Source organism: Mus musculus, chromosome 15 (genome assembly GCF_000001635.26).
Source record: "Mus musculus strain C57BL/6J chromosome 15, GRCm38.p6 C57BL/6J".
NCBI lineage: Eukaryota > Metazoa > Chordata > Mammalia > Rodentia > Muridae > Mus > Mus musculus.
In genome coordinates this window covers 8,168,535-8,281,941 of record NC_000081.6, presented here as the reverse complement: position 1 = coordinate 8,281,941, position 113,407 = coordinate 8,168,535, and the positions used below count along the sequence as shown (strand labels likewise).

At 42.5% G+C, this 113,407-nt stretch overlaps 1 protein-coding gene, 2 long non-coding RNA genes, 1 other non-coding gene and 1 pseudogene across 19 annotated transcripts; 2 read left to right on the top strand and 3 right to left on the bottom strand.

The window, feature by feature from the left end:
• Nucleotides 1-2,097: 2,097 nt before the first annotated feature.
• Gm52208 lies at nucleotides 2,098-10,808 on the top strand. Its single transcript, XR_003951626.1, has 3 exons — nucleotides 2,098-2,642; nucleotides 7,027-7,247; nucleotides 10,342-10,808. It is a non-coding gene; the product is annotated as a predicted gene, 52208 (long non-coding RNA).
• On the bottom strand, nucleotides 10,784-112,917 carry Cplane1 (ciliogenesis and planar polarity effector 1). 16 transcript variants are annotated; one of them, XM_006520000.3, is made up of 55 exons: nucleotides 112,453-112,917; nucleotides 111,548-111,636; nucleotides 110,121-110,249; nucleotides 107,081-107,216; nucleotides 106,866-106,985; nucleotides 105,591-105,823; nucleotides 103,499-103,605; nucleotides 102,028-102,184; nucleotides 100,960-101,063; nucleotides 99,644-99,826; nucleotides 95,610-95,859; nucleotides 95,291-95,443; nucleotides 94,364-95,118; nucleotides 93,347-93,555; nucleotides 93,065-93,145; nucleotides 87,454-87,618; nucleotides 82,603-82,761; nucleotides 80,580-80,808; nucleotides 79,609-79,748; nucleotides 78,464-78,681; nucleotides 78,105-78,269; nucleotides 71,842-71,980; nucleotides 69,464-69,573; nucleotides 69,155-69,313; nucleotides 68,127-68,235; nucleotides 65,343-65,634; nucleotides 62,547-63,519; nucleotides 60,975-61,084; nucleotides 59,993-60,159; nucleotides 59,535-59,605; nucleotides 58,792-58,871; nucleotides 56,526-56,603; nucleotides 54,849-55,029; nucleotides 54,375-54,656; nucleotides 52,884-53,352; nucleotides 52,612-52,715; nucleotides 51,573-51,727; nucleotides 50,701-50,830; nucleotides 49,842-49,896; nucleotides 48,074-48,178; nucleotides 39,601-39,672; nucleotides 38,030-38,139; nucleotides 37,529-37,721; nucleotides 37,181-37,333; nucleotides 34,687-35,036; nucleotides 30,878-30,965; nucleotides 29,629-29,793; nucleotides 23,598-23,628; nucleotides 22,077-22,208; nucleotides 21,257-21,422; nucleotides 19,557-19,615; nucleotides 18,862-19,014; nucleotides 17,501-17,613; nucleotides 12,145-12,323; nucleotides 11,002-11,263 (listed from the first exon to the last, which is right to left on the bottom strand). In XM_006520000.3, exons 3-55 carry the CDS (start codon nucleotides 110,199-110,201, stop codon nucleotides 11,087-11,089), a joined length of 9,555 nt encoding a protein of 3,184 aa, XP_006520063.1. In that variant the 5' UTR covers nucleotides 110,202-110,249; nucleotides 111,548-111,636; nucleotides 112,453-112,917; the 3' UTR covers nucleotides 11,002-11,086. The 16 variants fall into 16 exon arrangements, with proteins under 16 accessions (XP_011243637.1, NP_001156378.1, XP_006520063.1 ...); XM_011245335.2 differs by having other exon boundaries at nucleotides 10,784-11,263; nucleotides 52,612-53,352; XM_006520001.3 differs by having other exon boundaries at nucleotides 52,612-53,352; nucleotides 103,494-103,605.
• Gm41265 lies at nucleotides 58,831-60,977 on the top strand. The gene is made up of 3 exons (XR_875023.3): nucleotides 58,831-58,909; nucleotides 59,699-59,772; nucleotides 60,419-60,977. It is a non-coding gene; the product is annotated as a predicted gene, 41265 (long non-coding RNA).
• On the bottom strand, nucleotides 61,828-61,938 carry Gm24144. Its single transcript, XR_003951727.1, has one exon. It is a non-coding gene; the product is annotated as a U6 spliceosomal RNA (small nuclear RNA).
• Nucleotides 108,943-109,964, bottom strand: Gm46494 (annotated as a pseudogene).
• Nucleotides 112,918-113,407: the final 490 nt, after the last annotated feature.

The following is a 113,407-nucleotide window of genomic DNA, read 5'->3' as shown; positions in this document are numbered from 1 at the left end:
AGTCCCAAATCTGTGCTCAGAATGCACCTGCTGAGTACAGCACTCCACACATCCACGGGAAAAGGCTCACCTAGTGGGCTTAGCAGGAGAAGCAGCTGCTCCCCTGTGTCAGTGCCCAGCGAGGGTCCGAGAGAAGCTCAGAACTGCTTCCTCTGTGATCCGTGGGTCGAACTCGCTCAGGAAATGGGAAACAGTTTATGTTCAACTCTTAGCTGGCCCCCAGTCAGAGCTGAAACTGTTCATCACGAGGCAAACGACCTGATAGAGATGTGAGGAGGGCTTCTTCTGTTTATTTTCTAGGCATAGCGATGTGTTTTCTTTTTTAACATTTTGGTTTTGGGGTTGTCGTACATAAGAATGGGTTTTGTTGTGACATTTTCTTTCCCTTGTTTTTGTTTGTTTGTTTGTGTTAAGCTCAGAACCCAACAAAACCGTGACAAGGTCATTATTGCTCAAGCACTTGCAGCCATTGAACAAGGGGCTTCCCCTGAAATTTGGCTGTTCATGCTTAAGACTAAAATGGCATTTGAGTTCTCTGTTATTGCATCCCATGGATTTGTGGATCCATTGCACTGGGATGTAAGAGACTCAACGCTCATTGATCAGCACTTACACCTCGCTGAGGTTTATTAATTCGTTTTTTGGCTGGCCTCTTTTATAGAGTTCGCCCTAGGTCATTTAGCAGTTACTGTCACACAGTACTGCGGTATCCAGAGACGGGCAACTTTCCTCATGTACAGGGCTATCTGAACTGAGTCAGCAATTCACAGAACTCTGACACCCTGACCTGCACATATTCTTTTGCTGATGTTTGAATAAGCCAATAGTGTGTCGCTATGCTGAATTCCCCATGCCTAAGCCCTTTACCCCATAAAAACCCCTAGCTTTTGAGCCTCGGGTCGAATCCACTGTCTCCTGTGTGAGATAAGTTTCGACCCGGAGCTCCGCCATTAAACTGCCTCATGTGTTTGCAACAAGAAGGATTCTCATGTTTCTTTGGGTGTGGTCTCTCTCCCGAGACTAGAGTGGGGGGTCTCTGAAAGGGGGCCTTACATCTTGGGTGCTTGTCCGGGATTTGGGGGCACCCAGAAACCTGAGAGTACCCCTTGGAGGTATATTGTGTGAGTCTTGTATATTGTCTGTTGTCTAAGTGTCTAAGTGTGGTGCCACTGAGTTTGTGTCTTGGTTTTTCAGTTCTGAGATTGTGGGTTCGAGTCCTACCTTGTGTCTTGGTTTTTCAGTTCTGGGATTGTGGGTTCGAGTCCCGCCTGGTGGGTTCAAGTCCTGCCTGGGTTTCCAGTTCTGGTATTCTGTATTCTGGCAGCTGCTACTGTGGACCATGAGGACCTAGTGGCTGCGGGAGAGAGACATCCTAAGGCCCCACAGGCTGGGACCCTGGAAGACGTTCCAAGGGTGAGCCTGGAGGAAGTACCTAGGGTGAGGGACAGTCAAAAAGGTCTGACTGTCATCTGGCAGAGTGAGGAAGATAAGGTGCTTTTTCTGCCAGAAAGGGAGTGAATGAGTGTGCTTAGATATACTGGTGTCTTTTTTCTCTGTTGCTGTCTTATTTCTGTTTGTGGTTTTCGTCATGGGACAGACTGTGTCAACCCTTTGTCTCTGACTGTGGACTTGGACTGACGTTAGGACAGAATTTGTCAGTGATGGTTAAGGAAAACAACTTGGCGATGCTTCCCCCCCCCCCCGCCCCCCGTGGACGGGCCTGCTCCCCTGTGCGCACCCCTGGCCACTCAGACCTGGCAGTGCTGGCAGAGCTCCAAGACCAGCCGCGGGGCCAGACTGGGGACTTCTGACTTCAGTGGCCAGAGGCCAACTGGCGGTCCTGGCAGCCAGCTGTGCTGGCGCACAACCCGTCGGTCCCAGCGCCATGGGAAAAACCACGGCCAGTGGGGCATGAGGTTTCCCCCGGGACGCCCACCCCACCACTGCCATGCACTTCGCCACCCACTGAACAGGCAAAAAAAGAAAGAAAGAAAGAAAGAAAGAAAGAAAGAAAGAAAGAAAGAAAGAAAGGAAGGAAGGAAGGAAGGAAGGAAGGAAGGAAGAAGAGAGAGAGAGAGAGAGAGAGAGAGAAAGAAAGAAAGAAAGAAAGAAAGAAAGAAAGAAAGAAAGAAAGAAAGAAAGAAAGAGGGATGAGACCCGCAGGGCCCCCACGCCACCCCACCTGGCTCCCTAGAGCAGCTGCGATGCCTGCCGCAGCTAGGGAGGAGCCGACAAGAGTCGCCGCCTCCCACGCCTTTCTCCCCCTCCCCAAGTGTCTGCCTACCCCCCCAGGGCCCCGCTAGTTCCTCCCGCTCCCAGGAGCTCGTGCCCTGAGCTGACCTCCCCCACCCTGACCCCAAGCCCTGCCTCCGCAGGATGGACGAACAAAAAGAAGAGGAGGACACTGTGAGAGTGGCCGGCCCTTTCCCCCTTCCTCTGCATCCTGTCTCTTGTTAACAGAAAAAGTGCTTTCACTTTGAGATATCAGTGGCCCGGTACAGCCAGCTGTGAGAGCTGCATTCCCTTCCCTGCCCCACGTGTTTTCTCTTCTAGGGTGGCTCTGCCCTGAGCTGCCGACAGTGAGTCTGTTCCAAGCTCCAGTGAGCGAGGCATCCACCCACTTGGGGCTTCTCCTGTCCAAGGTAAGGAGCACCTGCAAGTCTAACCGCCAGGCTCTGATGGGGGTCTTGTCTTTGTGGGGCTAAAAAGAGCCCCAACAATCTGACCAAGGTAATAGGAAGTTACAGAAGTTAGAAGAAGGACAGGGTAAGTTGGTAAGAAAGTTAGCATAAGTCGATAAAGTGCAGAGGAGGAGAAACGAAGGAAGGTCTGCAAAGAAGTGAGCTAAGAGCAAAGCTTCAGCAGACTCAGGAGAGATGGATGACAGTGGCAAATAGAGAGGTTAACAGTGAGAAGAGGTGGAAATAGAGATGAAGGAGATTAGAGAGGTTTGAGATGAGAGAGATACCCTGAATGAGAAATATTTAGAAGAGGAACCAGTAAGTAAGAGACAGGCAAAAAGAAGAGTTGAAGAAACATGAGGCTGACAAAGACAGAGACCAGAGTCAGAATCAGAGATGTGCTATGAGACAGAAAGATAAACCAGGGTAGAGGTGAACTATGAGAAAAGATGAGTGACAGGATATGGACGTGATAATTAGATAACATCCAAAGGAATAAGAAAAAATGCTGGCCACAATAGTCAGAGAAACTAGAGAACTTAGATAGTACCTGACAACTACAGAAAGCTTTTGGCTAAAGATCAATGTGTTTACTGTAAAGAAAAAAGGCACTGGGTGAGAGACTGCCCCAACAAAAAGAAGAGGAGCCCCCCTCATGACCAAACCCTTCCACCTGTTTGTGGCTAAAAGTGAAGAGATAGCAAAAGGGATGCTAACACAGAAGCTGAGTCCTTGGAAGAGGCCAGTGGTCTACCTGTTGAAGCAGCTAGAAAAGTGATTGTGTTTCATATTCCCCCACCGACCAGTTCAAAACAAGCTAGAAAGGTTTCTGGGCACTTCGGTCTTTTGCAGATTGTGGATTCCAGGTTTTGCTGAATTAAAGAGATAAACAGCCTTTAGAAATAAAGAACAACAGGCCTTGGATGCCATTAAGACTGCCCTAATGTCGTCCCCAGCTTTGGGCCTCCTAGATGTGACTGAGAACAAAGGTATTGCCAAAGAGGTTCTTACTCAGAGATTGGGACGCTAGAAGAGACCTATGGCATACTTCTAAAAAATTAGACCTTGTGGCTGTAAGATGGCCTGCTTGTCTGCACATAGTGGCTTCTGGTCAAGGACGCAGATAAATTGACTCTGGGACAAAACTTGGCACATGCCCTAGAAAGTGTGGTCTGTCAGCCCCCCTGACCGATGGCTGACTAAGGCTCAGGTGACTCATTACAAGACTCTGTTGTTCAATTCTGATAGAGTCACTTTTGCCTCCCAAGTCTGAACTCAGCTACCCTGCTCCCAGACCCAGACTTTCAGCAGGTTCTTGCTGAGACACATAGGTGACATGGAGATCTGATGGACCAGTTACTGGAGGGTGCAGATGTTACCTGGTTCACAGACTGGCAGCAGAGCCCAAGTTTGCCTACACAACAAAGGACTTATCTCTTATTTCCAAAGATTCCAGTCACCAGTTCAACAAAAAATAAGAGACTGTGATACACTTCCAGGGAAAGAAAATCCTGCCACAAAGACTCTTGTGTGCGCCTGACTCGCCAGCAAGAACGATACCACAACAGGATCCTTCTGCATATGTTTATTGGGAGAGCTTGATTGCAGAGGCGAAGAGGAGACCCCAAGCCCAGAACTGGTGCTGCTTATATAGGCCTAGGAGAGGCGTGTCTCACACCCGGATTGGTTATGCATGGGTTATGCTTACCACTTCATTTGCATGTTTCACATCTGATTGGTTAACTTGTCTCTCATCTGATTGGTTAACTTGTCTCTCATCTGATTGGTTAATTCTCAAAACCTCATCTTGGCAAAAAAACTTTACTGCCTATGTATGCATGGTGGCCAGCGGTAGCCAGTGCCACCCTGCAATGGCACATGTGGCTTCCCATAAAAGACAAGCAGAAGCTGTGCTCAAACAGATGCATCAGTGGACTCATTTAGGGGTAAGCAAGCTCATCCAGACATTCCCCAAGCCTAAGTAAAATGTACCAGGCTTAAAACACCTTGTGGAACAGGTGCTGCACAAGTGTGTGCCCTACCAAAGAGTCAATGTCTGCCACACTATAACTAGGGAAAAGACACTAAAAAGACAGACCTGGTGTCGACTGGAAAATAGACTTTACTGAAAAAAATATGTGTATGAATACCTTCTGGTTTTTGTGAACATTCTCAAGATGGATAAAAGCTTTTCCCTGTAAAAATAAGACTGCTCAGATAGTCATCAAGAAGATTACTGAAAAAAATTTTTCCAAGATTCGGAGTGCCAAAAGCAATAGTGTCAGATAACGGACATGCCTTTGTTGCCCAGGTAAGTCAGGGCATGGCCAAGTATTTAGAGGTCAGATGAAAATTACATTGTGTGTACAGACCTCAGAACTCAGGACAAATAGAAAGAATGAATAGAACCCTAAAAGAGACCTTGACAAAATTAACCATGGAGACTGGCACAGACTTGGTGCTCTTCCCCTTGCCCTATTTAGAACTGGAAATACTCCCTCTTGATTGAGTCTTACTCTTTTTGAGATCATTTATGGGGCTCCCATGCCCATAACTGTCTTAAATGATGTGTTTAAACCTACATGTTGTTATAATAATGATCTGTATGCTAAGTTAAAAGACTTACAGGTGGTACGGAAAAAAGTCTGGTCACAACTGGCTACAGCGAACGAGCCAGGTACCCCAAAGACATCTCACCAGTTCCAGCCAGAGATCTGATCTACGTGCACCTACATCATGCCCAGACCCTCAAGCCTCACTAGAAGGGTCCCTGCTTAGTCCTGTTTACTGTCCCTTCTTATTCTGTTTTTGTTCCCATGTTAAAGATAGAGTAAATGCAGTACAGCTTATGGTCCTCCAGCGTCAATACCAACCTATAGTTAAGATAGAAGAAGAATATGATTTCTATTCTCTACATAGAGATATAGACTTCTAAAATTCTAAGATTAGAATTATTCAGTAAAAGAAGAGGGGAATGAAAGAAAGATGAAATTTTAAGACCTGTAAGTCATATAAAGTACTCAGAAATTCCTGGCTGTTTGTGAGCCTAGAGGCTGCCTGGGGCTGAGAACAAAGAAAAACAAACCCGGGCATGCCCCATAGTTAAAACATTCCTGAGAACAGCTTGACCATAAAGATAAAGAGGAATGTGAGGACATAACAGGGCTATTTGAACTGAGTCAACAGAACTCTGACACCCTGACCTGCATGTATTCTTTTGCTGATGTTTGAATAAGCCAATAGTGTGTCGCTATGCTGAATTCCCCACGCCTAAGCCCTTTACCCCATAAAAACCCCTAGCTTTCGAGCCTCGGGTCGAATCCACTGTCTCCTGTGTGAGATAAGTTTTGACCCGGAGCTCCGCCATTAAACTGCCTCATGTGTTTGCAGCAAGAAGGATTCTCATGTTTCTTTGGGTGTGGTCTCTCTCCCGAGAGAGACTAGAGTGGGGGTCCCCGAAAGGGGGTCTTACACTTCTACATATGGTGAGTCAGGTTTCTGGTACCATTTATTGAAAAGGCTGGTTTGTTTGATTTGGTTTTTTTTTTTTTTTCCTAACAATGTATATTTTTTAAACCTTTGTCAAAACTCAGGAGGCTGTGGCTAAGTGGGACATTCTGCTCCTTTCCTCTACCCCAGCGGCCCATGTGTTCATTTTTGTGACTGTAGCACTCTGGTCTTGTTATGTCTCTGTAGTGAAGAGATCAGGGTGACACCTCTTTCTCTTTCTCCTCAGGATTGCTTGGCTTATTTTGGGTTCTTTAAGATCTTAAATGCAAATGAATGTTTACATTTTTTTTCTATTCTTAAGAAAAATGTCAAAATTTTGATGAGGATTGCATTGAATTTCTGGGTCACTTTCAGTAATATATAGTTGATTTCAGTCCTCAGCTCTGGAAAAGAAAAAAGAAAGAAAGTCAACGAGCATTTTGCCAGGCGTGCCACCACGTGGTGGCACGTGGTGGCCTTTAATCCCAGCACTTGGGAGGCAGAGGCAGGTGGACTTCTGAGTTCAAAGCCAGCCTGGTCTATAAAGTGAGTTCCAGGATAACCAGGGCTATACATAGAAACCCTGTCTTGAAAACCCAAAACAAAAAAACAAACAAAAAAAGATTGCCTTGCCACAAATTAGAATCACCTGAATAGGTAGCCTTACCTGTCTTGATTGATGGGGAAGACCCACCTGGACGGCAGACCGCACCTTCCATTAGCAGCCCAGGTAAAGGCAGTGTGGCAGAAGGGGGATGGTCTCCATTTGCAATGGTGTGGCCTTCCTCTCCCCTGGAGTTGATTCGCCCTGCTGCTGCCACTGCTCATTCACTAACAGCAGAACCACTGTTCCTAGGCTTCCATCCTGGAAAAATGGACCAGTGGCTCTCAGGGAGACTTCCTGGCCTCAGGCGCCAAAACCGATTTCTGAGGCATCTTGCCTTGTGCACTGAGTAGCTACTGGTGATCACCCTCACCCTGTACGAACAGCTATGATGTGACTACTGACTGCTGAGGAATTCAGCCTCAAGGACCAACCATCTACCAGGCTCTCAGCATCTCTGCTATGATTTAGCTGTAAGTTACCATTTTAAATCTGAACTAACAAATTCACACAGGTGTGTGTGTGTGCGCATGTGCCTCTGTGTGTGTGTGTGTGTGTGTGTGTGTGTGTGCTTGTATTCATCCCATTAACTCTCTTCTTCTAGATCCTAATACAAATAATTTGGCCATTTCCAGAATAGTCTGCCAATTTTGTCAATGCGGTGTCTTCCCATCTAGTAGTTTCTTCACATTCTTTCTTCAGTGTTTTAAAGTTTTCAGTGTTAGGTCTCTCACCTAGGTATATTTTAAGCTGTTATGAATGTGTGGTTGTTTTTTTTTTTTTTTTTTTTTTTTTCTGTTTCTTAAGGAGCAAGTTCATTACCGATACTTTGAAAAACACACTGGTTTTCTTTTCTTTTTGCCATGTATGGTACTGGGGCCTGGAGTCTTAGCACTTGGGATGTAAAAGCAGATGAGAGTTCAAGGCCTGCCTTGGCTGTATGCTAGCCTGTCTGAGGCTGGTTGTGGTGTGGCATGTCTTTAGTCCCAGTACTCAGAGGCTGAGGCAGGAGGATCTCTGTGAGTTTAGAGCCAGCCTGCTCTACATGGCAAGCTCTCGGACATTTAGCAGTGGGGTGGGGATGTTGGGGGGTGCATAGCCTGACTCAAAAAATAATTAAAAAGGGAAAAACAGGAAAGAAAGTGGGTTGGTTGGTTTTGTCAACTCAAGACAAACCTAGACACATGTGGGGAAAGGAATTGTCTCCATCAGGCTGGCCTGTAGGGAAATCTGTGGAGAGTTTTCTTGATTGATGGTTACTGTGGGAGGGCCCAGCTCACTGTGGGTGAGCAGAGCAGATGGTCCGGGATTGTATATGAAGGTTGGGAGTTATGAGGAGCAAGCTAGTAGGCAGCGTTCCCCCATACTCTCTGCTTTACTTCTGGCCTCCGGCGGCCCCGAGTTCCACCCTGACTTCCCTTTATGACCAGCTGGAAGTGGTGACGTAAACTCTAGCCTTTCCTCCCTGGGCTGCTCTTGGTCAGTGCCTTTGCCCCGATAGAAACCTAACTAGCACTCAAGAGATACAGGTAAGTTCATGTCCTGCTACTCGGCTCAAAGTGTTCACCAGAGCTTGTCTTCTGCTGGAGTCTTGAGGGTGTTTTTGATTTGGGGTCATGTCCAACGCAAACAGGGAATATTTGACTGTATTAGTCAGGGTTCTCTAGAGTCACAGAACTTCTGGGTAGTCTCTGTATAGTAAGGGAATTTGTTGATGACTTACAGTCAGCAGCAGCTGTAAATGCAAGTCCAAGGATCTAGCAGTTGCTCAGTCCCACAAGGCCCTTTCCTACTTGAAGCCTTTTTCCTTTTACCTTACTGCTACAGTGAAGACTGAGAACAGCAACTGCTTTGTTTTCCCCATTTAATGTCATTGTTGGCTCTAATTTTGTCATGCACGGCTTTTTTTTTTTAAGATTTATTTATTTTATGTATGTGAGTACACTGTTGCTGTCTAAAGACACACCAGAAGAGGGCGCCAGATCCCATTGCAAATGGTTGGTGAGGCTCCATGTGGTTGCTGGGAATTGAACTCAGGACCTCAGGACTCAGAGCTCTTAACCACTGAGCCATTTCTCCAGCCCCACCCTTTATTATTTTGAGTTGTGTTTCTTCTAGTTTCTTCAGGGCTTTAAAAATGTTTTATATTTTAAAACTCGTGTGTGTGTGTGTGTGTAAGCCAGAGGACAGCTTGTGGAAGTCAACTCTCCTTTCACTATTTAAGTCCTGGGAACCAAACTCAGGTTGTCAGGTTTGGTGGCAAGTGTCCTGCCCACTGAGCCAAGCAGACAGCCCTTCTTCCAGAGCTTTAAGGTATGTCATTGTATTTGAGATCTCTAATTTCCTAATGCAATCACCTACAACTATAAATTTCTTTTCTGGAAACTTTCAGTGGATGCCACAGGTTAGGGTATGTGTATTTTCATTTTCATTTGACTCAAAGAATTGTTTTGTTTCTTGATTTCTTGAAAGACTTGGTCACTATTCAAATTGTGTTGCTTCCTCTCCATGAGTTTGTGCTTTTTAGGGTTTCTCTGGGTATTTATTTGTAGTCTTTTCCCATTTCAACTGGGTAAGATAGAATCATTTCCATTTTCCTGTATTTGTTGAGACGTGCCTTGTGTCCTAATGTCGTCTATTCTGGATAAAGTCACACGAGCTCTGTTTTGTTGCTGGGAAGACCTGTCAGTGGTGACAGGATTACCAAAGTCACCAGCTACTACTGTAGTAACGTTAATCTCTGGATGGATGTCCAGTTGCATATGTCTTTACCGTGTTCTCAGCCTTTAGTTAACAGTTAAGGTGGGAGGAGGGCAGTAAGGAGGTGTGGATTAAGTATTGACACGGGTGAACCAGCTGAAGGAGAAAGACAGCCATGTTGGGGCCCAGAGATGACAGGGAGTGGTAAGCTATGGAAGGTTGAGCGAGTGAAAGGAAACAGGGATGAGGAAGCTGGGAAGGTGCAGGAAGAAGGGGTTTTCCATGAACTGTGGCTGACAGTGGAACGAGGTGTAGAAAGAAACACAGCCCAAGACCCAACCTGCAATCAAAAGCAGAGTCATCACGAGTCACACGTGCCAGAGTGAGAGGTACAAGGTCAGACCCTGGCGAGGTGAGGTGACTGCTCAGCCAGCCAGCTGAGCTGGGAGCTACCGTCCTCCGATCCCTCTGGCCTGACCTGGGATTAATCTTATCACTACCACCCCCCAAAAATGGAGGGGGTGGGGAAACAGAAACATTTTAGTGTTTCTTTACAGTTTTATTCTGTGGTGCTGGGGATCACAGCCAGTGCCTTGCACACAGTAGGCAGACACGACATCCTCATCTTATGAAAACTGGAAGCATGCACCTCTAAGAGACTGTAAGAGTAAAACTGGTTGGTTCTGTCTCTAGGTTAAATGATACTCTGTAGTTGAATAACATGGAAAGCCTCTAATACCACAGAGGTAGGGGCAGGGATAGTTCAGAGCCTTCTCGGATAACACCACTCCAAATGACAAGGGTTTTAGTCATTTCTCTGAAAATGACCACCAAAACTAACATGCCTCAACCCTGTGATTTTCCCAGGGTTAAGATGATCACTGTAGGAGTGAGGTGGCTCTGCAGGGAGAAGGTGCTTGCTGCTTAGCCTGATGGCTCAAAGTGAAGCCCTGGGACCTACATGCCAGAAGACCAATCCGTGCAAGCTGTTTTGTAACCTCACACAGGAGCTACAGTATGCCCAAGCACACACAATAAACACAAGATTAGTGAGGAATAACCAGGATTCCCACACTCTCACCTGACTTCCCCCAAACCTACCAGGCCAGACAGAGCACAGGACAATCTGGCCTGGATGCAAATCCAGGGTCGTTATGAAAGGACTGGTTCCTGTCACTCCTCGGCCAGAGCCTGCTCCGATCAACTGCAGGATTTTAAACTGAGCTAGAAAGTAGAGACTGACTTCCTCCTTCCAACAGGAGGGTCCCTGGTAAGGAGTTTCTGGAAACACAGACTGTGGGCAAGGAAGTAGCAGATACAATTTTTATTTGAAGTAATTTAAATGTTGTGAAAACCTGGCTTGACAAGTATTTAAAATGAATCAGATATGCAAAACGTAATACTTTTTCTCTAGTTAAACAACCTTTCTCATAAAGGCAACATTACTGATTCATGTTTACTTTCCATCTTGGAATGAATGGTTAACCCAGAGAAGCCTATGGCTGCAGGATATAAATTCTTTCATTATTTCGCAGTCTTAGACCCACAGAACTCTGAGGGCCACAACAGTGAGACTCTGGCCAGTGCTGGGAAAGAGAATGTCATGCAGGTCCTACTGGTCCAAGGCCCAGTGCACAGACAGGTTCTTATCCTCCACGCTGGCCACCATGTCTTCAACAGCTTTCCAATCAAGTTTGCTCAGGATGCTGCCTGTGCTCTCAGACACGCTGTCCATGCCACCCGCCAAAAGAGGGGGCTCGGGCTCTTCCTCGTCAGCTGGCGACATGTCCTGTGGGATTGGAGAAGCAGCTGTGGTCCATCAAAGAGGTACAGGGCATGTGGGAACGTGGGTGCACTGGCAGGAGCTGTCACATGACACACATGTGGGCATCAGATCTGATGGGCAGATCAACATGGGGTTTGATCTGTATTCTGTACTTTCTTTTTAGTTATAACAATGTAAGTTGGGGAGAATTGTGAGAGTGAAATGCTAGCCTATCTGCTGAATACTGATAGACTGAAGCCCTAGGAGCTGGCCATAGCAGGTTAGGCATGCCTATAATTCTAGCACTCCAAAATGGAGGCCGGAGGATCACAGGTTCAAGCATAACCCAACTTTCTATCGTGTTTGACGCTTGTCTGCACTTCTCAAAGTGGGTTGTGGGGTAGCAACCCAGGGTGAGAGAGCACTCAGCGGTAGGAGTGCTCACTGCTCGGTATGAAGAGCTGTGCTTAGACCTTAGTACCCACGGAGAACACACATGTGGCTGCTGGCACCCGGATGAACATGGGGACTTGCTAGCCTGCCAATGTAGCACAGAGACACTGAGCTCCAGGTTCAGTAACCAATGTCTCAAGGAGCTAGATTAAGGGTCTGTGCCATGTGTGCACGTACACACCACACACTCAGATCCAAACTGAGCAGAAAAAAGGAGGGAAACGGAAAGACTCCATGGAATGGTGAAGTCAGACACAGAGGGTTTAGAAACCCAGATAAGACAATAAGATACTTATTTTGGGAAAGGCACTAGAAAATGTTGGAAATTTATCACTGGGCTGAAAGAAAATGGAAAAGCAAGCAACCCCCAACAGAGGCCGTGAGCTCCTGCCTCAAGCAGAATAAGCATGTATACACACAAAGACGACTGCGGGGCGCAGAGCCGCCGTTACCTGTAGGAGGGACTCGGGCCTGCCGTGAAGAATCCTGTGGATTTCCGAGGGCAGCGTCCAGGGACTCACCACCATCTCTTCCCTCTCATCCTCTCTGCACGCCTGCTGCACTGGAGGACCCACGCCAGCAGCCCCACGGCTTCTCAGAGGCTTCTGGCTCTGACAGGGAGGCTGGGAGCCTGTCGAGGGAAACGGTACACCCAGAGCTAGCTGACTGACTGACCTGCCAGCCAAGGCCCAGGTCTGGAGGGGACTCCGACACCCAATTCTCACCACCTCTTTTGATTTGAAAGTAATGGTGATTTCAACTCTAGAGCAACAACAGCTAGTGAGTAGACCTTTTCTCAAAACAATGAGAGGCAGGGGGATGGGGGGTGAAGGCACCAGGTGGAGAGTCAACTTCTAACCATTAGGGTGGGCTGCTCTCAAGACAGAAACAAAGGGAATGTGGGCAGCCAGGCCATTCCTTTGTGCTCAGGATAGGAATCCGAGATCAGCATAGGCTGTAAACACCATGCAATCCCACCCCATGTCTGCCATAGTTAACTTGTTATCTAGGCGTCGTAAGATGCCATGTTCGGTGCGATAAACATAATTACTGACATCCGGGAAGATGATATAAACCAGTGATGCTCAACTTTCTTAGTGCTGTAACCCCAACCATAAAATTATCTTGTTATTTCATAACTGTAATTTTGCTACTGTTATGAATTTTTTGATGTAAGGTCTTAGGCAACACCTGTGAGGGGTCATGCTCCCTAGCCTGAGAACTGCGGATATCCACAGTGACTCCATAGACCATGAGACAATAGCTGTCTTTCATCCTGATTTTACCCAGGATGACCCTATAGTTTCCTTCTCTTTGGATCATGACTTTCTCTTTGATTTATTTGGCCAATGAAATCTTGAAAGAGTACAACATATATTTCTGTGAAACAGTGTATAGAATTTTCCTACCTTTAGTGTGATCAAAGCTTTAATTTTTATGATAAATTTGACATTGATTATGAAAATACACACACATGGTAGAGTGGTTACTATGGTGACAACATACTCATAATAAAATGGGTTAGTACTATGGTACAATAAATCCAATAAACAATTCACCAGGTGACAGTTATCCATTCTTTGCTACTTGCAACCCATTCTGCAAAACTGAACCCAACACACTATTGAGGGCCCCACTGCTGTCGATCAACTCTTTGGGGGGTGTCTGTCCAGCTACACATCTGATGCGTTGTATCCTTTGTGCTCTAGTCCGCATTTCCTGTTCTTTCCTTCCCATGACTGTTCCCAGAACTCTGAGGACTCTGAGGCTAATTATTAATAAATGCTTAGGCCAATAGCTTTGGCTCTGTTTTAGTGGTTAGTTACCACTCTCAGGTTTATGTACCTGTCTCCTCAGCGCTCCGGGAACAACCTCTGTTTACTCTCTGAGTGCCATGTGGCTAGCTACCTTCTCAGTTTCATGCTTCCGTCTCCTTCAGCACTACTGGCCAATTTCTCATGCCTGTTTCCCAGAATTCCCACCTCACTCTCTGACGGAACTCCTGCCTCAGCTCGTTGACAAAGACTTTTGAGAGGTGAATGCTTTTACACCTGCGTAGGAGCTTCTCCCTACAGATGACTGTGTCGTCATTGTCTAGTTTGTATTCAGGGACATCTGTGATGATTCCTCCGTGATGAACACTTCTGCCACCCGCACGTTTCTCACTGACGCAGCTTGGTAGGTTGTGTTTTTTCTACAGAGTTCTCTGTTTCCAATCATCAAATCTGATTGCATGTAACTGCCCACAACACTCCCTCGAGACTCCTCTTATTTCTGATCTTAAAACATTTGAGGAGGTTTGGTTGGTTGGTTGGTTGGTTGGTTTTTCTAGGTAACAACCCTGGCTGTCGTGGAACTAACTGCTCTGTAGAACAGTCTGGCCTCCATCTCAGACATCACCTGCTTCTGTCGCCCGAGTGCTGGGATTAAACGTGTGTGCCATCACTGCCTGGCTAGTCTTTTTGTATTAACCCAGCTAAGAGTTGTCAATTCTGTTTTGAACTTTTATATTTATTAATGTCTTTCTATTCTCTGCTATGCTATCCCTTCCTCCGCTGTGAAGGATCTGTTCTTCAGGGTATATATTACACATAGGCATCATTGCTTCAGCAGAGCCAATTCTCTGTGTCCTATCAGTCTTGGTGTACTGTTTTTCCAGTTTCCTTTTGATTTCTTTGATCTACAAGAATATAGTGTACTTTATTTTCAGTTTTTGTTGTGGTAATAAATAATACTTGCTAGGGCCTGGAACAGCTCGGCAGCAGGGAGCTGTAGCAGCCCTGTGTTAAATCCCAGCACCATGGAGTCAAAACCAAGCAGCAGTAAGCAGCCCACACAGCTCCCTGGAGTGTTGCCCACTTGTCTGGTTCTCCCTCTGGGCCCCTGAGTATTTGCTGTGTGTATCTGTATTTGCTGTACAATTCACGTACATACACTTACTTGTTTTTGCCTTCCTGACAAACCGAGCCCTTTATCATTAAGTGATGAACTTCTCTGTTTCATATAAAATTTCTGACTTGAAGTCTATTTTATGTTAGAAAAACATTACTTTCTGTCCTTTGCTTATCACCTGCTTGTGATATCTATTTATCTTGATAATTTTTGTTTTGTTTGAGACAGGGTCTCAATCTGTAGACCAGGCTGGCCTCAAACTCACAGAGATCTGCTTACCTCTGCCTCCCAAGTGCTGGGATTAAAGGTGTGCACCACCAGGAAGGGCTTCATCGTGATACTTTGTCCATGCATGTGTCAATGAATGCTTTCCAATGTGAAAGGTGCTAAGTCAACAGGAACGCCCACCATGGGACTACAGAGAGGGCTCAGCAGGTAAGAGCACTTGCTGCTCTTCTAAAGCACATGACCTCAGTGAGCCCTGCATCACATGGTACATAGACATACATGCATGCAAAACACTCATACACATAATAAAATAATTAAAAAAAAACCCTACCTAGACATCAAGTCATGAGTCTTCTGTATTTAAGGTCAGTAGACAATGATCTTTAGTATTTAGACAACATAGAGCGCCAAAGTCCACAATCTAGCCTGAGGAGCCTGAACTGACAGCCCATTGCCTACGCATCCTGCAAACCGTGTCGCTGGCCCTGCCGGTGCCACTTAGGGTTTACAGTCAATTTCTGACTCTCAGAGACAGGATGCCTGCCTACATCCTCACAGGTACCATCAGGTTCTGTAGGACGTGTGACGGTTAATCTCAACTGTCACCTTGATGACATCTACAATCACCCAATAAACTCAGCTCATCTGAAACAAAAATGCAGGCCTTTAAAGGAAGAGGAAAACTATGTTTATTGAACTTGGTGTCCTTAGAGGATGACTCTGGCAGCTACAAAGCCACAGACAGAAGCCTGTTAGCAGTAAAGTCCTAGATAAAACAGCAACTTAATAATCTTTAAAATGCCATGATAAAATTTAAGGCTTCATAATCTCAAAGGCTAGTAACAACTATTGACTTTATGTTGTACTTAAAATACTTAGTAACTTTTAAAACCATTATGTTGGACAGCCTGTAGGAATCTGCTCTCTTCTCCACCTTCACTCGGGTCACGGGGCTTGGCAGGAGGCACCTTCACCTGCTGAGCCATCCATCCAGCTAGCAGACAGTTCTAAAAGTAATTTATTAACCTATCGTCTACTTACTAAGACAGGATCTCAGTATGTTGCCTAGGCTAATCTTGAACTCCTGAGCTTAAGTGGTCCTCTGGCCTTAACCTCTCAAGCAGGTGGGATTTCCAGGTGTATCCCACCACCAGGAGAGCTTTTTTTTTGAGACAGGGTTTCTCTGTGTAGCCCTGGCTGTTCTGGAACTCACTCTGTAGATCAGGCTGGGATTAAAGGCGTGTGCCACCACTGCCCGGCTCACTAGGAGAGCTTTGTTGTTCTTTGAGACAAGGTTTCTCTGTAACCGAACCCTTGGCTGTCCTGGAACTTGTTCTGTAGAGCCAGGCTGACCTCGAAGTCACACAGAACCACTTGCCTCCATCCAGACTGCTGAGATTAAAGGTGTGAGTCACCATCTTTACTATTTATATTTAACTGATGATGCTTTCATATTTGTATTCCAAGTGCTGGGATTTTGAGTGTACACTTTCACACCAGATTTGAGAATTAGGTTTTAATAATATATCTAAAGGCCCAAAGAAGGTAGTGGAGCTGGAAGATTCTAAAACCTAGACTTTTTTTTTAAAAACAGAGTAACAGGTTAACAAAGATAATAACCAGACATTTGGTCATTTGACAGGGTATATATGCTGTAATACTTTCCTGTTAACATTGTTAAACAATTATCTGTTTAATTATAACTATGTTTAAGAAGAAAAAATAAAAGCTAACCAGCCATTTTCAGGTAGTTATTCAAGTATCTCATTTGTCCCATGTAAGGGCCAATACAAAGATGATGACCAAGATGTTGGTAGAGTCAAAGAATTAGTCTAATATGAACCATGAGAGGTCTTGGACTAACTACAGCAAGCTAAACATTGATTTCCATTTGTAAATGAAGATAAATTTAAAACTGAACATATTACAGCCACGTGCAATGGCATCTATCTACATTCCTAGCCATTTAGAAGGCTGATGTCTTCAAAGACACCAAGGGTAAGGGAGGAGAACAAATAAGGAACAGAGCACACAGAGCTGCTATAGAGATGTGGCCTCCGGTGGCCTGAGCTGGGAAAGTGTTTGTACTGGTGTGTGAGCTACTGCAGGAGCAAGTGAGGTTAGTAAAAGCACAGCAGGGCGATGGCCACAGTCCTAATACAAGGTAACAAGGTAATAAATAACAGGGCGGGAGAGATGCCTCGGTGCTTAAGAGCACTGGCTGCTCTTCCAGAGGACATGAGTTCAATTCCCAGCAACCACATGGTGGCTCACAACCATCTGTTATGGGATCTGAAGCCCTCTTCTGGGGTGTCTGAAGACAGCAACAATGTATTCAAATAAAATAAATCTTTTACTTAAAAAAAAAAGGTATTGGTAAAGGCTTGAAATGGGACATAGCTAAACAGACACTTCCATGGAATCCAAGGCCTTTTTCTCAGACACGGAGCAGCCATGAGTCAGGCATGGTAGCTCACACTGGGAATCGAGCACGCAAGACAGCAGAGGAGAACTCCCATCTCAAAAGTCACAGACCAATCCTGGGGTAGCTAAGCGATTCTTAATACTGTGCTCTTTGTTGGAGTCAGAGCTTTTACTTCTTCTTGAGACTTTTAAGGCTTTTACTAATAAAATAACTCGGAGACTACCAAGACCACAGGCAAATCACAAGGAAGCTTCAGGTCCTACCTCGTAACTGAGACGATCCTCGGGGCTGCCCCTTACAGAGATGGCTTGATCTGGAGATATGTCTGTCTCCTCCAGGTCTATTTACAGGTAAACTCTGTCCATGTGCATTCTCTCTGAAATAGATATCACACGATTATGAAAACTTTAGTATTTTTTAAAACTCCAAATAATGACTCTGTACTGCAGTATTACCTCAGCCGTAAAACATTGATTTTTGCCGGGCGTGGTGGTGCAGGCCTTTAATCCCAGCACTCGGGAGGCAGAGGCAGGCGGATTTCTGAGTTCAAGGCCAGCCTGGTCTACAGAGTGAGTTCCAGGACAGCCAGGGCTATACAGAGAAACCCTGTCTCAAAAAACAAAAAAAAACAAGCAAACAAACAAAAAACCAAAAAAATCATTGGTTTTTTTTTTTTTAAAAAGTCAAATATTATTTTTTAGAAATATCTACCCATTTCAAATCTCCATATACTTGGCAGCTTATTTATGTACTTACCATATTTTATTGAAGACAACTTTGATATTCTGAATAAAAACTCCCTGGCTCTCTAACACTAACAGATCTGTGTGCTTTACAACTGGGGCATGAGCAGCACTGTACTCAGTCCACCTCTGCCCCACTAGACCCACATCTAACCCACTAGAGAGCACTGCAGCCCTCTGCCCGCTGGACCCACATCTAACCCACTAGAGAGCACTGCAGCCCTCTGCCCGCTGGACCCACATCTAACTCACTAGAGAGCACTGCAGCCCTCTGCCCGCTGGACCCATGTAACCCACTAGAGAGCACTGCAGCAGCGGGTGCAGCTGGATGGGCCTAACTGGACAGGGTCGGAGGGGAACAGAGATGTGGGGATGGGGAGGGAGGGCGGGATCCTCCTACCTGAATGAAAAGGTAGATGGGGGATGGGAGTAATTAAGAGGCAAATTACAGAAGCTAATCTTAATAGAAAATGAAGAAACAACTGACCAGATAGCAAACATCCTTACTTCATGTATTGCAAAATGCTTTGTTGTAGCTTATTTAGAAATTTAACACATTAATGACTTCTTAACTTTTCCTTGGTGAGTCTATAAATTTGTAAGAGTTCATAATTATGGAGCTACTTTCTTTCTTCCCTTTATCATTATAACTCCAGGTAGCATAGATGAATACACTGAACTTGTGACACACAAGTGCTGCATTTGGGGCTGGGGATGCGACTTAGTGCAAGTCTCCCATGTCGAAGGCTCTGGGTTGATCCCCAGCACTTTCCAAACAGGGTGTGTAGTCCTGGTCAGGCAGGAGGTTCGGATGTTCAAGGTCATCACTGAGCACACAGCAAGTCCAAGGCCAACCGGGGACACAGGAGCCCCTGTCTCACCTCTTTGGAGAGGAGCCCCGCTGCCGTCTGTAAGGTCCGGGAGGTAAGGGATTCTCTGCAGGTGCAGTTATGTGTGCCGAGTCCGACAGCAGTTCATTCATCAGGCTGTATGCCTGAGAGAGTCGCTGACTATAGTGCTTAGACAGCTGCAACCTGTACACAGGAGATTACATGTCACTTTCTCAGCCCCTTTCCCGTCCCCTTCCAGAAGGAACATATGCTTTACAAATCCTCCCGGCTTATCAGAGTTCTTAAAATCAGTGGACAGCACAGTGGACCACTGTGTCCCTGCAGAGACCTGTGTGGTGGCACACACTTTATGATCTCTGTATTTCGGAGACTGAAGCAGGAAGACAGCTACTTTGAGGTCAGCCTGAATACATAATGACATCCAGGCTCAAAGACCCAACATGATGATGATAACAAAATAAAGGTACTTGTATGCTTGGCTTCTGAGGTATTTCAGACACATTCAGATGGATCCAAGTTGGGTATGGGGAAGCAGCAGAAATAAAGGTCATAAGAACTGAGTGGCAATTCACTCAAGTACTATTTGAAAGCAAATACCTAGGCAGCTTTTCTTTTCTTCAATGTTGTCTCCCATAACACTCTGTTTACTGACCGAAGCCTACTATGTACTCCCAAGGCACGAGCAAGCTAGAGAGCGTTATTGGGGGCACAGCTTCCGGACTTACCTATCTTTCTCACGCTTCATCTTTTGCCTTTGCCTGATCTGCCTTGAAGTCATATAAAACTGCACAGGAAATATCCAATTAGTTCATTATTGTTCAGTCCCAAGAATTAAGGCACTAGACATTCTTCTGGTATTTACAAAAGTGCAAAAACTTATATCTGAGAAAGTTTTCTCTCAGCATAAAGTATAATATTACATTCAAACACCATGAAATTAGCACTTAGGTGACTGAGGCAGCAGGATCACGAATGTTATGTTAGCCTGGACTAAACAGAGAGCCCTTGTTTCCAAAACCCTAGTGCATGATTTATTTTCAAAATGTATGTGTTAGGGCCAGCAAGATGGCTTAGCAAGTAAAGGCATTTCCTACCAAATCTAAAGACCCAAGTTTGATTCCTGGGGCCCAAATGGCACAAAGAGAAAACTGACTCTCAGAACTTGTCTTTTACACAAATGCCCACAAATCTATGTGTGTTTTTACATCTGAGTGACAGTGGGCCAGAGCCCATTGTTAGTGGGAAGGAGAACACAGACATCTACCGTATACACATCAAGATTCTGATTACATACTTCAGTAGACTTGAAAGTTTCAACGGTGCCTACAAGGTTCCTTAGTGTTCCACAGGCTGAGCTGCCTCTGGGGTTACAAGTACTGGCTGCTCATGCAGAGAATCCAGGTCTGATTTCTAGCACCCACATGGCAGCTTACGCACAGGAACTCCAGTGCCAGATGACCCCATGCCCTCTCTTCTGGCCTGCAGTGAGCACCACGTAGGCACATGATGCACACGCATATGTGCAGGCAGACACATGATATACACATGCAGGCAGGCGATGGTGCACACGCACACAGTAATTTTAAAAAGAACTGTTCTATTAAGAGCACAGGCTGCCGGACAGTGGTGGCGCACGCCTTTAATCCCAGCACTCAGGAGGCAGAGGCAGGCGGATTTCTGAGTTCGAGGCCAGCCTGGTCTACAGAGTGAGTTCCAGGACAGCCAGGACTACACAGAGAGACCCTGTCTCATAAAAACAAAACAAAACAAAAAACAAAACAAAAACCCCAAAAGCCACAGGCTCTGCCCCAGAGTGAGGTGAGTTAACCACGTGCTTCCTTCCCATGTATTTACTTGTATGGATCTATGTCGCGTCTCACTAACAGCACCCTCACTGTTTTTGTTTTTGTTTTTGTTTTTTTAAGATTTATTTATTATTAATGTAAGCACACTGTAGCTGTCTTCAGACACACCAGAAAAGGGAGTCAGATCTTGTTACGGATGGTTGTGAGCCACCATGTGGTTGCTGGGATTTGAACTCTGGACCTTCAGAAGAGCAGTCGGGTGCTCTTGCCCACTGAGCCATCTCACCAGCCCCCTCACTGTTTTATTTAGCTGAGTACATCAGCCACCAATGGGTCCCAATGAAAATGAAGTTACGCCAACTCACCACCCAGGCAACCTCTTTGTTTAAAACAACAGAGCCTTAATTTACTTAGCCTGACAGAGAAAACGGTATTTAAATTCATGAAGTAGAACACAGTTTGCACATTACACTAACACACTTTGTTCAGGAAGTGATTAATTAACTTTCCTCTCTGCTCAATAAAAAAGGCATCTAAATTACACTCATCTTTTTCTTGACTATCTGCCAGGAAGACAAACCTGTCCGCACCACGAGAGCGCTATTCCTGGACAGACTTACCGGGCTGCTTGTGGGGCAGAAGGGGTTGCGCTCCCGCCCCCGCCTTTCTGCCAGCTGACCTAGGTACTCTGACATTCGCTCCTTCTGCTTCCTTCGCATCCAGGCTTTAATCTCTCTCCTCTCCTCGGCAGTTCTACGGGGGCCTCGGTCAGGAGGACGCTGAATCCTGAAAAGGAAGGAAGGATCGTGGGCTCTGCTCTTTCTTTTTCTTTTTATGATGAGATTTTAATAGAGAAAAATTTCTAAATGTTAATTCCCTAAGATTTTTTTAAAAGATTTATTTTATGTATATGAGTACACTGTAGCTGTCTTCAGACACCCCAGAAGAGGGCGTCAGATCCCATGACAGATGGTTGTGAGCCACCATGTGGTTGCTGGGAATTGAACTCAGAACCTCTGGAAGAGCAGTCAGTGCTCTTAACCACTGAGCCATCTCTCCAGCCCCAATTTTAAATATTCTTGAACTACAATTATTTTAAGGGAATTAGATTCTTTAGAGGTTGGGGTGTAATTCAATTGTGCATGTGCAAGGCCTGAGATCATCTCAAGCACACACACACACGACCCAGCATATTTACCGTATATGTATGTATGTACGTACGTATGTATACACACACACACACCCCCAGTGTATTTACCATATATGTATGGATGTATGTACACACACACTTGACCCAGAGTACTTACCATATATGTATGTATGTATGTACGTACACACACACACACACAACCCAGTGTATAGATGTGGCTTATATGTACATAAACATATACACAAGACCCAGGGCCCCATGCCTAGCATATATGCACTTCCATTGATTACCTGGATATACTTCTAGCTTGACATTCTGTTAAGCCAAGCTCGTGGCTGGACACTCCACTCTTAGTTATAAGGTCACCAATGATGTCAGCAATATCCGTCAAGCCAGTCACCTGGAGCTGATCTTCTGAACCACTTGAAAATGTAATTTCAATAATTTAAGTTTGTATTTATGATGTCATCACACTATTCTTACCTTTATTTCTATAATTCTGGGATCACTCAGTAGAAAAGCCTAGTTATAATGATTTCATAGATGCTCTCAGAAAATGAGCTCTAAGCCCAGAGGAAAATTTTTAACAGTTCATCTGAAATGGTTCCAGACTTTAAGAAAGTAGCAAAATGGGCTGGAGAGATGGCTCAGTGATAAAAGGCATTCACTGTTCCAAAGAGCCTAGCACCTCTGTCAGGTGGCTCACAATGACCACAGGGTCCAGAGATCCAAAGCCTCTGGCCTCAGTGGGCACTCATGTGCACATACCCACAAACACATATTAAACAACAGCAACAAAGAAAGAAAACTTGGGCTGGCAAGAGGTCTCAGCAGTTAAGAGCACTGGCTCCTCTTTCAGAAGACTCAATTCAAGTCCCAGCATCCACATGGTGACTCAAAACTATCTACAACTCCAATTCCAGGGAGTCTGATACCCTCTTTGGCATCTATGGGCAGATGGCACTCAACTGGTACACAACTATACATATAGGTAAAGTTTGTATTTATGATGTCATCACACTATTCTTACCTTTATTTAAAAAAATAAAAAAATTAAAGTAACAAAACTCCAATATACCCATACTTGTTTTCTGCAAATGTGATTACCTGATATAATTTTCATCTTAGATCAAAATCATGGACTGGCCTATTATTAACTAATCTATAGAACAGATTCATATTGTTCTAACTGTCCCATTAATGTCCCTGAGTCAACTTTGGTATTGGTATAGTTGTCTTGACAACTGTCTTCTCAAATCTAAAGCAATTTCCACCTTTGCATTTTTTCATGACCTTGATGCTTTTGCGAGATCCTTGCTGGTCTCCTTATGAAACGGTTCTTGGTGCGCCTCCATTCTGCTCATGGTTAAGCCGTGCTGTGTTTTGGCAAGAACAGCACTATAGTGATGCTATGCTCACACAGGGCACATGGCGTTGCTATGGCTCATTACAAGGACTATGGATCTGAACTGCTGTATCTTAACACATAATGTAAGAGAATGCAGCCAATATAGTCTATTACAGTCTATACATCTGTATTAAGAGCAAATATAAACCTTCCCCAGTTTCCTAAAATACCAATTCCCAATGGAAATTTATATTTCTTTAATTACAAAAAGTGTAATACAAAAATTTACATTTGGCCAGGCATGGTGGTGCATGCCTTCAAGGCCAGCCTGGTCTACAAAGTGAGTCAGGATAGTCAGGCTACAGAAGGGAAACAAACAAGTTCACACATTCATAGGACAACAAAATTTCCATAACACATACTAACACACACATTTAAAATCATGAACTCTTAAAAGATTTACCTTTCAAGTAATTCATTGCTGTCATTCAAACCTTAAAAAAAGAAACATTATTATTAATACAATGGTTTAAGTCAATAATAAGAATACACTATATGAAAATTTTTCAATAAAAATTATTTTTAAAACTTAGCTCAGCATTTGTGTATTTATGTGTGTGCAAGCTAATGCACGTGTGCGTGCATATGTAGCGTCCAGTGCCACCTTCTATCATTCCCCTACTTACTTTATGAGACGAGGTTTCTCGCTGAAGCTGGCTGGTCTTACTATAGACAAGCCCCATGGATGCTCAGATCTCTGCCTTCCAGACCAGCTGAGCCCAATTCTTTATGTGGAGGCTACAGATCCACACTAGCATCCCTGCACAGTAAGCAAGGCCCTACCTACTGAGCTGTTTCCACGGGACTCTGGCCAATTCTTTAACTTCAATTTCTAATCAGATTTAGAAATTATTTAACCAGAATGAAATCATTTTAAATGTCTAAACTAGTGTGTGTGTGTTTCTTTATATATGTGATTTTGTAGTAGTAATTATCTACATTTTTAAAAGATTATTTTTGTTTGGTTTTTCGAGATAAAAGATTATTTTTAAGTTTATGTGTATGAATACTTTGTGTGCACATATATAAGTACACTATGTATGCCTGGTACACATGGAGGCCAGAAGTTGATATCAGATAGCCAGGAACTGGACTTACAGGCAGTTCTAAGCCATCATGTGAGTTCAGGGAATGGGACCAGGGTCCTTTGCAAGAGGAGTAAATTCTCTTCATCACTGAGCCATTTCTCCAACCTGTATTATCTATATTTTAAGATAACATTTTTTTCTGTATCATGTATATGTGGAACACATCAGAAAATACACCCTCCTTCCCTTAGTACCTTTGTAGAATGATGGAGTATAAATTAGTCAAACAAGACAGGACATCTCTGTCAACCTGAAAAGAATACATCCTGGAAACAAATAATTTCAATCTAGAAGCAATCTTCTTGGAAGAAGAGGACCCAGAGAATTATTTTTGAGGATTTTCCAAAATTAAGTATGTATCTTTCAGCAAAGCATCTACATGTATAATCTTGAAAGACAATCAAATTCTAGAGGGAAGAGTGTTCTGACATCTCTTAACATTTTTCCTGGTTAAAAAAAAAAAAAAAAAAAGTACAGAATACCCAAGATACAGTCCACAGAACTCAAAAGGCCAACAAGCTGAAATGCCCAAGTGAGGATGTCTCAGTCCCACTTGGGAGGAAGAAGAAAGCTATCACATGAGAGGGGGGGTCTGGCAGGGAAAGTAGACAGAGGCAGGGTGGGGGGGGAAGAGTGGAACTTGATCTGGTATTGGGTGGGGGAAAAGGACTGAAGCCCTGAGGGCCAGCAGAAAGAATAGAAATAGGCAACCTAGGGAGGTAGGAGGTTGGGCAGACTCTCCAGAATGCACCAGAGACCTGGGAGGTGAGAGACTCTCAGGACTCATATGGAGGGACCTTAGATGAAATGCCCTACAGTGGGGAGTGGGAACTTATAGAGCCCACCTCCAGCAGGAAGACAGGACATCAAGTGAGGGATGGGGTTGCCATCCCACAGTCACATCTCTGACCCATAATTGTTCCTATCTGAAAGAATTACAGGTCCAGCAACAGGCCCAAAGTGGGATCCAGCTGAGGGGGAGGTCCCAAGGCCTGACACTATTACTGAGGCTATGGAGCACTCACAAAAAGGGATCTATCATGACTGTCCTCTGGAAGACCCAACAAGCAGCTGAAAAAGTCAGATGCAGATATTCGCACCTAACTAATAGACAGAAGCAGCTGACCCCTGTGGCTGAATTAGGGAAGAAGCTGAGGAGAAGGGCGATCCTGTAGGAGGACCAGCAGTCTCAATTAATCTGGACCCCCAAGATCTCTCAAACATTGGACCACCAAACAGGCAGCATACACCAGCTGATACAAGGACTCCCAGGTCTGTGTTCATTCAGAGATGATGTACTTAACCCTCAAGAGACTGTAGGCCCCAGGGAGTTTAGAGGTCAGGTGGGGTGGGGGTTGAGGACATCCACACGGAGACAGGAGGGTGGGGAGGAGGTGTGGAATGTGGAACAGTCGGAGGGTAGAAGAGGGAAGGAAGTTAGTGGGGTGAGGAGATGGGGATGGGAAGGGGGAGAGTAAAATATGTAGTGTAAAAAAATACATTTAAAAGAAAAAAAAGATCTCATTAGATTGGCCTAAATTGTCTCTAAACCTTATATAAGCATGTGCTTCAACATAAAAGAATTTTGGCTTTTTAAAAAAAGAACATATTTTATTTCTTAATCCCTAAGTCAAGGATTTTTCTTTTTGAGAGATGGGGTCTTATGTATCCCAAGCTGGTCCCAGACTTTTTGTGTACAGAGGAAGAAGTGAACTTCTGATGGCTCTGCATCTGTCTGCTGAGTGCTGGGCTCACAGGCGTGTCCCACCACAGCTGCATTATGTCTGCTGGAGGCTTTGGGCATGCGAGGCTCAGCACGCTACCAACTCAGCTAGATTCCATTCCCATCCCTCAGTGTAAGCGCTTATTTTCCTGCTTTGTACCTGGCAAGTGTAAAACAAATTTTGATTTGAGACAGTGTTTCTCTGTGTAGCCTTGGGTGTCTGGGGCCAGCATAAACCAGGCTGGCCTTGAACTCATAGAAATCCACCTGCCTTGCAAAGCACTGAGATTAAAGGTATCTACCAGCATGCCTGGCAAGTGCGATTTCTTTTCTTTCTTTTTTTTTCAAGACAGGGTTTCTCTGTGTAGCCCTGGCTGTCTTGGAACTCACTTTGTAGACCAGGCTGGCCTCCAACTCAGAAATCCGCCTGCCTCTGCCTCTCGAGCGCTGGGATAAAAGGCGTGAGCCACCATGCCTGGCGCAAGTGTGATTTCTTAACAGCAACTAATTAGAGGAAAAGTGAGATGCCTTCCATGGCTCTAAGATGATATCCGTAGTGATAGCACCTTGCTTATTTTATACTGACTTTCTCCTAGGAGACAACAACATAACTCAAAGACAGGGTGCGCTAAACACACATCTTGTAAACTGTACATGGTGGTGCAGCCTTTAACCCCAGCACTTGTGAGGCAGAGAATTCATTTCTACGAGTTCAAGGCCAGCCTGATCTACAGCATGAGTTCTGGTTGCAGATTTAATCCTCAAACAGTACCTATAAATCTGTACACAGTTTGCAAAGTGACGAGTAAGAAATGAAATGGATGGCTTTTCTCAGACAGGAGAAGAGTGCTATATTTAAAGAAAGCCTTTTTTTTTTTTCTTTTTTTTTTTTGAGACAGGGTTTCTCTGTGTCCCTGGCTGTCCTAGAACTTGCTCTGTAGATCAGGCTAGTCTCAAACTCAAAGATCCACCTGCCTTTGCCTCCAATTGCTGGGTTCCCAGCTAAGGTTGATTTATTTTTATTTTATGTGCATTGGTGTTTTGCCTGCATGTATGTCTGTGTGAGGATGCAAAATCTCCTGGAACTGGAGTTAGAGTTATGAACTGTCATGTGGTTCCTGGGAATTGAAAACAGTTCTCTGATAGAGCAGTCAGTGCTCTTAACCATTGAGCCATCTCTCCAGCCCCATAAGGAACACTTTCAAGGAGTTATTCTAACCCTTATTTTTGAATCTTCTTTTAGGACTGCCTTCAAAAATGATTAAGCAGAATTAATCAGTGTAACTCTCCATTAACCACAATTCTTCATTTTAAATTCTAAATAGTTACACTCAGTCTGCCATCTTCTTCCTCCATAAGCAGTGTCTTTGGGAATGTTAAAGCTGGTTCTAAAATTAAAATCCAGCCCAGTCAACCAATTATTTTCTTTCTTTTTTTTTTATTTATTACGTATTTTCCTCAATGACATTTCAAATGCTATCCCAAAAGTCCCTCCTACCCTCCCCCCCACTTCCCTACCCACCCATTCTCATTTTTTTGGCCCTGGCATTCCCCTGTACTGGGGCATATAAAGTTTGTGTGTCCGATGGGCCTCTCTTTCCAGTGATGGCCGACTAGGCCATCTTTTGATACATATGCAGCTAGAGTCAAGAGCTCTGGGGTACTGGTTAGTTCATAATGTTGTTGCACCTACAGGGTTGCAGATCTCTTTACCTCCTTGGATACTTTCTCTAGCTCCTCCATTGGGGGCCCTGTGATCCATCCAATAGCTGACTGTGAGCATCCACTTATGTGTTTGCTAGGCCCCGGCCTAGTCTCACAAGAGACAGCTATATCAGGGTCCTTTCAGCAAAATCTTGCTAGTGTATGCAGTGGTGTCAGCGTTTAGAAGCTGATTATGGGGTGGATCCCTAGATAAGGCAGTCTCTAGATGGTCCAACCTTTTGTCGCAGCTCCAAATTTTGTCTCAGTAACTCCTTCCATGGGTGTTTTGTTCCCAATTCTAAGAAGGGGCACAGTGTCCACACTTTGGTCTTCATTCTTCTAGAGTTTCATGCATTTGGCAAATTGTATCTTATATCTTGGGTATACTAAGTTTTGGGCTAATATCCACTTATCAGTGAGTACATATTGTGTGAGTTCCTTTGTGATTGGGTTACCTCGCTCAGGATGATGCCCTCCAGGTCCATCCATTTGCCTAGGAATTTCATAAATTCATTCTTTTTAATAGCTGAGTAGTACTCCATTGTGTAAATGTACCACATTTTTTTGTATACATTCCTCAGTTGAGGGGCATCTGGGTTCTTTCCAGCTTCTGGCTATTATAAATAAGGCTGCTATGAACATAGTGGAGCATGTGTCCTTTTTACCGGTTGGGACATCTTCTGGATATATGCCCAGGAGAGGTATTGCTGGATCCTCTGGTAGTACTATGTCCAATTTTCTAAGGAACCGCCAGACTGATTTCCAGAGTGGTTGTACAAGCCTGCAATCCCACCAACAATGGAGGAGTGTTCCTCTTTCTCCACATCCACGCCAGCATCTGCTGTCACCTGAATTTTTGATCTTAGCCATTCTGACTGGTGTGAGGTGGAATCTCAGGGTTGTTTTGATTTGCATTTCCCTGATAATTAAGGATGTTGAACATTTTTTCAGGTGCTTCTCTGCCATTCGGTATTCCTCGGGTGAGAATTCTTTGTTCAATTCTGAGCCCCATTTTTTAATGGGGTTATTTGATTTTCTGGAGTCCATCCTCTTCAGTTCTTTATATATATTGGATATTAGTCCCCTATCTGATTTAGGATAGGTAAAGATCCTTTCCCAATCTGTTGGTGGCCTTTTTGTCTTATTGACAGTATCTTTTGCCTTGCAGAAGCTTTGCAGTTTCATGAGGTCCCATTTGTCGATTCTCGATCTTATAGCACAAGTCATTATTTTCTATTAACTTTTTTTTTTTTAATGTAAGTTGCAGAAGAGAATACTCCAAGCTATTTTGTGGTCAGAAATGACCATGGCAGTGAGGAAATGACACTACGCTTTCACAAGAGGCCAGACTGGATGGAGACTCCTACTTAAGGCCCTGAATTCCTCTATTATTAAAAAAAATAGTAATGTGATTTCTTCTTTCAAGTTTAAAATCATACATTAAATACTAGAGGAAAATATTTTCAATTTATCCAGGTTCCATGGGTTCTGTAAGAAATACTACACCTATTATCTACATGATGGAATGCCCTTGTCTACACCTCAGTCTCAGCTGTGCAGTGAGAATAATGGCTGGCGTTCCTCCCTCCCCGCCAACCTTACAAAGGAACTGTGCAAGAAACAGTACATGGTTGGGGCACAGCAAATAACCAATAGGACTGTTATAAATTAAATGTCAACATTCTAATAATTAACATCTCAATGTTTATAAAATTAAATAATACTAATTACTATAGATGGTTTGAAGTGTTTGTGACTTTTTTTTATGTTGAATGGCATGTTTAAAATGTTTTTCTTCCCTGAAGTGAATATTATAAAATTAACTCACAACCCTTTATACCTGTGCCCCTCCCAGGTGCAGTTCAGTAACACTTTAATGCAACACAAGAACATATAAATCTAAGAAGTGAGAACAGTACCAGGAGAAGGGATGTTCCAGCCCACAGAAGAGCAAGCAGCAGACCCCACAGAAGGGCATGCATAGGTTTTCTGGCTAGAATGATTTTCTGCTTCTGAAAATTCAGTCTCTGAAGTTTCCTCTGCATCCTTTTGCTCTTCCACGTCCTCTTGAGTCTGCAAAGACACTAATCCAATGCAGGCATACAATTATGAAAAACATAAAGGGAAAAGATAGGAAACCACAGCAGAAACAGTAAGATCTAGAAACAACGTTTTAACTACGGAAGATAGTTAGCAAACTTAAACAGTGACCCACTGGGACAGCGAACAGACAGCAGTTAGTGAGCTAGAGCAGGTCTGGGGAAGTGCTGGGGAAGGCACCACTGAGCCCTAAACCCTAAGAAATTGTGAAGTGTTAAACACACACACACTGAAAACAAACACAGCAGCACCAGGGACCGGTGAGATGGCTTAGCAGAAGAATGTATTTGCTGCCAAGCACGAGAATTTCAGTCAGTCGGTCGGACAGGACTCACACAGGAGAGGACAACTCCCTTAGTTCAGCCTCTGACCTTCAGGTGTGCACTGCCCCACCCCCCCGAGCAAATAAACAAACATGTAAGTTTAAAAAAATTAAAGAAACAGAGCAAGGTCCAAAATAAACCTAACAAGCATTTTCAGAACAGAGGGGAAGGAGATGGCAACAGCACAAACTGCCCAATGTTAAATCTTCAAAGTGGAGATTCTACCTAGATGTAAGACAGAAATTCACACCTAGACATTGTATCAAAAGAAAAACAAAAAAAAAAAAAAAAAAAAAATCAAGTAGAAGGTAAATTTTAAAGCAACCAGAAATTTTAAAGCAGCAAATAGACTAACAGCACATAGGCATTATTCAACCATTAGAGAAGTCAAAAAATACTGGGATAATGCCTTCAAATAATGAGGGAAACGCTAGAGTCAGAGACAGAGACAAGGTGGAAACTCTACAGTCAGCTGACAGTAAAGCTATTTTCAAAGATGGAGATAACTCACCAGTCACAGACTTGGAAAGAATGAAGAATGGAAGTGAGGATGGATGTTTGCAGATACAGACACAGGATGCACACATGTGGTACACACATACATGTGAGCAAAACACTCATATAACGTAACATAAAAATAAAGAAAAAGAATAGGTGCAGGATGGGGAGCCATGGCTTCAGCTCACACGTAGGAAGGATTTTTTTGAAGCCAGACTTCAATTCCAGCCCTGGTACCAACACAAACCTTCTTCAGAAATGCTGATGGCCTTTGAAGCTAGTAGCTTTTCAATGTCAGGGCCGGAAGACAATCCAACATGATTCCCCAGTCCAGCCTGCAAAAGAAAAGAAACACAGCAAAGCACCTGCTGAGATGCTAAACTCTGATAATGTCAAAATATCACACAATTCTATGTACATTTCAAGCACTTTAGGTAATACAACAAAAATGAAAGAAACAGAGTAAAATCTAGTCTGAGCTAATTGCTGGGGATCATGAAGAAGAAATTTTTACTATTGACAGCCAAACTGGTGTGACATCTCACAAGGGTTAGGAGATGACTTGAGCTGGTTCTATAATGGAAGAGAAAGTTAGCCACCACTGTGACAAAGTCTTCTACATCCAGATGAGAAAACAAGGCCCAGAGAGTGAGCAATTTCCACAGCACCAGATCATGGATTCAACTTAAGTTCTTGTGTTTCCCAGTGAGTACTTGCTCATGGTGTCCTAGCCCCCTGACTCATCCAGGCCTGCAAACTATCTTGTTAAACTTGGCAAATCAAAATGTTAGCACTGTAATTGGAGATGAAGGAAGGAAGGAGGGTAATACAAGCGGGAGGGGAGGAAGGAGAGATAAATAACATTACAGATATTTTAAAAAGTCATAGGGAAATATTTTATAAGCTTACTTAAGACTGCATATATTATATATGTGTGTGCATATAGACTTGTATGTATCTGACTTTAAGCGAACTTCTACTATGAGCTCAGAAGGCAATTTCAAAGAGAGTCTTTGAAGAAAAGGCCATCAAGGACTAGTCTGATGCTCAAGATTCATTCGGACATGTGCACGCTTATGTGTGTTAACCCAGCACTCAGGAGGCAGAGGCAGGCAGAGCTCTGAGTTTGAGGAGAGACTGGAGACAGAAGAAGGTCCAGAACAGCTAAGACCACAGAGAAACCCTGCCTCAAAAAAACCCAAAACCAAAAACCAAACCAAACCAAACAAAAACACACCATGTAAATACCACAATACCGTTATTAGTAATGATCTAGTCACATTTTATGTGATTCCACATGTTTAATCTTAACTTTTTTGTTTTTTGTTTTTTGTTTGTTTTTCTGAGACAGGGTTTCTCTGTGTAGCCCTGGCTGTACTAGAACTCACTCTGCAGACCAGGCTGGCCTCGAACTCAGAAATCCACCCACTTCTGCCTCCCAAGTGCTGGGATTAAAGGCGTGCACCACCACTGCTTGGCTTAATCTTAACTTTTTAATATGTAAGGATTAAAAGAACAGTATACATTACCTATTCCAGTAAGAATGGCTATTGTCAAAAAGACTACATGTTACATGTGCTGATGAAGATGTGGAAAAAAGGCAGTTCTTGGGATATACTGTTCATTGGAATGTATATTAATTAGAACAGCCATTATGGAAAACACTATGAGATTCCTCACAAAGTTAAAAATAGAACTACAATGAAATCTAGCTGCCCCATATGCAAATATTCAATATATAGAAAAGAAACATCTGGATTCTGGTGGTCATTGTACCACTCACAGAAGTCCAGAAATGGACAGCTTTAGCATAGGTGGCCTGTAAGATCTGCCCTGCCTAAGACATCAGATGCAGTGGACATCTTCAGCACCCGCTCACCATCAAGCCTCTGGATGACACAGTTTGACCCTAATACCATGAAATGGAAACAACCTTAGTATTAAAAAATGGGTGAACAAATAGAGAAAATATAGGACACATAAGAGACACCTCTACTCAGACACAAAACAACAAAGCCCTGTTACCCATACCAATATGGACAAAACTGAAGATGATTATGTTACAGAAAGAGAAGCACACGACTTCAGTCTCCTGGGGCAGTGCAGACAGTTGTTCTCACAGAAACCGTGAGGCTGGAGAAACTGCCGTGACGAAGGGATGGGGCTGAGAAATAACTGACGGAGTTACACAAAAGGCAGACACTGTGTGCTGCTGTTGCTGCGGCACATTAGGGCAACTACAGAGCATAGTAATGTACTGTACATGTCAGAAACCTGGAAGAAAGTGTTCCTAAAGTTTCATCACAAAGAAATGATGAGTGTTTGAGGAGACAGGTTTAGTGGGATTTCAGTATTACATAATACATACCTGCAAAATGGCAAATGGTACCTGATTAATAAGTATGGTGTATATTTTTATGGGCAAGTTAAAAATAAATTTAAACATACATTTTGGCTGGGCGTGGTGGCGCACGCCTTTAATCCCAGCACTTGGGAGGCAGAGGCAGGCGGATTTCTGAGTTCAAGGCCAGCCTGGTCTACAAAGTGAGTTCCAGGACAGCCAGGGCTATACAGAGAAACCCTGTCTTGAAAAAAAAAAAAAAAAAATTCTGTAAGCTCAGTAAATTTGTTAAAGTGCTGCACACTAGCAATTTGGAATGCTTGTTAGGTGAGTCAAAGGTGAACCGTCATCCTACAGGCTGCTCTGCATTCTCAAGATTAAACTGTAAGATATTTAATGTGTTTTTACTGTTTGTTCTTTAGTTATGATTATATAAAAATTTATCCTGTGAAAATTCAAGAGAGCAACCTAGCCTGGCAGTGTTGGCACATGCCTTTAATCCCAGCACTCGGGAGGCAGGTGGATTTCTGAGTTGGAGGCCAGCCTGGTCTACAGAGTGAGTTCCAGGACAGCCAGAGATACACAGAGAAACCCTGTCTCGAAAAATCAAAGGGGTGGGGGGGTGGGAGAGAGCGAGCGCGATCATTCAACCTGGACTATATCCTAGACTCCGTGTCTCAAGGAAAGGAGCATGCTTGTGTGAGATAATGTCCTTTGAGAGCTCATTCGTACTCTCACCTTAACTTAGTACCTTTTCCTTATCAGACCGCATGGGAAGCACTGAGTGGCTCACTCACTGGCATGGCACTCATGCAGAGGACAAAGGACAACCCCCAGGAGGCCCTTCTCTCCTCTCCATGTGTACTCTGGGGACACAGAATGGCAACAATGGGGTTGGCAGGCTTAGGGACAAGTGCCTTTACGTACTACATGAGCAATATTTGTGAAGTTATAAGTCTGTGAGAGGAGGAGGACACTCCACTGAAGGCAGTGTTTCCAAATCACACTGTGTGTGTGTAGCTCCCATGTCTTTCCCTGCTGGGGAGCATAGGCTCCCTACTTAGAAGCTCATGGTGGGTGTTCTCAGCCGCGGGACGTTTGACAATGCCAGGGATATCATCAGATTGTTATTACTTGGGCTGTGCTATTGGAACCTAGTGAGTGAAGCCCACGGTGCTGCCAACCAAATACGCTGTAATACATAGGAAGACACGAGTATCCAGAGCTGGAGTGTAGCTCACCGGCAGAGCACTTGCCCAACATATGAATGACCTCAGAGCCACAGAAGAAGGGAAAGACATAATTACCTGATGCAGTGGCTCTCAACCTTCCAAGGCTGCAACTCTTTAATAGGGCTCCTCATGTTGTGGTGACTCCCAACCATAAAATGATTTTCATTGCTACTTCATACCTCTAAGTTTGCTACTGTTACTAGTTATAATGTAAATATATGTGTTTTCTGATGGTCTTAGGTGATCCCGTGAAAGGGTTGTTTAATCACCAAAGGGGTCAGCAACCTACAGGTTGAGAACTGCTGATCCAGCCTGTCAACAATACTGAGGGTAAAAAAATTCTAGCTTAATCTTTTCCTGTTATTTAACAGTCAGATATCTAACATTTTTTCATACTAATCGTTCTATATATCTAATAACTCAATTGCAGCCATCACCACAGGCTCTCACACACACAAAACCACCAGAAAACAAGAATGCTACCTTTTCCCAGTGTAGATTCAGCACTTGAGATGCAGGGAAGTCTTGCTCTATATTTTCTGCCATGGTCTGCACTGCTACCAGCTGCTCATCCATCTCCTGGAGCTTGGCAGTAAGATGTTCAAACTTCTGAGCAGCAGGGCTGGGAGTGGGACACGCGGCGGGGCTTGGAGGGGGACACACAGCGGGGCTTGGAGGGGGACACGCAGGAGAGCTTGGACGGGGACACACAGCAGGGCTTGGTGTGGGACACGCAGGAGAGGCATTCTGTAGCAGGGTCCAAAGCAGGGACTGTCCCACAGAGTCCAATTTTGTACTCTGTTCCTTGAACTGGAAGTTTTGTTCTAGTATATCTAAACAGAGAAAGATCAACATTAATTTTATTAAAGGAAAAAAGCCAACATGGACATTCTCATTTTAAGCCAATATACCATTAACTTTTCACATCTATCTTATTAAGAAATTTATAAATTCAATTCAGTGTCTACACTTCTGAAGTGTCTCTCTGTATTGAATTAAAGTCCTATACCAATGTAATCCCACAAAGCTCTACTCACACAGCAATTTGAACTGCACCTTTATACCTTTTTACACAGTGCGTCTAAAGCAACAGGTTCTCTCTGACGTTTTGGGAACAAAGCATTAGGCAGTAAAAGCTGGATTCAGCGCTGGCTACTGCTGACTCCCTGCAGAATGTGGGCAGCAGAGAACCTTGAAGACCGACTCACTGTCTCTCTGGCCGGCTGCCTCTTCCCTGGTTCCAAGCTGAGGGACCTGCACTTCCACATACCCACCACATTTCCCAGCCTGACAGTAAGCTAGGGCTGCTCTCCCTCCAATCCCGAGAAACATCCAGCACTGGTGACTGTCCCGCCTCCAGTCTCCAGGCTTATCCTGCTCCACTGTGTTTTCAGAATACTGACCTCAAAACAATATCCTAGTTTTCTCCTGGGTAGTCTCTCTCACAGGACGTATTAGAAACACAAATATGTTACTTTTCTCCCCAAAACCTTTCCATGTGTCTCTACTGCCTTCACTCTAAAGGTCTACAACTTTCCCTGTGTCTAACAATGGCAGACTTCTTCTACCTCTAAACCTTCAGTTCTTGCTACTCCTTTCAACAAATACTATATCTGCCTCTAAGAACAGTGAACGTCCCAAACCCAGCAGGCTCACAAAACTGCATGACTACACGCAATCCTCAGTCTCAGTGCAGTTAACCATCACCGTTGGTCTCTCTCCTTTAAACCACCTGAGGATGGCTGATGCTGTGTTGCTCAGGAATGTCAGCAGCCACCCCTCACAGCACTGACAAGTCTGTCCTGAGCATCCCTTTACTCTCTGTCTTCCTTTCTCCACAGGCTGACAATCTGCAATTACTTTTTCACTCCTAGTATTGGGTCCCTAAATAGTTACACAATGAGAAAGCCATCAAAAACAGATTTTTGCCTACTGTATTTAGCTCACAGAAGTTTTATGGAGTTCAAGGTTTGCAATGAAGTACTCTGAAAAATGAGAATTATAAAGAAATCTAAGTGGTGCTTTTTCCATGGTCTCTGGCCCTAGTCTTGGTCGGGCCTTCCCAAGAGAAGATGTTGTTAGTGCTCATCTTGCCCTGCTTACTCCTGATTCAGCTGGCTCTCATTTTTTTTATTATCTGTCTATTAATCTTAGTTCTCAGCAGCCTGAAGTACTACCTCTTATCTCCCTCAGGAAGATCTGGTGTACACAGACTTAAAAGAAAAAAATACAGCAGAAACCATGGCCTTGGCATGTAAGGAAAAGAGCTGGTTGAATTTAGAAATATATATGCTTATACAGAGATACATAGTCATGAACAATTCAAGAAAAAGAGTCTGTAAACTGGAAAGAGACCAAGAAAGGGAATATGGGAGGATCTGAAGGGAGAAATGGGACAGGCAATGATATAATTATATTACAATGTCAAAAATAAAATAAAAAAACCAAAAAACCAAAAACCTACATTACTAGTTGGTTACCATGTCCCTGTATTTCCTTTGTACTATTACAGAATTTCTTACACATGTATTTTACCTTGTTGGTGGGGGGTGGGGGTGGGGGCAGAGTGGGAAGCGTATATGGCACCCTGTGAGTGTGAAGGTCATAGGACACTTTGATCTTGGGATCTGTGGTTGACCTCAAGTTATCAGGCTTGAAAGCATAAGTGCTATTACTGCCCAGAAGTTCCCTTCTTTTCAAAGATGAGAATTCCTTGAGAACATCAAAATACTAAAGGGCTCTAACAAGATGCTTATTTCCAGCCTTATCACCTTGGGAAAGGTGTGCAGGTGTAGATCTGAAGTCTCCTTGCAAACTACTAAGGGTGCCAGGCTTGGAGCCCTGGCTGCACCTCATTTGTATACCTTACCCTGTCTCTTTCAAGTGCTTTTGCAAAGATCAAGTAGCAACACTTCTATCTTATGTAAAAGGAATGCAGGGAGCGCAGGCCATGCAGCAGCACGCCCTGGCTGTTTACCTCTGTCCTGCTGTCTGTCAGACGGCGGCGCCACTGAGGGAATCTCAGGCTCCTTTGCTTCGATGACACTTTTTCTCCAGCTTTCCCCACTCTGACAGGATTGGGTCACTTTTGCAGGTTCAGAAATTAAACCCCGAGTAGAGCTTGCAGATTCTATCAAGAGCACACAAACTCTGAGGGTCAGTGTCTAAGCCTGGCATCTGGAAAGCCAACAGAGCATTTCCAAATGTGAACAGCAGCAGGCCAAGGGGAAATGTATCTGGAGGAGATCTAAAAGGCTTAGGGTACGAATGTTAGCTAAAGACATTTTAGTGATTTAATTTGTTTTAAAGTAAGAAAAAATATTACCTTGACTTTGAAAAGTATGAGGAGGAGCGGCATCGACAATGGAAGCTGCCATACAATGTAACTCTGCCGAAGACGGAGCGTGTGGAGGGTGACTTTGCTGCTTGGTAACTTCATCTGAAGGCTCTTCACAGGCAGGTAATCCCAACAGATCGTCAGCTTCAATGTCAACCACATCTATATACTTGTGTCCAGCCTGAGTCAGACACAGAGGGAACATTCTTTTTCTTTCTTTCTTTTTCTTTTTACTTTAGAGGATCATAAAAGGGGTGGTGGCAGTACAGTTCACACTCCTCTTAATATTAACAAGAGGACGCATGCCTAACTTGGAGAAAGCAGCAGTTTATGGTACTAGAGGGCATAACACTTAAACTAATTTTCTTACAAAGGTATGCAGATTTTTACATTCATTTCACCCATAAAATGGGGCACTATATGGATGAGCATAGTAAGTTTTGACACATGGTTATTATTAAAAACCAATGCACAGACCAAGGCTATTACCATGTGAGGTGGGGAAGGAGACAAAGGTTTCTCTGCTATTCCACTGGGAAGTCTGACATTTAGATATATGTCTGGGATCAAAAGCTGTGGAACTTTCAAAGGTTCATGGCCTGGAAATTAAGGAAAGAAAGTCAGAAAGGTTAAATATGTCTGTAGTCATTAAGTTTCTAAGAATACATTTGCAGCAAACAACATAAAATGTATATTTCTTACAAACCTAAATAGATTAAAGAAAATTGACCTGCCAGGTGGTAGTGGTGCACACCTTTAAGCCTCGCACTCAGGAGGCAGATGAAGGTGGATCTCTGTGAGTTCAAGGCCAGCCTGGTCTACAAAGTGAGTTCCAGGTCAGTGAGGGTTGGACAGAGAAACCTTAGCTCAGAAAAAAAAAAAAAATTCTAGTCTAAGGGTGATTTTCTATAGGACAATTTTTTTTTTTTTGTTGCTGTTGTTGTTGTAAAAGCATGAGGTAGTTTAATGACGGAGTTCCGGGCCGACACATATCTCCCACAGGAGACAGAGGTGTCGACCACATGGTGGAGCCATAATGGCGGAGCTCCGGTTCGAAACGTATCTCACACAGGAGACAGTGGTTTCGACCCCGAGGCTTGGAAGCTAGGGACTTTTATAGAAAAGGGGTGGGGCTGGGGGAGGAATTGGCGCGGTTTCACATGATTGGTCCATTTAAACATTAACAGACTGTCAGAAGGGCGGGAGATAGGGAGGCACTAGGCCAGTCAGGACATGTGACGATGGGCCTGCCCAGGCATGTCCTGGCCTGTTCTGCTATGTTCTCAGCCCCAGGTTTCAAAGCTCACAAACAACTCTTTGGGCTATTTGACATAAATTACATGAATCACATGTCTTAAGTTTTATTTCCTTTCATTCCCCTCTTCTTCTACTAAGTAATTCTAATCTTAGAATTTTAGAAGTTATAGGACAATTTATAATCAAAGACAAAAACTACTTTTATGAATAACATCCATGAACAATAAGCTATGAAAATTGTAAAGAATATAATTTCCTATTTCTATTTTAAATATATTAGTTATTTTACTTAAGAGAAACATAAATATTAGCTGTATTTTAAAAACTTGCAATAGTTTATTTTCGCTGAGATATAATTCATACTTACATAGGACTCACTGCTAACTTTTATAGTTAAAATGTTTTAACATCTGATTTTCACTAGCTATTTGCTTCTTATTCAACAGTAAATAAAGAGGGTTACCACTACAGAGGTAAGCAGACAGTTGAGCTCTGTGCTTTGTTCTAGAACTCACATATCCTTTTCTAGCATTTATTTTTTAATAAAGTATTACTTTAAATTCATATGTAAAATGAAACTGGACATATTGGCTTTACTGAAAAACTGCTAATAAAGATGGAATTTAATGACAGATTATCTTTAAAAAAACAAAGAAAAAAATAAAGCAAAAATTATTTACATTGTCAACCTATCTCTATGAAGCCACTTTTCCTCGGTTAAACTGCTTTTGTAAGGGAGAGTGAGCATTAATGAGGACATAACTTTTTTAAGTGACCCTACCCTCAGAGAACAAAGCACTCACCTGAGCTTGCAGCCGTGGCTTGTGGGTTTTTACTACTTTCTGAATCAGCTTTTTGGGAAGGACCTTCCTTATCTTGTGTTTAAATTCAGATATATGAGGAAAAAAGAAAAAAGAGGAAAAGAATTTTACAAACAGGAACATTAAATAAAAAAATCCAGATAATTAGCTCATCTATATATAAGGTGCTGAGAAAATAGGTAGCCAGCTTAATGTAATTTTTAAGCAACATGACTATAGATTTCATTTTACTTAACTCTGAGCATGGTCTTACTCCCTAACCCTGGCTGACCTGGAACTTGTAAAGGTGCCCAGGCCAGCCTCAGACGCAGAGATCCCCTGCACGTCCCTTCTGAGTGCTGGGTTTAAAAGCGTGAGCCACTATGCTAGAGAAATATCCTAATCCTTAAAAAAGCAAAGACAAGCCACAAGCCGTGGTGCATGCTTTTAACCCCAGAACTCAGGAGCAGAGGGGCATGAGTCTCTGTGAGTGCAAGACCATCTGGGTCTACACAGCCAGCTCTAGGCCAGAGCCATATAATGAGACCCTGGCAGGAAAGAAAACAGCTCTAAAAACTGCCCAACATATCGATGCACTGAACAATCAGAAGCTAGCTAAATATTAGAAAAAGGAATATGCTTATAAAATACTCTGTCAATAGAAGAGAATGTATAATGTAAGTAGAAATCAAAAGAAATGCACCCAATGGTAATTTCAGACATGAGGTGGCTATAACATGTCCCATGCCATCCAATTTTCTTAGACTTAAACAATTATGTAACAACACAGTGAGGATTATTACATAATATAAAGTATTTAAACATCACTTCTTAGTTAGCATCGATTTTATTGAGCAACACTCGCATCACTTTCGACGTCGCTGCAAGTGTACTGAGATGCGATTCAGTACAAAGGAACAGCACGTTATGATACATTAGGAGGATGTCTAAGGTAACTGGAGAAACCAACCCTGGGACATGACAGTTACGCTTTCAGGGAAAAGCAAGGGCTACAGGAGTACCCAGGGCCAGGGGCTCAGAGATATCACAGAACTCTTTCACTGTGCCCCTTACCTGGCCATGCGAATGCAGGAGCTCATATGTGTCATATGTGTCATATGTGTCATAGCTTGCTAAATTAGACCAGTGAGTACTTAAGCATTTCATAAGGACACAGAGTCAGAGGAGATGCCATGAGTACTTGAAAGGTTCTATCCCCTCCTCCTCATGGTCATTTGCTCTAAGACTGACCACAATCTAGCCTTCTTCTCATGCCTGCTTCCCCAGCTGGAACCCAGGGCCTCTCACTCCAGAGCTATAATCCCAGTGAAAGAGGCTCATGGCCCAGGGGTCTAATTCACAACATTATTTGTACCTACTTGAAATCTGTAACACGTTAGTTTTCAACAACAAAAAAAACCTCTATGTTTCATTTAAATTTCAAGCTCAAGTTATTATAAATGCCATTTCCTTTTCGTTAATTAATTTATTCACTCTACATCCCAGTAACAGCCTCTCTCCCTCCTCTCTCCTCCTATCCTCCCTCCCCTATTTCGAATCTTCCCTAGGAGAATAACTCAAGGTAAATATCTAATATCACATAATTTTAAATTCCTTTTAAATCACTGTCTTAATGAGAAAGTATAAATACCTTAGCAAACTTTTTAAAGATGTAGTTTTTAAAAAATTATGTGTATGTTACTAGCTGGTACAAGACCCCCGACACATATAGAGCAGAAGACTGCCTGGTCTGACCTCAGTCAGAGAAGATGCACCTAACCCTCCAGAGACCTGAGGCTCCAAGGGAGTGGGGAGGTCTGGTGGGGTGGGGGTGGGCATGGGGACATCCTCTTGGAGATGAGGGGGAGGGATGGGATGAGGAATTGTCAGAGGGTGGACCAGGAGGGGGGGTGATGACTGGATTGTAAAACTTTCATAAAGTATACTAAGAATTTCACAAATTTCTATTCAGTGAACTGAACTCTTTTTTGCAATGATAGGCCATTAAATATAGCATTCACACAAAATGGACATTTTTAATCACCTAAAATATTGAAAATATTTTAATTTGCAGTGGGTTTTTTTTTGTGACTGGATATATTAATGTTCCTCTGAGTAGTATTGGCAATTGGTTCAGAAGAGAAACTCAATGAAATAAGAATAGTATTTATTCATGGTGATCAATTAAATTATTTGCCTAATTTAAGGAAACTAAATACTATGCATAACTAAATTTATTTGCAATTCTCAGTTTGATTTGAGGTAACAGAAGAGAGTCTAAGTCTACCTGTGGAATATGTTGTTTTATTTTCAGTGTTTAGGGTTACATTTAAACATAGTTGGTTTGGGAAAACGACATATAATTTTAAGTTAACCTGCATGCTGTAAATGTGTTTAAATAAAGGAAAATCTTTTTTGAAATGTAAATAATAAATAAATAAATAAATAAATAAATAAAAGTAGCCAGGCAGTGGTGGCGCACGCCTTTCATCTCAGCACTTGGGAGGCAGAAGAGGGTGGATTTCTGATTTCGAGGCCAGCCTGGTCTACAAAGTGAGTTTCAGGAGAGCCAAGGCTACACAGAGAAACCCTATCTCGAAAACAAACAAGCAAAAAAAAAAAAGTAATAAAAAAATTGGATGGATATGTTTCATCATGAATAAATGAGATAATCAATATAAAAAACAATCTGTGGGCCCACTGTCCTCTACCCCTGCATGGTGTACAACTGTGGGTCCCAGAGCGCTCTTGGAATAAAAGCCCTCTTGCAGTTTGCATCAAGACTGTTTCTCATGAGTGATTTGAGGTGTCACCTCTCCTGAGTCAGAACGTGGGGGAGTCCTCACATTGTGGGTCTTTCATTTGGTGCATTGGCTGGGAAACACGGCCACACCTCACACCCGAGAACCCACTTGGAGGTATGGGGATCCCCTCTGGAATGTGTGCGTGTTGGCTGGTGTCTCTGTTTTCTGAAAGGAATGTGCGCTTGTTGTGTTGGGTTGTTTGTCTGTGTCTCATCCTTTGTTTCTGAAGCATGGCGCAGCCTGAGTTTGGATCTGCCTGAGTTTTAGATTCTGATCCGCCTGAGTTTATTCTGATCAGCCTGAGTTTGGATCTGCCTGAGTTTGGTTTCTCTGGTTTTGGTTGTCCCAGTGGAAGTGGACGACATTGTTTGTAGACGATGGGGTTTTCTGAAACGAGTACTTTGTATTTGCAGCTGTCCTCTCAGGCCGTAAGGACTGGAGGACTATGGTTGGCAGACATGCTAGGAGGACCACAGGCTGCCACCCTGGGGGATGCCCTGGGAAGTGGGAAGAGCCAGGAACGCATGGTAGTCTCTGGAGATTGGTCAGATGGACTGAGTTCTGTTGTTGAAGTGGTAGCGTCCCCCTCTGAAGTCGTCTAATTCTTTTGCCTGCTTGTGGAGGACACGAAAGGGTCATGTGTGTCTGGATCTGTTGGTTTCTGTTTTGTGTGTTTTTGTGTATGTGTTTAGAGCTATGTGAAAATCTAGAGAAGCGAAGGTAATTTGTACTTTGTACCCTGACTAGAGATAGTTTACACATGAGAGAAGGGGTTTGAGAAAAGCAGTATTCTCCGACTATTTGGTGAGAGAGAAAAAGAAAAAGTAAATAGTATCAATTGATCTTTGGAGCCCTACACCTGTAGTGAGAAGTCTAGTGTGGCTGGAGAAGCCCTGCTAGGAGCTGATTGTAAACACTGCTCTTAAAGGGACCAGCAGCTTCTCAAGTTCTATGGTAAGGGAACTGATGGCTGTTTTTCCTACAAAATCTCTGTGCTTGTGATTATTGGATTCATCAGGTAACAAGGAGCTCCTCTCTTGAAATTACAGCTAGAAAAAATTAAGAATTTTGTTTGGTTTAAATAAGCAAATGTCTGCAGCCATTTCATTTTTGTTTCTGAATGGTTTTAAAGGTATAAGTATGTTTTATATGTCTTGGTTATAGATTATTGGCTCATAAGGTATTGGTTATGAATAAAAATTTGTAACATTGGTAACAGAAAGTTGGCTTAAAACTGGTAACTCTGGGTTGGAGTAATTTAAAACTACAACATGCAGCATGAGACAACCCGTGGAAACAGATCTCTAAAGATACGCCTGAATTGGGTAGTATTCTATGTAATTCTTACCTAGAAACCAGACTTATAAAAGATAGGATTTAGGGCAGTGTCTCTTTGAGGTATTGGGGGCTGCACCTTCTTGCATTTGTGTGCAGGAACAAGCAGCCAAACTTTGTAGCAAGTAATGTTTTTGGTGTTGATTTTTAAAGAAAATGGATTGTTTACAGTGTTAAAATTGGGTTTTGCTTCCCAAAATTGTGGTTGTGCTCTGGTGTTACAAGAGAAATCAAAAGTGAAGGCTTCTCCTGAATCAGAGCCACCAGCTAACCCAAGGGCTTCTCCAAAATCTATCCCGAGACTGAGAAGCCTCCTGAGTGGCCTAGTCCACTACCTCCCTCTTATCCACAGCCTCAACTGCCACCCCACTTGGGGCGGCGAGAAGCAGACCCGCTGCAGGTACACTGAGCTGCAGAGCTCAGAGTCCGGATGGACTCCAGTGGACCCGTCCAACCTTCAACCCCTTCAGTATTGGCCATTTTCCTCTGCTGATCTTTATAACTGGAAAACTAACCACCCCCTGCTCCTTTCTCAGAGGATCCCCAACGCCTCACAGGGTTGGTGGAGTCCCTTATGTTCTCTCATCAGCCTACTTGGGATGATTGTCAGCAGTTGCTGCAGATAAAGAGCGAGAGAGAATTCTATTAGAGGCTAGAAAAAATATCCCGGGAGCCGACAGGCAGCCTACACAGCTACAAAATGAGATGGACATGGGATTCCCTTTGACTCGCCCCAGTTGGGACTACAACATGGCTAAAGGTAGGGAGAGCTTGAAATCCTATCGCCAGGCTCTGGTCTCCTAGGCACCTCAAAATGGCCCACTAATTTCGCTAAGGTAAGAGAAGGTGTATTACAAGAGGTAGACAGTTACGTGATCTAGTGAAAGAGGCAGAGAAGGTGTATTATGTGAGGGGGGAGGTGGGAGGCAGAAGAAAGAGAGAGGTGGGAGGCAGAAGAAAAGAAAGAGAACAGGAGGGATCGTAGACAAGAGAGAAATTTGACTAGAATTTTCGCCGAAGTGGTAGGAGATAAAGAAAAAAGACAGGACCTAGACAGATAGGGAACCTGGGCAACAGAAGACCAATGTGCTTAACAGAATTAGGTGAGTTGGGGTACCGAGCCTCAGCTAAAAAGGCTCAGCTGTGTCAGACTGAAGTTACTTATTTGGGATACACCCTTCGAGACCGGAAGCAGTGGCTAAAGGAAGCCAGAAAAAAAAGACTGTAACTCAGATCCCCACCCCAACTACACCAAGGCAAGTAAGAGAATTCTTGGGTACCGCTGGCTTCTGCAGGCTTTGGATACTTGGGTCTGCAACCTTAGCTGCCCCGTTGTACCCCCTAACCAACGAAGGGGAGGTATTTGTGTGGACCCCAGATCACCAGAAAGCCTTTGATGAAATTAGACCCTGTTGCCAGCAGGTGGTTTTCTTGCCTGAAAGCTATTGCTGCCATAGCTCTACTTGTCAAAGATGCGGATAAGCTCACTCTGGGACAGCAAATAACAGTAGTGGCACCCCACGCTCCTGAAAGCATTATCTGATAGCCCCCTGACCGATGGATGACCAACGCTCGAATGACACATTATCTGAGCTTTGTTGACTGAATGAGTGACCTTCACTCCCCCTGCTCTTCTCAATCCCGCTACCCTACTGCCCGAGACTGATGACCCTTCACCTACTCATCACTGCGCTGACATTCTTGCAGAAGAAAATGGAACTCAAAATGATCTGAAGGATCAGCCTTGGCCTGGGAGTCCGAGCTAGTACACGGATGGCAGTAACTTAGTGGTTGAAGGTAAGCAGAAGGCAGGGGCAGCAGTGGTGGACAGAAAGCAAGTGATCTGGGCCAGCAGCCTCCCTGAAGGGATGTTGGCCCAGAAAGCCGAACTTGTGGCTTTGATACAAGCTCTACGAATGGCAAAGGGGAAGTCTATCAACATCTACACTGACAGCAGGTATGCTTTTGCCACTGCACGGAGCAATATAGAGACAAAGAAGGCTGTTGACATCTTCAGGGAAAGACATAAAAAATAAAGAGAAAATTTTGATCCTCCTCGAGGCCATACACTTGCCAAAAAGGTGGCCATTATACATTGTCCAGGACACCAGAAAACTCGAGATGCTGTGGCTAAAGGGAATCAGATGGCTGACCTAACTGCCAAACAGGCGGCCCAAGGAGCAATGATCCTGGCAGTCAAGGAGCCTAAAGATTATTATGATGTCAGAGAGACCAGCTTTAGATACACCCTCGAGGACTATCAAGTTATGGACAAATTAGGACTGTTAAAGGAAACCTCGTATGGGATAGTAAAAACAGAAGAAGGAAAAAGTAGTTCTCCCACGGGAAGAAGGACACAAGTATGTTACCAACTTAAATTACTTGACCCACTTGGGGGCCAAGAAATTAAAAGGTGTGGTCAGGTCCTATGTTATAGGACTCTCTGACTTGGCAGAAGAAATAGTCAAAAGCTGCAAGGCCTGTGCTATGACTAATACAAGACACTACATGTATACTCCTGAGAAGAGGCTTGGGGTGACCTGCCTGGGGCCTACTAAAAGGTAGATTTTACAGAATCTAAGCTAGCTAGATATGGCAACAAGTACTTATTAGTGTTTATAGACACCTTTTCAGGCTGGGTAGAAGCTTTTCCCACCAGGACTGAGACAGCCAATGTGATGGCCAAGAAGATCCCAGAAGAAATCTCCTGAGGTTTGGGATACCCAAGGTAATCGGGTCTGATAATGGATCTGCCTTTGTTGCCCAGGTAAGTCAGGGGCTAGCCAAGATATTGGGGATTAATTGAACAGGCCCCAAAGCTCAGAACAGGTAGAGAGGATGAATAGGATCATTAAAGAGACCCTTACCAAATTCACAGCAGAGACTGGCGCTAATGATTGGATAGCTCTCCTACCCTTTGTGCTCTTCAGGGTTAGAAACACCCCTGGTCAAGTTTGGGCTGACCCCCTATAAGTTACTCTACGGGGGGCCCCCTCCACTGGCAAAAATAGCCTCTGTACATAGTGCTAACAATGCTGCTTTCCCAGCCTTTGTTCTCTAGGCTAAAGGCGCTTGAGTGGGTGAGACAGTGAGTGTGGAAGCAGCTCCAGAAGGCCTACTCAAAAGAAGAAGACCTGCGGGCTGGTGAGATGGCTCAGTGGGTTAGAGCACCCGACTGCTCTTCCGAAGGTCCAGAGTTCAAATCCCAGCAACCACATGGTGGCTCACAACCATCCGTAACGAGATCTGACTCCCTCTTCTGGTGTGTCTGAAGACAGCTACAATGTACTTACATATAATAAATAAATAAATCTTTAAAAAAAAAAAAAAAAAAAAAAAAAAGAAGAAGACCTGCAAGCCTCACATTGCTTCCAAGTTAGAGATTCAGTCTACATTAGATGCCACCGTGCAGAAAACCTTGGAAAGGCCCTTATCTTGCACTCTTCACCACCCTACTTTCTACCCTTATGGGACCCCTTTTGATTTTGCTTCTGCTTTTAATTATAGGTCCATGTGTGTTAGAGAACAAGACTTAGTACAGTGCAGCTTTTAGTTTTCAGACAACAGTACCATGCCCTAAAGGATCAAGTGTGCCAGGGAGAAGATAGTGTCTAGTTCCAAGATTAGAACTACTAACAAGTAGAAGTGGGGAATGAAAAAGTGAGACATAAAAACAATTCTAGGCCTTTAGGCCCAGGCTTGAGAATGTGACTTTTGTGACTCAATGCTCCAAGGCATGCTAATCATAAAACAGATAGCTACATTCCTCCACCCACCTACTTCCTGTGTTCAGGGAGTTTTCATTCAAAGAAAGTCACCCTGACCCACCCTGACCTTTGCTGGAACCCGCTATGCAAATGTGCTATTGTTAGAGGCTTATAGAAAACTGTCTTTCCACTTCCTTGTGACTCTTAACTGGTATTTTTGGTATTTTCCAACAATGCCCTCCCCACCCCCTTGAGTTGTGTTTTGTTTTTTTTTTTCCTTTAAATACCCCCTGACCCAGCTACTGGGGGGGGTCACAGTCCTCTACCCCTGCATGGTGTACAACTGTGAGTCCCAGAGTGCTCTAGGAATAAAAGTCCTCTTGCAGTTTGCATCAACAAACAAAAACAATCTGTGTATGTCAGTATGTGCACTGGCATAAGTATAGATGCCCGCAGAGGGCAGAAGACTGCATCAGATCCCCTAGAGCTGAAGTAACAGTTATTTGTGAACTGCCTGACATGGATGCTAGGAACCAAACTGGTTCTCTGGAAGAACAGTAACTGCTCTTACCCTCTGAGCTATGCCTCCAGCCGCAATTTATAAAGGTTTTTAACTTTTAAAGTATTTACCTGGGTCTGTGTTTGTACTCGCATCATGACTTCCCACTGCTTTCTTTCGTACAGAGGCCATGAAATGCAGTCCTGCTGAAGTATTAATATCATCTTCTAACATTTCTTAAATATAAAACAAAATGCAGAAAGCAATCACTAAGAGCCAACGTTGTCAGTGGAAGCACAGTAACTGGAGGTGGGCGTCGGGATGTTATCCACGTACACTGTCTACATGAGGTACTGTATAAACTACATCTTGAAGACACAGTGAATCAAACCCACACTTGTAGAGGACACTATAGGTCACACCCAGAAACCTAGAGCCTTCTGCTCTAGCTAATGAAGATCCAGTAGGAGCAATGTGATGAGATCGTTATTGTAGGAAACCCACCCATCCAACACGTGGAAAGTAGAATTGAATGGATAAAGCTGAGAACAGTCAGATAAGGCTTCCATAGCAGGACTACCAGAGAGGTAAGGAAGGCTAGGACTGGTTACTGCGTAATCAGGGAAAGTAAAAGGCAGAACTTGGGGGTTTTTGGTTCGGTTAATATTAATATAAATGGAGAAATGTTCTTTGGTATAGCACAATACACATCCACTGGTGTACTACACACTTGTGTAAAACTGGCATCATACAAGTGACACTGTTCTAAGCGGATTCATGTTTTTTAACATATGTGTACGTTCTATGAAAAATTCAACGTTGGGCATATTCTCCCATAATTTCCTTATTTAGGCCTTTTTTGTTCTATTTGACATACTAATTAACTACATCAGTCTACTGCAAAGCTTAGAAAACTTTCTCTGTAGGAACTCCTCTACTTTGTTATGGTCAGAAAGCTGTGAGAGGTTATGTTTCAGTAAAACTAGATTCATAAAATTAGGCATGGTCTAGAGCAGGCTTTGATATCAACCATTACTCTACTGGATAAAACATGAAGTACAATGACCCTCCACCTTGTTAAACAGAATAGGAAAGTTACTGTGGTGGTTTGAATGAAAATGGCCCCGTAGGCTCATATATTTGAATACTTAGTCACCATGGACTGGAACTGTTTGAAAGGATTAGAAGAACTGGGGAGGTGTGGCCTTGTTGGAGGAAATGTGTCCCTGGGATTAGGCTCTGAGGTTTCAAAAGCCCACACTAGCTCTGTGTGTGTCTTTGTTTCTTTGTCTCTCTGTCTCTGTCTCTCTCTCTCTGCTTGTGGATATAGCTCTCAGCTACTGTTCCAGAGCCATGTGTACCACTCATGCTTCCTGCTGTGATGATAATGAGCTGTTCCAATCAAATACTTTCTCTTGTAAGAGTTTCACTGCTACATAGTGGTGGTGCTCACCTTTGACCCCAACACTCAGGAGGCAGGGACAGAGGCAGAAAGCTCTCTGAGTTTGATGTTAGCCTGGTCTATGAAGTGAGTCCCAGGACAGGCAGGGATACACAGAGAAACCCTATCTTGAAAAACAAAAATTAAACAAAAGACTTGTGTGGTCATGGTATCTCTTCACAGCAATAGAACATGAAAACATTAATATACTATTTTTATATTAATTTCTTTCTTTTTTAAAAAAATTCCTGAGACAGGGTTTCTCTGTGTAGCCCTGACTGACCAGGATCTTGAATTGTAGACTTGAAACTCCTGAAAAACCTGAGATCCACCTGCCTATGCCTTCCAAGCGCTGGGATCAAAGCTATGTACCACCATGCCCGGCCTTATTACCTTTACTTCTAAACAGCCAACTTAACACTAAACTTAGACACTACATTAGTCATTTGTATACATACCAAAAGGAATGTCAAATTTATCCAAATGCTGAGAATCATGATGTCCTAGTTGTTCCTAAATGGAGCACAAAATAATTAATCTATTAATAACTCAAAGGCATTTATTATTTTTGAAAAATATATCTAATACCTATAAAGACTGAATTCCTTATAGATTCAATTCCTATCATTTTAGGTAAAACTGCTTATTCTATCTAGTTATTTATTCTGTCAAAGCAACTGTATAAAAAGTTCATGAAATCCACAAGTAATAAAAAAAATAATATTACCAACCTAATACCAGCTTACTAATTACCATGTACAAATCTCCACAGCAGGGTAGACTTGATGCTCAAACTATACCCCTGTCCTGCTAAAGTCCTTAATGGACTCAGAAGACATCTGACTGAGTGCCACCAGACACACTCATGGGAGGACTTAATGAAAAAGCATGGCTTTAAGAACATACACATAAATTATGTATCTCCTTAATGTTTGTTCCAAATTGAATGAATGGTTAAATAGGTTTGACTTATAATATAGGTTACATAGCAAATCTATCTGATAACTCTAGAGACATCTCATCTCAGCCTTTGACAGAAAATGATCATTATGTGCACTGAGACAGAGAAAAAGCCCAGAGTGACGTCACACACAGCAAATCACCAGGCAGAGGCTCTAAGCTGCAGTGTTTTCAGAGAGCTTTCCAGATGTTTTTCACCTCTGTAGAAGAGGGTGTCTATTTGTGGACAGAATCAGCTGGGCTCTCGTGTATTATGGCCAGACTCTCCACGGCCTGAAACTCCAGCACAGGCTACAGCCACAAACACCCAACTGTCCCATGCAAGTGAGAAAAGAGTCTACTGTAGCTGTTCTGTACCTTGGGCTCTATGATGACTTCTGAGTCATTGCTAATGAGGGAGTCCTCCGGGCGGAAGCTAACATTTGGTTTTCTTCTCGGCTTCTGAGCTCTTCCTTCTTGCAGCTCCCTCTTGGCACGCCTGCTTTGCCTGTGGAAGACAACGGGAAGACCATGGTTTTCCCTTAGAGTAACTTTAGGTTCTCATCTGTGACTTGCTGCATGAAAACAACTCCTGAAGATCCACTTCACTAACAAGATATTCTGCTAGAATACAAGTAATTACAGTTGATGTTGAATTAAGTATGCTGAACTGGTCACTGGAGTCTGGGGATAGATATACATCTTTTAAGCAGTTTCACTCTTGTGGTGCCAGAAACGCCATGAAACCCTCCACTAAGCTCCATGAAGAGGCTCAATAAAGACCTCAGCAGGGAGCACTGGAGGCAGAAAGGACAGCATTTAAACAATGCTCTGTGTCACCCACTGCAGGGCCAAGACTACAACAGCTGCTCTTCAGTTAGTCTGGGCAGCCTTGCTTCTACACACACACTCCTCATGTGTGTGTAGATATGACACTTCATAGTGTCACTACCCTCCTACCTTGTAGCAGTCTGGGGATGTGTGGTGGGCTGAGTAAAGATGAATTCTGGTTAGCTGCACATGGGATTTCACCCGATCCCAAAGACTTGTAATACAAAACAGAATTGTTCATTCTGTCACAGAAACATGGAGAAAACTCTCCAGCCATGAAAGGTAAGAAGGAAAACTTTAAGAAAAATGGACAGGGGCTGGGGGGTGGGGGAATCCCATTTCTCACAATAGAGTAAATCTTTCCAAACTGTAAGATTAAACACGTGGCAAATGACAAGGACACAACCATGTGAACTTGCCTCTGCTTCCCTTGTGTTATCCCAGCTGCGTCCATGCTGACTCCTACAAAGTGAGGAGCAGCGTCACCTTGTCCAGACACACTGTGTGCCAGTTTTTGTTGGCTTCTTTTAAATGCCAGGAGATTTTCAAGTGGGATAAGCTGGGGCTTCTTATACTACAAAAGAAAAGATAACTCAAATACACAATTATGTTGAATAATAAAGAAAACATTTAAATTAAACTGAAACACATAAGAGACAGAACATATCCAATCCAACAAGCTGACCTGTACAGGAAGAGTGGTTGGCCACGTCTTAGACAGTGAGAGAGGGCTGTTAAACTTTCATACAGGTCTTTTTTATTTTCTCCCCGGGAACTAACTCAGGGCCCGGAGCAGGCTAAGTCAGTGCTCGGCCAGTGAGCTGCCTCCTGGCCCTCAACTGAGTCACCTTGACACCCCTTCTTCTAAACTGACTTTCCATATACACTCTTCCTCCTGGAGTAAGCATATCTGCATAGTCTGGGGGGCCCTAAACAGGGGTTATCAGAAGAATTTGGGTTTTAGCATATTATTCTAATAAAAAGAACCTTTAAATTTATTTTCAAAATAATAAAATGTCTGCAACATTAACCCTCTCTCCTGTCCGTGATATGTCAGGAAAGAGGCATAGTCAATCCTTCTAGTGAATCAGCCCGTCTTTTCCCAACAGCGTCTGCGGGAGACAACGCACAGCACAGAGCAAGTCACTCAGCTACTACCTAAGTTACTACCTAGCACGCACTACTAACTGACACAGTGACCAGCTAGACCATCTGACTTTCATAGATCAAGGTAGGATCTTTGAGGAGGACTTAGTGGATTTCAAAAGCTACTGTCTCTTTACGTGGAATGCTACTGACAAGCTGGCTTGTACTTAAAAACTTTTATCTAAAATAGATTTGATCATAACAATATTGATAGAAACTTCAAACACACCATGTGCACTTGCTACACACTACACACTACACACTCACACTCACATGTACAAGATGCACTTCAGTCACACAGAAAGTCATTACCGTATTCTCTGGGGGCAAGCACGGATGAAGTAATGACAGTTGCGGTTGATTTCTTCCTTCTGTGCCAGGTACTGAGGGAAATCGACTGAATGCTCTTGGTGGTGCTGAGAATACATAAGGAGGCTTAAACTGCAAGTGTAATAAAGGAAGTCCAAAAGAATTCTGAAGAGCTGTCTCAGGGGGGCTTGGTTTAACATCAAACACATTTTCTGGCTTTATAAATACTGAAGAATCCTGCTGAGGGGTCAAGTACCCTTGCCCTGCGTACTGACCCATGTTCACATGCTTCGGGATGCCGGTGAGGACAGCCTCTGCTTTTCTCATGGCTTCCGCATTACAGTGGCTCGAATCTGAAGGAGATGGTAACGTGGTATGCACTGTTCTCTGAGACACAGGAGGTTGGCAAGAGTCCGACAGGCTCCAGGCCTCTTTTGGTTGGGCCTGGGGCCTGAAAGAAACTTGTGGAATTCTTCCTACAGGTAAGGAAAGGGGCTTGAAGTCACGCTTGGGCTGAAAATGAAGCAGAGGAAAGCCACGGCCAGGAGCGCCTGCTCGGGCAGGGGGGATCAGCTGAGGCGTCTTCTGGATAGCAGCGGGTGTGAACAAAAGCTGGAGGCCGCTGTCTGCAGCAGGGGCAGGAGGAAAGGAAGCAGGTGCGAAGCTCCGAGGTGCTCCAGTCTGTCCTCTCACCTCAGGCTGGCCATCTAATTGACACAAAGGAACACTCCCATGCGGAATATCCTCAAAGAAAAATATATACATTTAGGATATATTACAAATTCCTTATTTTGTAAATAAAATTCAGTATGATTTGAATAAATAGTATGTTAGAAAAATTGCTAAAAAATACATTTATTCAAATTTTAAAAAGCCTACAATTAACTGAGACGGACACAAATGCTATCTACACTGTGTGCATGACTAGCTTTAATTGTCAGGTTGAGATAATCTAGAACCACCAGAAAAATCCGTTTTAATGAACAGGTTGTCTACACTGACAACCCAGCCCTAGCTCTTTGCACCATTCCCTAGGCACAGGGCTCCCGGACTGTGTAAAATGCAGAAGAGAGCAGAGCATAAGCAAATGAGGTGTGCATTCCTTTCCTGTGACTGTGACTGACTGCACACTTCAAGCCCTTTCTGCTTTAACTTTCTCCCACGGATGACAGCCTGGACAGCAAGTGGACAGAGACCCTTTCTCCACAGACGACAGCCTGGACAGCAAGCAGACAGGGACCCTTTCTCCCACAGACGACAGCCTGGACAGCAAGCAGACAGACACCCTTTCCCCCCACAGATGACAGCCTGGACAGCAAGCAGACAGACACCCTTTCCCCCCACGGATGACAGCCTGGACAGCAAGCCGACAGACACACTTTCTCCCCCAAGTTATATTTGTCAGGGGATTTCCCGACAGGAACAGAAATAAAACCAGAATAATAAAATGGGTGTCAGTCTTCAGGTGCCTACCACTGTTCTTTTGCTCCCCCCCCCCCCGCACCCCCCCCTCCCCATTGTTGTTGTTGTTGCTGTTGCTTTAAAGCAGGTTCTCTCACTGGCATGTCCTCACCCAGCAGGTTAGGCTCTAGCCAGCAAGGCACAGAGACCTGACTGTTACTACCTCCGAAGCTTGGGATGTTAAGTATGCACCCCCATGCCTGACTTTTCTTTATCACTGCTGTGAGGGATGAACTCAAGCCTTCAGCAAGCATGTTGCCACTAGGTTACTTCTTCAGTTCTAATAGCATCTTAGTGTGAGTTACCTGTGTATCTCCACTACTATCTTGATCAGGACGGCTAATTCTTTTGTGGTCTGCTGGGCTGTTCTTGCCAGGCTCCCTGGTGCACTCTCCCATGGATTGTGCTCTGGCACTAACTCTCTGTCTGCTGTTGACTTCAATACAATCACTCTTTGTGGAGTTTGATACTTGGCTTTCCCCAAAACGCACAGACTGAGCCTGCTGAAGAAGTCCATGCATGTCTGGGAGACTAGCAACCGACGGTCCTACTATTTGCATCAGGCTCAGAAAATTGATCTGCTGCAGCTAGAATAAAACAATGAAAAGAAGTGAAGATGTCACAGTTAAGAGCCACATTCTCAAACGTTAAATGACATCCGATGGCTCATAAGGACAGAGAACTGCATGGGATTCCACTTTGACTACTCCACTTCTATGAATTTGCAAATTTCCAATTATATATAAGGTAAAGATTTACTTACATAGGCACATGCTCACCTGAACTAATTTAAACATCTCATCTTGGAGCATCTGCCTAACAGACTCGGAAGCATCTGGTAACTGAGCCCTGTGTTCATTTCCCTGCGTCTTCTGAGGTGTTTGTGAAGTATCCTGGGCTCCATTTGACATGAGGGGTAGAACTGTGGGTGATTTTTCTTTAAGGTCCGAAATCTGTGCACTGTGTGAAAACATTTAAATAAAACCATAAAATGACTTCTGGTAAGTATTAAATACACAGAACTGTGAACATTTTATTTTCAAACAAACCAGAGTCTCCATTTACAATAAACCATAACAAAAATACTATTTAAAAAAAAATTAAAAGACTAAGGCAGTTCTTAGGTCTTGTTTTTTTGGACAAAACAATTATTAAGAAACGATTCCTTGCCGGGCGTGGTGGCGCACGCCTTTAATCCCAGCACTTGGGAGGCAGAGGCAGGCGGATTTCTGAGTTCGAGGCCAGCCTGGTCTACAGAGCGAGTTCCAGGACAGCCAGGACTACACAGAGAAACCCTGTCTCGAAAAACCAATAATAATAATAATAAAAAGAAAAAAGAAACGATTCCTTAAATATAGTGAGTCTTCAAGTGTTTTTTTTTCCTCCCCATCCCTATCCTTTCTTCCAATGAGGACTCTATATGTAGCCCTAGCTAACCTGAAACTCACTGAGTACATCAGGCTGGCCTTAAATTACAGAGCTCTGCTTGCCTCTGCACCCCAAGTGCTGGGTTTAAAAGCATGTGCCACCCCACCTATACTTCCAGTATTTTCTAAGTAAATAAATTTCATCAACTAAAGGGGGAACCAGGCAAGTGTTATATTCAAATAAATAGTCATTGTTTCAGAAAAGAACATAGACAATTGCAGACAGTTTGAACTTGCATTCATTCATTCCCTTTCAGCACTGTTTTTCTCTTTGTTTTGCAGTGAGCATGCTTTAAACCAAAACTGCATTTACATGGTAAATCTACGACAACAGACTTCACAATTGATGTGATGATTTTCACCCAACTTTACTGGGCTTCACTTTCATCAGTTAGCAAGGAGATCAAGTCTGAGAATTTTTTCTATATAAAATTGTACTGAATTTTCCTTCTAACTCATCAAATTTGACTAGCACTCTGATTAACTCTTGTAGAAGAAATTACAAAGACCAAGAGGATAAACCTAAAGACAGTGAGATCTTCAGTATGGCAGCCTGACCTCGCTCGTGTGGTCTCAGAAGCTAATCAGGTGGGGCAGGACTGTCCTGGGGTAAGGTAGCTCAGTGGTGGACAGTTTGTTTAGTCTATTTGAGGCTTTAGGTTCAACACCCAGTACTGCAAAATGAAGGAATGTTAAAATGGGCTAAGAGCAATTCTTATGTTAGGGATCAGAAGATGAATGGAACAATATTTCAATAATATATCTAGTACTGGATTTTCTTTTTTCTGAAAAGACTGTCCCAACACAGTTCATTTCTTTAAAACACAGATTTAGGAAAATCTGTAAATAATGACTTGAGGTCTCAAAACGGTGTGCCTACATTGCTTTTTCAATGTATCACATTACTTTTACCTATTTTCTTAGTGTTTAGAACAAATATGTGGCAATTATTTCAGGCTGGCAAAGGAGTTATATTCTCTTATTTTTATAACATGATTTCAAAACTGTACAGTAGATAAAAACTCTTACCTAGAAGTTTCTGAATTTGCATCTATACAAAGTGAATGAGGAACTCTGCGTTCCGATTTTGACAAGGCTTCGATAGAACTACAAACGAAAATCAGTGATTAGGAGCTTGCTATCCTCGCCCTCCTTTACACTTTCTACGGTGCACACACGACTCCTGCCACCTAGGAATCTACCCCTCTAATAGCGCTGCAGCACTTAGCTCATAATCACAGTCTGTTTCCACTGTCTCCATAGTAATTAGTCCCAGATTCCAACAACAGCAAAGACTCCATGGCTTAATACACAACGTGAGCAGCACTGACTGCTTAGCAACAAAAATACAAATAAAGCCAGGGGCATGAAGCCGCCTATGGCCACATCTATCGGATAAAAATACAATCTAAAGCCAGGGGCATGAAGCCACCTATGGCCCACAGTTTCATCGGATAAAGAGCACTTTACTCAGAGCAAAGAATCTACTGTTACATTTGAAACTGTGAAGATTCATTTTTACAAATACAAATACTTAATACTGATAATGACATCACAGGGTTTTAAACGTATTCTTTAGTGGACAGGAGATACAGCTCGTTTGTAACGTGCGTGCCCATCGCATATAAGGCCCTATAAACGATCCACAGCACGTCAAGAGAAAATGTTTCAGCTGGCTATGGTGGCATATGCCTTAGTCCCAGCACTTGAGGCAAATGCATGCAGATTATGAATTTGAGGTCAGCCAGAGTAAGGCCCTGTCTCAAAAACAAAACAAAAAAATTTTACTGACTTTTTAAAATAGATAGAATCTGTGATCTGAGAAAAAGGAGTCTAATGTTGCTCTTCTTATCAAGTGTCTTAGGTTTCTCCAGCTGTGAGGAAACTGGTTGATTTCACTTCCCAGGGTAGGAAGCTGGAGGCAGGAACTACAGCAGGGGCTCTGGAGGAACTGCTTACTTCCTGGCTTGCTCACTCTGCTTTCTTACACAGTCCACACCAACTGCTCAGGGGTGATTTGTCCTCCTCACATCCATCAGCAACCAATAAAACGCCCTATACACAATCTGTAAGCAATGTGACAAGCGTTTTCTCAGCTGAGTTCCTCTTCCCAGATAACTATGGCTTGTGTCTGTCAGGGGAGAGAACCCCTCATGTGGCTTGTGTAGGTGGTGTGCGGGAGCATGGGCATGAAGAGGCCAGTCAACCTGGGTGTTGTTCCTCAGGAAGGGGTCACTCTGTTTCGAGGGACAGGGCCTCGGCAATGAGGTGTGGCTGTCTGGCCAGTTGGTCCTAGGGACCTGCCCACTTCCTCTGACCCAGCACTAGACTCTTACCCGTTCTTTACATGGGCACTAGAGATGAAATTCAGGTCCTCCTGCTTCTAGGACAGGCAGCTTACTGGCTCGTCTATCCACCAGCCCCTACATTTTCTAAAATTCTAAAATTTCCACCTCCCCCGAGACAGTGAAGTGCCAGAAGCAAATTGTGAACATTGTGTGGAGCCCTAATGGACAGAACGCAGCAACGAGAACACAACAATGAAGGCCGTGTGCATGATGTACAATGGTTTTCTACTTCCCTAATTAGTAGATGAATAAACCCTGGCCTCTTTATGGGCACAAGAAGAATTCATTTTGGTAAGGCTGAGTGACAAGAGGACAAAGGCAAAAAAGAAAAGATTATTTCTACCAATGATTGCATTTATCAAGAACAATTCACTGTCATTATAAATAAAAGCAATAATACCAATCTAAAATATATAAATTATGAAAAATGTCTAAAAGCCTAAGATTAAAATAAACAGCTTAAAATCATGTTGTTGTGGTTTGAAGAGAAAGGCCCCCATACACTCCTACGTTTGAATGCTTTGTCTGTAATTAGTGGAACTGTTAGGAGCTGGCCTTGGTGGAGGAGTTGTGGCCTTGGTGGAGTTGTTACTGGGCTTTGAGGTTTCAAAAGCCCATGGCAGGCCCTGTCCCCCTCCCCTCTCTCCCTCCCTCTCCATCTCCCTCTCCACTTCTCCATCTTCCCCCTTCCCTCCCTCCCTCCCTCCCTCCCTCCCTCCCTCCCTCCCTCCCTCTGTCTGTTCTTCCATCTGTCTGTCTCTCTCTCTGCTGCCTGTGGATCAGGATGTAAAGCTTTCGGCTACTGCCCCAGTGCTATGATCATGGACTCTGAAACTGTCAGCAAACATCCAGTTAAATGGTTTGATTTATAAGAGTTGTTAGTAAAGATGCTGCTTCGCAGCAATAGAAAAGTGACAAAGACACATGTCCTACTTTCTTCTCCTTACCCTTTCTGTTCTGTCAAGTTTGTATCCACGCTGGCGTCTCGTGGTTCTTTCCTGGAACACTGAGCCTCTTCTTCGGAATGCTGTAAAAGTCAACAGTGCCCGTGCCCACAATGAAGAGGTGAGACACACATGCATGACTCTTGTTGTATATTCTGAATTTTACATTAAATACCGGTCTAAAAAGCAAGTGACAAAATGACCCTTAAAAGTCTCCGTCCTGCTCTGAGCAAGTCCTTACACATGTGAACTGCCTTGAGCCCATCAGGATGAGCTATTGAGTCCATTAAAGTAGAAAGACGAGGTGTTGCCTGTAGACTGTTTTAGAAATCACAAACTAACTTGTGAAAACTGCCACAAAATGAGGAAAAACTAACACTTTCTTTAAATAAATGTTAAAATAACAGGAAAGATCTATGTTCCACTTAGAAATTTGGATTTGAGGAAACAAATAATACATAGAAACTGCAAATCACACTGAAACTGAGCCCACTTCATAAGCAAGGACACGCTCACACTCTTGACCAGCCTGCTACTTCAGGAAATGGAACGCGTCAGTGTCTGAAAGCCCAGCACACATAACAGAATCTCAGAGAAAGAGAAATTCAGCATACTGCCTACAGGGCAACGCGCCTGCGCCAGACGCAGCTCTGCCTTAACATACTATACGGTGGGACAAGCGCCGGAGGTGCCGTTTAAGCACTAAGTCACAGTCACACACTTGTGTGTGTTGCTCACGGGCTTACCTCTGATGAGAGCTGTGACTCTGGCCTGCAGATGACAGCACTGGGACCTCTCAGACTCTCAACGGGTCCTTCTAGAAGGGTTAGAAATGAAGGGAATGCTGAATGTGAAAGATAAACTTTTCATTTTCTCCCTCTCTCTCTCTTTCTCTCTCTCTCTCTCTAAGGTTTAGGAGATACTGCAGGAAATGTTGGGGAGAGACCCACAGTTTGTTCACAGGAATCACACTGCCCAGGCATGGTAAGAAACCTACTAATATAAAAATGTCTTGCATATTCTTGGTTCTATTAGAAAATCAAGTTATAAGTAAGTTAATATGCTTGCATTTCAAGAGATACCACAAATCTTTTAGTTATAAGCTATGTTTTGGCAAATATATTTAAGAATAAAAGAGTTATTTTGGATGTTATTAATTATAAATTAGTAATGCCAACGGAAATTATGGCCTGCACGAGCTGACCTTCAGAGTCTGAGATGTGCACGTCCATCTCATCTTGTGTAGATGACCCTGCTTCTGAATGACGCCCGTCAGCATGCACAAGCTCTCTCTCAGAGCCCGGAGTAACAGGAGCAATCTCATCACCCGTGTCTTTCACGTCATGGTTTTCTGCTTCAGCTGGCATTCTACTAACGAAAAGGGAGCCATGAAAATTAGAATCCAGTCTCAGAGACAAACAATTTCTCAACATTTAATTCATTTTTTTCAACAAGAAACAAATTTCATTTTCATAATTTCTAAGCTTTAAAAAATGTTTCTTATATTTCTGATACATGGAAGGGCCTAGCTTTCATTTACTCAAAACAGTAGAGTAAATTCAGCTTATGCAAAATTCATGTCTTCACAAAGGAGTCGTCATGCTTTTGCTATGGTATTCATCATATGCAGGTTACCGTCCCTCCGAGGCTCCCGCTGTCCAAGGCTCAGCTCAGAGGGTAGCAGTGCTGGGTGGTGGTGGCTGCACTGAGAGGTAGGAACCGTGGGGAGGTTCACGGGTTGCTGAATGTGTGCCTTTGAATAGGATGATGAGTCCCGGCCCTTCCTCGACCATGTACTTTCATCATGACATCCTGTCTCAGTATAGACCTAAAGCAATAAAGCCACCAGCCACATAGTAGAATGTCTAATACTGTGGGCCTATAAACCTTCTCTGTAAGCTGCTTACCTCACGTTTATCAACGTAGTGACAGAGGTCTGACTAACTGTTCTCAAATAATACTGCTCCTACTGTTGTCTCATAGTAAAGGGGGCTTTCAGAAGGAACTAGTTCCTCCCTCAGGAAAGACATGCTAGACCCATGTGGAGGAAACAGAGTTTACAGTGAATTGCAAGCACTTCAGGAGCTTCCAGTCTGTTCCTGTACTCCTTCTTCTCACTTTCAAGAGCTCAGGTCTTCCTAAGCCAGCAGACTTTCCTGGGGAGGAGGGCACACACAGCAACTTACTTCCAGCACTCAGTCCCTTCCTGAGCTGCTACTGCAGCTGGACAGTCAGCATCAACGTCGCTCTCCCTCTCAGCTGCCACCTGAGGCTCAGTGTGATGGCGCTCTAGAACCTGAAGAAACCATCTTAGAATTTTATATGGACAACAGCACTTTTTAAAAGCATACTTTTATGTCATTCGTATGTTATTTAGAATGGATTCTTTTATACATTATTTACTGCACTTGAACATTCCAATTATTTGTTTCTAGAAGCAATGGTCAAATCTTTTGTCTACCAGGAAAAAGTAAGTTTGACACACACACACACACACACACTTTCATGATCACATAGTGTTAAAACACATGCACCTAAAAATACAAGTGGCCGGGCTGGAGAGATGACTCAGTTGTTAAGAGCACTGGCTGCTCTCCCAGAGGACCTGGACTTGATTCCCAGCACCGACTTCATGGCTCACCATCGCCTACAACTCCAGTCCAAGAGATTTAACACCGTCTTCTGGCTTCCTCAGGCATTGCATGTGTGTGGACCACAGACATGCATACAGGCAAAAGCCACCATATACACAAGAATAAAAGGAAAAAATTTAAAACAATACAAGTAATGTATTTGCCTAACTTAGACATGTGCTACCTAGAAATACAAATCTCAAGAAAACAAGTGCCCTCATTTCACATAAACTTCATACCTTAAAATAACAGACATGGATATTTTATTTAATATTTTTACTAGGTATTTTCCTCATTTACATTTCCAATGCTATCCCAAAAGTCCCCCATACCCCCCCCCCACTCCCCTACCCACCCACTCCCACTTTTTGGCCCTGGCATTCCCCTGTACTGGGGCATATAAAGTAAAAATATGGAACGCTTCACGAATTTGTGTGTCATCCTTGCGCAGGGGCCATGCTAATTTTCTCTGTTAAAATCGTTCCAATTTTAGTATATGTGCTGCCGAAGCGAGCACCAGAAGTGGATATTTTTTAAAAAGAAAATAAAAGTTCAATTTGACAAACAGAAAAAAATAATGTGCACGTGCTTGTATGCACACACACACACCTATATATACACACTTCCTCATCACTGTTTTAGAATGAAGGTCTTCACCATTAACATGCTAAAGAAAGACTGATAAGCCTTGCTCCTCCATAGCTGGTTTTCAGGTCAGATTTTGCAACCTTTGTCTCAAGAGTACAAGGAAAACATCCCCTATGTATTTGCTAAAAACTTCAGTAGCTTAGTCCCTTTATCAACTAACGCCTGAAACTTAAAAAAGAGAAAAAACAGAAATGTAAAAGCATTTATAATGTTAACAAAGTGTTTTTTCCCTGTTTCTGTGTACAAACAGTATAAAAAATAAAATTCTCACAGCCTCCCTGAAGGTACTTACACTGTAATTTTCTCAAAGAATGAAAGGAATCTCTTTAAGAAGAAAAAGGATACAATGGGTGATACAGAGTATAATCAGCACTGTCATTAATTTGCTATTACTTTAATAAATTCTTTACAGAGTAAAAACAGTTTTAAACTAGAATGGTACTTTCCTCACTTGTTATGAACGGCTTATGCAATTACCTTAATAATGCCATTTTTTGCCGTATATGCAGCAGAGTAGGGTTGCTCCAGAAGCCATAAGGAGGTAAGAATGGCAGCTGTAGAGGTCTTCACACGAATTACTGGACTGTATTTACAGGATGACGGAGTGACCCCAGGATCACAGAGAAGTCTCCGATCTGACCAGCGGATCATCCACTCTACCAGTCTCCCCGCATCGCCGAACATGCTCTGCAGTGCCAGAGGAAGGTCTTCCCGAGGGGGGCCAGCACTGCCCTCAAGAGCTCGGAATCTGTGTCTTCCGGGTTTAATGGACTCGGGTACCCAAAAGGAATGGTTTGATGATCTCTGCACTGTGGGCTTCTCTCGCTTGTCATCTGGAACTCTATACATTGGCTTTTGTTTTAAGCCAAACAATCCTGCCCTTCTTTCCCAGTTCATGACATCAGACTGCAGAGGGTTCTCCGACGTGCTCCCTGACTGCAGAGGGTTCTCCAAGGTGCTCCCTGACTGGTTACCTAGTGCTGAAGCTGAAAGGGCCTGGCTTTCGAAATGTCGGGCACCCACACTGTTTAGAGAGGACAGGTTTTCAGGTTCCTGTGACTCAGGAGTGACAGCAAAGCAGGAACCAGCTCTGTACACATTCTCACTGATGGTCTTGCTCTGGCGTCGTTTTAATGTTGTGTGTACATCAAAAAGTAAAGAATTAAGTTCATGTTCTCTAAGGCGCCCAGAAAAGCTTGTCAAAAATGGAATGCCAGGGTCACTGGAACAAAGGTCTCTTTCAAGAATATAACTCAGGAAGAGCTCAAGGAAGCTAATATATTCATCATCATCACGTTCAAATTCCCAAACACCAATGACAGGCAGTGCTTCCTTCCCTGGTGTCTCATCATCTTCCTTCCTTTGGGAGTTTTCTTTCTGATTACTTACTTTCTTTTTATCACTGGGCTTTTTACCAACCAATGCTAATTCCATATGACTTGGGGTATGCCTATGGTATAAAAAAAGAACAGCAAGATTAACTTAATCACTGTTTAATTATTAGTATTTATTTCATAATGGATTTAAAAACATCTGTATTGACAAGTCATGTATTTTTTGTGTTTCAATTGACTTATCTTGTCAATGAAGCATAACGAACTACAGGATTGCTAGTAAGCAGACTATTCTACGGGGTTGAAGGACCCGGGGTAGGAGAACTGGCTTGGCAGCTGTGAGCACCAGCTGCTCTGCCAGAGGACCTAAGTTTGGCTCCTCACACTCAAGTCAGGCAGCTCAAAACTATTTGTAATTTAAATTTCAGGGAATCGAATGCCCTCTCCTTATCCCTATAGGAGCCAGGCAGGCACTTGGTACACATATATATGCATAAAGTAAATATATATGTGTGTGTGTGTATGTATGTATGTATGTATGTATATTGGGGGGGGGCTTTTTGAGACAGGGTTTCTCTGTATAGCCCTGGCTGTCCTGGAACTCACTTTGTAGACCAGGCTGGCCTTGAACTCAGAAATCCGCCTGCCTCTGCCTCCCGAGTGCTGGGATTAAAGGCGTGTGCCACCACGCCCGGCTGATTATATAGTTTTTAAGTCAAAGAGAACATATTACATTGCAGTTACTATAATTTTAATCAAAACAACAAAACCCAAGATCTTAAATCATGGGCTGGAGAAATGGTTCAGTGGTTAAGAGCACTGACTGCCCTTCCAGAGGTCCTGGGTTCAAATCCCAGCAACCATCCACAGTGAGACCCCATATCCTCTTCTGGTGTGTCTGAAGAGAGTGACAGTGTATACACATATAAAGAATAAGTAAATTTAAAAACAAACACACACAAGACCTTAAATCACAGGTTTATACCCTAGGGAAGAATTGGCCAGGAATTTACGAAGAGCTCTAAAGATGAGCGTGAAAGTTCCTTCCTTTGGGTCCTCAAACCCCAATCACTTCAAACTATAGGCTGTGTATCTGTTCTCTGGAATTGTTGGGACCAGAAGTATTTTGGGTCTGGGTGGGTTTTCTTACTGGTTGGGGCAGGGAGGGGGCTGATATTTGTATATATGTAATGAGATGTCTTGGGGATGAAGCCCAAATATGGAAGCTTAGTGATGTAACAATTATGTGTAATGTACAAGGGCCTGGGTTCCTGCTCCAGCACTAGAAACAAAACAAACATCTACTGTTTCAAATAATTCCATAATCCTTACTCCAAGTGGTCGGAGGAAGTCTATACAGTATATTTATCGTATTGGGACTGTGACCTCTCATAAAAAAATCAAGCATGTATTTTCAACTTTTAGTATTTTACTGGATCTTAAAGCTGAATTTCGTATTTAAGGTTTTTAAATTAAGTATGTTAACTTTCTATTTAAATGTAAAGATTAAACTGGGCATGGTGACACAAACCTTTAATTCCAATATTCAGGATGCAGAAGCAGGCAGATCTCTGTGTTCCAGGCCTGCTAGCGCGACAGAATAAGATCTTGTCTCAAAATAAAAGCAAATGCCACACACCTAACCCCTCACCTGCCCTAAATAAATCTAAAGATTATTAAAAAAATAAATAGACTTCAAGTCACCCACTGAATTGTGTCTACTCATCTGTCATCTCAGATGTCACAACCATTCCATAATCTCAGTAATACTGACAATGAATATATAAATTGAATATATATATCTCAAATATATAAATTGTAATGCCCAGTGAGTTACAGAGGTTGCCCTCTACTTCTTGAGGATTCTGGGATCGGAAATAAGCTCATTATTTGCCCTCTCTTCCGGAGGAAGTGGGTGCTTGCATTACATCCAGCGTACCTTTGATACAAGTGTATCCAAGTTTTTTCTTCCAAAGACAAGGTTTCGGAGAAGGTGTCGGCATCGCTGTGTAGTAGGGAACTGCCCAGGTCTAACGTGAGTGTACTGCTCACGCTGGGCCCCAGGGAGAACCTGTCCGCAGCAGGAGTGGCAGCGGGCTTGTCTTCTTCATCAGGCTCCCAGATATCCATCTCAAAAGCACCTATGTTCCTCTGCACGCGCTTCAGGGCTTTCACCCTCACTTTCCGGACGTGCCGCATGACTGTAGACATCAGTTCCTCAGTCTGAGGACCTGGGGAAACCAAAGTCCTCATGGTTCACAGCAATGTTTCAACTCAACGTTTAAGGCAGGCACAGTAGTAGTACCTGACTGCAACGTCAGCACTTGGGGGCACAATCAGGAGCATCAGAACAGGTTCTGGCCAGCCTTGTCTACACACTAAGTTCCAGACCATCCATGGCTACAAGCCTGTGTCAAAGAAAAGAAAAGGGCGAGGAAGAAAGGGATCCAATTCTGCCTGGGACATGGGACCAAGCTAACTACACTAAGGCTCATTTCCACATTATTGCAGATGTTGTTTTCCTTGGTATTTGTTGGAAAGCTATGGCCCTTCCAGAACTGCAGAAGCTGAATAAGAGCCCTTCTCCTCCTCTTCCTCCTCTCCCTCTTCCTCCTCTCCCTCTTCCTCCTCTCCCTCTTCCTCCTCTTCTTCTTCATCAATAATAGTAATAACAAAATAATAATAAAAAGCAAAGAAGCCAGATCCCCTCACTCGCTCCTCTATCCTAAGGGGAAGTAATTTTTGGGTTGGGTTGGGTTGGGTTGGGTTGGGTAGGCCAGGTCTGGGAATGTGCACCTGCACATCTTATACCAACTCAGGATGCTGAGACAGGGGAATTACAAGACCCATCTCAATACGAACCAAACAGTCAAACACACCCCACCACAACTGAAGAAGGTATTTCTGATATAGACAGTAGGTGCTACTATGACTTTCTAAACAAGGTTCTGAAGAACTCCCTCACACTGATGGACTGTCTGCCTCACGCAGCTGTCAGTGCCTTACAGAGGGTAATTCTCTGCAAAACTGGTTTAGAAGAAGAGACCCATAAAATGACTGGCTGCTACTGTTCGGTAGGTAAGGACTACAGTAACGAACCTCCAGGCCAATCCTGTCACCTCAAAGTACCTCAATGTAAGAAATGAGCAAGTAAAAATGCCCCATTTCCCTTAAAAAGACAGACAATGATGAATAAAGAATGACAAACATTACTTTCTATCCTCACTGAGTGGGGAAATAGAGAACATTTTGAGCAAAAATTAAGGCTTTCATACTAAAAGTAATGAGAAATAATAACAATAATAAGGTTTTCCCAAGATTACTAAAACTTTAAGCATTATTAATATAGAAAGAGGATATTTCAGAAGATAGAAGAAAGTATCAAAAACTATGCAAGTGCAAGTTGCACAAGAAGCCAGCAGTACTTCAGCTAAGAAAACAAATGACAGATTCAGGTTCTCCGTGGCTGGAGTAGTGTGGTGGTGAAGCCTGAGCAAGATGCCGAGAGGCCCCGGGTCTGCTCTGCATCGTCACAGAAGGGAGGGAGTGTGGAGAGCCGTGAGCAATTGCCATCACGAGCCTCCGCTGTGCCTAACTGGTAAACAAGTAATGTGCGCAGGGGCAAGACTGAATTCGTGCCAAGTCACTGCCTATCCCGGGGCGTAGTAGTGCGGTGATGAGTGAGCAGCTAATCAGGAGCTGACACGTCACATGGAGGAGTATATAAGCAGCATCATATTCCTTGTTCGGGGTTCTTCTTTCGCCTATGCAATCAATGCTCTCCCAATAAATGTGTGCAGAAGGATCCTGTTGCACCGTCGTTCTTCCTGGCCAGTTGAGCGCGTGCAAGAAGAGAGGAAGGAAGGGAGGAAGGAAGACAGGAAGGCCACATGACAGGCTTTGTGTTTTATACATTTTGCCACAATAGAAAATCTACAAGGCCATTTGAATGTACAGGATAAAATCAAAAATGTAAGTAACTTTAAGCAAAGAGGGAAAATAAGCATTTTCGATAAATACAAGAAGTGCACAGACCCCGTGTTCTCTCTTATTTCATTTTGAGGGGAAATTCTTCTGTGTGGACCAGAATGGTTTTGAAAACATGAGCACAAGTGATCCATCCTCCCCACAGAGCAGCCCTGCTCATTGTATGTCTATCTCTGGCCTTGTATAATCCTCTCTCAATACAGATTAATCAAGTAGGCAACAGAACAACCATCTTAGTTATAAATAAGGAAGCGAGGCAGAGAGCAAAGGCCTAACGGGATTGAACAACTTTCCTAAGACACAGTTACTGACATGAAGTCGACTCCATCTCCATGCAAACCAGCGTAATTAGTTCTGCAATGAGGTCATTAATCCACTTTCTCATTCTTTACCTTTAGGGATAGCAGAAATTCAGATACCTGGGTGGCAGACAGCAGATACCTTCAAAACAAGAGCATTTTGGAGCTGGAGAGATGGCTCAGCAGTTGCCAACACTGGTATTCTTCCAGAGAACTGGGTTCAGTTCCCAGCACACACATCAGGCGGTTCACAGCTGCCTGTAACTCCAGCTCCAAGGGAATTGAGGTCTCCAGGGGCACTTGTACACCCATGGCACACACATATACACTTGCACACCCATGGCACACACACACACACATAATTAAAAAGAAATCCTTTAAAAACAGAACATCTTCAACAACATGTATCCATTAAATATCTGAGAAACAGCAAATACCTTTCACAACACCATGTTTGAGTTTCTGTTGAAGAGAGTGGTATTTTTCTCTTAAAGGAACCCTTATGGCCTCAGGATTAGGAAATGCTTTCACAAAAATTTCTGCTACCTTCAGAAAAAAAAATTAATGTTTTATGAGTAACATCAGTCTTTTTCTTTCTTCTTTTAATTCTTCAAACACTTTAAGTCAGAACATAAATGTCTACTTAAAACTCTTTAGTTGTTCAATCAAGCTACCAGAAATCAGCATCGTTTTTCTTTCTTCCTTCTTTATTGTATTGTAAAATGTTTGACAAAATTATGTATATTCAAGATAGAAGGTACAATGATCTGATATATACTTTATCAGCCAAATTAGCATGTCAGTCGCCAAGTGTAGTGATAACTGTATGTGTGCACATGCACAGTAAGAACACATTAGAGCTACTTCCTTCATGAAACTTCAGTAAATCACAGCGGATCATTAATTATAGCACCGTGCCGTACACGGGCTCCTAGAACTAACTCATCTTATAAATCCAAGTTTGGACCCTTTAGTCAACACCTCTTCATCCCTCCACATCCTTTAGAAAAATTTATTTTTCTCTATGTACTCAGAACCAACATTTAAAAAAATCTATGGACGAAAATTATACTGAAATGGATCTGAGAGACACAGATCTGTTAGCCTCGAGGATTTATGGAAACTTCCAAAAAGCGAAGAGGCTTGAGGAGAGGGGGAGGATGACTACTTACTGAGGGGGACACGCCCCCATGTCTACCACAGCTCTAACGCCTTCCTATTCCCAGCACACCCAGCCCTGGCTCCTCCCATTCTGGTCTCTGCTCTGATGAGCCTTAGGGTCTGTCTACCTGTGAGATCGTACAATAGCTATCTTTCTGAACTGGAGGACATTATCCAAAGTCTAATCAGTCTGACAGGAAACGGCAACATCCTCCCTGACTAAAGCAACAGAAATCCATCAGGGCCTATTATTCCGATTTAAGTTTGTTAGGTTTTTTTGTTTTTTAACCAACAATCATATTACCTTTCTGATTGGTGGCAGTTCTCCAATAAGGCTCAAAATTATATCTTGAATAAGTTCTTCCATATTAAAAAACCGAGAGAATGGTAGCATCCTACAGGCCCATTCCAGTGCATGAAAACAGTGCTCAACCACACAAGAATCAAACCCTACCTCGAGGTCCTGTGTGGATAAGAAGAAAATTGTCTTTTCAGTTTACATGGACAGACTAGAATAAGTTCAAAAGAATAGTTTACTACAAATAGTAAATACTTCTACTAAGCAATAATTTCCCAAATGATGCTCATTTTCTATTCTTGAGCTGATAAATACCTTTTCTATCTTTGTATTTTCTCTTGCTTTCTGATACTGCCTGCAAGTGTATGACAATTTATCCCGGACATGCAACATCCAGCACAAAGCACAAAGTTCTCTGAAGCAACCTAAAAACACAAACGTAAAAGGAAATTACGTACCATTACATCTGCAGGTTATTTATGTCTTTACTCTGTTAGTCACAAGAGAAAACTGTGCGGGCTGCCTGGGGAGACAGTTCCACCACTAACATGCTTGCTGCTGCACAAGTGTGAAGACCAGAGCCTGAGCCTGGAGCATCGTGTGAACCCTGGGACAGTGTGGAGCCCACTGTAATCCTAGCATTAAGAGGCAGAGTTGAGGATCCCCAGAGTAAGGTAGCTAGCTAGACTAACCCAGTCAACGAGCTTTGGGATCAACTGCGGTACCTCAATGTATCAAACAGAGAGTGACCAAGAAAGATACCTGATGTCAACCTCTGATTTCCACATACATACACATGTGTGTATGCAAGCACACATATGTAAATATAAATACACACATGCGCATGCCAAAATGCCAAAAAAAATGTGTTCACTGTAAGCATCTTATATAAAAGTTATAGAGATACTTCCAGCATTTTAATATATAATATTCTAGAATATTTTATAAGTATCAGCTGCATGATGATATAAAAATTATAGACTAAATTAATCTATTTAGTTCCAACTTACTTGGCTTATAAATTTATAGTATATTATAAATATCTTTCAATTTTAACACAAACTCTATAATAATTATATATCCTTCAGAACTTGAATAGGGCCTCATATCTGGCAGGCAAATGTTTAACACTAAGCTACCAACCTGAAAACTACTTACTGATATGCATTTTTATTTAAACTTCTTTTTTTGAGACAGGGTCTTACTATGTAGCCCTGGATGGTCTTAAACTCACTATACAGATCAGGATGGCCTTGAACTCATAGAAATCCACCTGCTTTGGTACTGCTCAATCTTTTAAATTCTAAAACCAAATTCCAATATTAATTTCTAAAAATAGTTTTACAGTTATTTATTTTATTTATTTATGCGCGCGTGTGTGTGTGTGTGTGTGTGTGTGTGTGTGTGTGTGCATGTATTTGTCTGTGTGGTTGCACAATTGTGCACGTGCCACACAGGCCTTCACTTAGAGGTCAGAAGACAACATTCAAGAGTCAGGTCTCTTTCTACCATGTGGGTTCCGGGATTGAACTTAGGTTGTTAGACAAGGCTTTCCAGGGTTGTTAGGCAAGACTATAAGCACCTTTACCTGATGAGCCATTACACAGGCCCAGAATACTAATTTATATAACATGTCATATGGCCTGAGGGTATGATTCTGTTGTTTAGACCTGGCCCTGAGTCTGACTCATAATGCTGTCAAACATACACACACCACAGACACACACACGCACGCACACACACTCTCTCTCTTTCTCCCTCCTTCCCTCCCTTTCTGTTTCTCTCTGTCCTCTAAAGTTTTACTGTCTTTTAGACCTGTCATACATATAACTAGACACAAATTATGAACTGAAAGATTAACCTATATAGGAAAATGCAAATAAAGAATTAAACAATATAATTAGTCATAAGAAAGACATGATTTGCTCGCCATGATGGTACACATGTGTACCACCAGCTTTCAGAAGGCTAAAGGAGGAAGGAAGCGCATGAGCTCAGCTAACCTAGGCTACAGAGCATGAGAGACTATCTCAAAACATAAAGCCAAATAAAGAGATGTCAAAACAAAACTATCGCAGGGAAATGCTACCTCAAAATAAGGGCATACTAACATAAAGTTAACAATTGGGGGGCATCAAATAATTTGGCATACTATTTCAAGAGGTAAGAAATAACTAAATCCATTAACTCTGAAACTTCACTTCTGAAACTTTAAGGAAACTTTTCATAATACAAATCAGAACTGATATGCCAGAGACAACTTAATGCCTGTCTGCTAATAAAAGTCATCAAAATTCGTTCACAATAATGTATGAAAAGAAACTGAGGTAGTTAAATCAGAAAAACGGAAAACAAAATTGGTTCATCTTTACAGACAGGTTCAAAGCCCACCCACTTAACAAAAGGGCACCCTCCTGCAAAGACGGCTACAGAAAAGGTATTCTTTAGTGCTCAAATTCCAAATTTAAACAAGCAAGCAACATAGTTGTCACAATTTGTTTTATATAATAAAAGTTTAATGTATGACCATACATATAAGCACCTACATACATACATGTTGGAGAGTGTCTAAGTATAACCCTTAGGTACAAACTAGAGTTAGTAAGCTTAGAAAACCTTCCCAGACCACATGAAAATCCTATTACAGTTCATTTGCATCTGAGTTCCAACCAAGTAGATCATTTCTGACAAACCTAGGGCTTTGATGGAAACTTCATCAAGCGTGTGGTCTCCAGTCGCTCCAGGTCTAAAGAATGCTATCCCTCCTTTACAGTAATTAAGTAAGGATTCCGGGAAAGAACCAAGAGAAGGAAGAGACCCTTTCACTCGAATCTGAAAAGAAGGATAGAGTATGTTAATCATCAGCAGTAAACACTCTTTACAGGCGAGGCAGTCAAGGAAAATGACAAAGACCACAGGCAGCACCACTCACTCATCTGCTACAGCACAGGCAGCTGCAGCGAGCTGCACTTTCAGAGACTCTGTTCACAAACTCAAGACATTCAATCACTACATTCTATCGGAAAAGGAAAGGGTGTTAAACGAGTGGCATTCTCTTGTCAGTTTTCCTAGATTCATCTCAGGTTTTCCATACAGTCATGAGTGAGAAAATACTTAAATGTCATCTGAAATTAAATGTGCAGCACCCAAAACAAGGGAAAAAATTCTTACTTACATAACTTTAAAAAATAAATCTATAGATAGCATTGGAAATGTAATTGAGGAAAATATGTAATAAAAAATAAAAAATAAAATAAATAAATAAATCTATAAATGACAAGAGAAAGTCATCAACTGTCAACTCCTAAAAGATAACGACTCTAGGTACAGACTATCAATAAGTGTCAAACTAGAAAAACAGGTGCTGAGCTGAAGGGGAACTTGACACGGGAGGATCTGACTGACCCTACCTCCTTGTGCTGTCAGTTTCAAAACTCAGACAGAGAAGTACGCGCTAGTTACAAAGGATTCTTTCCAACGAGATCTGAGCCTGAATATAATCGAACCTGTGTATTTCAGTGGGTAGCTATCAACAGCCAGTTTCCAGGAGATAAACAGTATGAACAAGGTGAGTAGCACTCAACAATCACAAACAAAGAATGCAGTACAGGATATTCAGTTTCTCTAATACATCAGGGGTTTTTTGGTTTCTTTTTAGAGAAAGATGCTGTTATAGATATCAAAAAAAAAAAAAAAAGATGGGTAGTAAGTTGATAGCATCCTTCTCCCTGTCACTTCAAGAAAGATAAGATCTAATCAGATGCTCTGCAGGCTAATGACAGCCCCTCCAGCAAACACTTTTCTTTTTTTTTCTTTTTTCTTTGTTTTTTTTTTGTTTGTTTGTTTGTTTGTTTTGGTTTGGTTTTGGTTTTGGTTTTTCGAGACAGGGTTTCTCCCTGTAGCCCTGGCTGTCCTTGAACTCACTCTGTAGACCAGGCTGGCCTCAAACTCTGAAATCCGCCTGCCTCTGCGCCTCTGCTCCTCCTCTGCCTCTGCGCCTCCTCTGCCTCTGCCTCTCTGCCTCTCTGCCTGCCTCTCTGCCTGCCTCTGCCTCTGCCTCTGCCTCTGCCTCTGCCTCTGCCTCTGCCTCTGCCTCTGCCTCTGCCTCCCAAGCGCTGGGATTAAAGGCGTGCGCCACCACGCCCGCAGCAAACACTTTTCTAGTAGGATGTTTGTTACTAAGAGCGACCCAGCAATGAAACAGGAACCTCAGTCCCACCACCACTGAACTGTCACAACCTCAAAGAGTCTGGGAATGGATTTCCTCACAAGACACCAGAAGGGAGCACAGCTCTGCTGTTACCTTCAATAGCTTTGTGGTAGAACCAGCTGGACTCAACAGACTTCTGATGCACAGCAACAGGTTTTAGGTCATGAAATTTTGGCAACTTGTTAGAATGAAATAGAAAACTAATATGGCACAGATATTTAATTCAGTGTCATTTTGTAAAGGTCTTAAAGATCTTTTATAAGTAATGGCTACCTAGCTGGGATGGCTATATTCAACTACTCAACCATAAGTAATACCTGTCTAATTCAAGAACTTTCTCATTACTAATGCGCACACACACACATACACAGAGAGTTGCTACTCTCTGCCTTCCCTCTGACCGCTGGAAACCACCGTCTATTTTTATCTCCATTGTAATGACAATGAACAGTTTTAGCATATCTTTATAGGAGATAAATTTCTTAATTTCATTTTCTCTTGTAAAAGTTTACTTGGGGAGGCTGGAGAGATTGCGCAGAGGTTAAGAGCACTGACTGCTCTTCCAAAGGTCCTGAGTTCAATTCCCAGCAACCACATGGTGGCTCACAACCATCTGTAATGGGATTCAATGGTGTCTTCTGGTGTGTCTGTGTCTGACAGCTACATTGTACTCATATACATAAAATAAGTAATTCCTTTTTTAAAAAGAAAGACTCAGTTGACCAGGCACCATGTTACACACCTTTAAATCTCAGCACTCAGGAAGAAAAAGCAAATGGATCTCTGAGCTGGACGCTAGTTTGTTCTAACTGCAAGTACTATGTTAGCCAGGATCACATAGGGAACCATTTCAAAACAAACGAAAGGTAACTTGGGGCTGAGGAAATGGCTGACTTGCCACGTGAATGTTGGGACCTGAGTTCACATCTCCAGGACACAGCACGAGTTTGTAATCCCAGTGCTCTTATGGCCAGGTGACAGGGGAGACAGGAGAACCCCTGGAAGGCTGAAGGCCAGGTAGCCTGTCAATACAGCAAACTGTCCCAGATGAGGAGGAAGGTAAGGACATCCGAGGTATTCTTGGACCCTAACTCACACACACTGTGGCATGCATATACCAACTTTCACATAACAAACTACATGTAGACATATAAATATTTTTAACACTAATTTTGGTCAGGCATGGTGGTGCATTTCTGCCAAGGTGAATCCTAAGCACTCGGGGGGGGGGGGCGGTTAAAGGCTAATCTGGACTATACAATATCCTGTCTCAAAAAAAAGTGGGGGCCAATTTTCAAAACTACCTTGTGATAAAGACTTCAATTGTATAAAGAAATACACCCAGTACCCACTCCGCTTCAGAACAGGTGAGTCACCACAGTCAGGGTGGGAAGGCATGGAAGGCCCAGAATCAAAACTGCGCATCTCAGAAGACATACACAGCCGAGAACTCACTCTTGCCTGTCCATGCTTGGAACTTACTGGAGTTGCCACAGAGCAAAGATCTGTCTCTTTTTTAAAAATTAGATAATTTCTTCATTTACATTTTAAATGCTATCCCCAAAGTCCCCTACACCCTCCCCATACCCTGCTCCCCAACCCACCCACTCCCACTTCCTGGCCCTGGCATTCCCCTGTACTAGGGCATATGATCTTTGCAAGACCAAGGGTCTCTAATCTCATTGATGGCCGACTAGGCCATCCTCTGCTACATATGCAACTAGAGACACAGCTCTGAGGAGTACTGGTTAGTTCATAATGTTGCTCCTCCTATAGGGTTGCAGACCACTTTCAGCTCCTTGGGTGCTTTCTCTAGCTCCTCCATTGGGGGCCCTGTGTTCCATCCTATGACTGTGATCATCCACTTCTATATTTACCAAGCACTGGCATAGCCTCACAAAAGACAGCTTTATCAGGGTCCCGTCAGCAAAATCTTGCTGACATAGTGTCTGGGTTTGGTGGTTGTATATGGGATGGATCCCCGGGTGGGGCAGTCTCTGGGTGGACCTTCCATCTGTCTCAGCTCTGAACTTTGTCTCTGTAACTCCTTCCATGGGCATTTTGTTCCCCATTCTAAGAAGGAAGAGGTATCCACACTTGGTCTTCCTTCTTCTTGAGTTTCATGTGTTTTGCAAATTGTATCTGTTAAAAACCATTTGTTTCATAACTTCTGTTAGTTTCACTGTGTCACTGTTTAGTTTCTGTTTCCACGATCTGTCCATTGATGATAGTGGTGTGTTGAAGTCTCCCACAATTATTGTGTGAGGTGCAATGTGTGCTTTGAGCTTTCCTATAGTTTCTTTGTTTTTTGTTTTTTTGTTTTTTCGAGACAGGGTTTCTCTTATAGCCCTGGCTGTCCTGGAGCTCACTTTGTAGACCAGGCTGGCCTCGAACTCAGAAATCCGCCTGCCTCTGCTTCCCGAGTGCTGGGATTAAAGGCGTGCGCCACCACGCCCGGCTTCCTATAGTTTCTTTAATGAATGTGGATACCCTTGCATTTGGAGCATAGTTATTCAGAATTAAGAGTTCATCTTGGAAGATTTTACCTTTGATAAGTATGAAGTGGCCTTCCTTATCTTTTTTGATAACTTTGGGTTGGAAGTCGATTTTATTCAATATTAGAATGGCTACTCCAGCTTGTTTCTTTGGACCGTTGGCTTGGAAAATTGTTTTCCAGCTTTTTACTCTGAGGTTGTGTCCATCTTTGTCCCTGAGGTGGGTTTCCTGTATGCAGCAAAATGTTGGGTCCTAGTTATATAGCCAGTCTGTTAGTCTATCTTTTTATTGGGGAATTGAGTCCATTGATATTAAGAGATATTAAGGAAAAGTAATTGTTACTTCCTGTTATTTTTGTTGTTAGACTTGAGATTCTGTTCTTGCAGCTGTCTTCTTTTAGGTTTGTTGAAGGATTACTTTCTTGCTTTTTCTAGCATGTAGTTTCCCTCCTTGTGTTGGTGTTTTCCATCTATTATCCTTTGAAGGGCTGGATTCGTGGAAAGATATTTTGTGAAATTGGTTTTGTCATGGAATACTTTGGTTTCTCCATCTATGGTAATTGAGAGTTTTGCTGGGTATAGTAGCCTGGGCTGGCATTTGTGTTCTCTGAGGTTCTGTATAACATCTGTCCAGAATCTTCTGGCTTTCATAGTCTCTGGAGAGAAGTCTGGTGTAATTCTGATAGGTCTGCCTTTATATGTTACTTGACCTTTCTCCCTTACTGCTTTTAATATTCTATCTTTATTTAGTGCATTTGTTATTCTGATTATTATGTGTTGGGAGGAATTTCTTTTCTGGTCCAGTCTATTTGGAGTTCTGTAGGCTTCTTGTATGTTCATGGGCATCTCTTTTTTTAGGTTAGGGAAGTTTTCTTCTATAATTTTGTTGAAGATATTTACTGGCCCTTTAAGTTGAAAATCTTCATTCTCATCTACACCAATTATCTTTAGGTTTGGTCTTCTCATTGTTTCCTGGATTTTTCTGGATGTTTTGAGTTAGTATCTTTTTGCATTTTGCATTTTCTTTGATTGTTGTATCCATGTTTCTTTGAAATCTTCTGCACCTGACATTCTCTCTTCCATCTCTTCTATTCTGTTGCTTCAGAATACGCTTCTATGGCTCCTGATTTCTTTCCTAGGATTTCTATCTCCAGAGTTGTCTCCCTTTGGGTTTTATTTATTGTTTCTACTTCCATTTTTAAATCTTGGATGGTTTTGTTCGATTCCATCACCTGTTGGGTTGTGTTTTCCTTTAATTCTTTAAGGGATTTTTGTGTTTCCTCTTTAAGGACTTCCGTTTAGCAGTGTTTTCCTGTAATTCTTTAAGGGATTTTTGTGCTTCCTCTTTTAAGTACTTCTACCTGTTTAGCAGTGTTTTCCTTTATTTAAGTGAGTTATTAATGCCCTTCTTAAAATCCTCTACCAGCATCATGAGATATGATTTTAAATCTGAATCTTGCTTTTCAGGTGTGTTGGGATATCCAGGACTCACTGTGGTGGGAGTACTGGGTTCCAATGATACCAAGTGGTCTTGGTTTCTGTTAGTAAGATTCTTACGTTTGCCTTTTGCCATCTGGTAATCTCTGGTGTTAGATGTTCTAGCTGTCTCTGGCTGGAGCTTGTTCCTCCTTTGATTCTGTTAACCTCTGTCAACACTCCTGGGAGTCCAACTCTCTCCTGAGTCCTGGGGTCAGAGCTCTCCCCGAAGGCTGACTCTCCACTACAGGGAAGGTGCCCAGAGGTCTGGGTCTCAGCTCAGCCTCCTAGTTGAGGATGAACACCCGAAGGGCCCCTGTCCAATAAGCTCTGTTGCTTCTGTGGCCCATCTGCTCTCCTACACAGATTGGTCTCTAAGAGACCTGGGATAAAAGATGGCGATCTCACCTGAGTCCCGGGGTCAGAGCCCTCCCTGGAGGCTGACTCTCCTCTGGCAGGGAAGGTGCACAGAGCAGATCTAAACTTTCTAGAAGGGGCGGGGGATGTCTTAAACAGAGAAAATCTTCCAACATTTGGGTGGTAGAAGAACAGGCACAGTCTGGAAGAATTTACTATGTAGTGACATAGATAGTGATCTATCCTGAGCTAGCCCAGAGACTCACCTCATGGTGGCATCTCAGCCACAAACTGGCCAGAGTTGTTTATTGTAAATAAGCCCAAGATTTATGGTTCACAGGGCAGGGCTCCTCGGGAAAGCAGTAGTGTAACTGAGTGCTCTCAGCTGCCTTACCTGGATGACTAAGACATTGCATACCTTCTGCATCACCTTCCTTGCCCATCTCAGCTGTAAGATGTACCACTGCGCTACAGGAAAAGAACACCGAGATGCCCGGAAAAGCAGGAGAACTCGCTGCAGGATTCCAGACAGCTTTTGGCGATTATCTTTTTCAGCTTTTAAAAGAAGATTGTCACCATGTTCCTGAGGACAAGAGAACAGTTGTCTGTTACTTAAACGACTGTTTGGTATGTTACCTAAGACTGTACATTTAGTAAACAGTTATGCTAGAAGCTTATCTTCAGCTCTTGCATTTTTAACATAATCATTATTACCAGGCCATTTTTAAAAAGCAGACAAAATCAACTTTCACTGAGAGAAGACTCCAGTGACCTTACTTCACTAAGAACAGCTGGCTGGGGGCAATACAGCGGAGGCGCTGGAAGATACAAGTCGACGGGCACTAAGCCCCACAGCTTCTTGCTGAAGTCCTTAGCGGAGTCCATCAACAGTTGTAGTGTTTCTGAAACAATGTCTGCATCAGCCATAACTGATGCTTTCAGCACTTCTTGCACAGACCCAAACAGCAGACTAGCATCTTCTTCTTCAATGGGATCTAACAAACATGACAGGAGGTAACATCAGCCAGGTATGGTAGCTCATGACTATAGTCCGAGCACTCAGAAGGAGTGATCAAGGTCACCCCGGGATACATCAGAAGGCCCCAACTCTAAGATAACAGTAAGTATAAATGTATGTACAAAACAGAATATACTCCAGTATGGCTGTTTTGGTTTTGGCAGTAGTGAAGATTGAATCCAGGGCCTGGTGCATGTCAAGCAAGTGTTCTCCTACTGAGCTGTATGTTCTACTGCTGAGCTGTAAGCATGTTTTCACCTGACATCAGCTTTCTCTTTCTTCTTGTGGGGCTCAGAGCAGACCCTGGGCAAAGCATGTGCCAGGCAGGCCTTTGCCAGTGAGCTGCCGCTCCAGCTCACTGACCTCAGCTTTCTGTGCTCCCATGATTAAGTATAAAGACCATCCTTTTTTTTTTTTTTTTTTTCCTTTTGATTTTTCGAGACAGGGTTTCTCTGTGTAGCCCCGGCTGTCCTGGAGCTCACTCTGTAGACCAGGCTGGCCTCGAACTCAGAAATTCACCTGCCTCTGCCTCCCAAGTGCTGGGATTAAAGGCTTGAGTCAGCACTGCCCAGCTATATATGAACACCACTGTTTTGTTTTGTTGGTTTTTTTTATTTTTATTTTTATTTTTGGTTATTTCGAAACAAGGTTTCTCTGTATAGCCCTAGCTGTCCTAGAACTCACTTTGTAGACCAGGCTGGACTCAAACTCAGAAACCGCCTGACTCTGCCTCCCAAGTGCTGGGATTAAAGGCGTGCTCCACCACGCCCGGCTTATAAAGACCATCCTTAAACTTTTGATAATTATTCAGGGTGTTTTTATTTCTAAATATATTCATAAGTTTTTGTAATAGTACAGGGTTTATATTAACCTGAAATACTTAGAACTTATATAGGTAACATACCTGTAAATTGCTTATATTTTGAGCCCTTTTCATTTTTTTTTGTCAAAGAGACTGGCTGACCTAAAAAGCACTGCAGCTTTTCCTGGAAAATCTGTGCTGGTATCATATTTAATGGTAAGTCCATACCCTTTTTCTTGGACCTGTAACAAGAGAAATCAAATTTTCGAAAAAAGCAAAGATTTTACATCAAGAAGTAAATGTATTTAAGAAACTATGGAGACAATTGCTCTGTTAACCCTACTTACAAAAAGGCTCTTCAGAGGATCCAATTTCCCCATTCTCATTGCTGTTCTTCATACACACCTCTACCCAAAATAACCCAAAACTTCTCTGCCAAATGCGTTTGCTCATGCATAAGATGTTTGCACTCCTTAGCTGCTCAATTCATCAAAATGCTACCTACCCTCCCGTGTACATCTGAAAGGGCATCTCCTACCTGGAATGTTTCTGGCCTTACCCTCACTTGCTATTATCCAATATTTGAAGCTTGTCTAAAAACCCATTCCTTGGGCTGGTGACCTGGCTCAGCAGGTAGAAAGGCCAAGCCTGATGACCTGGCTTCAATCTCTGAAACACACAGGGCAGAAGGAGAGAACGGACTCCCGCAACTTTTCTGTTTTTCTTTTCTTTTTAAGATTTCTTTATTATTATATCTAAGTACACTGTACCTGTCTTCAGACACCCAGAACAGAGCATCAGATCTCATTAGGGATGGTTGTGAGCCACCATGTGGTTGCTGGGATTTGAACTCAGGACCTTTGGAAGAGCAGTCAGTGCTCTTAACCGCTGAGCCATCTCTCCAGCCCTTTTATTTTTTAAACAACTTTTCTTTTGACTTCCCCATAGGTGCAATGACATATATGCACATGCACACATACACCAAATGTGCGCGCGCGCGCGCGCACACACACACATACACACACACACACACACACACACACACACGAGATTGATATTTTAAAAATCCATACCGCGCAAAATTGCAATCATGTTTACAGAACACTTGGTAGGCCACACCAATGGAAACAGATGTCTTCCAGTCTCCAAGTTTATGTGCCATCCACACAGCCTCTGGAATCAGGCCACCAATAAATAATAATTCGAGGGTATATTCAACTGTCCACACATTTGAGAGATTCTGATCTCTAATAACACTGGCCACCTTAGAGTGTTGTAGAGGAATAAGTCGCAGGGAATGCTCTGTGAATCAATTAGAGAAAATGATATCACAATTGCATACATAGATCCAAACTCCTGAAATATGTTTTTAGTTAATATTTTCAAACATGATAATGAAGAGACATACAAAATGAAACAATGTCCTCTAGAATAGTTTTATTAATACTGAGATATATGCTTCCTTAAATGGGCTGTGCATAAAATACAAACATTCCTAAAAGACAAAACACAGCAGAAACAGAATAAGTGCACAAAAATCAGGGTGACTACTGCTTAATGAGTTTGATAAAATGTACATACATATGTCCCAGACCAGGGGCTGCAGCAGTGGCTCTCAGCCTTCCTAATGCCGGACCCTTTAATACAGTTCCTCATGCTGTGATGACCCCCAACCAGGAAAGTATTTTTGTTGCTACTTTATATCCGTAAATTTGCTACTGTTATGAATTTATGTAAATATCTGGTATGCAGGATGGCTTTAGGGAACCCCTGTGAAATGGTGGACCCCCAAAGGGGTGGTGACCCATAGGTTGAACACTGCTGGGGCACAAAAGAGCATGCACTATTCTGATCAGGATTCAGTTCCCAGCACCCAAGACCAGCAGTTCACAATCACCTGTAACTCCAGTTCCAAGGGACCTAGTGCCATCTTCTGGCCTTCTTGGGCATTGCACTAATATGTACATAACCACCCACAAACATACACATATACTAAAAATAAAATAATCTTTTAAAATATATTGGATCATAATGTACAGTAACTGAACTATTCAGAAATGTGTTCCTATTTTTCATAAATTATAAAATCTGAAAGAAAGAGATGCATTTTTTCTCATTTTACATTATCCATGTAGCCAAATTTTTTTTCCAATTTCAGAAAATATTTAAAACACACAAAATGTTTAATACATTACTTTTCATTAAAAAAGAGAACTGATAGCTGGGGAGAGAGTTTAGTCAATAAAGTGGTTGCCTTATACACATGAAGACTTGAGTTTGATCCTCAGAACCCACAGTTTTAAAAGCCAGGCATGCTTGTATGTGTTTCCAACCTCTGTACTGGGACAGCACACATGGACTGGTCCTGAGTTGTTGGCCACCAGAATAATCTATTTGGTGTATTTCAACCCAGTGAGGGAACCTGTTCCGACTCACAGATGAATTCAAAGAAAGCAAGAGTAGATGGTGCCTGAGCAACGACACCTGAGGTCTTCTCTGGCTTCAGCACACATAAACACTGAGTGCACACACGCAGACACACACAGTCACACACAAACTGGCAGCCAAGCATGGCACGTGTCACTTATAGTACTTGAGAAGCAAAAGCAGAAGGATCAAAAGGAGTTCAAGGTTATCCTTGGCTACACAGTGAGCTTAAAGCTTACATGGGCTACATAGAACCTTGTCTCAACAAACAAGAGAAAAAGGGTCTGAAGTACAGCTCAATGATAGAGCACTCCCCAGACAGGCATGAGCCTGTGACTTTTAACAACTCCTATGGGTGGGTGGATGGTTGGAAGGGTGGGTGGGTGGGTGGGGTGGATGGGGTGGGTGGGTGGGTATAATAAACAAGGGAAAATATGAAAGGAAGGAAGATAAGCTGTGCATCTCACACCTACAATCTCAGCTATTCAAGAAGCTAAAGCAAAAACCCTGACTTGAAAAAAAAAAAAAATCAAACAAGTAAAAAATGAAAACAGTAAGTTCAGAAAAGGAGACAAGCTTGAGTCTCAAAACTGTGCAAATTCCATAGGATACTGACTTTAAAAGCATGTGCAAAAAGCAAGGCAGAACAGTTTCTGTTTAGAGTATTACCTGTTTTCACATGAAGCGGAGGGAGAACACTCACACTGTGAGGCGGCAGGATGAAGAGTGGCTCATTGGTGAAATAGGCAGCCATGAAGCGGGCCATGCACTGGACAACTCTGAGTGCTGCCTCTGGGTGGACATTTCCAGTCACTGCGATCTCACAATCTAAGCAATAGAGCAAATGACCAAGAGAGTCTCAACAAGCTATAACAAAGTAAAATTATTTGAGACAGCCCCACTCTCAGGCCCAACCAGTATCACAATGGAATACAAGCCAACCGGAAGAGTCCCTCAGACCCGCTCTGCATACTCTGGCCAGATGGAGCCGCTATATACTACCCCCATCCTTCAATATAGTGCTTGTGGTACACTGGTGGGATAAGGTGAGCACAGCTGCTTTCAACACGCTGGTCCAAGGCACAGCTAGAGCATTAGAGAAGGAAACTCAAGGGACCGTGACAGGAAAAGACGTCAAATTATCCCTATTCATAGACAATATGAAAATATATGTAAGAAATACCAAAAACTTCACCAGGAAACGTCTATAAACAAACAGTACACTCAGTAATGTGGATGTTGCTGCTGTAGGCTACTTTGTGGGAGCTTCTTTCTTCCATCCTTCTTCCCGCCCCTTTCTCCCACCTTTTCAACCCCCAAACATTAGATAGGAGAGAAAAAAAAGGACAGAGGAGAGAGAGAAGAGCTCCCTGAATTAAGTCAGGGAAAGAACAGGGCCGATGTCTTCCTGTTGACTGGGGTATCAAGTACCTCGGGGCAAGTTTGATCTCTGTCAGGATATCTAGTTTCTTCTTTGCACACTACTTAACAAACATCGACCAACAACAACCAACAACCAACCAATAACCAACAACCCACTCTGCCTCTCAAAAGACCCCAGAATTCCAAAAGTCACACAATTGCAGAAACTATCTGCAGCTGGCAAATCATCCCCCTTGCCAGAGCAGGAGGCAAAGCACAGCTGATGTGGACAGTCTGAAGCAGCCCCACGGCCCACCCCCGGGACTTACACAAAAACATTCTTAGATTATTAGTGTGTTTTAAGCTTCTGTAAGGCAAAGGACACTGTCAATAGGATAAAAAAGCAACCAACAAATTGGGAAAAGATCTTTACCAATCCTACATCTGATAGTGGGCTAATATCCAATATATACAAAGAACTCAAGAAGTTAAGAACCAGATAACCCTATTAAAAAATGGGGAACAGAGCTAAACAGAGAATTCTCGACTGAGGAAACGCGAATGGCCGAGAAGTACCTAAAGAAATGTTCGGGCTGGTGAGATGGCTCAGTGGGGGCTGGTGAGATGGCTCAGTGGGTTAGAGCACCCGACTGCTCTTCCGAAGGTCCAGAGTTCAAATCCCAGCAACCACATGGTGGCTCACAACCATCCGTAACAATATCTGACCCCCTCTTCTGAGTGTCTGAAGACAGCTACAATGTACTTACATATAATAAATAAATAAATAAATAAATAAATCTTTTTAAAAAAAAAAAAAAAAAAAAAAGAAATGTTCAACATCCTTAGTCATCAGGGACATGCAAATCAAAACAACCCTGAGATTCCACCTCACACCAGTCAGAATGGCTTAAGATCAAAAATTCAGGTGACAGCAGATGCTGGTGAGGATGTGAAGAAAGAGGAACACTCCTCCATTGTTGGTGGGATTGCAAGCTTGTACAACCACTCTGGAAATCAGTCTGGCAGTTCCTCAGAAAACTTGACATAGTACTACCTGAGGACCCAGCTATACCACTCCTGAGCATATAACCAGAAGATGCTCCAACATGTAATAAGGATATGTGCTCAACTATGTTCATAGCAGCTTTATATATAATAGCTAGAAGCTGGAAAGAACCCAGATGCCCCTCAACAGAGGAATGGATACAGAAAATGTGGTACAATTTACACAATGGAGTACTACTCAGCTATTAAAAACAATGACTTCATGAGATTCACAGGGAAATGGAACTTGAAAATATCACCCTGAGTGAGGTAACTCAGTCACAAAAGAACACACATGGTATGCACTCACTGATAAGTAGATATTAGCCCAAAAGTTTGGAGTACCCAAGATACAATTCACAGACCACATGAAGCTCAAGAGGAGGGAAGATCAAAGTGTGGATGCTTCAGTGCTTCTTAGAAGGGGGAACAAAAATACTCACAGGAGGAAATATGGAGATAAAGTATGGAACAGAGACTGAAGGAAAGGCCATCCAGAGACTGCCTCACCTGGGGATCCATCCCATATACAGTCACCAAGCTCGGACACTATTGGAATGCCAGGAAGTGCTTGCTGACAGGAGCCTGATATAGCTGTCTCCTCAGAGGTTCTGCCAGGCCTTACGAATACAGGGGCAGATGCCCACAGCCAACCACTGGACTGAGTGCAGGGTCCCCAGTGGAGGAGTTGAGAGAAGGAACTGAAGGAGCTGAGGGGATTTGCAGCCCCATGGGGGGAGCAACAGTATCAACCGGCCAGACCCCCAGGAGCTCCTGGGGACTGGATCACCAACCAAAGCGTACACACATGGAGGAACCCATGTCTCCAGCTGCATATGTGGCAGAGGATGCCTTTGTTGGACATAAGTAGGAGGCAAGGCCCTTGGGCCTGAGGGGAGTCGATGCCCCAGTGTTGGGGAATGCCAGGGTGGGAAGGTAGGAGTGGGTGGGTGTGTGGTAGAGAGGCAAGGGGATGGGGGATTGGATAGGGGATTTCTGGAGGGGAGACCTGGAAAGGGGATAACATTTGAAATGTAAATAAAGAAAATACCAAAAAAAAATTCTGTTTTTTTAAAAGAAACCAAAATTCCAAAATTCTCACTACCGTGACAGAATACACAAACACACCAAAATCAATTTATAAAAATCAGTAGCCTTGGGCTGGTGAGATGGCTCAGTGGGTAAGAGCACCCGACTGCTCTTCCGAAGGTCCGAAGTTCAAATCCCAGCAACCACATGGTGGCTCACAACCACCCATAATGAGATCTGATGCCCTCTTCTGGTGCGTCTGAAGACAGCTACAGTGTACTTACATATAATAAATAAATAAATAAATCTAAAAAAAAAAATCAGTAGCCTTTATGTATTCTAACTACAATACAGCAATCATGGGCACACTCCCATTCCTAATAATCTCAGTAGATAAATATACCTAAGAATAAACCTAACCTGAAAAAGGCACTAGAAGACTGAAAGATCTCCCATGTTCATGGATCGTTAGAATAATGTAAAAAAATGACAATCCTGTCAAAATCAACTTATAGATTCAGCCAGATTCATTACAATCCTAAACAAAATATTCATAATATTCTTCACCAAAATAGAAAAAAAGTATTAAAATTCATAGAGAAGCACAAAGAAACCTCAGATAGCCAAGCAATTCTGAGTAAAAAGAACATGCTGGAGGGATTACCATATCAGCTTTCAAGCTGTGCCAGAGAGTGACAGTAATAAAAACACCAGAGCACTGCACAAAGACAAACAGATCAACAGAATGGGACGCCAGACCCAAACCTAAGTATACGTCATTACAACCATCCAATAGTTGACAGATGCCAAAAATACAACTTGAGGAAAGACATCAAGTTCAGTAAATGGTGTCCTGGTTAGTTTTTTTGTCAGCTTAATACAACCTAGAGTTATCTAGGGAGAGGACCCTCAGTTGACAAAAATGCATCCATCAGACTGCCTGTAGGTATGCCGATGGGACATTTTCCTGCAGGCCCCCAGCCAACTGTGGACAGTGCCACGTCAGTCCTGGGTGAAGTAAGAAAGTACGCTGAGCACTCTCTAGGCTCCCTGCCTCCGTTTCTACCTTTAGTTCCTGCCATGATCTCTTTTCACAATGGATTGTACACTGTAAAGTGAAACAAGCCCTTTCTTCCTGGAGTTTCTTTTGATTAGTGTTTTGAGGTTGGAGGTTTGGGGGGGGGGGGTGTTTGCTTTTGTCTTAGTTGTTTTGAGACAAGGTTTCTTGGCTAACCTGGAACTCACCATGTAGACCAGGCTGGCCCTGAAGTCATAGAGATTCACCTGTCTCTGCCTCCTGAGTATTGGGATTATTGGTCAGTGTAACAATAGAAAGCAAACTAAAACAAATAATGCTGGGAAAATTGGACATCCACATTTAGAAAATGAAACCAAACCCCTATCTTTCACCCTGCACAACAGCTCCACTCGCACAAAGACCTCCGTATGGAGCCTGACACTGCTAGAAGAAAACGCAGGCAGGATATGGGGGCTGGGAAGGACTTTCTCAGAGCACTCCATCGGCTCAGAAATGAAAGCCAACAACTGAAAGACGGGATTCTTAATAAAGCTTCTGCACAGCAAAGGACACAATCAACCTAGTGACAAGGAAGCCCACAGAGCAGGAGATAACTTTGCCAGCTAATATCCTACAAGAATATCCTTAAGTAACAAAGAACTGAGACAAGCAAGGAATTAGGAAGCAAGTGAACCCATTTCAACTCCTTAAGAGAAGTGACTTTAGTGAGTTCTTGGAGAAATCCCAAATTACAGCTGTGTCATAAGCCACAGTGAAGCTGACAGTCCAAAATCCACAAAGAATAACTTAGCTACTGTAAAGGCAAGGTAATTTTTACGTGTAAACAATTTTTTTCTCTAAATCTATAAAGAAAAATTAGTGCTATTAAGTCAGTGGGATGGCACATGCCTATAATCCCAGCAGCTAGAAGGGTGAGGCAGGAGAATTGCCATGAGGCTAAGGCCGGCATGGGGCTGCTTACACGGGTAGCAAGAAAGTCAGAAACACAGCAAGACTGTTTGAAAATACACAAACAAATAACATAGAGTTACTTTTTAGAAGTCTACCTGAACAATCTTGACTTTCTCTTACAGGTAACTGGGACCGGCTGAGTAGTTCCCGTACTAGATGATCACATAACCCTTGAGCATCATTTAAATTATAGCAGTAGAGGTGGCAGTACAGGAGAGAGAGATAGTAGCGTAACTGAAGAAAACATGTCCTTCTTCCTCCTGAAACACAAGAATTCAACTTACAAGCATGGACACAAGGGACTGCCCCATGTAGACAGCTGTGTGATATTTGTGCAAATTCATCAAGTTATACCATTATGACATGCGGGTTTTTTGCATCTGTTTTGTACTATAGTAAAGAATTTCTGACTTGGTCTTCTTTAAGGAACTGGCCACGGGGAGTCTGACCGTTCTCCAGTGGGTATATGAGTAACGCATACTCAACAATCTCTAACTCTTCCTTCTCCCTCTCCCCCTCCTCCTCCTCCTCCTCCTCCCCCTCCTCCCCCTCCTCCTCCTCTTCCCCCTCCTCCTCCTCTTCCCCCTCCTCCTCTTTGGAGGGAGGTCACAAGGGTTGGAGGACAGACCTGGGTGAATGATGTGAAATTCCCAAATAATCAACAAAAATATCATGAAAGTAAAAAACAAAACAAAACAGGACAGCAATCAAGCATGGTGGCTCACTCCTTTAATTCTAGTAATCAGAGGCAGTAGGATTTCTCAACTCAAGGCCAACCTGGTCTACAATATAGAGTTCTAGGCTAGCCAGGGCTACAAAAGGAGACTCAGTCTCAAAATATAACAACAATAACAACAACAACAACAACAACAACAACAACAAGTCAGCAATACTTAGGTCCTTTCATTTTGCACTCTAAATAATTTTGTTTTCTTTTTAGTAGGCCCTAAGATGAAGGGCCTCAACATCTTAGCATGAAGGTCTCCTGCTTATTTCTACCTCAAGTTTTCAATGTGAAAGATTTAACTTTATTTGGGGTTACTACAATAAGCCCTCGTGTGAGCCAAGACATGACAGTGCAGATATTACAGAATGCTCACATACAGGAGGCAGCCCAGCTAGGAGGGACCTTTCCCCCTACTTCTCGCCTTTCCCTATCAGTTGCCAACCACATGCATATGATGGCTGGAACACTGGGCCATGAAATAGCCTTAATATTAACAGAACAGAAAAATGAAAGGAGCCTAAGCCTTGGAGGTGCACACAGAAACATCAAATCAGCTTGAGTCTGCCAACCTCTAGTCCATCCCTAAAACACTTTCTTTGAAGCCACTGCTACTATAACTGTCCACTATCAGAAGTCACACCTATGTGTATAGTTATAAATAACAAAACACAACACAACACAGTGGACTCATAAGGGAACTATTTTCATCTAAAACTGGGTTTCTCAACTTCCTAATGCACAACCCTTTAATATACAGTTGTTTATGTTGCAGTGACTCTCAAGTATAAAAGTATTCCATTGCTACTTCATAATTTTAATTGTGCTGTTATGTCATATAAATTGTAATGGAATCATAATGTAAGTATCTGTAATTTCTGATGGGTCTTAGGCAAACCCTGTGAAGGGTTGTTTGAGTCTCAAGGAGTCTCAACCCACAGGTTTAGAACCACTGATCTGGAGATGAGCCCCGCCCACCAGAGAGAGTTGGCCCAAAGGGCTTGGGAACTGGAGAGCTGACCTGCCCCTTGCTGGCTGCAGCACAGCACACGGGAACAGCCAGGAAGCACAGGTTTTGACAGTTGTAGGTAAGCTGGCCCTGAGGGTGTGAACACAGAATAGCAGGCCCCACCCGTCACTGACCATGCAGTGGTATAATCGAGGGAGATATGGTCCCTCTCCTTACCTGGGCAGCATGGGAAGAGCTGGCCCCAAGGGCATGAGAGCTGCCCTTGCCCCTTGCCAGCTGTAGCACTCGGGAGAGCAGACCCTGCTCCTTGCCTGGGCAGCAAAGTAGAGCTGGCCCTGATGGCCAAAGCACTGAGCTGTCCCTGTCCCTCACCTGGTCAGTGCTCAAGAGCTGACCTGGGTGGCATAGGAGTGTAAAAGTATTTTTATTCACCTGAAGTAATTGTTGGCTCCAACGATTACTGCCTCAGTCTGCTAACCTAGGTCTAGTCTTGGAACCATGTGGCCTAAATAGAATGTTTTCAGCCTGAGACTTGTTGCTGAATAAGCTCACCCTTCCTTGTTCTGAGCTCTGGCTGCCTGGTTCACCTCAGCTGTTCTGGCTCAAACTCCTCTCCAAGCTGACTGATTCAATCTGTCCTCTCTCTTAGCTTCTGACTGAATTACTCAGCTTACACTCTTACTAACTTTGGCAAAATATTCTAATGTTCTAATCTTCTGACTTCTCAGTCTTAGGCTTGTCCTGTCTTCACTTGTGTCTAGCTTGTTCTCTCTTCAACCTGTCTCAGTGAAACTCTCCCAGTAAAACTGGCTCCCCTCTCCTTTTCTGCACTAGTCTCTTTAGTAGCTTCCCTTTCCTCTCCTCATAAGTTGGGCATATCCTATTTTGTCAGATCCTTTTCTGATTTGTTATTTTGTCAATTAGAAGTTACTTTCAAACATGGGTGCTTCCTTCTATAAACTAACTTTACTGTCATTGTTTGGGATTAAAGGAGTGTACTAAGAGTGTGTCTATATTGCAACCACAGGGATTAAATCTGTGTTAAGGGCTGAGCCACACAACAACTAGAAACAGGTTTTTTTTTTTTTTCAGCAAATAACACAATCTTGAGGTTCACAGTGTGATCACATATCCTACAATATGGGTGCAGGAGAACTGTCAGGCTAACCAGTTCAGCTACTACCCAGGGCTTTGAGTTGACCCACCCAAACATCTACCCCATCTACAAAGTGCTGGAGCACGTGGAGGGGCTGCTCCTGCAGAACCAAAGCTGTAAGAGCTCCATGACACAGGGCAGCAACATATGTCCAAGGAGTCCAGGTGGGAGTCCAGTATTCAAAGTGTAGCAGAAGCCAGAGGCCTCACCAGGCCTGATTCACTGCAATGAACAGGCGCAATTAAAGCTGTTTGGGCAAAAGGGTATACTGTGTGATACACCCCAACTTCCAATGATATTTTTTTGTGTTTTGTTTTGTTTTGTTTTGTGGGAAGGGTTACAAGGGCAGAATATAGATGTAGAGGGCCAGGGAGATGAGTTGGATTGGGGTACATGATGTGATATTCATAAAGAATCAATAAAGTTAAAAAAATAAATAAGGAGAGCCACAGATGTAAAACTTTCTATTTCACTGAATTCCTCTCCTTTATCCAGTTAACCAGACCTTAAAACTGAGAACTACATTAAGCTTTTTCCCCAAATCTACTCAATCACAATTCCCACTGATCAAACTTGCTGTGTGTCTGTTAAGTATGAACTCCATTCCATTAGCACGGATGTTGTTTCGATTCAGTCTCCTCATCTGAATAAAGGTCTTGCTTTGTACACAGTCCATAATCCTCCAACCACAAATGTACCAAAGTGACCTTAACTGACCTATAAAGGGGCTCCTTGATTTGTGAACACATCATAAACAGAAAATATTATATATCAAAAATGCATCTATGTGAGCTGGAAAGATAGATCTGTACTAAAGAGCAAGCTGTTGCTGCTCTTGCAAAGAGCCTAGGTATTGGTTCCCATCACCTGCACGACTTGGGACTCTAGTTTCAAGGATCTACCACCTTCTTTCTGACCTCCATAGGTTTCAGGCACATATATGGTGCACAGATATCAGACATAAATGCAAGAAAATCACTTATACACAGAACATAAAAATAAATATTTAAAGCACGCAATCACATACCTAACCTAGCAGTCATCAGACCGCACTGTGGAGTATTAGCCATCACCCTTGTGGTCAGACAGTGACTAGGCACTAGGGCTCACTGCTGCTCTTCAGCAGTGCACACTGCATGGAACTTCTAGCTAAGGACAACTTGGAAAAACAAGCCTGAAACTTTCTAGTGAACAGACACGACTTTCCTGTCATCACTAAGTTAAAAGTTTAAATATAAACTACTGTAAATCAGGGACCTTCTGTACTTCCTTGGATGGTCTGTTCCCTGCAAGTGGGACAGCAGTGGGACAGCAGCTCCATGCCACAAGCCTGACAACCTGAGTGTGACCCAGGTCCCACAGGGAGGAAGAAGAGAACTGGCTCCTACAAGGCATCCTCTGACCTCCACATGTAATTCTGTAGCAAATATACACCCCTCCACATGAATGAATGTCATTTTTAAAATTGGCTTGGGCTGGAGAGATGGCTCACTGGTTAAGAGCACCGACTGCTCTTCCGAAGGTCCTGAGTTCAAATCCCAGCAACCACATGGTGGATCACATCCACCTGTAATGAGATCTGATGCCCTCTTCTGGTGCATCTGAAGACAGCTACAGTGTACTTAGATATAATAATAATAAATAAATCTTTAAAAAAATGGCTTAACATACCAGCACTTAGGAGGCAGGGATAGAGAGATCTCTGTGAGTTCAAGGGCAGCCTGATCTACACAGAAACTTCCAGGCCAGCCAGAGCTACAAAGACAGACCATGTTTTTAAAAATAAAAAAAATCACCTGACCCTGCTGTCTTTCTTGTCCCTTCACTACAGGCCTCCTTCGCTACTGTTCCCTCTCACCATTTCTGACTCACCAGACACTAATGCTGCAAACATGGATCACACACTCTATTTTGAGGAAACAACCTGCACCTTGCCAAACTCTTAGTATCTCTCAGGCCTTTGGTTTCTCTAGATTATGAAACTAGTGGCATCTTTTATGATGTATGGCTAATGGCATGACTCATTAGGCGATGGACAGGGGAGTAAGCAGCCACACAGCTCGGCTGTGCAGAGCTTCAGCAGTCAGAAAATAAATGTAAAGCACAGTGCTCTGCCTTTTCATCTCCATCACCTTCAGGCCAACAGCATAAAAGATGCCATCAGTTTCTGAAACCTAGAGTCCTCTGGCATTATAAAAAAAAAAAACAAGCCATGTAAGTCATACTCAACTCCCATGCTCTGTTTAACCTAAAGCACTCAAGTCCCTTAAAGCCAGGAGGTTTAGCTCCCATGTCTGTAGAATATCTGATGTGTAGTTTCCCATTTAGATATCTGTGGTGCCTTAAAAAGGGAAAAAATATTTAGGGTGTAAATTTCATTCTGTCCATTAACATTCACCCATAGGCTTTATCATTAAACAAGCAGGGTGTGATGGGCAGGAAACTTAACTGCAGAGCACTGAAAAGATTTTTGGGTTTTTTTGTTCTGTTTGGTTTATGGGTTTTGATTTTTGGTTTTTGGAGACGGGGTTTCTCTGTGTAGCCCTGGCTGTTCTGGACCTCACACTGTAGACCAGGCTGGCCTCAAACTCAGAAATCCGCCTGCCTCTGCCTCTGCCTCCTAAGTGCTGGGTTTGAAGGCATGCGCAGCACTGCCCAGCATAGTGTCATGATTTTAAAAATCAAGAATAATTTGAAATACAATATTTCTGACAGTCAAGTTCCCTACAATCTGCATCTTAGAGAGTAAGATAGTAAGATAGTGTGAACACTGTCAACTTAGTATTTTTAAGCTCTGCAGCAAGTTAATTTATGTTCTTCCCAATACAGAGTTACTTTTTTGGAAACACTCCTTACCTTTCTCTTGGGTTTCTTGTAGAGCCTTCTTCCACAGGCAAACTGACTTTTCATATGATGCTAGCAGAAAACACTCTTCACCTAAGGATGATTTTACCCAACAATTAGTTACCGTTGATTACATTTACATAACTTTTAAAAGTTTTGTTTTAAAATTCAGTAGATGTATCTCCAGCTGAAACTATTCTGAACATCAAGTAAGTGTAACCCATTTTGAAAACCCATAGCCCAGTCCATCACTTCACATATGCAAGGATTTAGAAAGTGTTTATAGACACTAACCACTGATAGGTGTAAGTTCTAAGGCTTGATTCAAGCTATCCCCAGCCATCTGCAGGTTAGTCTGGACATGACATAACAGAGTCTTGACAACAGATACTTCATGTCTTATATTTTCAGTTAATCGTCTGTCACCATCAGGAGTTCTTTGGCTTAACTGTGCTTGATACCATAAAGTTTTTTTGTACAGTAGTCTCCAAAGAGCAATCAATCTATAAAAAAACATTAGGTAATCATTAAAACCAAACTTCATGAGTGACGAGAGTAAGTTTAGCTCCCTTCATTAGCAAGGTCTTAACTTGGTTTCCTCACAGATCCGACAGAACGTAGTGACCAAGTTAATGATCACAGTCACAATCAAAAGATAGATACTATATGGGGCAAATGCATATAATGGCCACAAGATCTTCTCAAAAATTTTATGCACTCGTGTCCGTTTTTCATTATATACTTAGCTTTTACTATACACTTTCAAGATCATTATGGCTGCCCAGGACCACCCTCAAAATGTGTGTTTTTTATTATTTGGGAAAAAACATGAAACAATTTTTGATTGACAAATAAAATTAATATAGAGAAGCTGGAAAGATGCCGCAGAGGTTCAGAGCGTTTGCTGCTCTTCCAGAGGATCTGAGTTTGCATCTCAGCACCCACAGAGGGCAGCTCACAACTGCCTGCAACTTCGTACCCAGAGGATTCGATGCCCTCTTCTGGCTTCCATGAGTATCCGAACAAAAACACAAATACATAGATAGAAATTAAAATACAAAAATGTTTAAAAATCATATGGATATATCAGGAAGTTGGGCTGCTATTCTGAAACAGGCACTTAAGTATTTTTAAATTAACATACTTTAATACTGGAATTCAGTGGTTACAAAGTTTCCTTCTAGAGTGAAAAATTACTGTGATTAGTACTAACAGTTTTAAAACCTAGTAAGTATACTAAAAAGTACCAAATTATACACTTATTACAGTCTAAGAACTCTAATGGAGTTTTACTAATATTAGTATTCTTACCTGTGACCTGGCTTCTGAACAAGATTTGTCACTTGAGGATAAATCTTTAAAGATGAGTCCCAAGGCCAATTTTCCTTAGAAGCTTGAAAAATAGGTACCATTAATGAGTCTAGCTCTGCCGGTCTACTTTCATCAGCGGCTGCCGGGACAGCCTCAGGCTGAAGACTGCATGTGCCATTTAAATGGACAGTCACAGTTCGCAGTAAAGAGAGGCAAGCCAAAAGCCTCTCTGAGAATGACCCATGTTCTTGTCGCTGAGTCAGTAAGAGCTTTACAGTATTTGCGGTGAGCCTTATCAAGTGGCCCATGTTTTGTCTGTATCTCATATCCCAATAGTGGACTGATAAACACTGATGAAAGAGTTGAAAGACACAAAGTACCCATGCGTTACGCTTCAGACTCTTATTTAAAAACAGGTCAAACTTAGGCACAGGACATTTTATAAACTGAAGAATATAGAAAAAATGAGTGATGCAAAGAATTGTGTAATTTAACATTAACTTTTTTTCTGTTACATTTTTTGAAATTCCTATAGTCCAAGCTGCAAGTAGTGTTTTCTGGATACGGTGTAGTTCTGCAGTGTTTCTGTCTGTCTCCTTGGAAGCATCCTTTGCATGAACTGTATCAAACATAGATGCAAACTCCAATCTTCCTTCCTTGACAATATCGAACGGTAGATCTTTTTTTTGGTTACAAAAAGAAAATGAATTGTTTACAAATTGTTCAACTTCATTAGTTTCTTCTCCTTCAAAATCCTAAACACAAAGAGAGAAATATTTAATACCATTCAAGCCTTATGCATAGAATCACAGTGTTATTCTTAAATTTCTATTTCCTTTAACAACAACAACAACAAAAACCCCCAAAGAACAAAACCAACAAACCAACGAATTTCTTAGACTAAAGTCAGTGTATACGATTAAGTACCTGAAAATCTGTGGTTTCATTTAACTTCATTGTTTCTTCTGCCTGCAAAAATCTGGGGACAGTGCAATGTACTGAACTTTCCTTTCCTTGATGCTTCAACAGGCTAGACCTCAAGGAATCCAGAGATCGAAAATTCAGCCCTTTGTCCTTGGGCTGAAGGAAAAAAAAACCAAAATGATTTCCAAGAAAAAATTTTATCTATAAATCTAAAGCAATTAAAACTTTTAGTGTCAAAAAGGCTATTATTACTGTCAATAGTTTTAACTTTGAAAGGAAGAGAAAAATACTTTTTAACCACAGATACCCAAAGGCACTGTACCTCAGACAGCATCATACTCTGGTATGCTTTCTCAAGCCTCTGGGTTGAATCAAGAAGCAAGGACCTCATGAGCATTGTTGGAGACTGGTTATCAAGAAACCGAAGGGTTGTGACCATGTATCCATCAGAGATAATAAGGTATGGTAGACGTGAGTGTGCTTTTATAGAAAACCTCTGTCTCAGAGGGTCACTCTCAGAGGCTGATGAATCTACACAATTATTTGAATCTTGAAATGGAAGCTGCTGTGGTCTAGCAAACAAACATGAAAGGTCCAGAATCAGCAAGAGAAGGATCTTAAATTAGGAAATAATCGTATTCAAAACAAGGCAGAGTAAGCACACAGAATGAGAGCAAGCAGATGAGACACACATCAAAGTATTAATTGTGTATTTGTCTTCCAGGAAACATACAATGATCAAAACATATGTCTTTATGTGTTTCCACATTTTTTCCTGAATTGTGTAGCATTTATTATGTTTTTTTAAATATATGCAACCTATTTTTTAAAAGTGTGGAATCTTACTTTTATTATTAAAGAGTTAAGTAGCTGACTTTCCTTCCATAATATATAAGCATAGGAATAGAATTACAAAAATTACAATCAGTACAATTGTTAATAAGGAGAAAAAAAGAAAAAGGAGGACATTTGGAGACTAATTGTGAGTGACATTTTTTGAGTTTAAAATTAAACGAGTCACATAAATATACATATCTCTTATAGTGACATAGCTGATTCTGATTATGCAATATAGCTGCTTACTATATTTAATGTTTTATAAATATAAAATGAGACATTGATAGATTGTAATTCGTTGAGCTAGAGAACTATTAAAATACAGATATCGGACACCTGCCTACCAAGTACAAGGTCCTGAGTCTGATCTTTAGCACTGCACAAAGACACATCAGGATGCCCAAGATTTCTAATAAAGATTGTTTTTCATTAGCCAAATGTCCAACAACCGATCAGTATGTATGGGACCATTAAAAACCTGTGTCTGGGGCTCAGCGGTTAAGAGCACTGGTTGCTCTTCCAGAGGTCCTGAGTTCAATTCCCAGCAACCACATGGTGGCTCACAACCATCTGTAATGGGATCCAATGCCCTCTTCTGGTATGTCTGAGCACACTGTAGCTGTCTTCAGACATACCAGAAGAGGGTGTGCTCATATAAATAAAATAAATCTTTAAAATAAAAACAAAAGACACCAGTGTCTGACAAGAAGAGAGATGTATAAAAGATACTGTTAAATGTGAAGGAAACTGATGCGGGTATGCCCCTGATTATGCTTCGCAAAATAGCAATGCCTAATTTTTTAAATTAATTAATTAATTAATTAATTTTATTTGGTTTTCTTGAGACGGAGTTTCTACATATAAACCCTGGCTGTCCTAGGACTCACTTTTCTTTTTTCTTTTTTTTTTTTTTTTTTAAGATTTATTTATTCATCATATGTAAGTACACTGTAGCTGTCCTCAGATACTCCAGAAGAGGGCATCAGATTTCGTTACAGATGGTTGTGAGCCACCATGTGGTTGCTGGGATTTGAACTCGGGACCTTCGGAAGAGCAGTCGGCGCTCTTAACCACTGAGCCATCTCGCCAGCCCCTCACTTTTCTTTTTAAAGACCAGGCTGGCCTTGATCTTACAGATCCTACTTCTGCCTCCCAAGTGCTGGGATCAAAGGCACGCACCACCACAGCGTGGCACAATGCCTACTTTTTAGTAACAGAGATACGCTAGTAGGAAGCTGTCATTCCCTACAGTGAAAGTAGTTTCTTTACTTTTAACCTTTAGGGTTTTTATGTGCCTGGGAGTTTGGCCTGCATGAATGCAGTGCCCAGGAGGCCCGATGAGGGTGCACCCATTCCGCTCCTGAGTACAAGCACTTGCCACATAAGCCTGAGCTGTTATTGGGGAAGGAGAGATTGCTTCCACACGTAGACTGCAGCATACCTGTGCCTACACACAAATCACAGCATGCACATACATACACACATACAAAATGCACTTAAAAATGAAGATATAAAAGGCTGTTACATGTAATTTATCATATGTTGAGAGAAATTAACATATTGCTATTATTATAAATGCAATATGAGTATCTTATTTGGAAGACAATAATACCCTAAGATGTTAATTGTTACCTCTGAGGATTTGGAATGTAAGAATCATTTTTATACTGTTTAATAATGTGTCATGATTTTCAAATTTTATTTTTTGAAATAATGAATACCGATTAGAAAAGAGAAATCAGCTGGGCAGTGGTGGTGCACACCTTTAATCCCAGCACTTGGGAGGCAGAGGCAGGCGGATTTCTGAGTTCAAGGCCAGCCTGGTCTACAGAGTGAGTTCCAGGACAGCCAGGGCTATACAGAGAAACCCTGTCTCGAAAAACCACCAAAAAAAAAAAAAAAAAAAAAAAAAAAAGGAAAGAAAAAAGAAAAAAAAAAGAGAAATCATTTGAAATGCCTTAAAATAGTAATTTTAAAAAAGAATATGGGGCTGGTGAGATAGCTCAGCGGTAAGAGCACTGACTGCTTTTCCGAAGGTCCTGAGTTCAAATCCCAGCAACCACATGGTGGCTCACAACCACCCGTAATGAGATCTGACACCCTCTCTGATGCATCTGAAGACAGCTACAGTGTACTTACATATAATAATAAATAAATCTTTGGGCCTGAGCGAGTGGGACCGGAGCGAGCAGTGTCCTGAGTTTAATTCCCAGCAACCACATGAAGACTCACAACCATCTGTACAGCTACAGTGTGGTCATATACACAAAATAAATTAATCTTTAAAAAAGTGAGAAAATTTAAGGAAACACAAATTTGGAGTTTGGTTCTCAGCACCCAAATGGAGGCTCTCAACTGCCTGTAACCCCAGTCCCAGAGGATCTTACACCCTCATTTGGTCTTCTTGGTCACCATATGCACAAAGTTCACAGACTTACACGCAGAAAAAAAATACCCATATACATAAGATAAAAATATAAAGGCTTAACAAAAACCCTTCACTCTAGGAATTGATAAGTATTCTCCAAGCATTAATCTGTCCCTAAAAATTAAGCACTGCTTTTTTGCTAAACAAATCAAGGATGTAGCCATGTCAGTTTCCCTTCTATAGACTTACAAATTTCAAAAGTCATTTCCAGTTTTTCTATCTAAAAAATAGCTCTTGGGGCTGGAGAGACAGCTCAGCAGTTAAGAACTTTTCCTGCCCTTCTAGAAGACTGGAGTTTGATCCCCAGCATCCAAGGGGGGCAGTCAGACTCCTAGAACTCCAGTCCCAGGGTTGTCTAAGGCCTCCCACTCCACACACACTACACCCACCTCCTCACACAGTTTTTAAGATGAGTTAATTTTTAAAACAACTCTCTACATACATCTAATTATACACAGTAAACCAAAAATTACTCAGCACTTATCTTATTGAGAACCACATATAATAATGTATATCCTTACTTCATTCCCTCAGTTCTAGAAGACAATTACTATCATCCTCCATCCTCATTTCATCAGAAAAGAAATTGAGAATTAAAAAAAAATTATCCACTTACAAAACTAAGAAATAGGAAAACTAGTATTTGAAATTATTTGTCTGACTACAAAGTCAAATTGCTACCTTCTTTTACAATTAAAATCCAAATATGGTTATACTCTATATTCTATTGCTAACAGATTCTGGAAAAATGTTAATTTTAGTTACTAAGTTCCCTCAGCGCTACATTTTAAAAATAATAAACATCATGTTTTATTGTCTTTTATAGTAAAGATAAGTTTTTAGTACTATGAAGAATTATAACTTTATACTTACATAGTCACAATGTCAAATTTTCACCAGGATTAAGCCACAAAAAGAAACAGGAAGAAAACTATAAATAATTAGGAACAGATAAGAAACAGATATTGACATGACAGACTCACAGGAAGAAAAACATAAATTTGGAGATGAAATTGTTTTTGTAAAAATATATAACAAAATTAATCACCAAAGAAAATAAGGTATTAAACAGAACAATTCAAACTTCTCACCTATACGTTATTAGTGGATGAAGAGGAATAAATTCAGCTGGCCCAAATTCTATAGAGCAACCAAATGTAACTAACGTTAGCAATTCACCAAGGCAGGTCAATAAAACCAGGGAGCCACGTTTTAATACACAAGTCAGAAAAAGACTGTCATGCGTCCAGCTGATGTCCCCCACCCAGTATGACCTAGAAAGAGCAAATGACAGTTTTAGTAAGGACTGGATAATAAGGTGACTCTCACATAAATTTTGTGAATTTTATTTTGTAGAAATAAAAGGCTTACGTATCTTTTCCAACATCATTCCAATTAGAAATTTATTAGATTTGTAAGCAATTCAGAAATAAAAATACTCCCCAAAGTTGAGGCACTCATCTTTTGATGAGAATGGACAGTAATCTCACTGGCACCTATGGCCAAGACTGACAGACGGACAGAGCCTGAGACTGGGCCTATCCACTCTGTAGCAGTGCCTCTTCCCAAAGCTGTTCCTTGCTCCAGAATTCCCTGGCAGCATCATGTGTCACCAGAACAAAAAGGAGCTCCCAACCCTTCTGACAGTGGCAGACATACGTCAAAAGGACCCCTGAGCGGAGCCCAGTGCTGCTCTAGGAGAGGAGCTGTGGGGAGGGAAGGAATGAAGAGAAGCGGGCAGATGACCTGACCACTCTGCAGACTCAGAGGATAGCACAGGAGTTCACAAAGAGGTTCCAAGCTCAAGAGGAAATATTTGTACTGTATCTTTTACAGGTCTTTTCCTGTAATTGTTTTGTGGAGACAGGATCTCTCTCTATAGCCCTGTCGTGAAACCTGATATATAGACCAAGCTGGCCTTAAACTCCTGGAGATCCCCCTGCCTCTGCCTGCAGAGTTCTGGGATTAAAGGTGTGTGCCACCACACCCAACCTATACAGGTCTTATAGTTCATGTTGTTATCCAAAAATCACCATCGATGTCAATTGTTTAGAAGGCTATAAATACCCCAGCCTTCCTGAATGAGTGACGGACTCCCTCCTGGATTTTCCCTCTTTCTCTTCCTAACAATGCCTCATATTGCTCTACCTACTCACAACTGCATTCCTAAGGAGATAGGGGAGAAAAAAATTGAAGAAGAAAATAATTTGTGTATTTTCTACCCTACCCTTCCTTAAAAAGCATATGAGGCGTTCTTTATGTAAAGCAACTTTCAGAATTTACCAGGGAAAAAGGTTAACTGAATTCTTTATCAAAATGCTATTTCCTGTGATAGTAGAGCTTCAAACTTCTTAAAGTATTGCAAAGAAAACAAAAGGTCCTTAGAAATAAGTCCATGCGTTCTTACCTGGTAAGTGTAGCTGGGACCACGGGATTCTTATTACTACATCCTTTAAGGCCACCACAGAGAGTAACAAAATTCAGTGTGTTTATAAATAACACCTGAGTTGCCTAGATGGGAGAAAACATGACAACCAATGAAGTTATCCTGCTGTGTGCACTGACTGCTTACCACAGTGGAGGCTGGGAAGGTCGTTCGTTATACACTGCTACAGTGAGCAGTCTGTCTAAGCCAGACCCTACTGACAACTGTCACAATTCTCTGCTTAAGCTGCTCAGAGAAGCCTTAAACCTGAAGTCCTCCCACCCCAGCTCTGCAAACTGCTGGGTGAGTACACATGCAGCCCTGCTCTCCGCTCTCCTCTCTCCTTCTCTCCGTCTCTTTCATCCTCCTTTTACTGTTCACTCTGTTTTGTTGTATTTGAGACAGGGGTCACTATGTAGCCCAGGCTGGCCATCAACTTAAACCCTCCTGCCCCAGTATGCAGAGTGCTGGGGTTACAGGCACTTGCCACCAAGATAAGCTTGCTTGCTTGCTTGCTTCTTTCTTTCTTTCTTTCCTTTCCTTTCCTTTCCTTTCCTTTCCTTTCCTTTCCCTCTTTCCCTCTTTCCCTCTTTCCCTCTTTCCCTCTCTTTCTTTCTTTCTTTCTTTCTTTCTTTCTTTCTTTCTTTCTTTCTTTCTTTCTTTCTTCCTTCCTTCCTTCCTTCCTTCCTTCCTTTCTTCCTTTCCCTCTTTCTTCCTTTCTTTCTTTCTTTCTTTCTTTCTTTCTTTCTTTCTTTCTTTCTTTCTTTCTTTCTCTCTCTCTTTCTGGTTTTTTGAGGCAGGATTTCTCCTTGTAGCCCTGGCTTGTCCTGGAACTCACTCTGTAGACCAGGCTGACCTCAAATTTAGAGAGCTGCCTGCCTCTGCCTCCCAAGGTATATCTGGTCAAGGTAAGCTTTTTAATTTTTTTTTTTTCCAGAACCACTTTTGAAAATTATGACAGCTAATTTATGTAACTTTACCAAAACACAATGAACTGAAAACATCAATTTAAATCATGAAGTAGTAGTAAGGACAGAGGCTCTTACTGACCGTTGGGTCTTTCTGATTAAGAGTCACTGCTAGGGCAAGGCCATCTCTTGAGAAGGCAGAGATCAGAGCTCCCCTTGACTTTACTGAAGCACACCTGGGAATCAGACTGCACAGAGGGCATTCCTGTTGTGCCCAGTGAACACGGAACAGCAAGGACCTAACAAAGGAATGAAATCAATGATAGCAAGCTTTAACAATTTTATTTACTTATTTTTGATGTGTATTTTGTTTTGGAGATGAGGTCTCAACATGACCCAGACTGGCCTTGAACTCCTGGGATCAAGTGAGCCTTCTTCTTTAGCCTCCCAAGTGACAGAGGCTACAGGCATTTGAAACCATGCCAAATTCATGTAATTCTAAAGTTGATAGACAGTTCATAACAAAAATTAAAACATGTAATATACATATAATAATATGCATATTTTCATTCCGGACATGAAAATATACATATTAGTGACTGTTCAGTAGCTATTCATCAATCTAGTTTGGTGTTGGAGCTCTGGAAATAGAGTTATATTCCATAATCAAACCTAAATATACCTGTTTCAACTAAATGTTTAAACATTTTTATGAGACAGAAAACATTTTACAAGAATCATCAAAACAGGAAAGAGGGCTGAGTGAGGATGCTAGGGGTGTGATACGAGCAAGAGAAACAGATAAAGAAACTTGTTTTCTATGTTACTAATGCACATTAGTTCAAAAACTGAGAAAAAGGTAGAGAAAACAGACCTTTTTAGATGATGTCAATTTCGCACAGTTGTTCTGAGCAATTAGATAGATGTATAATTTACTTCCCTACTTACAGACTCAACTGTTTTACTGTATATGACTAACAATGTACTGTTAACAAAAATATCATAAAAGTCACATTACTTTTCCAAATATTACACAGGAATAAGCTTTTAATATGTTTTCTTTGTTTTATGAAGCTTAGAATACAAATGATTTTACTATTAAAATATTTTTTAAATTAAAAACAAACAAACAAAAAACCAAACTCTTGGATAGGCCTGATGGCTCCAGCATTTGGGATGTAAAAACAAGAGGAACTCTGCATCCAAGACCAGCATGGTTCACACACTGAGCCCCATGAGAGCCAGGGCTACATAGTTAGACCTTGTCCAAAAACACAGAATAAAACAAAACACTTGGGCATTTCGAAGGTACAACACAAATCCAAATATTTCTGCCCCCTTTAAATTTCAATTCATTTCAAAGTAATTATTTTTATAGTATCAAGACAATATACCACCACAAACCATGCTATCTCTTACATATTCACCCTTCTAGAAAAAGAAATAAAAACAACAGAAATTGTCTAAATTAAATGTTTAAAAGTGAAAGGTAGAAAGATCTACAAAGCCAGAAAAAACAAAATGAAGATCTAAAAATCTTGAATACATACTGGTCAAAATGACAACACTAGTTTAAAAGTGGAAAATAAGAGAAAGGGAAATATTTACCTCACCTTACAGATGTAAATATATTCTCATACCACTGAATGTCCAGAAATGTTAACTTCAAGCATTCTCCAGAATAAAAAGTAAATGAACACAGGCAGCAGTCGCCAAGTAACTGTAGATAAATACAGTAATTTAGTATAAAATTAACCTGAAAATAAATTGATATATGAAAATGTCTCCTATAAATGGGAAATCTCGGGGCCTAGCTTATATTTTCATTTTTAACAGTAAGCTTAAGACTACGTTATTTTTCTTTTCCCAGAAGCAAGGCCCAAATGGGAAATCAGCCTAAGGCCAGGGAAGAGCTCTTTTGGGACTAGGGAGAAAACCTAGGGCCTTGAGCCCTGTTATTTACATTCAAGTCCAATAAGAGGCACCAAAGTAAAGGACTCTGTACTCGTTTTTCAACAGCACAGTAGGGTAACTGCTGACCATATTATCATATTATGATTGATAATATAAAATATAAGATAATAACAGTATCATCAAAGTGACTCAAAGATCAAAATTCCTAACATATTAATGTGTTTAATGTTTGAGGGCATGGAAATGCTTGTTAACCAGATTTGACTATAACATATAAATGTCTAGAAGTACTATATGCCACTTCATACATACATACAAATACTAGTTTAGAAATATATACTGCCATTTGCTGTTGCTGGGAAGATTACTGTAAAATTATTCTTTTTTAATAGTTTATATTATTTATGTTAGAGTATCACCTTACTGGGAGGGACTAGTAAAACTACAAAATGTAAATGTAAAAAATGTTTTGTTTTTCGAGACAGGGTTTCTCTGTGTAACAGCCATGGCTGTCCTAGAACTCACTTTGTAGATCAGGATGGCTATGAACTCAAAGATCTACCTGCCTCTGCCTACTTAGTGCTGGGATTAAAGGTGTGTGCCACCACCATCCTGCTTTTATTTTAAAGAGAGGCTCTCACATAGCCCAGGCTGGTCTGAACTGATCATCTTGCTTCCGTTTCCATAATGCAGAGATTATAGTCACACACCACCAAGCCTTACTTCAAACTACAATTTCTAGCAAAGTGGATTTCATCTAGTAATAAATGAAAGTTCATACAGAGACAACTTGACACTACTTAAAATTTTTTTTTTAAGATTTACTTATTATATTTAAGTACACTGTAATTATCTTCAGACACTCCAGAAGAGAGTGTCAGATCTCATTATGGATGATTGTGAGCCACCATGTGGTTGCTGGGATTTGAACTCAAGACCTTTGGAAAAGCAGTCAGTGCTCTTAACTGCTGAGCAATCTTTCTAGCCCAAATTTTCATTTTAAAGAATGAATCTACTATATCCTGAGAATTTAATGACCTACTTAACATCATCAGTTCTAACTTATTAACTTACAAAACATGCACACATTTTATTTTAACTTGGTTGCTATATAGCCAAAATAGCCTGTAGCTTAATATGCAACCCAGGATGGCTCAAGTTTGGGGGAATCCTTGCCCACAGTTCTGCATGGTAAGCATGCTCACTACCCACATCTGCCTCCCAAGTGCCTGGACTGCAGGTATGGACCACCATGTTCACTACCATGCTCACCACAACTCGTATTATGACTGTGAGAAAGGGAACTTTAATTTGAAACCATTCTTTAAATCTTCGCTCCAAACAGTAATGCCGCACCTGCTCTGACTAGTACCAACAGGTATGCAATTATGACAGCCCTGACCAAACAGCTAGTAACCAACAGGTATGCAATTATGCCAGCCCTGACCAAACAGCTAGTAACCAACAGGTATGCAATTATGCCAGCCCTGACTAAACAGCTAGTAACCAACAGGTATGCAATTATGCCAGCCCTGACTAAACAGCTAGTAACCAACAGGTATGCAATTATGCCAGCCCTGACTAAACAGCTAGTAACCAACAGGTATGCAATTATGCCAGCCCTGACTAAACAGCTAGTAACCAACAGGTATGCAATTATGCCAGCCCTGACCAAACAGCTAGTAACCAACAGGTATGCAATTATGCCAGCCCTGACCAAACAGCTTCTCTGGCAGCACCAGTTCTTAAAGCCTAAGAGCTCTACTCCACGGTGTACCGTTTGGATTTTACCTCGTTTTTTACAAAAACAGCAGCCACGACAGCTTCTTTATCTTTCGTGGAAGGCAACGAAACTGCTTCTTCGGGCACAATCTGGGACCACTGACCCACCAAAGAAAGGCTTTTAGAAGACAAGATATTCTTCAGTTCCAAATATTCCCACAGAAGTATGCAGCCAGAAGATGTAATAAGCAGAATTCTTTTCCCATTTTCAGCTACGTATAAGTATAGTCTTGAAGAGCTTGCTAAAAAAACACAAAATAAAACAGAAAAATTAAACTTTTGAAATTTGATTTTTTTCCTACTTTTTGGTTTTTATGAAATAGGGTCTCAATCTGTCGGCCTCCAACTCACTGTGATCCTCCTACTTCAGCCTCCCGAATGCTTGCCTGCAAGGTAGGCTACCCTTGTAACAGGAACTCAAGCTGTTTACATTCAGGATGTTATAGCTAAAGCATTAGTAATAAAAGTACAAACAAGGGCTGGAGAGATGGCTCAGCGGTTAAGAGCACTGACTGGCTCTTCCGAAGGTCCCAAGTTCAAATCCCAGCAACCACATGGTGGCTCACAACCATCCATAATGAGATCTGATGCCCTCTTCTGGGGTGTCTGAAGACAGTTACAGTGTATTTACATGTAATAAATAAATAAATAAATAAATATTTTTTTTTAAACGTACAAACAATTACATTTACTACTTTTTGTTTGAGACAGAATTTCTCTTTGTAGCCCTGGTTATGCTGGAACTTACTATGTAGACCAGGCTGGCCTCGAACTCAGAAATCCACCTGCCCCTGCCTCCCAGGTGCTGGGGTTTAAAGGCGTGCGTCACCATGTCAGGCGTTACACTAACGTACTAGGAACTGACCCTTTGCCTCGTGTATGCTGGGCAAGCGCTCTAACACTGAGACCCACTACTAAAGCTCTTTCACCTGTGATGACAGGTCTGTGCTCAGGCTAACCTTCAGCTCAACCCGAGGGACAAGCAATACTTCTCCTTCTGGTCCTCCTGCCTCAGGCTCCTGAACAGTGGGGATTACAGACCTGTTCCATAAAACCTGAACATAGGAACAGTAGGATGACAACATCACAGCAATGACAGGCCTGCCAGGTTTTCTCCTTCAAGCTGAACTAGGTGCAAAGCACCAGCAGCCAAATTTCCGAACACACAGTACACAGACAGAAACAGGACATTCATAGGCACACACACACACACACACACACACGTAGCACTATGAAAAAATTTCATAGGCTTTTCCCCATCAACAAAAATCTAAAAATCCCTACCTACTGCCGCTTTAATAGCTTCTTTAGGCTTTTCAGTCACGTGTATCTTTTTTAAACAATCCTGATCTTTGTTCCACAGGAACAGTTCTCCTGTAGTGAGGACCCCAGACAGCCACACATCTGTTCAAAAGCAAAACCAAAGTTAACATCACCACTCACTCTGTTTTCCTTACAAGCACAGTAAGCAAGCCTTTGAACATGCAGTATTACTCAACCATTAGTGGATGTCGCCAGGAAAACAACATCCTTCAACAAAGGCTGCAAACTAGGGATCTTCTTCTTTGTTCTTCCTGACAGCAAATTAATCTCATTTATGAATTTCTCATCCAAAAGAAAAACAGCTTCATTTTCCTAAGAGAAAAAAAACCAAACATGTTTAGTGCTTAGGTGATCCCAAGAGTGAATTCAATCTTGTCTACATAAGTTACTCTAGAAAGGAAAACAAAGTAACATTTAAGAACAAGAATAACTCACACCACAAATCTAAAGTCAACTTTAACCTACAATCTGAGTATTTTGGGTTGGGGTGTTGCTCGGTGATAGGAGTGCTTGTCCAGCAAGCCTGAGGTTACGATTCCAGGACTATGAAACAAGTAAATAATAAGAAAATACCTCTTGCTAAAATTACTGGGTAAGGTGACCTTAAACAGCTGCATTTAAGGTTCTTTAAAGGTTAGCACTCTAGGGGCATTAGCCAAATTAATGTCCTATGTATGTGAACATTTGTATGGCCAAACTTTTATACTGTTTGATTAATTATGGCCCTGGAAATCCATAAGCTCGTGACTGCAATCGCTTTTTATTTTTTTTAATCTAGAAAAAGTAGGGCATTTTTGATGAAGTTTGTGGAGCCAGCAGCAACAAGGACGCCTCAGAACCTGTTTAAAACACAAATTAGCAGAGCTGGAGAGATGGCTCAGTGGGTAAAAGCACTGGCTGCTCCTTCTAAGGTCCCGATTCAATTCACAGCACCCACATGATAGCTCACAACCGTCTATAATTGTAGTCTCATGGAATTTTCATGGAATTTGATGCTCTCTTCTGATATGCAGGCATACATGCAAACAAAACACTCATATACACAAAATAAACAAAGTTTTGAAACATTCTAAGCATTAAAAAAAAATGAAACAAGCAAACAGAAAAACATAAATTACCCAGCCCAGACCTACTGAGCTGGAAAGGCTATGGGACTCAGCAATCTGTTTTTATTATTATTTTAGTTAGTGTAAAAAATATTTCAAAATTGTTTCATTACAACATTTTTAACCATATGTATCACAAATTCTGCTCATACTAGCCCATTAACATCCCTTGCTCCTTCCCTACCTCCAAGAACTCACTCCCCTTACGTTTTTGTCCAATATGCACACACATATAAAGTATAAATGAAACATGAAAAAAAGCACAGCATTTTATCTTTCTCCCTTTCCATCACCTTCTTTTGTCATAACTACGTCCCCCTGAGCTCCTCCTTCCTCTCACCCCCACCCCTTTTACTCCCTGGGCCCCTTTCCCTCCCCCCACCCCTTCTTCCTCCCAAAGAGTCCCCTTTCTACTTTCACATCATACACGCATTTATTTTTCAATGGAGATTTTTCACATTTCGAGAAAATGCTTGCAGGACTTGTCTTTCTGTGTCAGGCTCCTCTTGTTTACAACAGGATGGTCTCTAGCTCCATACATGAGCCTTCAAAATTCTTCCTTTATGGGGGAATAAATTCTACCTGTCCAGATGACTGTGCTGAGTATAAAAGTTAAACCCCCTGGGCTGGGCTGCAGGATGGCCCCGTGGTTACGAGTGCTGCTGCTCTTCAGGAGGGGCTTGATCCCCAGCACCCATGTGGCAGCTCACAACTGTCCCCCTTTCTGTCCTGGGTGGGAACCAACCCTGCATATAATGCACTTACATTCAGGAACGGGAACGCTCATACACACAACATTAAACACATTGTTTAAAGCAGAGAACTCTCACTCGGGAGGCAGAGGCAGGCAGATTTCTGAGTTCGAGGCCAGCCTGGTCTACAGAGTGAGTTCCAGGACAGCCTGGGCTACACAGAGAAACCCTGTCCAAAAAACAAAACAAAACATTAAAGTAGAGAACTCATGTTACAGGTAAGTTAATGTTGTTTTTAGTTGTCACAGGTACTTATCACTTTTACTTATGACAAATTATTCCCAATTTCTTCTGTTCACTAGTTTTTTTGGGACAATTCCATCAGCCTTAGCCAAACAGAGAATAGAAGCTTCTGACTTGCCCTCACCCATCCTGCAAATGGCCCTGCATATGCCACAGGTTTTAAACTGGCCATTAAACTGGCCTGTGTCTCTGTCAGCCTTGGCCACATTCATCTGGATGGATGCATGGTCCTTGGCAGCAATGATGTGGTTGCTTGCAGAGCATTTCTGCGGCATGTACAGATCCACAAACTCACTGGCATCGTTCTGCACACTGAGGCCATGTCTGCTCACTAGTTCAGCGAGGGAGCAGAAAGGACTAGGTAAGTTAATTAATGGTAGAATTTCTCACTGAAAATTTGAATTATGTCAATGATCCTTATAATTAGAAGGAGAGGGGCTGGAATAGTAGCTCAGAGGTAAGAGCACTGGCTACTCTTCCAGAGGTCCTGAGTTCGATTCCCAGCAACCACATGGTGGCTCACAACCATCTGTAATAAAGTCTGGTGCTCTCTTCTGGCACATAAGCATGTATGTAGGCAGAATACTGTACATAATTAACAAATAAATAATTTTTAAAAAATAATTGTAAGGGGATTATGTAGGTTTCCCCACTCTAAGGTGTGAGTGCTATATCATATTTTGTGAATGGCACTCCTGGATTATTAATGCCTTATGGCCCACCTCTCCTATCCCAGCACTGAGGTTACTTTATAGCATACTCACAAAAGACACAATATTAGGAAACACTTCACTGTTTTGGTAGTGCAAGCATAAGAAATTCAACACTCCCTTGATATGAAGAAACTTGATATGATGAAAAAAAATTGAAAACAAAAGCTTTCACCTAGATAGATGCCTCAATTCTCTGTAAATGCTAACGTATACATTAAAACTGACACACCCACCTGCCATACCCATCCTCATTTTCTGAAGATGCTAACTTGTACATTGTAACTTTAACACACACACTCTGATGTTTTTTGAGGCCACAGACTATTCCTATATCTTACCAGGAAAAGCACATATTTAACATATATCAAACCTAACTTAGTATTTGAATAAAGGAAAACTCACTTGACCCAACCAGGATACTCTGGGCCAGGGTTTTTTCTGCTTGATACTTGTTGATGTCAAAACTTCTAATCTCATCTCCATGCTTGTTGAGATACCAATGACCAATCAAGCAAAGCCAGTCACAAGATCCTGTGAATAATAACAGCAATAACAAATAGCCTGAAATATTTACAAAGGATAGGTTTTCTCAACACTGACAAAATAACAGATGGAAACCACCTAAGTAAGGGAGGAAAGATTTGCTGTGGCTTCATTTCAGAAGGCCCAACTCTCAGTGGGCTGTTTGCACAGAATACCCTGCTGTAGGAGCACAGGGAAGAGCAGAGTCTTCGCCTCACAGGAGAAAGAAAGCAGAGGGAGTAGGGATAGTGGACCAGGATTAGCCTTCAAAGGTGCACCCCCAGTGACCTATGTTCTCAGACCAAACTCTTTAAGTTTCTAGAACCTCTCAAAACAGTATCACAAGCTGGAGACAGAATATTCAATCAAGATAATGAGCCTACGGGAGACATCTGAAAGTCAAATGGTAACACTGAACATGTTAATTTACAAGTTGGAGAACTTTTAATACATCTATAAAAATTCTTTTTTTAAAAAAAATTTATTTATTTTTATTTTATGTGAATTGGTGTCTTTCCTGCATGTATGTCTGTGTGAGGCTGTTGGATCTCCTGGAGCTGGAGTTACAGTTGTGAGCTGCCATGTGGGTTCTGGGAATTGAACCCACGTCTTCTCGAAGAACAGCCAGTTCTCATAACTGCTGAGCCATCTTCTTCAGCCCCAACAACTCTCTTTTTAAAAGGTAAGAAATTGCATTCTGTATTTCATCCACATCCTGAACAGAGGCAAAATGTATTTGCTTTCTTAATACGCTACTTCTCAGACAGTGGCCATAAACATAGTTTCATATGATCTGCATTTCTCAGTGTAGCTGACTATATTTTAGTAAAGAACGGCAAATTCCCTAGCCTCCTGCTCTGCCGATTCCCTTGACGTTAAGGTAGACTGTGGGATTACTCTGGCCAAGAGAGTACAATGGAAGGGACACTATGAATTTCCAAGGCTAAATCACAAAAGGGGAGAAAAATCCCTGGAGTAACCATTTATGAAACTCCTCTCACCAAGTAAAGCAAACGACCGTCAGCCCACACAGCTGTGAGCAAGTCCAAACTAGCTCACCTGAAGAAGCCTCCACAGTCCTGTTGCTACTGCACATGAAGTTGCAGCTACTCCAGAGGCTGAGGCAGGAAGACCAAATTCAAGGCTTCTCTGCCCAGACCTGAATTTATGGCCAGCCCGACCCTGCCTCAAAATGAAAAGAGCTGCCATACCACTGTTTTGGCACGTGAGGTGGGGGGGGGACATTTTTTTCAACTCAGGTTCTTCCCAAATGATTCTGGTTTGTGATAAATGGACATGAAACTAACCAACCAGTGTCAGCGAAGAATCAGAAGCTCAGGTGTTCCAAATGAAGGATGATTTAACCACACAAGGCGGCCAAATGAAGCATTTTATTCTGCATCAAAAAACAAAACAAAAATGCTATATTATTCAATGCCAAGTTTCCTAAATTTGATGACTACTCATGTAAAATAGCATTACCAGAAATATGCATTATTCTGAGTATGACAAGTGAATATAAGACTATTTAATATACGCAATCATCTTCAAATCAAAAGCTATTTCTAGGTAGTTTAATAATTCCTAAATACTATACATATGCACATGTAAAGAGAAAAATAAGGTACAGCAAAACATAAGGAACTGGTTAATCTAAAATACATATTTAATTACATTATGCAACTTTAAATGCAAAATTGATAAAAGGCAACAGGAGAAAACCCAGCACGACTGAGTTAATCATCGTTAGATTCTACTGGTGACAGCAACTTGTTAGTTTTGGTTTTGAGGGATTAATTGTATTATGTTTTTTGTCTAATGAGTCCTTCTAGATGTGAAAGACACTTAAAGATTTATGCAAAGGATTTGTTTGGGAAAAGATAGACATATTTTTTTTTTCAAGTAAAGCATAAAAGATAGAAAGACAGCAAACCCACTTCAAGATTTCAGTACGGTGCGCTACAGAATCACGTACAACCTCCCGTCACTTAGAATTCTAACAATCACCTCTCTCCTGGGATGCAGCAAACACCATTTTCTGACGCATACTGCAAAGCCTCTCAAAACACTGATGCTACTGGATAGACCAAGCACTACACAACAGACACTGCAGATGGAAGAACTGATTTTTAAAAAAAATCCGCTCCATGGCGCAAAAATATATGTATGACAGGAGTAATCTGCCCAGTCTACGGGAACCGGGGAAAGGTACCTTTATTTCAAACAAATCGGAGCATACAATTTCAAGAAAATCGCTGACGTCCCGGGCGGGGTTTGTGCTACGGAGGATGCTAGGAACCCGCGTCCATCCCTCACTGCTCTGCCGTCCGCTGGGGTCTCCTCAGAGGTTTCCTCGTGGCTGTGGCCGCAGAGTCCTGCCCGGAGGTCCCCTGTGGAGGTGTGAGGGGCCACGGCGGGGAGGGGACGCCTGCGACCCAAAGAAGGACCTGGGCGGGACGGCGGGCGGCCGCGAGGAAAACGGAAGTCCCCACAGCTAGCCCGGAGACCCTGGGAGGCGGGGGGCACGGGGACCGAGCCCCTGGGGAAGGTCCCAAGGCCGCCACCTCCCACCGAGGACCGCAGAGGCTGCGAAGCCGCTGAGCCCTGGAGGAGGCCGCGCCCGCCACCCCAGAGCCGTGTCCAGGCGACGCGTGGGCGGGGCCGCCCCACTGCGCATGCTCCATGCCGCTCCGTGGGCGGGCACCTGACGGATCCCCGCCCGCCCCGCCTCCTCGGCGTAGCCAGCTTTGCGCCGGGGTTCTGGGAGAGCGCTGCAAGCCTGCCAGAGTGGGTTACCTCCACCGAGTCTGTCCTGCCCTCCTGCTCTCTCCTCAGCTCGGTAGTCCTTTCTCTCTCCATCCATCCCTGGCTTCCCCTCGTGCAAGACTTTTGAGTTTCCGAGCTCTCCGTGGAGCTTGGCATGAGAATGCCTTAAGAACCAACATTTAGATCTGCGCTGTTAAGAGCAGTTGTTGCCTTTGTGGAGGACCCGATTTCAGAGTCCCAGCACCTACGACATAACCCTGAGTAACTCCAGTTCCAGGGCATCTGACACTCTTTTGTGGCTTCTGTGGGCACCAGCTACAAAGGTGGTGCACATACATACACGTAGGCAAAACACTCATAAAATAACAAGTTAAAAAACAACAACAACGGGCTGGTGAGAT

What these genes read in the sequence shown, in the direction of transcription:
- Cplane1 (XM_011245335.2), bottom strand. Translation starts at nt 110,201, where the DNA reads ATGGAGATGAGATTAGAAGTTTTGACATCAACAAGTATCAAGCAGAAA. An exon ending in AAGTCATCATAGAGCCCAAG is followed by an intron (nt 49,897 to 50,700) that starts GTACAGAACAGC and finishes TGCTCCATTTAG; the next exon opens with GAACAACTAGGACATCATGA. An exon ending in TGAATCTACACTGGGAAAAG is followed by an intron (nt 30,966 to 34,686) that starts GTAGCATTCTTG and finishes TTTCTTTTGCAG; the next exon opens with GCTGGACTGGGGAATCATGT.